The sequence below is a fragment of the Caloenas nicobarica genome, chromosome 1 (assembly GCF_036013445.1).
Source record: "Caloenas nicobarica isolate bCalNic1 chromosome 1, bCalNic1.hap1, whole genome shotgun sequence".
NCBI classification, from domain to species: Eukaryota; Metazoa; Chordata; class Aves; order Columbiformes; family Columbidae; genus Caloenas; species Caloenas nicobarica.
The window spans coordinates 68,809,572-68,950,135 of NC_088245.1; the positions used below are offsets into that span (position 1 = coordinate 68,809,572).

At 40.8% G+C, this 140,564-nt stretch overlaps 2 protein-coding genes across 10 annotated transcripts; both read right to left on the minus strand.

The window, feature by feature from the left end:
- Positions 1 to 23,041: 23,041 nt before the first annotated feature.
- IPO8 (importin 8) lies at positions 23,042 to 74,150 on the minus strand. Its single transcript, XM_065634838.1, has 25 exons — positions 73,984 to 74,150; positions 65,157 to 65,238; positions 62,936 to 63,092; positions 60,562 to 60,720; positions 59,450 to 59,606; positions 58,291 to 58,380; positions 57,508 to 57,602; positions 56,868 to 56,952; positions 52,453 to 52,587; positions 51,431 to 51,530; positions 49,702 to 49,778; positions 48,501 to 48,617; positions 46,178 to 46,267; positions 45,326 to 45,491; positions 44,625 to 44,785; positions 44,054 to 44,179; positions 41,395 to 41,461; positions 40,566 to 40,691; positions 39,981 to 40,078; positions 38,848 to 38,943; positions 37,165 to 37,385; positions 29,985 to 30,190; positions 28,292 to 28,510; positions 27,522 to 27,638; positions 23,042 to 26,828 (listed from the first exon to the last, which is right to left on the minus strand). The coding sequence occupies exons 1-25, from the start codon at positions 74,065 to 74,067 to the stop codon at positions 26,731 to 26,733; spliced, it is 3,129 nt and encodes a 1,042-aa protein (XP_065490910.1). The 5' UTR covers positions 74,068 to 74,150; the 3' UTR covers positions 23,042 to 26,730.
- A 7,922-nt stretch (positions 74,151 to 82,072) lies between these two features.
- On the minus strand, positions 82,073 to 116,504 carry CAPRIN2 (caprin family member 2). 9 transcript variants are annotated; one of them, XM_065629824.1, is made up of 19 exons: positions 116,319 to 116,504; positions 114,311 to 114,373; positions 110,522 to 110,608; positions 108,111 to 108,349; positions 106,666 to 106,748; positions 104,530 to 104,691; positions 103,974 to 104,017; positions 101,939 to 102,561; positions 101,716 to 101,830; positions 96,286 to 96,417; positions 96,004 to 96,091; positions 95,237 to 95,292; positions 94,500 to 94,601; positions 91,906 to 92,058; positions 88,738 to 88,921; positions 86,296 to 86,418; positions 84,923 to 85,023; positions 84,099 to 84,165; positions 82,073 to 82,641 (listed from the first exon to the last, which is right to left on the minus strand). In XM_065629824.1, exons 1-19 carry the CDS (start codon positions 116,487 to 116,489, stop codon positions 82,073 to 82,075), a joined length of 3,162 nt encoding a protein of 1,053 aa, XP_065485896.1. In that variant the 5' UTR covers positions 116,490 to 116,504. The 9 variants fall into 9 exon arrangements, with proteins under 9 accessions (XP_065485896.1, XP_065485888.1, XP_065485879.1 ...); XM_065629816.1 differs by having other exon boundaries at positions 86,296 to 86,478; XM_065629807.1 differs by having other exon boundaries at positions 86,296 to 86,481.
- Between the last annotated feature and the right edge of the window lie 24,060 nt (positions 116,505 to 140,564).

Sequence of the window (140,564 nt, forward strand, 5' to 3'; positions counted from 1 at the left end):
AAGTCCAACCTGGAACCGCAATGCCCTCAGGGCCGTCAGACCCTGAAGGCCCCCGAGCCTTGTAGTGAGGGGACATGGAGCCCCTGAAACACTTGTGCTGGTTGCTGTGAGGAAAAAGTCAAGAGTTTGGGTTTGCCAAAGTTCCTCATAGCTGGAGTTTCCTTTTTGTGCAGGAAGAACATGGGGAGGAAGCCCTGAGCTGGATGCTCATGCTTCTTTTGGGGTTGGGGAAGGGACAAGGCTTGGAAGTGCCTTACCAGCTAGGCTGGCAGCCAGGGTACCAGCTACCTAGCTGCAGGCCAGAGCCGTCACAGGGCAAATGCAACCCTCTCAATAAAGGGCCAGTAATGTCAGTCACGATGCACAGGTACCACTTTGACTAAGCAACAGTTCTCATTATTAGTTTTGCTAATATGTCTGGTCAGAAGCCAAAAAATCCATGCATTTGGCAATTCTTTCATATTTCTTGGTGGGAGCTGCAGTTCTGAAGCCTCAGATGGCCAAGGGTTCCCACTGGGTTACATGCGCCAGGACACACCACACGAGCTGCAACCCACAGCAGACGAGGAAGGGGCAGGACACCCGTGGACAACGGGAGGCTCATTCAGGATGGGACTCCATCCTACACTGGAGGTTGTGCCACGAGTCATTGAAGTCACAGCTCCTGGGGACATCATAGTGATGGTCCCCAGCCTGCTACAACTCTTAGCTACAAATTTGAGCGTCTGCACAGAAATTCATTTTGGTTTGGGTTTTTAACCAAAGTCAGAATTTTCCATGGAGAGAATAATATTTTCTGACTGGTTATAGCAGCGAAGACCTTGAGGCACCTCAGCAAACTGAAGTGTAGATGTTTTAAGCAATTTGCCCACTGACCATGGCAAAGGCTATGTGTACAGTTGGGAGAACTCAGGAGCTACAACCCTCAGCTTTAAATCTCATCATGTCATCGCAAAACTTCTCTTAGTTTCCATTTTCGTAAAAGATCGTCATTCCTAGTGTTTCAAAGACACAAACGCATGAAGCAGCATCGTGGTTCATGCTTCTTCAGAAAAGTCGTTATCAACTCTTTTTTTTTTTAGAAGACAGTAATTTTTAAAAGGAAGAGTCTTTTGTCTTTCACTGTCTCAAAAGCACAATGTAAAAAGTTTTAAATCCGTAAAGTTATAAAGCAGGGTCAGTTTTATACTGACACTTAGTTGGTTTCAGACTCAAACCAGATTGAGATATGCCTCTTTTCTGCATAACTCGAAGCTCAGCTTCAAACACGTTAAGTGGGAAAATTAACATTAAAATGAATCCTTAAACTGCAATTACTTGGAAGATGCAGAGCATGAAGCATTCAAATGGCTCTCATTCAGTGACCCAGTTAAAACATACAAATCAGCACTGCAATTTGGTCTTAAGTGTTTCAGAGACTCAAGGATGTGGAGGCTCTACTCTGCACCCAGCTTGACTCTACTTTTGTACTCTAATCCAGTCCAAAGAAACAAATTCAATGCCCAGAATACTTTTCACTTGAATGCATTTCCATTAGGTTGTGATCTTTCTCAGGTTTTCTTATGAGGAAACAGTAAAATACTTGAGATTGCAGGTGAGCTTTACAGAGATGTGTCAAGGTATCATATGATCATTGGTAATGTGATGTAGGTACCATTTACACTGGCATTGAAAATGCAACCGCTGTGCCACATTATTATGAAGTAAAAATGTACTACATCAGATAAAAAAGAAATAAAATCTTGGTATTTTCTATTACATAAAAATGGCTTTGTTGAAAGAGGCATTGGTGAAAGTATCACCTTAATTCTAAGAGAGAAAATTAATTCCTTTTTTTCCTATTTATAAGAAAAGGCGTATTCCAAATACACTGAGCAATGGAGTGAGCTAATCTAAAGCATTATAGTGCCGTGTTGGTATGAAAGCAGAGTGTCCTTGCCATGCAAAAGGGTAGTGGAGCACACAATCAGTGTGAATGACCTCATGAAACTTTGCTCTCAAGATCCCGGAGTTGCTTGATTTCCTCCAAGAAAATTCACAGACCATTACCAAGGAAGCAAAACTGACAAAAATATCATCTTTCCCTTCTGTCCTTTGTCTCCTTGTGAACAGCCATGCAATTTTTAAGGGAAAGCACAGGAATGAGGAAAGCTTACAGCCACTGTAACACGCCTGACAGGGAAGCACGGGAGAGGAGGGACACCAGGAACTCCAGCCTCAGAGCTGTCAGTGGGAACCAAAGGAATAACCTCATTAGCTGACAGCAACAGCAAAAGCTTGTTTTCCCCATGGATTATCTCCTAGAGGGAAAGAAGCAGGTCGTATTTGGCAAACGTACACGTTCTCAATGCAATAATGCATCACAGATGCATTCTCCTTCTTTTCCTTACTGGCTTCAGGTTTCATTTCTTTTTTTTCCTTCCATATTCATTTGTAGCTGCTGAGCAGGGTCTGAAGGAAGCCCAGTGCAGTAGCCATGAGTGTGACCTTTCCAGCATCACAGCAAGGATGAGCTGTGGTTGAGATAAGCAGCCTGATGTTCTCCAGGCACCTCTGCTGCAGCTCTGCCTCTGACAGCATTAGGGGACTAATGCCTAGACCTCCTGACAGCTCCTGGTCACATTCGTCTCAAAGAGCTTGTGCTCTCCTCCCTTTGCTCAGCAAAGCAGGCTTCTGCAGTCTGCTTTTTAATTGCCTTCGTAAATGACAGACTGTCTGATACAGACAAGAGCTGTGAACCAGTAACCTGCCTACTGATGCCCTTGTAGGAAAGCATTCATCAGCTTCTCCTTTCATGGTAGTGTGAAGGTGTTCCCACCTCTCCTCCAGCCATCTGCATCTGGCCCTCACCACAGGGCTTTGCCTTTTTTGGTTGGATCAGGACCACACAAGCAGTTTATCTGACATTTGGCATGGGTGAGGTGATGAGAGGGTTTTTCAGGGAAGCAGGGGCACGCGGTGGGGTACGGCGGCTCACTGGGAACCTGCCAGAGCAGCTCCACAGCCCCGCTCCTTTTCAGCTGCTTCTGATCATAAAATTATAGAATCATAAAATAGTTTGGTTTGGAAAGGACCTTCAAAGGTCATCTAGTCCAACCCCCTGCCATGAGCAGGGACATCCACAACCAGATCAGGTTGCTCAGAGCCCTGTCCAGCCCAGCCTTGAATGTCTCCAGGGATGGGGCATCTACCACCTCTCTGGGCAACCTGGGCCAGTGTTTCACCACCCTCAGTGTAAAACATTTCCTCCTCATGTCTAGCCTGAATCTCCCCTCCTTTAGTTTAAAGCCATTACCCTGATCCTCTCAGTGGACATGTACCACAGTTGTGTCTACTACTCCAGGGACTGGAAGACAAATGAAGGAGTGGGAACCACTACTGAAGGGACAGGAATGGTAATGGGGGTATTTTTTTCCCCAAATGAGTTGTGAGAATCAAATGGCAATTGTGGTCACGAGGCAAAATGAACACACCTCATATGAAATGTACATTGAAGGAGCAGCCATACAACACTGTAAGGCAAAGGATCGTGTCTGAAAGCTCCCATTTCTGTGAAGAGTTAACTTCTTATTCTGTAAGAAAGCCTCAATGACATCAATAAAAATAAATATTAAAGGTGATAGTCCCAACCTCTCTGACACCACCAAATACCAAGCTATTCCATTCAGTGGGGCAGGACATACAATGCATAGTGCCAAGACATACCTAGGTGTTCACAAGCTCAGTTCAACACACATCGAAAGTTATAGGCCACAAATAGTTCCTTTGGGAGGTACAATGAACAGCTATAACTTGAATATCTAATAGTTTGTTAGAGAAATCTGATGAGCTAGAGAAAGACTAAGTACAGGGTCACCAAATAGAAGTGAAACATAGAATAATAGGGAGATTATTTAGCCCAAGCCCTCCACTCGAAGCAGGGCTACCTTCAAAATTTGTTCAGGTTGCACAGGGCCTTGCGCAGCCAAGTTTTGATCATAGTCAGGGCATCCAGCCTCTCTGAGCACCTCTTCAGCTTTTACCCCCCGTCCCTGGGGGTAAAACTTTTTCCTTAGGCACAGTAGGAATTTCCCCTGATACAAGTTGTGCCTGGTGCCTCTTGTCATTTCTCTCTGGGCACCTACAGGGGCTCTGTTATCTCTGTAACCCACATTAGGTAGTTTAAGGCAGCAATAAGGTTCCACCTGAGTCTTCTTAAGGATGAAGAAATCCAGCTGCCCCAGCCTTTCCTTCTACATTACAAACTCCTGCCCCTTGATCACATTATTGGGTGTCCACTAACATTGCTCCAATTTATCATTATCTTTCCCATACTTTTTGGGGAGCCAGAACTAGACACATTACACCAGATGTGGCCTCACAAGTGCTGAACAGAGAATGATCACTTCCCTTGACCTGCTGGCTTTACTGGTATTAATGTGCTCCATGCCTTGTGTGGTTGGCTCTCATTGTTGCAATGACACATCCTTGACTCATGTTCAGCTTGATGTCCATTAGGACCTTCAGGTCCTTTTCATTAAGCTGTTTCCTAGCTTAGTCCCCAGCTTGCATACTTGCATGGGGTTATTATGCCCCAGGTGTAGGACTTTGTATTCGCTTTCTTGCATTTCATGATGCTTCTGTCATCCAGTTTCTCCAGCTTGTTCATGTCCCCCTGAACGACGGCAGCCTCGCCCTCTAGCATATCAACTACTCCCAATATACGAAATAACTGGAAGGAACATCATGAAAGAGATGATAGTCAGCTTAATGGTACTGTATAAACTCAGAATGGAGCAGGACTGACAGTTATACCATATTCATCCTTCTACTGGAAAACACTCTGTGATGCTGTCCTTCACGGGGTAGTTGATGCCCTTACTTTTGAAGATGAAACCAAAGGATGATGCCGTTTACAGAGGCAGCTTACAGAATTCCTCTGAGAAGATTTAGCAAGGACTAGTAGAATTCAGGTGCCTTTTTTATCTCTACCTCCAGTCCCAGAAATCAAAATAATTAGCATCAGCCCAAAGCATGAAGTACATCATCTAATCTGGGAAAAAAAGATGCACTTTCCTATGACCTTAACTCAGTCATACAGGTCAGGCAGCAAAAATGAGCTGCTTAAAATAACATCCAAGCTGAGCTTGACTGCTCCTCTACATAGGCATTTGTCCACAGGAAAAAACAGCTATATTTCCTCTTCAGAGCTGCTTATTCATTCAAATAAAAAGACAACAGCTAAGCAGCAACAAGCAAGAGTTAAAGTGAAGATAATGCTGCTCAGAGTGAAGGGTAAAACGGCTCCTCTCCACGGACAGCTGCGCTGACAGCAACATCTGCACCTTCCTCTTGCTGTTTTCACTCCTGCACACACAGCAGTGGCTTCTACTCGGCCCGTTTGGATTGTCTATCACAACACACTGAAACACCATGCACTAAGTCAATGCAAATCAATTCTTAAATTAATTAGGAAGAGTCAAGTGTCTGCTGAGAAAAATCCAAAGAAAATAGGAGAAACTTAGCAGCTCAAAGGGAACTGTGGGGCAGTTTCCAGTGTTAAGACCTGGATGGCAGGAAGAGCAACTGTGAGGATTCACCCATCTGAAGGAGCAGATGGACAGCCTGTCCTAAGGATGGAGATTCCTGCTGGCACTGTCCATTCAATAGATGGTCCTCTCCTGAGAAGGGCTCACCTCTGCGCTGAGCTTCTCTAAGCCAGGACACCCAACCCCATTTTCTTTGATTTCAGCAGCTTTGTGGATTGAGGTCCAACACAGATGTGCCTGAATTGGCCACAACAAAGAGCTGTTGGAAAAACACTAGCTGAGTTAGGCTACACTTATTTCCTACTTACCCACAAAAGAGGTGCTAAAAATTGAATTTAGGAAGAATAAATAAACTAGAAAATAAGAACTCGGAGAAAGGGACCTCAAGGATGCTTTCTCCCTCTCTCACACAAACCTAAAGGGCTCAGAAACCTGTAGTGGGCTTAGAGCCCAGAGCACAGCACCAACCCCTTCCTGGCCAGCTCTGAACACCTCAGTGCTGGGGAGGGTTATGACTTTCTTATGAAGGCTCCTGCTCTATGGAAAGATGTTTTTCAGTCCACTGACAGGGCAGGGTAAGGAACAGATAGGAAAGGGACAAAGCCAAGGATGGTATCTATACAGTCAGGAGAGAGAGAGGGAGAAAAAGAAAGGTGACAGGCCACAGAAGGAAAGCACCTGGTAATTCAAAGAACTGTTGTTGCATAAAGCAAAGGGCACAGGGAGATATTGTACCAACTAGAAAGGGGAGTGGTATGTGGACGGAATTCTATTTCTTAACTTGCTAAATGCCCAGCCAGTCTTTGAAGCGGGACATGTGCACCATTACTCCACTCTGCCCTTTCATTTTCTCTCTTGTTCTCTCCCACAGGATGAGGAGCTGGGGGATGGACTCCCCACCTGGGGATAACTGCAGGAACTCAGCACTTGCTCTTGGTCAGAGCCTGGAGGCTCTGGAAGTGGAGTGGTGGCTCAGAACTCACTGCCCCTGACTGCAGCACATTACTGAGGCAGCCAGACATCGTCTTGGGGGGCAACCATGCTGGATCACCCTCCTATCTTCCCCCTCCCCAGCCTTCTCTCTCCCACGGCTATCAAGCTGTTCTGCCACTTTCCAAGCAAGATCAGAATTTTTCCTGAGCTCAAAACAGAACAGGCACTTTGGATCCACAATCTTGCTGCTCTGAGAGCAGCAGCAGACATGTATCAGCTCCACTGGGCAACCTCACCTTCACAAGTAGCAGATGCCACCAGCTATGGTGCTCAGGCACCTGGGAAACCCAGCAAGCTACATGTCAGAAGACCTTTGCGCTCACTCGAGGCAGACCTTGTCTCTGCAAAAAGCAGATTCCTGACACCTGTCTCCTACTGACTTCAGGATTCAGCAGATTGCTGTGTCCCATGGTACCTCTCTGCTGTGAGAAGCAGCTAATTCTGGCTGCCTGCTCCTGAAACTGTTCCCTGCTGAGCCTGAAGCTACAGCCCCTCTTCAAGGTTCCTTATGCCAACAACACTGTACAATGCAGGGTAGGACAGAATTAATCATTTTGCCACTAAAAAGGCAATTTCTGTTTCCTTGAAACCCCAGGACATCTGCGAGCAGTTTCCACCAAAGAGGAAAGAAAAAAAAAAAAGCATAAATTTCAGCTTCATCAAAACAAACTCTTTCTCCTAGAGGATCTCCACTTTCAACAGCTCTTGCCAGGAGTAAACAAAGGAGATGCTGCCTCAGACCACTTCAGTGACCAAGTGCTTGGCAGATTCAGCTGGAATATGGGAAATCCCCTTCCCTGAATTAGAGCTGGATGCACAGACTCCTGTGTGCTTGCTGTGCCCTGTAAGTTAAAGGGGGAGTTTCTGGAATCTCTTCATTTTGTGGGACAGGAGAATGCCGCTGCCACAAAGTCCCATGAGCTCCTGTCCTGAGATTCCATGAGCAGGAGCTGGAAGGTTTGTGCTGTCTTTTGAGACAGTCGTCAATATTCAGCTGCAAGAAGTCATTCCTACGGTAGAAAACAGCCCTTCTGCAGAGTCAGTACAAAAGTTTTGCTCCACTGTTTACCCTAGACCGTTTCCTCAGAATAATCCTTTTGTACATGGTCATTTCCTATCAGTTCTTGTTACCTTGGCTCTGCTTGCAAATAATCTGAATATCTGCCTTGCTTTCCAAAGAGCATCTCTGTTTCTCTCCAGAAGGCAAGCTAACCTGCTCATTCCTTCATTTTCATTCCATGAGCCATTAAATCCAGGGAACAGAGTCTGTGTAGTGGAAACTCATTGAAGCTCTGACTGCTAGACCAGCCTGAAGGATACCTTTTGCCTCAGTTCATCTGCTAGGCCCACTTTATCCTTTGGATGCATTGTACACCGTGCAGGCACTGTTGGCTTTTTATCCCTGGGACAGAAAAATAATCAGCCTAACCACAGAGAAATGACATATATTGGCTAGTCAAGCATTTCCTCTCCTCCACAACTCCTTTTGTTACCAAAAAAAACCAAGTGCTAAAATAGGAAAGAAAGCCCTTGTTTATCTTTCACGCACAGTGAACATGAGCTCACTCACTCACTGAACCCACAAGGATACCAGCGTGTTGTTCCCTCCGCTAGCACAAAGCCACAAACTTCGCTTGGTCTCTGCCCAACAGCTACCCAGAAGGATGCAAAACAAGTGGCGAAGGCTCAATAAAATAGATGTTGTGCCTCACTCTGAAATAGATATGGCAAGATGAGCTGGCAAGGAAGAAAGAGTCAATTTGTCTCTGGCCCTGGTAAACTCCCAGACTGTGTTCTCAGTAATATGATCAGATTTGGGGCTAGATGATCAGCTTTGGCAGTTCTAATAGAGTCTGTCTGCCAGCACTGTAATTGTAAACACAACCAACATCTGAATATAATAATAATAATGATAAAAAGTAATGTTACCATAGCCCACATCCACTGGGACATCTCATTTTTGCTTTGGCTTTAGGATAAAGGATGATGAGGCTGTTTGGATGAACAGCTTCATTTCAGCCAGTGTTTCTGATAAGTCTGTCACCGCATTTGTCTCTGGAAAATATTAAGGACAACATAGAGCTCATTCCTAGATGATATACAAGCAGCTTGTTTTTCTCATTTCACCACAAGTCTTATTTATATATACACTGCAAATAGATTGATACCACACACAGAGCACATCTATAGGGCCCGATATTCCAATGTTATATTAGATTTATTATCTTGTAATTCCATGGACTTTAATGAGTTTTACCAGAATAAGGCTGGTTCCTAAAGAGAAGGGATATGTTATGAACTTGCACATATTACTTGTGTATCCACCCAGAAACGTTAGCATATGCAGACACCTGGCACAGATGACGATAGTTAAATTTGCGCCATATTCCCTTTATAAGACCCTGATTTCAGTTGTTTGCAACTGCAAACATTCAGCATTCAGGCAAAAATTTTCCCTCTAATTTGCCTGCCTCTGGCTCAATATTTTCAGACAGTTCCAGCAACATTAGTCCAGCCATTTTGAGGATGAATTTAGGGAAAAGACACAGTGTTTCACCAATATTAAGAAAGGCTCCAACAGCCTTATTTAGGAGCTTTTGAAGTTTGCAAGTCTCCAAAACACTGAAAGGAAGCAGCATGCCGTATCCCAGAAGTGGATGTGCTGCTGCCTCGGAAATCTGTCCACAATCCAAGGGAGACGTGCCCAAAACCAGCGGTTCGCACTCAGCTGCTGACTGTGCACCAAGCCGCGAGCTACCCACGAGCGCTCTCACCGGCGCGCTCTGTTGCAACGGGAGACCTCTGCGCTCGCACAAGGCACACAGCGAACCCACAGCGGGTGGTTATAAAATCATTTACGAGGAGCCGATCAATGCCGCGAGTGTTCCGCTACACAACCACGTCGCGCTTGCTCTGCAGGCTTCAGCGAACGGAGGCTGGCTGAGTTCAGAGGGCCACAGAGACAGCAGCTGGGCAATGTACAGGCAAGCAGGAGGTTTTAGAGAAGGCCAGAAAGGAGGAATGAGAAAGCTGCCCATAGTTTGGGTTCTGTTTTAGGGAGTCTTTTTGGTTGTGTCTTTTTTGTTGTTTGTCTTTTGGTTTTTTTCGTTGGTTGGTTTGGATTTTTTTTTTTTATTTTTTTTTTTTTTAATAAACAGCTGCTGACCACATCCTAGTTAGCATTGCCAAAAAATCCCTGTGATTGTCCTTGCTTAGGCAGGTCTATATTCATTTCAGCTGCTTACCCCCAAGGAAATACAGAAAATACTGCAGAGCAATGTGTTTTTCTTGGTGTGTGAGCAGTCTTTAGACAATGTAGGAACAGAAAAATCTGGGTTGAACAGACCTCTGGAGTTAAATGCTTCAACACCCCATCAACAATTTAAAGCAGGGCCAAGGACCAAGCAAGCTTTTGTGTAGTTCTCTGCTTCTGGGAATCACCGTGGCATAAGACAGAGCAGTAGCATGCACAGATGGCACCTCTCCTTCTGTCACCTTGCTCTCAGTGATGACACCCAAATTGTGCAGGTAGAACGAAGCGACTGCCTTCACAAGTGACAGAGTTGGATGCAGGAGCTGAGACAGGAGGGATGTCTGTGGACGCACTCTTCCACAGAAACTCAAATCAAACCGCAGGTTCTTCAACCATCTGAAGAATCACAGAATCACAGAATGGTTGGGGTTGGAAGGGACCTCTGGAGATCATCTAGTCCAACCCATCTGCTAAAGCAGGATCACCCAGAGCAGATCACACAGGAATGTGTCCAGGTGGGTTTTGAATGTCTCCAGAGAAGGAGACTCCACAACCTCTCTGGGCAGCCCTCTGCCAAAGAAGGTGGCACACCTTCTTCTAGTGGTTGGTCACACAGACCAGCAGTTCCTAAATCCTGCATCCCAGTGGTTCACAGAAAATCCACAGCACATCCTTTGCTTTTCAAACAGGAAATTCCACCTTTAACCTACATTTATTTTGACGTTTAACACAACTCTGCAGAACAGCTGCTGACCGCTTGCCACATCCACTGACAGTCGTGGACTGCAGACCACCCTGCCAGAGCGAACAGCTCTTCAGTGCTCTCGCTGCACACTCTTAACTCAAGTGGAGGTCTCTGCTAAATCTCAGTCTAAACAGCTCAGCCATTTTGGTGACCGCTGTGAGGGTACATATGGTCCCATATGTTGAGAAAACTGGGTTTTTTTCAACTTGCTCCTAAGACCAAGTGTAGGAAATTATATACAAACCAATGTTAAGAGAACATCAAGGTTGCAGAATCAAGCAGTTGCAAGTCAGGAACTGTCTGACGAGGTCTTAGTCACATAAGAGAGAGATATAAATAAATGTGGTTTGATAGCCAAAAAATGCTCTCTGAAAGACAGGCTAGATAAATAGAAATAAAAGAATGAGGCTGCTTTGTTTGAGAACAGCTTCTTAAATCATGATCGTCTTTCCAGACCATTTCCTTCTCTCCTCCCTAAACTCCTGCCAAATTGCAGCTAGGTTTAATGTGAAGATTTTTAAAAAGGTTCATCTTTACTCTTGAGAAGTAAGCAAATTTTTGGCTTCAGAGGTGATTTTCTTAGATCATTTTGAAGAGTTATAATGGTGTAAATTGAGTACCTTAAGTTTACCACACTGAAGAGCTGCAGCACTACATAATTCTTCCTGTAATTTTTCTTCCTCTATAAAGATGACATTCATCCCTGTGGTGGGTCTGCTATAGTTAAGGCTTAGACTTATGAAGGTGAAATCTGCTTTCAGCAAAAGGAGGAAAAAAGATTTTAGAATGAGTGTGTTTAGAGTTGTGCAAACAACCCCAAATGTCCCCCCGCAACTTCTCTGTCATCAGAGACATCCCAAATAAGTGCTGCATCTGTTAAGTTTCAGTAAGGGAAAACCGTTTGCCATAAACCCAAGGAAGGATGCTTGCTGCGAGGCAAACAAAAACCTCCCCAGGCCAAGCTGCATCTGTTCTGGAGGACAGTATCCAGTAATCGGTGAGCCAGGTAGGCTGCGATGGCTGAGGAAGGCTGACCAGCCATGCCAACCCCACCGTGTGCTACTGAGGCACCAGCCCAGTGCTCACCTGCTGCTGACAGCAAAATCCACGTGGGCAGCAGATGTTCATGTGTTGGCACTCACATCCCTGGCTGAAACGTTAAATCAGCTCACGCCAGAGGAGGGGCGCGATGTGGCGGTTCCTGCTCCTTGGGTGCATTCGGAGAAGAGTTGTGCTCGAGGTCCTGTTGTGAGAACAGTGATGAGGGCCTGAACAGGGGAAGGTAGAAGTCACACTGTAGGAGACATCTTCAGAGCCAGTGCTGAGGACCGGCTGGGCCCCAGCCTACAGGAGACGCTAATCAAAAGCCTTTGATTACTAGGCAATACCAGGGAGACCAAAAAAAAAAGGAATCAAATAAGTAAATATGGCAAAATGAACAAGAAATCAAAATAAATTCAAACCCCTGTTCTCTGAGAAGAACTCCTGTGCACGGCAAGCCCTGCAGCACCCTATTTCCTGCAGCTACAGTCACAGGCTTCGCAGAGCCTTATCAGACCTTATCACAGAATCACAGAATCACAGAATGTTATCTGACCTTATCAGGTCAGAACGGGCAACTGAAGGGAACAGTCTCAAAATCTGGCAGTGCTATTCACATAGATCCTGTTGAGGAGTCAAGCAGGATTTTGAAATGCCAGTCAGGTGGGAAACTTGTAGAGGAAATGAGTATGGGAGCAGCACGGGCTGCAAAAGGCAAAACCTAAAAGGACCGAGCTGCAGGACAGCCACAGCTTGGGGTGGAGATGGGAGTACAAAGCAGAGGGTGATTAGCAAAGGAGGGCCCATTTAAAATGGGAACAAGTCTTATTCCTTCCTGTCAAGTTCTGCCTTTCACTGATAGAAACTATGCTTTTGTTCTCACGAGCATTTTACTAGACCCCCAAAACTGCAGACACCAGTGCAGGCAAGATCACAGCTCTGGAGAAGGGCCAGCAGAGTTCAAAGCCCCTGGTTGGAAACCAAAGCAACACTGACAAGCATTGATGGAAAATTTATGAGGTCTTGATTGCTAAAAGCATATGTTTGGGATATAAAGAAGTAACAATTATGCCACCCACACTGTTTATTATTTTCTTATGTGTGGAGCTTTGGGCTAGTGTGTTGAAACCTAAAACGATCTGAGCACTTTTTAGACAGGATTTATAGCATTCCCAGACTGACATTTAGTATCATGGTTTGCAGTTGAGCATACTATTCAACAAGCCACCTGCCTCTATAAATGTCACTATTTGGGCTCAGACTTGGTTTATATATAACTCAAAGGAACTCCTGTTCTTTCAGTTCTTGCCTGTTTATGTGGAGGTTTCACGGCACACAGCACTGAAAAAGACAATTTGTAGCAAATAAAAGTTAAGGTCTTGGGTGATGTATCTTGTTTGGAAGTAGTAGAAGGGGGCATGTGAAATTTGCATTCCAGTAAAGACGCAAGACTGCCCGCAGAATAAATTTGTCTTGGCTTGCATACCCCAAAATCCTGTGAGAAACAGAGAATGACCCGTCCACACAGGAGAGCAATAGATCGCCAGGTGGGGTGGCAGGTGGCCTTAGGTTTTCACACCTAGAGATACCTGAGCCTTTTACAAAGCACCAGAGCTCCCCAAAGGGGCTCTGTCTGGCTGCAGGGATTCCTCTTTAGTGCAAGTGCTGCTAAGAGGTAGTCAGTGGTCACCCAGCCACATCCATGGTGGCAGGCAGAGAATTGAGCTTGGGATACAAAGCTATAGAAATGTCTTTTGTGATCAGCTTTCCTAGAAAATGTTGGACTTGAAGAAGCTCTCCAACACCATCAGAGGGATTCCATCAGTTTAAATAATCACACTTCATAAAGAGCTTTCAGTACTACAAAACCCTAAATGACAAACTGACCCAACAAGTTAGATAAGTAATAAGGGAGCCTCTTTCTTTCCTTGTCACCCCTGACTATCTCTCCCTGCCTTCTGGCTCCTGTAGCAAGTCAGTCACATGGTGAAAAAAATGTTTCAAGCCAGTGGGTGGCATCCAGTATTATATGCTGGATGTGTCGTTGATAGTTTGAATATATCAGATATTTTTAGCTAGTGTAAGCAGTTCTAGGCAATCAAGTATTGCAATCAAGAGCACACAGCTATAGCAGTTCAGTCGGGATTTTAAGGAATTGGCTTTTGCAGCTCTATCAGTTAATGTGCTGGGATGATACGAGCAGAGTTGCTCCCTGCTTTGGTGTAGCACAGCCATTTTCAGAAGAAAAATCTTCCGGAGAACTCCCCACTGTGCTCAGCTTAGGGGATAGTTATTTCAGTAATAGTAGCTTTCTGCAAGGAAACTGGAAAAGTAGCTGTGGTTGGAGATATTCAGAGTTATCTGCCATGGAGAAAATCTCTGGGTTCCAGTGGGCCACCAAGCCACGTTATTTGAGAAATGACACAGAGAGATTACAGACAGATCACAGACCAGCCAATCCTTTCAAGGTCAAGCAGGAAGGCAACAGAAAACCTGTCATTTCTGCCCAGCTGAGGGAGACTTCCCCAGTCGGAGGAGGCCAGGCCCCCCCTTCCCCTTTGCTCCCGGCTTTTTGGAGCAGCCGGATCCCGCCGCCCCACTCCGCGCTCCGGGGCGGCACCGCGGCGGTCAGCACCGCGGACAGCGGCACGGCCGCTCCCGCCCCGCACACGCGTGTCCCGGGAGCTGCTTTCCCTGGACGTGGCCGGCGACGGATCCGTGGTAGTGACCTGCGGTTGGTACCGGAGGAAAAATGTTTCCCTCGCAAATGACAGTGGGAATCTAGGAGAGATTAACAGATGGAGACCTGTGTCCACCTCTGGAGCCCTGAGTACAGGACAGACACGGACCTGTTGGAGAGGGGCCAGAGGAGGCCACAAAAATGATGAGAGGGCTGGAACAGCTCTGCTGTGAGGACAGGCTGAGAGAGTTGGGGCTGTTCAGCCTGGAGAAGAGAAGGCTCCGGGAAGAGCTCACTGCAGCCTTTCAGTGCTTAAAAGGGGCATATAAGAAAGATAGGGACAGCCGCTTTAGAATGGTTTGTTACGACTGGACAAGCAGCAGTGGTTTTAAACTAAAAGAGATTCAGGCTAGACATGAGGAAAAAATTTTTCACAATGAGGGTGGTGAAACACTGGCCCAGGTTGCCCAGAGAGGTGGTAGATGCCCCATCCCTGGAGACTTTCAAGGCCGGGCTGGACGGGGCTCTGAGCAACCTGATCTAGTTGAAGATGTCCCTGCTCATGGCAGGCGGTTGGACTAGATGGCCTTTGAAGGTCCCTTCCAACCCAAACTATTCTATGATGCTATGTGTTCTAAATCTCTGTGAAGAACGCACATAGTCTCTGTAACTGTATTTATAGCTCTGTATCTTCTCCCTAAACTTTTGCATACCTGTGTGTCTCCTCTTCCTCACCACCACATTTTTATCTAGACCTTTCCACAGCTGGGCCTCTCCTATCTGACTTTCCAGCACATCCATACAGAGACAACACATATGTGCCCCTCGTTGGTGAATCATTGTGAAGAAGCTAAAGCTTGATGGTGAAGCTAAAGCTTGATGGCAAAGCTTGAGACTGGAAAGCACAGTTGTGCTGGCTGCGTATCTCTGTACTGGGGTTGAGCAAATGCTTTCAGGGTCAGGAATATGCCTCTTTCCTCTGCAGTAACACAAAGTAAATGACTGCAGGTGCCTTTCTCAACCTTCAAAAGCCACCATTTCCCTGTTTAGCCTTTTTTCCTTCACCAATATGCTTTGTCATCTTGGAAAAGGCTAAGAACATGAAGGTCACAACCCATCTCCTTGAAACCTCCAGAGATCTCTCCATTCATCTGGTTCTCCCATGCTTAGATCCTTTGTCAGTGAGATGCTCCTTCTTCTCTCATGAATAATGAGCCACCTGCTTCCCTCAGCAGGCAGAACCTACCAGACACCTGCTGACACTTTGCAATCCAAGCAGACACTGATTTCTCACGTAGGTCCTCCTTTGATATCTCCCCCTCCCACACAACTCAATAGTTCATGCTAAAGAGTTTATACCTTTTATACCTCCCCCTCCCACAGAACTCTATAGGTTTATGGTAACACAGAAACCTATAGTTCATGGACTGCTCTGAGGAAGTGACACAACCTTTCAATGGAAGACAACACTACTTCAAACAAGCTGTAGTTTCCAGGGTTAGAAATTGCACCATAGTGGGACTCCTGCCTAATGCTTATTGCTTTTCCTGCTCGTTTCCTTTCAAATGCAAAGTCTAATTATCCTCTCACTGTCTGAGGCGGAGCCAGCCCATTCAAGATTATTGCCATTATCACATTTTGAACAAGTCCAACACCTGCCCTCCTCATTGTCTCTGCCCACACAGCCCGGTCAAGTTACTCTGCCACTGCTGACCCTGAATCCCTGGCCATCCTACAGATGGAGCAGAAAGACCGACTGGATAAAATCCTGAGCAACCTTGTCTGATCTCCGAGCTGATCCTGCTTTTGCCAGCAGGTTGACTAGAAACATGCTAAGCTCCCTTCCAATGTGAATTATTCGGTAGTCCTAAGTTTGCAAGCAGAGATAGTAATAGAAATGGATAGAAAATCCAGCTCTGTAACATACTCTCCCACATGGGTTATGTTTTCCTTCTTTAGGGTTTTCCCTTAATTCTAAAGAATCAGCAAATGGTCAGCAGAAAGCCCAGGATCTGGACACCACATACACAGGGGCTTGTCACATTCAGTAACTCATAATCAGAACCTCACCTACCTTTAGGTGCTTCTGTTCAGCAGATTTCCAAGCTATTCCTGCTGATTGCTTTTTTTTTTGAGGTCCTACAACTTTGACATTCATAGATTATCTTTCAGTGCTGACCTGAATGAAGCCTCACAAGTTCTCCAAATGCTGTAGTATCATTTACTTGGGTTGGAGCATCCACGATAAAAGACAAAAATGAAAAGCACAAAAAATTTCATGATTGATGGTACAATTAAGGCAACATAACACACTGTAAAACATAAGAAAAGCGATAGTTCAGCTCCTGGGCAAGGAAAGGCTCTAATTTACTGCAACAAGATAATGTATTATATATGCATCAACACTCCTGTGTTCCAGAATCTCTCTTATGTACAAGCAACAGCAGAACTGACTGCACACGACAAACAAGAAGTGTAGAGTTTTCTTCTCGAATTACTTTTGGTTATAATTGTCTTGAGTGTTTCTCTTTCCCCTCCAAATAAACCCACCATGAGTCTGGTCACATTTGCAGAATTACCCACCCAGCGCTGGATGGTTCACTTCCCTGAGCTCTCTTTAGAAGAGGAGAAGGCTTGGCCCGAGGGTGATTCAGAGCATCTGATGGCTTAGAAACACAGCTCTGGCTGTCCCCCATTCTCCTATAAAAGCCTAACAAGATAACCCACCTAACCTAAATTGGGTGCTTAAAAATCAGGTGGTGTGCTTACTTTTTCCCTTATCTCCCCATTAGCACTACACATACTACTGCTCACCCGTGTGTCTTTAAAGGTCATATCCACAGCTGGTGATTTTTGCCCCCCTATTTGTCTTCAACCCAAAGAAAGATATTATATATATTAAAAAAGAAAAACAACAACAAAAAAAGAGAGATTGTACAAAAATATATTGTGAAACAGAAACTGTTCAGGAAAGGATGAAAAGCTTCCCCAGGCTTTAATATGACTTTGGGAAGTCATTAGATTATGAACTGTTAGTGCCCTGTTAGGCAATCTCCTGCAGCAGAATAAATCTTGGGCTCAGGCTTCCCATAACATAAGTGACCTTGGATCAAAGCCACAAAGATGGCAACAAAATAAACCAGCACATGTGCTTTGACATTATTTTTAAGTAGCTGCTGTTTGTTTGTTTGTTTTTCCTGTAGCAGTACTGTCATAAAGTACATTCTGGAGTTAAAAGTCAACTACAACTCCATCCCCATATGAAAAGTAAATTAAATCTTCCCCCTTCTCTCTTCCCCCCCAATCAGGAACAGGCAATAATACAAAGCTGTAATACAAACTGACTATTTACAGTTTTAAACAAAGCAATATCCTTTTTCTTGTCATAGTTAACCTCAGGTTGGTTTGCCTCATGTTTTCTGTATCTTCCCCAACCTGCTGTACAGTCACAGAATTTTACTCAATCAGGATTTGGGCCCTGATTCAGTAACTGAGCCCTGAAATGCTGAAAAAAATTGCTCAAAATCTATTTGAAACCATTTTATACAATACCGTGTCTAAAGAAAGACAGAATACCAAAAGAATCTTGTGATTCATAGTCCGTGCTTTGTGGGAATATTTATTGACAGAAAAGTCTGGCATCACCACACATTTCTTCCTAATTCAGCAGATCACAGCCCCAAACCCCCAAGAGCTGCACATGCAAGAGGAAGACTGAGGAATCCGGAATCACAATTAAGTGAGAGTATTCCTTTGTTTACAAAAAGCAGAAGCTGAATATCTAAGGCAAGATGCTGACACCCTGGAAGACCACTGCATCTTAAAGCTCTAGCCCAGGCCATGAAGCGAGAGGGTAACAAAAAGCCTAATCAGAGCTGGCAAGAGATGAACACAAGCACTTCCCCCCAACCCTTCTGTGACAATCAGCCAGGCATGATTCGCAACCACAAACAGCTGCTACTTCAGCCACACAGCGGCAGTGGTTTTTCACTATGCGTATCTTATTAGAATATCAATCACTCAGTATTAGAAAATCCCATTAAACAATCAAATTCGCTTTCGCAACAGTTAGGAAGAAGCAACCACAAGGACAGAGGCAGCCTGAGATGGTGCAGAATTCTCCCTTCTTGACAGAGTGACCTTTGGCAGCCAGGAAAGTCCTTTAGATCCCCTAGCCCTGGGTTCTGAAATCAGCCATACTTACAAATCAGAGGAGCACAATGGGGAAGTATTAGCAACATCCTTACCTTAGTCTTGCCTTCAGGAGATCAGTAAACCTTTTGATTAACAACACAGTGGGATAAATATTCCGTAACTGAACATCAGTAGTAGTAATTCTTCTTTGGAGCAATTTCCATGTTTGCTCTCCCAGTGAAATCAGTGCTTGGGGTGCTTCTTGTGCCTAGACTCTCCCTTGGCCAGGTTGGTTTCCCCCACCACCACCCCCACAGTGATGCAGACAGATTCTGTCAGTCTTTCTTCAGAACGATAACACAAATTGAGTTAATCATGCTGTTCACCCTGAGCTGATCTTGTTTGGCAGAATTCAACAACTGTGATTCTTGTTGTACTAAGGAACCAGACTCCACGTATCTGTTTAATCTCACTTCACGCTGACACATTTCTACACTTAGAAAGGGATGGCAAGGGCTGGTTCTGTTCAGTGCACGCTCCGATGCATCGCGGTGTTCTCCAATGACTCTTGTTGCTGTTTTGTTTAACCCCCTGCATCCTCCAGAAAGATACTTACGGCAGGAGGAAAACGCGACACAGGGTTTGCTTTCTCCACGCAGATGCAGCTCTTCCAGAGGACGTCCACAGCTGCTGCCGAGGTCAGAGGGTCAGCCCCACAGCCATGGCCAAACCTCTACACAAAGGTGAAGAAGCCATTTCACTCCATCATCGCACTTTGCACAAGAGCCTGTTGAGGCAGTCAGATGTGCACAACAATGTGTGTTGTGCTAAAAAGGACAGCATGGATTATTTACATTTAAAAGAGTGGGGAGATTTTGAATCTGCTTAAGGCATCCTTATTTGTTGCAGTTGCATACTCTGCTCTACAAGGTGCTGAGAGATATCTTTAATAACACAGAAAACATCCATTACTCATATATTGATATGACCTTGCCAGACGCTCTCTATATTTTACTCTGAATTTCATTTATAAGACTATGGAGAGTTTTCCTGCTGCGCACACAAATCCATGTAGCTTGAGCTCTGCCAGAAAAACCATAAATGCAGCAGAAAACTGCATGGGAGTGGCTGATGTCCCAGTGGTTTAATCAAACAGGTAATTAAATTACTTGAACTATTTATTTAACACACCTGATACCAAGAGAAAGCAAATTGTGATCATTTTTCATCCTTGCTGGGGACTGACCAAAAGAAACAACCATTTAAGGGGATTTAGAGTTAGAACTCTGCTTAAGAATGCGCCTCTGGCTAAAAGAAGATCAACACTCTACCGGAGGGCAGAAGGAGGCGTAAGAGACGTATATTTACTCTGGAAAAAATATAGTCTTCAGAGCATGTTAAAAGTGGTAACCTACAACAACAAAGATGCTGAATGGATTGCGAAGTTAATACCTACAGAGAGGCTACAAGCTTCCCAACGCCCTGATACACGGTATAGATTGAGGTGTCAAACTCCTTTTCACTTGTAACTCCTCCTATTTCTACAGTCCTAAAATTACATTTGGCCCTTTGAAGGCAACCGTGAGGCTGATGTGGCCGCTGGTGAAAAGGAGTTTGACACCCCTGGCCTAGATGACCCTGTGGGTCACCTGCAGTTCTGCTCCCACATCATCAGGTTCACTTGAAAGCCTCACGAGGAATTGGCAATCACGATCACCTTGCCAAGAACCGCTTTTCCGCAGGAGAGCTTGTCATACCAAGTAACTCATGCAAGATACAATGAAACAACGTCACTGCTAGACACCTTAAAATTGCAGCTCAATAGAAGAACTCACTGTTACTAAGCAATTTCCTAAATTATTTTCTGGCAGAGCTTCTCTGGAAGGTATTAGCAGTGATCCAAACACTAGGACCCAGCAAATTTCTTGGGTGAAATCTTGGCTCCGTTAGAGCTAATGGCAAAACTCCCAGGCACTTCTGCAGAGCCCGAATCTTAATTTGTCGTGCCAGCCGTGACACACTGCTACGGCTTTGGGCAAACTACACTAACTCAGCCTCCCCGGTTATAAAAATGGGCCACTAACCACTGCTCTTGTTGACACTGTGGAGGATCCACAGAAGTGCCCTGTACAGAAAAGGGCAAGCATTATCAACAGTGCGATTTAGCAAATGGGCTACTTCAGCAACTCACCGTCAGGGAAATATCCACTGATACAAATACCAAGTTTGCAGTTTCAGAAGGATTAACCTCTTGTCTTGTGGAGGCTTGGTAAAACTATCTTCTTCACGAATTCCATGCGCAGAAGAGTAGCCCCAGCCCTGGCGCGATCCCCTCTCAGGACCGCACGGTGACTATCTTCACTATTTTAATATTTTGAGAATTGTATCTGGATGATCCGTAGCGATCTTATCTACATCAAACATCAGTTACGTTCTTTCGCAGGGAAAGCATGCTTGTGAATAGTTGTTGTCACAAGCCTGAGATTAACAAACACACACTGCTACACAAATGCACATATTAACTCTGGGTACCACGCACATTTGTTTAAAATTAATTCTGGAGTGTTCTTGCAAATAAGTTTTATGGCCGTATGAAGAGAGGCTATAAAATGAGATTGGGCTCCTTGGTAGGTGGCATGTTACATTTTTTTAAGAAATATTATTCTTCCCCTATAAATGCACAACAGATGTAACATTTGACCTAAGCAGTAAGATTTATTACTATTTTTAGAGCAAATTCAGCACAGCTTAAGAGAACACTGTACAGAATTCTTTAAGCTAGGAAGAGGTTCTTCTTGTCATCGATGCATGTTTTGCATTTGTCAATTCCTGCCCTCAAAGCCAACCCACAGTTTAGTATTCCAGGATTCTTACAAAGGTGATGATCCTGCAATTCAATCTGCTAATGTAGCACATAGTGGTCTCTCTCTAGTCACTGCTTTTAATATCAAAAGAAATCTGCATGGCCTCTTTGGTCTCTTTTTGAGCCCAAAAACATTTCAGGTGATTTACATCAAGCATACTACTAACAACACATGCAATCAAAAGCGCAATTTTCACACATTGTTTGGCAATGAAAAGAACCATTACAGGTGTGATCAAAGAACAGTCTCACATTATCTTATATTCATTTCTTTGCCTCATGCATTTTTGTATAAATATTTATTGTCTCATATTGCCACAGTTCTTCCATTTTCTAAAAATAACCTGCTTATGCATAGTCTTCTTCCGATCCCAAGTTCAAAGCACTGCACCAAATCTGGGGTTGCTCAAGAAGTCAGGCTCATTCTTTCCCTGGAGGAAGGAACGGGACGAAGTTCTTGAACAATCTTCTAGAAGATCCAGGCAAAATCAGGAAAGCTGCAGATCTGAGATCATATCAAACACATCGCCTCAATTTAAATGGATGCTTTCCCAATTCGTCACAATTACATATGCCTGCAGATTCTCTTTGAGCTGCTGTTCCCCAAAACTCTTTAGTTGAGCAGAGGTTCATCAGTGAGCTCCCTAGACATGGAGCACTTCAGGTAGCACTTTGGTAGGAGGTATGATGACAATCTTTAGGAAAGGCTGTAATCCCACCTCGTGTCTCACTTTGGTGACTGCACGTCAGAGAGGGCAAGAGGTTCCCAGACTTTTGCATCTGTTCTCTGCCAGAGAAAAATCACACTAAGTCTTTACCTCTCATTAACCACCATCAGATTCAGGGTACTGATATCCATTCAGATGTTGTATATTCTATTTTGAAGGTATCCAAGTGCATTTGCAGCGAGTATTGGGATCAGATACACAGGCCAAGGAAGTTTCTACCTGTCTAGTACACAAGCACTGCTCTAGTTCTCTTTTGGTTCACACTGGTTTTGTTTGGCTGTTTCTACAAAAGTAATAGTGGAAGAGGTGTCAAAAGCAAGCGGCTTGGCCTGTTCATATATCCTCTTTACGATATGGCTTTATGCTACAACTTTCTGGTATCTAGAATAACGTCTGGCTTCCTTTAACACTTTGGGAAGATCCATCTCTACTGTATCCCATCTGTTTGGGGTAAGATTTGACATCCAAAAGAGTGCTATTTTCACTCATAACGTCAAGAAGTCGTTAGCTCTCCTGCTGTATGAGGTATACCTGTATGCATGAGCTGTACCTGCTGCGATGAGGGAAACATGATTCTGTGTCCACCTGCAAAGATACAGAGTCTCTTGGGCTTGAAGGATGCCCTCAATCAGAGGCGGAGATCCTTGAGGAACTGACCACCAGACTGTCAAACATTATCAGAAGACTGACGAGGGTGTATTTCAGAACTGGGACTGGGTACTCCATTACATAGTGCATTTCTGCCTATCCTTTGAGCAGATTTCAGTACAAGGTGTGGGGATTTCAAAGTACCCACATTAAGGAGTAAATCACCATCTCCTCTCAAACCACAGGCACACAGGTGGCGTTTTTGCAGTTCTGTATCATCTGCATAAGTCAAACAAAAGACTTTGTTCTATTGATAAAAATGCAATGGATAGGCTGCATTGTTTCAAGAACAATAGGATTTTAAAGAATTTTGTTTAAGCTTTACCTTTTCAGATATTTTGTGTATCCCTTGACACACCTTATAGCATAGCAGTTGGCAAAGGGATGGAAAGGAGGGAAGAAAAAAAGGCTGAAAAGTATTCTGGAAACAAAAGACAGTTAATAGTTCATGTCTTCAATGCCCTTGGCTCACAAAAGTCTCAAGACAGACTCTTGCTTTATAGTTAAAAAAAAAAAAAAAAAAAATTCCTCTACTGCTCGACCTTCTCTCCACTACAATGTCTGATGGAATCCAGAGCCGCAAACTGCCTGGGCTTCACAAGCAAAGGGCATGTCCTACAGCAGTCCCTTTTATGTCTCCCTGACACCCCGCAGGCAGCCTTTCTCCCAAAAGCACAGAATCTCGCAATATCATTATGTGTAACATTCTTTCCGTGTTTTTACTTACACTCCCAAAGCACATTTATTTCAATCAGCGTGCACATGTGGGTTTGGGGAGGAGGAGGGGTTGTTGGGGTTTTTTTAGCTTTTTCTTAGCTTGATATTCTGCACTCTTTCTGAAGATCAACATTTTGATTAAAGATTTTGCTTTGTTAAGAAAGCAAACCAAGTACTTTAACTTTGAAAGACAGAGAGCAAAAAGAAGCAGCCAAAACATGTGGTGATTCTTTTTTTCCTTATAAGAGTGACAAAACAGCATATGCAATTCAATACCCAAGACCAGTTAATTTTAGCTGAAAAAAGCAGTTTATCATAGAACATTTGCTATGATTATAATATGTAATCCTAATTTCCTATGTAAAGCCCCCATGGTGCCCATACAAGTCACCTTCACATTTTGGGAACACAGGCATGGGGCAACATAGGTCACCGGTTATCAGCCTCTGTTTTATTTTACAACACATTCACGATTCTCTGTACTTCCAACAGCAAATACATCATGCTTGGCTGGCCAGTGCTGGTATCTGATATTCCATGATTACCTTGGCTTCAAAGTGAGACAGTAATGCACATTTGTGCTACTCTCCCTTTAATGTAGTACAAAGCTGGACACAACTCATAAAGAAATCCCTAAAATCCATTACCTATTTATGATCGTGTACAAACGGATATTTATCATGTTAAAAGAGAACCATATGTTAAAGTGGAGGCTAGAGCCCAATAAATCTTTTTGGATGAGATCCCTTTTCAAAAAAAGGAATAAAATAATTAACATTTGCTTTTGCCAGTAGAAACATTTGCTCATGAATCTCCTGGGAAGGGAAGGGCATTTAACCTTTTTCCATGCCACCCCCTCAGACATCTCTGACCCCCGCTGCAAAACAGACAACAAAGATTCCCGACTCCACACTGCTTATTAAACCCCTTGTAAGAAACATCTGGATGAAATTTTCTTGGCAGTTGATTTGAAAAGTATACAAGAAGCAGAACTAGGGAGCAGCGACAGTTCAGACGAGTGACACAAAGACGATGCTATGCAAAAGCAGAGTTTTCCTTGAATGCATCAACTCCTGAATATTAGCTTGTGACTGTGTGAACAACCTCATTAGGAGAAAAAAAAAATAAACCCCTCTCCCACTTTGCATGAGAGTGTAGAGAAGGAAAATGGGCTCTGAAAGAAACCCAAGTCTACAATTTTTTTTTTTTTTTTTTTTTAATAAAATAATAGCAGGCTTAAACAGTTTACCTGCCTAATACTTAACTTCAATTACCAGGTAAGGGAGAAGTCGGCCGTGCCCTTAACTTCCAGAAAAACATTTATTAGATCTGTGAACAATTTCAAAACTTCTACGGTTTCTGAGAAACTCACCAACAAACTGGATGTAACACCTTCCTGCCTTCTCAATCAATACACCCCCGGGCCTAAATTAGCAAAAGTGACCTACGATTTTCATGGCCTGGCATTCAATATAAAGGATGTCCTAGCCCTCTGCTGCTTGAGCTTAAAGAGCCTGTCCAAGGCAGCTCAATGTATTGTTCACTCGTGGAAACGCAGACCCTGGAATGCTCACAGTTTTCTACACGTACAACAGACCTAAAAGTGAGAAATTTTCACTGTTGCTATTAAGTGAGTACCAGCAGTGAAAAACCTACGCAATCCAGGCCAACTTTACTCTGCAGCAGAAGGGAAGAAAAACAAACAAACAAAAAGCAGCAGCAGAGAACAGCACCAGAGTCTGACACAAAGGTGCAGGAAAAAGAAAAGCAGTGGAGACCCATCTGCCCCACAGCTGCCAGGCTGAGAAAATTCCAGGGGATGGAACAAGGAACAGGCAGAGACGCTTTGGCCTTTTCCAGAAGCCAAGGTGCAGAGAGCTTCAGATTTATCAGACTGAATTCTAATCACTCTGACATATTAAAAGAAAAAAAAAAAAAAAAAAAAAAAGAAAGTTTCAGCACAGTGCAGGGCCAGCAACCTGTACTTCGCATCAGTCACTGAAAATTTAGTGGGGTATGGGAAAGACTTTGACTTTTCAGTTGGGGCACTGCTCTGAAGACATACATTGTTAGTATGCCCTTAAAATTGCTTGGTAAACATTTTTAAGTCATAAAGAAATGAACACCTAGAGAAAAAATCTGGTCTCAACATCTTATCTCTAATCCAAACTTCACATTCTAAAGCACCCCTACTTATTTTGACTACACCACTGCAATCTCAATAGATCTAAAGGAGGGGTACCTATCCAAATTAGTGCTGCTATCAGGTTCTTACTAAATGAACATATTCACAAACACCTTGTTATATGTGTTTCAATTTATAAGAAACCAGTCTTCGAAATTTAGGAAAAATCTGGCAGATAATGAAATTTCAGCATGAGACAAGAACAGCCAAATGGAATGCAGACCAGAAACTCAACCACAGAAGTGTAAGAGTAAGAAGAAATAAGTTCGAAACTGTTTTACTTCTATCAAGATAAATAAAATATTGTAAATATTTTGTACCACATTATTCAGTACTACCACTGGAATGGTAATGAATGAATAAAAACAGAAAAGAAGTTTCTAGAATCCCAAGTAAAATTCAATATTCATCAAAACCAGTGGAAATTAAAAGTTGTCATGTAGAACATCTACATGTGAGGGCCACACCACTTGTCCAGGCAGGGGGTAATATCAATATAGATTTAGGGGAGCCACCTGCCATGTGTGCCATCATAACTCAAACGAGTTGATCGATTTCATTGTGAAGAGAAATAATTTAAGACAACTCCATCAAGGGAAAACCTGCAGTTTTGTTGAGACTCTTTGCCGTTACCAGTGTATGCTTTGCAACTCCAACAGACACCTTCCTCTACATGTTTGGTCTGCACCAAGTAGGGAAGATGAGATAATATTCTGAATCCAGCAATGTGTACTCAACCAACGAACAATCAAACCGAGTAGTAAAAAGCAAGTGACTGGAAAACATGGAACCGAGGCTTACAGTGTATCAAGAAATGTCCTTACACTTAAAAAAATTATAATGCACTCCAAAATCCATTTGTTCAGGCAATCCATGTACAACAGAAGGCACTGTTATCCATATGAATCTATCAATTCTGCACAGCAAAAACCTGAGAAGTGCAACTCAATTAGATGCAGCCTGGCCCTTCCCAGTCGTTCAGGTTCCTTGAGGACAAATGTTTCCTTTCAGTCCACCAAATTATAGACACACCACAAGAATTTGTACATTACAGTAGCTGGTTAGAAAGAGCATTCTGGTGGGGGAAGCACACTGCTATTTTTCCAGAAAACCTTCAGCAGCATTAAATTACCCTCCCCTATCACTCAGAACTCGTGATGATTTCAAGAAAATGTAGTGATGAGACCCTTCCCATTGACCTTTGTAGCCGATCCTTCAGTTGCCACCAGGAGTACTTCCAGCAAAGTTAAATGCTGTGATCAGTCCTTTGTTGTCAAATGTGTAGCCACTTTGTTCTTCTATTGTCTTAGTCTCTAGAATTCAAAGAAGGGAAAGGATATGAAAAATAGTCTACAGAAAACGCTTTTGCCAGAGACAATACCATTAAGATTTCAAAGTTATGGAAAAATCTCTCGGCTGAGTCAAAATTTTGTTCCCTAAATGTAGTGACTAATAAATTACACTCAAGATTTTCTCTAAATGCACAATCGCAAACACCTCTACAACAAAACTGAGAAATGAATCCTCTACAGAATCAAGGTATGTTACACTATTCTGCAAGCTTTTTTATTAAATCTGAATTTATTTTCCAGGATGCAAGCTTTCTAAACATCTGAAATCTTACACTGACTGTGAAGGCAATGTTACGGGTTAAAAAGTTACAAAACTGTTAAACACATAATCTATAGCAATCTTCATCAAATGCCTGGCTGACAGCTAGGTGTTGCCTGAATTTGCTCTTCATTTCAAATGTCAGATTGTGCAAAACTAGTTCGTACCCTGTTCAAACAGCAGCACACGTCAGTGAGAAAGCAATTAATTGAAAGCAACAGTAATCTATCTGAATAACATACACTTCCAGGCAAGGGATAATATATGCGCAATATCCTACTCAGGCCTCTCAGAAAATGTTAATTAGCAAAGAGATTTATTCTCTTATTGTTGCAGATTAGATGCAATTCCGACATCCTTTCAACAGATAAAATGGCCCCAGAGAAGCAACTCACCTGCAGCATTTCGCCGGTGTTCTGCTAATGTATAAATTTCCTGCAGCTGTTTCTTCTGATCCTCACTCAGCGGTGCTGTGAGCGAATGGTACCAGGCTGCATCTCGGCTCTGCACCGCTGTCAGAACAGGAAGGGATGAAAAGTGATTACCAGGTTATATTGCAAGCTCATTTCACAAGAACAAAATGAAACAAATGAAATCTCTGGTTGGTTTTAAAAGAGAATTCGCACTGCAAAACAGGTTTAGTATTCCTGACAGAATCCCCACTGTAGCAGAGGCAATCCGTTTTGGGGAATTCAATCACATCCTCCGCTTTCTGAAACAGAAAGTTAACCATGTGGCTATTATTCACGGACAATTATGAAGTGCATCTTTTAATTTAAAACTTACATCAACACCAAAAACAACAGGATTAGTCAAACAGGAAAGGGAGAATTTATTTCTCCATTATGACTGCAACATCTAGAAAGTGACAACTATTTCTATATGTAGGAGTCCCTCTAGTGACCAAGTCCCACTTATTCAGGCTGTGATTAAAAAGTTCTGAAAGAGAATTAATCTCTGGCTGTATTTGGTACCATCTGTGTTTTGCAGTACTCGTAAGCCAAAAGATCTTAGGTCTAACATTAGAAAGCAAAATCACATTTTCCAGTTTCAATAATCTAAATTATTACTCATAACGAATAAAACGGTTTTGTAAGTGATGACCGTGAACACATCCAAGCTATTTCATCATGTTATATCATTCTGCCAACTTGCAAACACATACCTAAAAGTGCTTGAGTAAAAAACTGGTATTCATCAACACCATTTTCAAGGTCAAGAGGTGTGCTGAACCCTTCAAGAGCAGTCTCCTCCAATGCATCTTCATCCCAGTCATCATCATCATCATCTTCATCCTGTTCCTCTCCACCTCCTCCTCCCCCATGGTTCTCTTGCATCGCCTGGCTCACTTCATTTGTCTCCTCCTCATCACTCGATATCTCCTCTGCAAAAGCATTGATGTGTTTTGTAGAATAACGTTTAGAAAGTATAGGGCAACAGTGGCTTATGAATGAAGAACAATTAATAAATCTAGGTTTCAGCTGGAAAGGGGACCCTCTGGTAACACCCTTTCCCCAAAACCTTAGAAGAATTGGAAAAATGAAGCTGTTAGGATGTTTCCTATGTTCAAGATCCGTTAAACTTTTGTTTCTAAGCACACCTGTGGAATGGGAAACTGCCATATTTTTTCTTCTTCCATTTATGAACTCATTGTGCATTTATAGGATCCAAAAATGTTGAGGAAATGTGTCTTTGACAAAGTGTTCCATCACTGTGCTTTTTAAATTATGAACAGAGACTTGCATAAACTTCACAAATTGACACAAAACAAAGAGAAAACCAGATGTGGGGCAAATGTCTGCCTGCTGTTCTTCAGAGTGCTCCTTTATTTGAACAAAGTTAAAATCACGTCTTTTGCTTAGCTTTACCTTCCATTCTCCTCATGAAACAAGTATTTCATCCTGAATTAAATGCAGCCCCAACATGCAATTCTAAAGACTGCTATTTCTCACTGAAAGAAAAAATATTAATGACTTATAATCAAGATTTAAAAAAAAACCCCTCTAATTCCAAACCTTCAGATCTTCCTGTGTTAACAGTTTAGAAAGCATAAAGATGACTGTATCTGCAACATACAGAAGCACTGAATCACGGGACAGAAATTTGAAAATTACTGTGCTGTTTCCATACTGTATTCCTATGCATTGAGAAGAATTCTGTGATTCCACTACAGAAAAATCATGTATGACATTTGAGTGGATCACATAATCTGCTCACATGCAATCTAATTTTCAGGCCTCAAACCACCTATCTACTATTCTAAGTCAAATACAGCCACGCGTATCTGCCTGCAATATTGTGTAAAATTCTCTCCCTGCAATTCCCTCCACAAGGTGTTCTTTGATGTTTTTTTCTCTTCCGGCAGACACAGCAATCAGAGGCCTGTCTGCTCCAGGAACCTCAGTTGTCTCAAACCCCACTTTACGAATCACTTTCCATTTGGACAAAGAAGACTTGCTAAGATTTCCTTCAAAGCTGACCACACCAGGTCTTTCAAATAGTTGGGTACTAGGAACAGCTTCTTTCCAGGAATCAGGAATATAACCAGTGCTGTCCTGGCAAAGTCCTGCTGCCTGTGTGAGAAGACAAAGCACATTCACAACCCACAAGAGTGGACTTGCAAGTTTCGTTGTTACTCTTAACTGACACTACCCTTCCACAAAGTGTTAGCTGTTACACATTGAAACATTTTGGTTTCATTTTGAGAGGAAAAATCAATTCCTAAGATGATCTTTCAAGCACCCACTAAGCCTAGCTATTTTCAGCAGACTAATGAGTCTTAAAAATGAACTGCAATTTCTTACCCCCTTTAAATTAAATCCAGACAAAATCCACAATGTGAAAAGGGGAGATTTTACCATTATCTTCTGCAACGTGTTTTTCATCTTTAGCATGATCCTCATGTTCTGTGAGTTCTCGTGAGGCGCAAACTTGTTTTAAGCCCAAGAAGAGCAGGAGGATTGAAGGGACTATCTGGGCAGCGACAGCATCCACTGCAGGCGGTCGGTTCTGCAATTCCATTAGGATGCTCAGTCCTATTATACACATCTTTCTGTCATGGAGTCTGAAACAACACACACTTGTTAGACAAAAAACAGATTTTCACTGCAAGAATATGTAGAGAGCATTAAAGTCCTGGTGCCTGACATGGAAGAAGACAATGTCATACAGACTGTGTTCGAAGTCTGTGATCAAAGCTCCTAAACACATGATTTCCTTCATTCTGAATGCAAGCTTCCCACTGGAAAGTACTTTCCCAATAACAATTAAATACCTTTCAAGCACTGGCCAAATTCCTGGAACAACTGTTTCGCATTACCAAATGCAAAGTTTGTAGTGCTAAATAAATACTGTTTAATAATTATGTAGAATATCTTGTCTTCAATAAAGCATTTGATACAGATTATCATCATTAAATGGGATGGAGAATTAATTTGCCTTGGCTTCGATAACAGTACTGTCGCAGGGATTGAAACTGGCAAAAAGATTATTAGTGGAGAGTAATGATAAGTGAGAAGGCACTAAATTGCAGGGCACTTTTATAGAGTGCCACAGGGCTAGCTGTATTTAAACACGTTTATTAAAGAGTCCATTTCCAACACTAACTTGAGACACATTGCTAACTCCAGTGAAAGCATGGAAATAATTCTACCATATCAAGAATAATTGGCAGTACACTCAAATAGGGAACTTGCAAATGAGTAGACTTCCAGTAAAACAAACAAATGATAATTGAAGGGAAAGAAAGTCTTGAAATTAGTATCAGAAAGATTTTTATGTGACCATAGCCAGACTACTAGGTAAAAGACTATGCTCTTAAAAATAAGAACTGATTTTCACTTCCAGAAATATAAGTCATCTGCAAACAAGACAAAGAAAAATTCTCTAACTGCTTCTGCAGATACTCTTTGGTTCTCCTCTACTGGAAACACCAGCAGTATTCAATTCTTCTCTACCATTATTTTATTTTAATATTAAGGGCTTGAGACGAACTTGTTTTGTTTGAACTATTCAATTTGATGCTGACAGCTTCTGTGCCAGCCTTCTGCAGGACAAGTAGCTCCAGCAAAAAGCTCCAGCAAGACCTACAGAAGCCAAGCAAACCCCCAGAGCTGGCGGAAGATGGCCATCCTCCAGACCCTTGGTAGGTACTTCCCTACTGAGTCAGTTTTACTTTGGAATGAAGAGGATAGAAGTTGAGAGAGAAGAAATTATCAAGATGTGTGCCACAGTGCAATAAAGCTTACAGGGGAAGTGCCAGCTCAATCCACCACTTCAAAAATTGCTATAGAAATACAATTTCAAAAGTGCTTACAATTTAATTACCAAAGATCCCACACAACATGCTACTGAATTACAATATTCTTTAAGTAATAAAAGTGATCATGTATTACAGCTTTCTGAACTTTACATGCGCTTAAACAAGGCTGGGGATCTGGAGGGATTTCATTACACCTCCCACGTTGTAAGTCCTGTTAGGGCTTAGTGAAGTGATTCCATTCTCAGAGTAGCTGACAACAACAATAAATTATACAAGATCATGAGTAACATTATGCTCACAGAAGACCTTCCAAGAAAAACAAAGTCAACCAGCATATCAAAAGACACGCTTTGTCATGTTGGGTTTGGCTGCTCCATTACACGTGTTGAAAAAGGTACCAAAATGCAAGTAGGCAAAGAGTGTCCTTCCATCACTGCTAACTGCAATACTTTATTTTCAGAAGGAACAGGGCACAAAAGAGGGCATACAGACCAAGCAGGGAAACTGAGGCAAGAGAACAGGGTCTGCTTTCACCATTAAAAAACTAAAACTAAAACTAAAAATCAACACTTCACTCTTGTGAGTTTATCTATCTTGAAAACAAGCTCAGCACCATTTGCTCTCATGCCAACACTGTGAAGACCAAAATCCAAGCTAAAGATGACGCTGCTTATGAATGAAGCATAGCTTTTTGGGCACAGTTGTCCTTACTGCAAGTACAAAAGGAAAGAACTTTCCCTATCCCTTCTCTCTGCCTGCACCTTCATCCGAGTTTGACCAAAGCTTTGTAATCTATGCACAAGACACAATGCCAATTGTAAAATGCAACACAGTAAAAAAAAAGAAAAAAATAAACACGAACAAAAAAACTTAGTGATTAGTGGCTTAGCTTCATACTAAACTATCTTTCTGGACAACAAAAGAAAGTGCAAGAATCAAGCATTGCTGCTTAAAAGGGAGTCATCATTAGGAAGGAGCCCAAATGGCAAAAAAATACAGCCTATTTGTCATGCTCCATTTTCAAGCTGCTAAACAGAGAAGTTGTAAGAATGAACATGTGTCTTCAGAATATGCAGGTTATTAGAAGGCCCACCAGGACAGCAGAAATCCAGGCATCAAGCCATCTTTAGTGAACCTGAGCCAGAAGGAGACTTGTTTCTTCTACCTGCCAGCAGAGACGAACAGCAGGATAAGCATCCACCTTGCCTGAAGTTCAGCGCTCTGCTGTGTCCCAGCTGTACCAAGTACCCACAGGACTGAACAAACAAAACAGAATTTAATGTCATTTATATATTTTCATAATGGCATGGAACGGTCTCAGGACCATTCCTTTGCTATCCAAAGGCTTATTATTTCAGCAGCCTTCCATCTGCATGAGGGAGCCTGGATACAATTCTCCTTAGTGCTTTGTGCTTCAAGATCTGTACTTATTTGCTCACCAGAACACAATAGTCCTCCCTAACAATCACGGACTTTACTTGCTCCCTCAATGGTACATCAAGCCCGGAGTGCTAAACATGCAACACATGGCAGTGCAATGCACAACTCCTGGGCAAGTCTGTTTTTAAAATGCTGCATGTGGTCTTCATAATCTGCAGGACCTTTTCTTGCTAATACACTTCCTTCAAACACAGGACAAAAAGATCCAAGAATCTTTTGTATTTTAAACCAAGCTGAAAGGGTTTCAAAGGAGAGAAAAAAAAAAAAAAAAAAAATCACCAAGCTTTTCCTTTACTGGTTTGCTTTGCCCCTTTATGTGAGGATCAAGTTGCCTTCTATTACATCAATCCAGTTCCTTGACAAACTGCAAATAATTAGCCGTTTCCTCCTAGTTGCAGAGTTGGAACCAACCCTGTTTTCCTATATAAAACTGGGATTTTATATACAACTCTGAGAAAACTAGGATTTCTAACTATTTAAACTCCTATCAAATAAATCCCCATATTCAACTTCTAAAAAAATAAAATCACTTTTTTTTTTTTTTTAAGCAAAGTAGATTTTCCTTTCACCTTACTTTCCACAGAAGAATTTTTAGTATGAGAATTAGTATTGGTCATGCAGAAGTCTCACCCAGGTTTCAGCTGCCAGCGAAAAGGTGGAAAGCAGTAAGGAACAAATGTTTCTACAAATGGCTTTTCAGTTTGAGGTTATTATAGAAAATATTTAGAAATAAATAAACACAATATACTGTGGTACATGGGCATTACAGGCACACATCTGCAGATACGTAAGATCCACAATGACACACTGGATTTATGCAGAGCCTTACAATGAGTTCTCAGCTCTCCTTGCCTGGATCATTTTTAATACCCCAAATTTCTAATCGGTTTTAAAGAGTTTCCATACTTTTAATGGAAGAACAGCTACTTATCCTACCATAACTGCTTTCCCCCCCGCAAGAGGTATTATTCCTATGGATTCCATCTTGTGCGTTCACAAGCACTGCTTGAGAAATCCTGCATTCTCTTGGCAAACGCTGTTGGCTCCAGCCTGAAAGCACACAGACACACACAACCCTGCTGCTGGCAGAGCAGGATCTATGGGTAGTAGGACCTCACAGGAGCAGAAGACAAAAAGAGGGTGTGAGATTTATGTGGGCAAAGCATCCTGGAGAGCCACTGCTACCAGTAAGTCAAAGATTTTCTGCACAGATGAGAAAGAAATGGCAGGAAGATTCACCTGGTCCTTCACACCTAGAAGTGGATCTACTTTGTTCTTCTCCAGTTTCTCTAGGATCTCTGAGTCTTCCAACTTGTTTGAATTTGAGCATAAAACTGCCTCTTGCTGGAAAGCAATCTAGAATAACTGCAAGCCAAAGCAGCAGCGAATGATGGGTGGTGGGAAAAAGGACTGTACAGTTCAAGGTGCCCACTGCTATCCTCACTGATGAAGACATGAAATCTGCAGGGATGGACCCAAGAAGGGTTTCAAGAAAGTCAGATTTTGATAGCATTTCTGTCTCTTCCTGTGCAGTCAGGCCTCTGAATATCTGGCTGCTGTTCAGATGATGACCCTTACTACCCTTACTGAAACAAATGGTCTTCTAGAAGCCATGCTGTCCAGAGGAAAAGGGAGGAAGACCCTTACATCACATTACATCACATCACCGTGCCTGACAAGCGGGACTATAGCAAAAAAGCCCTATGCCTGGAAGCCACAGACTGAGGAGACAGCACTGAGGGAAGAGCAGCTTTTAGATTTAAGCAATATTACAGATATTTATTTCAATGCTGGTAGCAGCAGATCAAAGAGATAGATTTTGATCTTCTGCTGCTGTTCAAGCACAGAGTCTGAGCAGAATCTTGCAAGATGATCTCCATTTTCAGTGTCATAAGCTTTGTCAACTTTTGCCTCAGCTCTGAGGAATTTAGTTGAACAGTAGTTGCAGTAGCTGATGCTTCTTGAAAAGCAACCAAAAGAACTGAAAGTTAAGTTGTAGCCTACAGGAGTACTTGAGGTTGGCATCTAGTCAGATCTCAGCATTTTTCTCTTCTGAATCTGAATAGTTTCTCACAAAATGCTCCAGGATGAACTGTTTAAGGCTATAAATCTCTTTCATTTTTTATTTCTTTGAAAAAAAGAATGACACGTTTACCTCCTATAGGGAATATCTTTTTTCATACTGTCTCTGTATGCATTCAGCATTTGATATGCAGTAGAAATAAATGACAGCACAAAGAGCTGAATCTCAAGAACTTTGCTTCAGCCATAAGAAAAAAAAAAAAATCAGTACATGGAAATCCTAAAAATTCTTGGTCTTTTCTAAAGTCGGTAAATGTAAAAATAATTCAGTAATTAACAATAACATCACCACGAGGTGTAGAAGCAGTAAACTTAAATGTGCCCTTTTCCAGCCACAGACACTCCAAAAGAAATGAGGGACATTGGGTCCTTTATGCTTTCTTTGTCACTCACTTAAGGAACCCCTCTAATTGATAAGATGTGTATTTCTGTTAAGATACAGGACGTAATGTAGCCATTTTGTATACACAGTGGGCAGAAGAAGTCAGAATGTTTGTGATAATATGAGCTATCTGGTTTTGTTATAATGACTAAGAGATATTTTTTTTCCTCACTTTTTATCCGTTTAATTTTGTACTTTTTTTTTTTTTTTTTTCTTCAGGGAGAGTGCGCCATGGTAATACCTTCGAATACAGACGCGAATGGGGAGTCTGCACAAAGCGCGTATACACCCAAGTAGGTAATTTCTCTGGTACCTCCAAATGGTTTTCATTCTAGTAAAACAGACAGAATTAATGTGCAGACCTGAAATAAAGTAGTCTATGTTGCAGTTCTCCAAACTACTGCGCTTTTACCCTCATCCCACTAAAATGTGTACTTAGGGCAGAGGAGGGAGGAAAACAATTTTTACTGTGTACATTTGGTATGTGTTTTAAAAATATTACAAAGGGCATGCTGAGAGCAAAATCTGCTTATACCAGTTGGCCATTGATTGACTGGCAGTCATTATTTTATTACAGTTATAGTAAAGGTAATGCAGTGCTATAAAGCACCACACAGTTCTAAATTCAAGATGGATAATGAGGCAATAATGCAGCTATACCAAGATGGTGTATAATTCTGTTCAAGAAAGATGAACGCAAATGAGAGTTGGTATGGAGAAAAGCTTACTTGGATGACTAGGGAGTGGAAAAACCATGTTATAAGAAACTCCCAAGAGACTTGATTAGAATTGGAAAGACAAGACTGTATCAATAAAAAACAAGTAGGAAAAGAAAGACAACCTACAATCTGTGGGTCAGGAGCTGCTGCCTTGGCCCATGCTCATTCTTGGGATGACTCCTGACATGCTGACACTTCATTTAATCTGTTGGCATAGACTCAGCACAGAGAAGACGCGTTCTAAGCCTACCCGTACGCCTGCAGTCAGATGTCAGCCCCCAATGACAAAACGTAACTCACAGCAGGAAGGTGAGAGGAAACTGTTAACTACATCCGACTGTCTGATTGCCCTTGAGTGGATTTGAATCTCACAGTTGGACACCACATCTCAGCCAAGAGGCAAGCACCAGCTGCCGAGCATGGGACTTCACGTCTGCCCAGCATCAAGTGTGTGCTTAGCTATGCAATGAAGGGTTTTGTCCACCTTCATTTACTTTAAAAGTGTTCAGCTCCTGCCCAAGTGCATACTAGTGCAGCGAACGCACACGTTCAAGGGAGGTTGGATTGAATTTTAAGTTCAGGGGTGATGCTAAACATCCAGTACACCAATGGCATAAGGATAAAGACGCAAAGTTGATCATGAACAACTCATAGGGATTAAAATCAGAGTGTGGGATTCATTGGAAAGAATAATGGGTTTTTAACATTAAATGAAGCAGTTAAAAATACTTCATAAAATACAGAACAGAAAAGATGGACACACTGTGTTTCAGAAAAAAAGTTAACATCTTGCTGAAAACCTACTGGTCAGCTGTGAATAGCACCCCCACTGCATGCTGGACCATCTCTTGGAGGAGCAGATAGTTTGTGATTAAGAAACATAAAAGAATTCTGAAATATGATATGTATCGTAGCCTTGCATCCTCACAACACAGAAAATTCAGCATGTAGCTCAACAGACCCAGAAAAGTTACATGGACATAGGTCACCTTTACTGGCATCACGGCAATTAGAGCTGGTGTGGATTATTTTTATTTAGACTAATGAAGGAATGAGAACTCTTTCATCAGCATGACTAGGGATACAAACAGAAGTGAAAAAAACATCAAACCCATGGACTCTTAAAAAAAAAAAAAAACAACCACAATACTTGCCCAAGAAAACAGTCTGTGTCATTCATCCACTGGTTTATGAACTGTGCAGTGATGGGCTCAGGATTGTGTGGAAATCTGATGTTCTCCAAGGTGTGCAGAAGTAGGTCAGGATTGTAGTAGAGCGCAGCTATGGCAACCTGAAGACACATGGTACGAAGCTCGCTTGTTTTAACTCCTCTAGTTAACCGCTCCAGAACAGCCTCCACAAAGAGTGGAATACACTGGGCATAGAAGTATGAAGGGAAAGGAGAAAAACAAAGAAAAACAGGCATTATACATGTTGCCTGATTATATAACAGTTTAAAATACTTTTATCACAACTGTTCTCCAGAGTTAAATTAAGTCCAGGTATAACCTAAGAACACATTCTATTCACTTCCTAGTATGAGAGCATTTTAAGCCTCTCCTGGCATGCTTATAAATCTTCCCCAAAACAACCACAATCTGAGCTAAGAATTGCCAATGTTATTATTCTCAGCATGGAGAGGAATATTTGAGGCCATTTGATGGAATTTGTTCTAGCATGTATAAAAGGTTTAGAAAAGAACTCAAAGACATTCTCATCTTTAAATAAAGATATCCAACAATTTCAAAACTAACAGGCATTACAAATGGAATTACCTAAATCTGAAAGAAAAATAAGTTTTTCCTAACAAATGTATGTGATGTTAAATTTATTATAAAAGTTCGAAATGAGTGAGCTTATTCAGATAAAAGTAAGTATGCACACATTTTTACACAATGACATAAACATCTACATATAATTCAATGTGCAGGTTTATGCTTTACAATAATTTCAGAAGCATTATGAATGTTTTAGTTCATGAGTTTCAGTTCAGTGTGCAACCATTTTAATTCAGAGAGTTGTGGAGCTCAGTTAAGTCTTCTACGACATACTTATTTCAATGCAAATGCATGCAATTCACTTTAATCCCTTCCGGATTTCTTTTAAAAATAAAATCTTCCAGGGAACATTTTTAATCTTCAATTACTTCGTATTTACATTAGTAAATTGATATTGGTTTCAGTGAAATTAACTGAAAATTTATCACTGCAGTCCACAGACTGCACTGTGGCAACATCAAACATGATATGTTAAAGTAATTTAGGCTGGAGCATTATGTAAAACATAAGACCAGAATTTAGCCCTTAATAAGAAAAAGACTACTATCTAAAAGCGTGTTTGAAGAAACAGGAAAACTGTCATGATATTTTTCCCAGCAATCAAAATCCAGCCACACTAAAAATTCTTCATTTCCAAATGCATCGAGCAATTCAAAATATTAAAAAGAACCAAGTTCATATTGCTTGGAGAAACATCTTCAGTAGTTGGATATGTATAGTTAACATCTCAGCCACAACAGTTTTAACAATGTGTGTTTTGCATTAAAAGAGAAATCCTATCGTGAAAAAGCAAAAAAAAATTTACAATCCTGCACATCATACTATATCCTTACCTTACAGCCTATATTCATTTTCCAGTCATGCCTGCGAATCTCTGATCTCAAAAAAAACCAAATTAACCAAACCTTACAAACTCTCTTGAGCTCATTTACTCCTTTCCGTATTTCCCCCCATTCCCACACTTTATCTTTCCCTCAAATTCTCCTATCCCAACTGCTTTTCCCATGAATCATGTCATTGGAAACCAGTAAAAGAGAAAATCTGTTCAATATATATCACCTGGTCAATACCCCGTCCTTTGCATTGAAGAACAATTACTTCTAGGAGTTTGGCTGCATGGCACTCTGCATCTTCTCCTGCATCTCCTGTTAATACCTAACAACCAAAATGACAATTCAGTTTATCAGTATTAATCACTGAAAATTTTGAAAGCAAGTGCTCCTGTACCTGCACCCATCAAACACCCTCTATATGGCATATACATATCTATCCATGCTATATTTTGTGAGGAATTAAGACACATAAAAAATCATCTATACAGGACATAAAGAATAAGTGGCTAAAGATGAATTTAAAAATCTAGAAGAAATTGCTGTAGTTCTTTATGAACGTTAGTATTCTTCATATGTCATTGCCTTCCCTTTTTTAGAGGAAATGTTACTTAGAATATTTATTGATGTTTTCCACATTCTGTTTCCATTTTTTACTTCAATGTTAATACAGGCACTGGCAGATTAACAGCCTGGCAAAGTAAAGTCCTATCTCTAGGCTACTTTCTGATTAAAAACAAGATGTGTGCAATCCCTCTGTGTATTCACACATACATGAAACTGACTGCTGCTTCTCAGTACGTTTCAGCCCTATGGTCAGTGTCAATCGAACCTGAATTTCAAATAAACAGAATTTTCAAACACATTCTATCTATATAAGTTTCTTAAAAATAAGCAGGTAGCTAAATGTCTAACACTCTGTAATGCCCAAAATCAGAGAAAGGCTGCAGCATGATCTCTTGATTATACATGAGAAAATCAGCACAAAAGAGAAACATTATAACTGCAGGAAGAACTTCAAATGAGTTCACAGCTTAGCTGACAACTAAAGAATCCAATCACAAGATACACAACCCAAGGAAATCAGGCTTCATTAATTCCTCTACTTACCAAAATAGCTGTTCATAGAAGAGAGTCGAGATGAACAGCAATTTTCTCCCACACAGATTCTGTGCGTGCAATTTTTTTAAAAGCATGTCACTTAAAAAGTGTGAAGGTGCTATGTGTACTCAGAACTGAGTCGAGATCAAATTTCGCTTCATTCTGAAATGACCAGCCACTGCCTGGCATGTTCAGGTCACCCTGCTAATCTGGCTGTTAAGTACCAGTGATAAGTGCAAGAGTAAGAATCAGAAGCCTCACCTTTTTACACATAGCATAAATGATTTCTAAATGCTTTGGGTTAGACAGTAAAGTGTCGGTGTCAATGGTCACATAATTATGCAACAGGGGCATCATATCTGCAGAACAGGGAGAGCAAAGGAGAAAAAAATTACAAACTAATCCACGAAGTGCTAACCAGTGAGGCTGTAATCCTATAATGGGATTCATTAGCTCAGACTCTTGGACATGGTTGGAAACTCAAGCCCTGCAAAGCCTATTCTAGCAGAATTCTTCACAAAGCGCACCACGCACGGTACATTCTCAGAAGAAATAACACAGGACTACATTTTAATTAATTAATTTGTAGTTTCACATTAACTCTATATATTTCAGCTTTGAGTTCAGGACCTCCTACAATAACTGATCACACTGACAGATTTGAACACACTTCTCCTACTTAAATATGCTCCTGTTATACTCCCACACTAAACAGATGGTCAGGGCAAGACTCAAATACATGATCATTCTAAACCCTCACACTAAATGGATGTGACCCTTACAAGGTGGGTTTTAGAGATAAATTCCCAAACAGCAGAAACATAAACAGAATAGAAGTGATCATACCTGCAAAGTATTCAAAGCAATCCTGCTGGAAAACCTCATACAGAACACCCAAAAGCTGCCACATTTGAGGTGAAATCATCTGGCATGTCAAGCTGTAGGCCAAGGAGAGAATTTCTTCATAAAACTCTGGAAAAGATAAACAATTTGAAGCAAGGTGCTTTAAAAAATAAATTTAGATTGCAAACACCTTGAAATCTGAAACCAAGCCACGAGTCATATAACAACTAGAAGACAGCAATTAGTAACTAAATCAATACGTAGAAAAATAATACAAATTGGAAAAGACTCCTTTAGATGGGCCTTATGTTGGTTATAGTTAAAAACACATGCATAGTTTTTAATTATAAATACACACTAAAGAAACATATTACCAGCACAGAGACATTGTTTCTAAACCATTTCCTGCAAAATATTTTTATTTCCCCAACCTTTGTTTGTATTTAAAGGCCTTGTCACAAAACTGTGTAGCTCTTTAGTACAGGGTAAAGCAGTAATGCAGTAATTTAATTGCGGACCATGTCTGTAAAAACACTAATGTAATTGTGGATGTTGTCCTTTAACACAGCTAGCTAGAACTGTAATCAGAACCGCATCTTCTGCTTTTGAGCCTGACCTCTAGAACACAATAAACAGCCTGACTAATGTACAAGAGAAGAATAGGAGAAACAAATCGCAACTGAATATTCATGTATTTTTTTTTTTTTTCCAAAGAAGCACATACAAAAAAGATGAAGTTCTGTCCAGGAAGACAGTATAGTTTGTAATAATTCAAGAATTTTTTAATGTAAAAACATCTAACGTTTTTCTAAAAATTATGTCTAAAACTTACCTATAACGTGTTTCTGCAAAACCAGGCCAATGATCTGTAAACAAATGCTCTCAAGCTGTTGAGTTATCTGAAATAAAAACATAAAGCAGGTTTTTTTAAAAAACTTGGAAATACAGTAGTTTAATCAATGGATTTCACTAATTCAGTTTGAGAAGTTCTTCGAAGCGAAAAGGCTTTAATCACTCTTTAAATACTGCATTAACAATCACAATATTATGAAATAAGGTCTCACTGATCTAATTACTCAGATTTTCAATAAACGGTATTGCTTTAAAATTTGTCACTTACAGCATTTTTCTTTATTTAAAAGAAAAAAAAATTTTTTGGTGATTCTACACGTCCCGTCAAAAACAGTGTCTGTTGTGCTCTCTGGATATAAAGTAACACCGTCCTCAAAATGTTTGCGAAAAAGCCTCTGTCCAAAATCTTGGAAGTAGAATGGGTTTAAAGGCAGAAAGGAAGAAATGCTTTTGCCAAAGGTCTGTGGAGAACTTCCTGGAGCGGGCTCAGCAAGAGGAACACGTGCAGAAACTGGGAGTGTACAACTGTGTTGAAATCATGATTCAGCTGTGCCATGTTGGACAGAGAGACTTCATTTATGAATTAAACTAAATTGCAAGGAGAACTATATGGCCACATCGTAAGTCTAATTAAAACCAGCAAATACAGACATTTCACGGTATTACCACAGGTCATTCGTTACAGACAGAACCTTGCAGGATGTGAGGCTTTCTGGACTTTTTCTAGCAAAGGGATTAAGTATGTGACCACGGATTCATCCACTTTCCTTCAGACACCTGACTCAGAAATGATCGTCCCCTAAAATCTCTTCATACTTAATGGTGAAAGGGAAAGGAATTTCTGAGGAGTTTTCAGCTTCATATATTATTTCTATACCATTTATATCACTTCTGAAATAAGATCCCGAGATGAAAGGCACTCAGCACAATATTTTAGTTTGTGCTTCACACAACAGAAAAATCAAGCTGCTAAGTTTATACCAAATATGTCCCAACCCCAAAGGTTTTCCTAGGCTAAAACCTGAAGATCTACTTCAGACTATCAATCCTGATGCTCAGCTTACTTACCAGATTTCATCTTAGCTTTCAAAAAATGCAAGGGGTCCTTGTAAAGAAATGAAAGATGTTTTGAAAACCAAAGGAACACAATGGTCTTCTGTCCTGGTTTTGCTAAAAACAAGACCAGTTTCTCTTTTAGTGAATTTTCCTTTCAGCTAAGTTCTTCTAAGTAACTGCACTTTTCTGAATTTGGCTGCATGTTTTTTTCAGACAGGAGCTGATAATGGTAGCAATGGTATGCAGAAGAGTCCCAGGTTTAGACTTATTGCTATGGCAGCCAAGGTTACTGAAAAATTTTGCATGTCCTGTAAGTGAGAGGGGTGTATTTGCAGGGAGGGGTGAGCAGAACAGGTGACTAAAAATTGACCAAGTAATCCATCCCATACACATCATATACCCTATAAAAGTGGGAGACCACGAGGGTCGTGCTCGCTTCGACCATGGCCGGCATCTGAAGAGGACCCTGCCTGTCGTGCCTGAGCTCCGAGGCCTGGTTCCAGACCCTGCATCCCTGAATCCAGTTCTGGTTTGCTGCAGAGTCCAGCCCAGGACTTGCGGGTGCCTGCCCTGCAGCCACCGGTGCCAGCTCCTTCACTGCACTGCGCTGGGAAATTCGATATTGGTTTTGTATATTTTGTATTATTTTCTCTATTTTATTAGTAGCATTAGTAAAGCACCTTTAACTTTTTACAACTTGCAAGTCTCTCTCCCTTTTCCTCCTATTCCCTTTCCTTAGTGGGGAGGGCAGGGGGGAAGGAGTTAACAGAGAGCATCTGCCACAGTTTATTGTCACCCTGCAGTAAACGGTGGCATCTTCCAAGAAAATAATTGGTATTTTAAATGATGTATTTTTAAAATTATTAGCTTCATTAAAAGATTTCACACTTGCAATGAAACTTTCTCATTGTAAATCAAGGAAGCAAAACAGTCTGGGACAAAGCATTTTATGCCAACTCAGCTTAAAGTTACTGACTGACTTTGCTTCTCTGGTCAGTCACTGAACTCCTTCCTACCTCAGTCATCCCAGGTGGTATGAGCAGAAAGAACCTCTTTCTTCTCTGAGTATGTGAAATGTAGACTTACATTGCACCACAACTGGGAGACCAATTCCCAGGAATTCTACACAAGAATTTCTGGGTAAATAACAAAATATGAGTCATCATTGTAAAAAATTAGCCTTATGCAAAATAATACTGGGGTTGGACTAGATGATCTCCAGAGGTCCCTTCCAACCCTAACCATTCTGTGATTCTGTAAAATCTATTTTAACAATCTGTAATACAATTATCCAATTAAGTGTTTACCAGAAAAAGGGCTATGGACTTTACCCTAAGAATACAAATTCCCCTTGAAGTTGAGAGCTAAACAATTTTAAAAAAAAAAAAAAAAAAATCACAAAAGTAACCCGGGATTTAAATTCAAATTTGTCAGAGATCACTTGGTACTAATTCACCATCCTGCTATAGTAAATGCATGTTCATGTCAACTCAAGTGATGCAACATACATTAAAGTGCTTGTTGTCACAAATGAAAGGCATGAGGAAACAGCAGGAGAAAAGACGTATAAAATAAAATCTCACCTCCTTGTGATCTTCCACAACTGTCAGGATAGTGTCAATTGTGTGCAAGATGCCCATGGCCATAACTGTTTTGTCCTCTACTTCCTCATATTCCTCACTCTGAAGCACTTTACCAAATATTTCAGCCTATGAAAAAAACCAACCAACTTGACATCCAAGAGCAAACGCACATTTCTAATTTGTCATGCAAAACCAAGACAGCTAATTCAACAGCAGCAATGCCTTATCTGTAAGAGACATCAGCACTGAAAAATATGCTCCTTACTTTTGAATGGGGAATACAGCAAATTTAAAACTCCTCTTTTTTTGACAAGGCTGGCTATGTTAAGTCATTTGAAATGTTAGATAGTTAGAGCCTGGCTCATTAAAACCAGTGACAAAATTCAGGATCTTTGAAAAACGTATACATTTTAAAGATGCTTCATACAGAAAAAAAAATACTGTGAATGCTATCGGTCGACCTTTACAAAGATTCTTTAAAACAGTGTGCACTTCTAACAAAGTTCATTAAATGTTTACCAAACTAGGCATGTGCTTCTGACTGGACTGTTACTTTGCTATTGCCTCTTACCAGGTGTTGAGTCATGTCGACAGCGATGGTAGCGACTTCCTGACTGTACTCACAGATCATCTTCTGGATGACATTAGTAAGATCATCGTTTTCCGTCTCTCTAACAATATGCAAGAGCTCTTGCATAACTGGCCTTACATAAGGCTTCACATATTCCTTGGCTAAAAGAAGCAATTGAAGTGAAATCAACTATCCATAAACACAAATATAGAGTACTTAAAACTACTACGTAATTGACTAGTCTTGAACAAAATAATTTCTAAAACCTACCCAAGGCACTTTTACAGCCTACAACTAGCAGACTAGCAAAGTAAATAAATTGTACATTTAACACACTCAATACTGAAATGCCATCTACAACAAAAATCCACTATTTTAGGGGAACATATGTCCTTACACATAGGCAGCATTTGTTCTTAGACATACACACTGCTTCACTTTGCTAAAGAGAAACAAAGTCAGGTGCTATTTCATTTATTAAAAGAAATTTGTTGATTCTAACTACTTTTGTGCAAAGATCTGCTGTAAAATCGTGAAGTCAGAATTTTGGGATGCATACAGTAACTAATGAGTAAGTGAAGCTGTCTAAACATGACGAAATGAATGGTAGAAGTGTTTAGATAAATCTGCACCAACCTTCCCATTTCTAAATTAAAAAAAAAAAAATCAGCATATACAACTGATGAATACCTGTAGCATACCTTGCTCTTGGTTGCTTATTAATGTCTGAAGAGCGATGGCTGCTTCTACTTTGACAGGCATTTCCTTATCATCGATCAGGCTCTTCTTTGCCAACTCTACTGCATTCCTCAAGTTTAGCTCATTGTGAAATTTCAAAGCACTGAATGAATGAAGTACCCAACAGGACTGCATGGCAAAAAGAAAAGCAACTTAGGGACAGGTGCAATTTTTAGCATTTCTTTAACTGATTAAAAAATAATGCTAACTATCTCTCTGTTTACATGCATTGCTTTTTTTTCTTAATTATGGTGTGCTCATACAGCAACATGTAACACGGTTCTTGCAACCAAGTGGTTCCTTATTTTCCTTTCCCAAATTCCAATAAATTCAATACACACATAAATGGCATTCATAGTTTTGGTCCTTCTTGGGGAAAAAAAAAATTAGAACTGAAATTAAATAAAATTTACTGCTTGTTTATGACTGACATAGGCACTTGGCGATTTTCTTCAAGTTACACTCAAACTGACATTATCTATTCTGTGGAAATCCTACCTATTTTTCACAGCCATTCAACCGCTCTAGTTATTGAGATCTGCTAACAAGAAATGGTCACAAAAGGGCCATAACCACTGCTCAAATTCTCCAGCCTGATCAAAGAGGTAAACAATAAGGACACAGACTTTCGATCAAGTCATTTAACTGACAAATAATTTTTTAATTTAAAATGCCGAAAAATTACTCTACGGGGTAGTTATCTGAAATTTTACTTTGTATCTACTTTATTTCTTTCATTGACATTCAGAATGAAGTCAAACTGCAAAGGAAAGAATCATGGCAAATACTAAAATTGATATAACTGGTGAACTTACTCTAGCTCTGAGGTACCCCAAGTTAGACATGAACAACGGAAATACATGATTCTGCAACATCAGCTCCATTTGATCCTTGAAGACACTCTTCTGTTGGTGTAAATAAAAATAAATTTTGGAGACCACTCTTTTTACTTACTTCATTATAGCAAATAATCCATTTCAACTATCAACCACAGGAAATACAGTGCTTTGTCTACATAATAGAGGTATGCTCTCATGAAGAGATCTGGATCTCGTACCTTGAACAGAACAAACCTCATGAGCATAGCAAAGTCGAAGTCAGATAGGTGAAAGAACTGTACATATAATAATCAACTTTGCTGATTGAAATACTGTAAACTGGAATTTTTCACTTGCTTTAAAGCAACCAATTCCAGTTGATTTTACTTAAAAATTAATTAGGATAGATAATCTACTACCTCCATTCTTTGTACACCGGAGTACATACATAGCTGAAGATAAATATAACTTTAGCATGAAACAGATCTGAGTATCAACTGACCTGCTGTTACTATAAGCATTAAAACAAATTATTTTTACATGCTACAACAATAAATCACACCTTTTTACATGTTTATTAATGGACTAAGACAATTCCTTTGCGACAGAAATCTCCTTGGCTAGAGAAGGATATTAGATGAAAATTATTCCCCATTATTCCAACCTTGGCAAATCCCAAGATATTGACAGGAAGCCAGTACCACCAGTATGGAGATTTGGGACTCTCCTAGCACCTATAAGCACAGCATACTAGAAAAGATACATGCTGGGGACACTGGTACCATCCAAAGGAATGATTCAGTAGCTTAGAGAGGAAGAAGGTGAAAGGGCACATTCAATACAAAATGTATCTTAAGTGATCACACTTCACCAATGCATACAACATTTTTTCCCCACGCTGAGAGGCAGATGAAGAACTGAGCAGAGAAAAAACACAAAGAAAGGAAAAGAATTTTCCCTTGTGCACAGAGATCAGAGGTTTGCACACATTAAACTGGAGCCATTGTGGAGAGCCAGGTGGCTAAGGGAGGGTCACTGTGTCTATGAGCTCCTTACAATCAATCAATCTCTCTCTCTCTCTCAACTGACCAGTCAGAAACCACACACAAATCAAATATTCTGTGCAGAAACAGTTCATGGAATTTTTCTATCTGCCAAATCCCAAAACAAAGAAATTCAGAGTAGAAAGGAGTCTGAAGTGTTTGGGGATTACTACTCTTCGATAAAGTTTCTTAGAACCTCATGTTTCAAGACTGAAAATTTCAAATAGGAGCAGTATACTGGAATCAATGGATTTAGAAACCTCCAGTCAATATGAAAGACCTCTCACAACATGAACATCATCATCTTCTTTCACCCCAGCACAAGGGAGGGCATTTACAATCCAATACAATCTACAAAAAGCCTGCAAAAGTTACTGATGTCTCAGAATTTCAGATCAGATCATGGATTGGTACTTTGGTTTAAAAAAAGGATGGTAATGTTGGTAAGATGTGCTTTGTAACATGAAGACACATCCTGCACTCACACAAAATAAAGTTTTGCATACTTAACAAAGGAAACCTCAAGCACAAGACCACCATTCTCATGCTAAAAGGGATAATGTTTTGGCAGTTACTTCTGAGGAGGAGCAAGGGCACACTTTGGACTCCGGCATCTACAAAAGTTTAAGGGAAACTAACCAATCTTACATTAGAGACCAACAGCATAGCTTAAATGTGTATTCAAAAAAACATAAAATTGTGAAGATACTGTCTATAAAGATGGACAAAGGATAGAAACGGTGCTCTTTCCAGCTATTTTCAAAACTCCCAACTGGCTGATGAAATAAGACTTAAAGCCACACATTGTGGGGTAAGAAAGCTGGAAAGCTACAAAAAACGTTCCTGCAACCATGCTAAGTAAACATTTTTCTGGAACCAGAAGCAGCCCACAATAGCGCAGGCTGTTAGGGGGTTTGCTGAAGAATCACAGGCAGTGTTATTGATGGAATGCATGTTTGCTTTTTTAACACCCTTCCATTTTATTAGTAAAAGCGGGAGAGGACCAAGGGACTGTTCTGTAGCAAACAAACAGAACTTTGGAGAAACACAAGAAGAAAAAACTGCGTATAAAATGAGAATATCAAAACCAGGAAAGAACGTCAATATTTTTAAAGAAACAAACTCTCAGATTCTTATTGCACAGTGCAATCTCTCTACAGACTTCATAAGCATGGCTAAGGGCTAGTCATACTTTCTAAGTTAGGATTTCTTTTACTGGAAATAGCAGTTGATAAGAATTACAAACATACACCTTTTTCTCTTCTTTACCCACTTACCTTCAGTAAAATATCTGCTAAGGATCCTATGACATGCAAAGCCCCATCTTTTTTTCTTGGATCAATGTTTGGTTCTGTCAGAATCTGGTAGCAATATGCCATCATTTTCGGTAATACCTACATAAGATAGAAAATACACAATCTCCTTTCGTGAAATTACTTTAATAGCATTATTTCCATTAAAACATTTGTAGGATTTTTGTAAGTAAAAATTTTATCTTGGTCAAAGTAACCGCAAGTTAGTATATGTACCATCTTTCCATGGTGAAAATTTAGAAGGTTCTCTTTTCAGCCTTTCACCCAAACTTGTCATAATTAATCTCCTCAAAATTTCACATTAGTAATAATAAATAAGGAATTTTGTTGCTTTGAGGCAAATCAAAAAAGGTGACGAAAAGAAAGTCAAACAGTACCTCACTGATTTTTTCCCTTAACTTCTCTTCTGGTTTGTCCCACACATATATAAATACATACATGTGTGTACATATATGTATGAAACATATACATATTCAAGAACAGCTTGAACTCCAACATAATAAACTTATTCTCATCTGTTGGTTTGGGCAATAGCTTGTAAAGCTGACAAGATTTAGAAAGGTTTCCTGACAAAACCAATTATCTTCTGTGGGTATTAAAACGGTAACCAGAAAAAGTGAGCAGTTTTAGCAAACGGATGTATTGCTTTCCAGGGCCAGGCCCACTACTTTTCCACAGATCACTTTAAATATAGAAAGATCTACAGGAAAATCATGTCCTCATTTCAAGAGCAGCTGTATAAAATTGGTTTCATTCTGGCTAATTTCATTGCTGTCAACAGGATTTTAAATAGCATCATTGAAAATTAATAAGGATCAGGTTCACTTTTCCCCCTGCTACTTTAGGAAGCTCAGAACAGCTGTGACAGAAGCTGTTTGTAAACTTGGGAAAATACCAGCACATTTATTCCAACTCAGTTCGTATCCAGCAGATTAATTTTACAGCTGCAAGAGGAACCCATTTACTTATTTATTAATTTATGTATTTTTACATACGCATGTATTTTAGTTCTCCCACAAGTGATAGCACTCCTTGAGGAGTTTGACTATGTATTAATATTAGCAAGTAGGTTTTTCAAGACCAGCTTCCTGTAGCACCTTCAAATTTAAGTGAAAATGACATCATTAAGGAAACTTGAAATCATTACAAACCACCAGTTCCGTACCTCTTTCCTCTTCTTCGCAGCAGTATAAAGGAGATTCTGCGCTGCTGTTGTAGTGGATGCATAGTCCTCAAATACATCTAACAAATTAAATAAATGAATAAATAAATAAATTCCTTTCCTGAATGACATAATAATAAACTTTTTATAAACTACCTTGTTTGTGGGATATCACAAAATCAGGGTGAATATGTAACTTCGAAACTATTGACATGGTTGTCTTCACTTCAAGGTTAAAGAGTCTGATACAAACTTATGTCACATATCTTACGAAAGCAATTACTTCTTGCCTTCCAAATCTACTGCCTACTCATCATTCCCTTTAGTAGGAATGCGTTATTTATTCATTAATTCTTTTGAGGCTATGTATTTAAGGGATGAAAAATGCTGGCTTTTTTTTTTAAAATTAAAAACACTATAGGAAGAACAACAATACATTCCAGTACCATCTGTATACCATATGTACAGAATTTTGGCTTGATTTTATTAAAACCTCATGGGAAACCTTTTGTATGTAAAAACTACTTGGATCTGGGGTAGTTTTATATCTGTTGAAAGTTGAAGCTTTTTAGCTTCACTCATTAAAGTAAGCCTCCTTCAATCATACTGAAAATATAAGTTCTATCCTGAAAAAAAATCTGTGCTGCCAAACATGTTCTAATCCAAACTTCCCTAAACAAATTGAATTAAATAAAAAGATGTAAAAAGGTAATCTTAAAATATGGTTAAAATTACACGCTAACTTTTCCTGAGAACTTGAAGATAAAATATGATTGAGAAATACTACCAGACTACTGGAATTCTTGTTCCAAGCCCAAATGTGCCCTCACTAAACTTCAGTTAAATGTACTTTCATGCCTTTTTATTTTTACCTTCCACAATACAATTTACATCTGTATTTAACTGTCTCCGTTAAATATAAAAATTGTATTCACTACTTACAAAGAAAGAGCTGAATTCATACACCAAAACTCAGCAACATATTTGTACCCCAGTGATCAACACTATATGTGATTCATTTTTTCCATAACATCTCTCCAAATTTTTTTCAATTATTCTAAGAACATTTAAATTCTGTTTTAACTTATGCTAATCCTAAATCAAATTCCCAAATGTTAAGTATCTCTGCGGTGCCTGGCTTGATGGAGTTTTCCAGCTAAATTTGCTGTATTTTTAAAGTATCCTTCTCTTTTTCAATGACACGACCCTTTCAATAAAAGTAATTATTCATACTAGGGTCCTATGTGATACTCCCAAGATTTTGCACTGCATCTGTTGAAAGAATAAATATATTTAATTATCTTATAATTTAGCGATAATAATTGGCAAAAAATGCTGAAGACACAATTTTCAATAGGGAAAGAGCAAGTCAGGCCTCTTCTGGTCAAAGTGAGAGCTGCAAGAACTTGCAAACAGCTGGCATGTCTGTAATTCAGGATTCTGAAACTGGCATTAAAAAGAGCATGACAGTTTATTTGGGCTGCACTGAGTACATGTGAAGCAGAGAAAAGCTTTAAGACAATAATTTATTTTAAAGCTACCAGACAAATGGTCAAAACTCACTTGATCTGCCTTCTTTTAAATGCAAATTGGTGAGATTTAAGAAACAAATTTTCTTCTTCCTGTTGTTCAGGACACTGGTAAAGACATTACAGTGGCCATGCTGTTAACTTGGACTGTGGTGTACAGTTATGATGAAAGCAGAAAATAAATCCTAAACACAAGCATTTACCAAATTTCATGCGGATATATTCATATGGATCCTCCTGCCAGAGCTCTTCATCCTCATCTTTGTAGCACATTAGAGAGAATATCACTTCTTCTGTTATACTCTAATATTAGAGAAGTCAAATACACATAAGTACACATAAACCCAAATTCCAGTACAGCTTCCCTCCACTATGCACTGATTTACTAGATCTAATTTTCAGAAAAGCAAAGTTATTTTAGCCAGTGTTCTTTTATTTTGGCTAACAGAAATAAATTTACAATATACATACTTGCCTTTTGCAACAGTCCCAGACAGCAGTAATTATATAATCTAACTTTATAACAATACATTATCACACAGAAAATATACTTCAGTATATAGGCTATAAACAGGAAAACATCACATTCTGCAGAAGAATCTCACCAATTCAACACTTAACATGAGAATGGATTTGAAAATCCTTCCTCTTAACACTCATGAGATTAACTAACTACAACAGAGGAGCTTATGATATGAAAAAAATAAAAGCATCCAAATCACTTCTCACTTGTTTGTAGTTCACTTATAAAACATGGCCTTAAAACAGAGCTCAGTTCCTTGTAGATCATGTTCTCTTTGCCCACTATCTTTGCACTACCATCAATTCTGAATTTCCGAATCTACAGACAATTCTGAACACTGGCAACCAATGAAACTCAGAACATTATGACTTTCTGGCAGACTTCAAAAATAAAAACAAAGAACTTATGGAACCAAATCTTTAATTGAGGTAACGATATCTGCAATAAAAGGTAGTTATAATACTGAAAAAAAACCAACCACATTCATGTAGAAATGCTAGGTTTTGCCCAGATCCATTGCTGCATGAAAGATTCATGAAACCACCTTTAAAACTGCAAAACTGGTAGGGTTTGTGTTTGGGGTTTTTTTGTGGTTTGTTTGTTTGGTTGGTTTGTTTGTTTTTTGGGAGGTTTTTTTGGTTTTTTTTTTTTTAAATCACTCTGATGACATGCAGTGTTTACAACTGGGCTTTATGCACTGACCTGTATGTGTGGCTTCATTTGCTTCCATGTTACAGAGTGAATAACCCCTTGGTTCAGATAATTTAACGCTTGCTGAAGAACACGCGGTGCAACATACTCCTTTTGCCTGTATTGGTCTAAGATTCTTAAGAGAACCTAAAGAAATAACAAACTGATATTTTAAAATTAAGATTGAATATTCTCTCTCATGCGCAGACATGCAGTGCACCTCTTCAGTGAATGTACACGGACAGATTAATTAGTTTTACAGCAGAGGTTCTAGTGTTAGTAATCACTGTAATGCATTATATCCAAAAATCAAAAATCATTTAAATACTAAGGATCTAATCCTGCAAGCATTTACGTATATGTATATGTTTACCTTTACTACTAGCCCCACCATGTGATCACTTGTGATTGTAAACCGAAGATATACTTCAATATTCGCAGGCTCACACAACATTTTGGAATAGATAAAGAAAAGGCACAGTGAGATTTCCAAACCGGTTGGCTTCTAAATCTGTTAGTGGCGTCTGTGTTCATTTTTTAAGGACACGGCCCTAAAGATGACGAATTACTTTGGAAGAACGGTGGCAAGAATAGAAATACCAAACTAGACATGAAAAATAGGTTAGCACCTAAATTTGTAAATCAAAAGAGATGCAAACGCCTTAACTTCAATTACCTGTTGTAACTACCAGATAGTATCACCACTTGCAATCACAAACTCTATCACACAAAGCTTCCTTACTATAAAGGCTCACCCTACTAAAAAAAAACCCTACAGTACAAAGCCACTAATCTGCACTAACGGTTGGTGAACTATTAAGTGTTAATAAGTGTAAAGCACTGGCATGTACATAAATAACAATAAAAATCAAGGGCAATGCATAACAAAATATTGAGTCATCTATTTTCAGAAGGACAATTCTGCTTCGTAATTCTTCACAACACTATAATAAATGTTATTTTGAACGTAACTCCTTCCTTAGGACTAAGTCTGATCTTAAGTCTTTTATACGATATGCTCCTTCAGCAAGAATTGTCTGTATCTCATATAGACTCTAGCACGATGTCAGCACTTAACAACTGATGAATAAGTAATGAAGGCTCAGTAATGTAACATTCACATTAGAATTCTTACTAACTCTGCAAGGAAACGTGACACATCAGCATTTAAGAGCCAGAAATGGAAGAAATATGCAGATTGTCCAGTTCATTTATCTTGAAAGTGAAACTGCTCCCTCTACTACATAGCCTAATTTCTTAACAGACAAACTTTAAGTATCTCAAATGACAACTGCCCACGGGAGACTACTTTTCCACTCAGGAGTTAAACACGGCAAGGAGTTTAGAATAGATATGTTTCCCTTCTATTTTCAACTAATGCTTACAGCCTTACCACAACTATTTCTCTCTTTAGTTCTTAACATTTACTTATTTACACTGAATTAATACACTGAGGGATAAACTATTCTGTTGTCAAACTGGATGGAGAAAGGTGATCTTGTTTTGCAGACAACTCTGGTATTTTTAAACCCAGTTTAAATTTGACTTGGAAGTGACAACAACAGCCTGGCACCCTGCATCAAAGACACTGGAAATTTAAATGGTAAGAAGCTTGCAGATGCCACCTCAGGGATATTTCATCTGGCAATGTGCTGAGGAGCCACATACTCCACAAATAAACATTATCCAAACACTTGTCACTTGAAAAACAGCATTCCCAGGTGTTTTCCTAGGTTTACAGGCCAAAGGGAATCGAGAGCCCAGAATCACAAGCAGGGAGCACACTGCTTCTTAGGAGCCTGTTGGGAATATGTAACCCAAAAGCCTGGACACTCAAGAGCTTTAGCTGAGCCAGAAGTCTGGGAACTACCACTCCAAGTCACCTAATATATGGCACACTGAATGCAAAATGGGAGCAGCTGTGCCAAAAACATCTAAGCTTGGGAGCCAGCACTCTCAGGGCTTCCAGGCACCCAACTGTTCCAGCTGTTCCACCAAACCAGGGAGATGCTGGAGATGTGGAAGCCCAGGTTTCCTGGGGGCCCACCACTGAGCTGGCAGAAAAACACAGGAAAATCTGACAGGAACTGCCTCTCTTTCTATGCAACTTTATCAAAACTGAATTGTCTCCACAACACCGTGTTAATCACAAAGCATTAGCATTCCCTAAGAGAAATAATTCCCTTGCAAACTTACTCTATATTTTCATAAAATATGTTATTCAGGTATAAAATAACTTTTACTGCTTTTCTCCAGACACCTTCTAATCTGCTTGTATCTTCTTGAAATCATAGAACGGTTTGGGTTGGAAGGGACCTTAAAAATCATCTAGTTCCAAGTCTCCTGCCATGGGCAGGAACACCTTCCACTAGACCAGGTTGCTCAAAGCCCCATCCAATCTGGCCTTGAACACTTCCAGGGATGGGGAATCCACAGCTTCTCTGGGCAGCCTCTTCCAGTGCCGCACCACCCTCATGGTGAAGAATTTCTTCCTTATTTCTAATCTAAATCTACCCTCTTTTGGTTTAAAGCCATTACCCCATGTCCTATCACTACATGCCCTTGTAAAAAGTCCCTCTCCAGCTTTCTTGTAGGTCCCCTTTAGGTACTGGAAGGCTGCTGTAAGGTGTCCTTGGAGCCTTCTCTTCTCCAGGCTGAACAAGCCCAACTCTCTCAGCCTGTCCTCATAGGAGAGGTGCTCCAGCCCTCTGATAATCATCGTGACCCTCCTCTGGATGGACTCGAACAGGTCCGTGTCCTTCTTATGTTGGGGGCCCCAGAGCTGAACACAATACTCCAGGTGGGGTCTCACCAGAGTAGAGGAAGAAAATAATCTCCCTCAATCTACTTATTTTGATGCAGTCCAGGATACAGTTGGCTTCCTGGGCTGCAAGTACACATTGCTGGCTCATGTTGAGCTTCTCATCAACCAACACACCCAAGTCCTTCTCCTCAGGGCTGTTCTCAATCCATTATCCACGCAGCCTGTATTTGTGCTTGGGATTGGCTTGACCCATATGCAGGACCTTGCACCTGGCCTTGTTGAACATCATGAGGTTCACACAGGCCCACCTCTCGATTGTCAAGGTCCCTTGGTGTCATCGGCAAACTTGGTGAGGGTGCACAGAATCCCACTCTTTGAGTGCAATCATCCATCCAATTCCTTATCCACAAAGTAGTCCAAGGTCAAACCCATGTCTCTCCAATTTAGAGACATGGATGTCGTGTGGGACAGTGTCAAATGCTTTGCACAAGTCCAGGTAGGTGATGTCAGTTGCCCTTCCCTTATCCACCAACACTGTAATCCCATTGCAGAAGACCACCAGATTTGTCAGGCATGATTTGCCCTTAGTGAAGCTATGTTGGCCGTCATCAATCATCTCCTTATTTTCCATGTGCCTTAGCATAGTTTCCAGAAGGATCTGCTCCTTGATCTGGCCAGGCACAGAGGTGAGACTGAATGGACTGTAGTTCCCTGGGTCTTGCTTTTTTCCCTTTTTAAAAATGAAGGTTATGTTTCTCCTTTTCTAGACAGTGGAAATTTCACCTGACTGCCACAACTTGTCAAATATGATGGGTAGTGGCTTAGCAACTTCAGCTGTCAGTTCCCTCAGGACCTGTGGATGCAACTCATCAGGTCCCATGGACTTGTGAACCTTCAGGTTCCTTAGATGGTCTTGAACCTGATCTTCTACAAGTGGGTGGTTCTTCATTCTCCCAGTCTCTGCCTTTGCCTTCGGCGACTTGGGCGTTGTGGCTGGAGCATGTGCCAGTGAAGATTGAGGCAAAAAAGTCATTGAGCACCTCAGCCTTCTCCCAGGTAATCAGGTCTCCCATTTCCTTCTGGAAAGTGCCCACACTTTCTCTAGCTTTCCTTTTACTGTCAACACACCTATAGAAGCTCTTCTTGTCGCCCTTGACATCCCTGCTCCGATTTCATTCTATCAGGGCTTTAGCTTTCCTAACCTGATCTCTGTCTGCTTGGACAATTTCTCTGTATTCCTCCCAGGCTACCTGTCCTTGCTTCCACCCTCTGAAATAAAACAGTATCACTGGATTGCTGTGCCTCAGCTGTTTGCAGCCAAAACACTTATTAAAGACTGGCCTGAAAATACACCTTTATATGATGTGAGGTCTCTGCATCACCAGTTGTTTCTCTCAGCTATATCTAGAATATTTATACACGATAACAGCATTTTATCAGCACTTGCCTTTTCTGAGAATTTTCCTGCAGGTTTCTTTTGAATTGCTAAAAAATTAGTGTTACTATATCTCAGTTGCCTATGCCACTGAGTTCTAAAGAACTTCTCAGTCACTACAAGGAACAACTGCCTGACTCTGTTGAGTTTTGTTTCATGAACTTCAATACCAGCACACTGTTGAATAGTCAAAATTATCTAATTCAGAAACAAATGAACTGTACTTACCTGTTGTATGCCCACAGCATATGTTTTTAAGAAAAACTCTGAGAATTCAAAGTATTCTTTAGTTACATTTCCAGGACTTCCATACCTTTGGAAAGAAGAGACACAGATATTTACATCGCGCTAAGTCTACTATGTCAGGAAAACACATGACAAAACACAAAGGACTCTGAGTAGCCTTCCATCCACAAGGAATCCTTTACCATAGATTCCTTCTAAGCCTTGATTTCCTAAATAATGCTCTGTTTCCCTTTTCTTGTCTTAGATTAGTCAAGTAAATGCAGCCGCCTTTTTGTCATGCTCTATAACTTCACTGTTTTTTTCTGTGTTTTCAAATCTTCCCCTGCCTTTATATTCAAGCACTTGTAGCTGAATGTTGTAAAAAAAAAAAAAAAAGAAAAAAAAAAGAAAAAAAAAGGAAAAGCGAGTTTCATGCCAGCTTCAGAGTCAGATCATTTCACTACAAGCTCAGACCAGCAGCTGAGCCAGTGCAAGAGTTCAAGGCAGAAGAGAGGAGCGGGAATACCTCTTCGATGACCCTGAGCTGTTAAATCAACTAAGTTGTCTTCCTTAACTGTACCACAAGTAACGTTACAGACTTGTAACCCCAACTTAATTTTTAATCAGTCTGTTAGTTCGTTACCGTTCAAAAAGACGAGCTACAATATGCAATGCCCACTTCTTGCATTTCCACCACACCAGTTCCGGTCTATCATCTTCATCAATTTGCAAAGTCTCCTATAAATAAACACATTTATTATCAATTAATTGTGTGTTTTGTTGAGACAAATAATGTTTTAAACATTGTTTGCTGAGCAAACTAATACAAATGCATGGCATTGACTTCAGCTTCAGTTCTGTTAACAGTTATATGACATTCATGAACTTTCAGATATCTTAATTATTCAACATAAATGTATATATCAATACCTGTACAATGTCTGTACCTTAAATTTCAAAATTATGCACATTTAAAAAACTGAAACCAATGTTAAGGTTATCAAATAAATTCCTAAAAGCTTAGGAAATGGCAGTAAAAGTTGTACACACACAAACAAGAATTTAAGTACTATTTTTATTTTGTTCTTCAAGAAACATGGAAGACATAAAAGAAGAGAAACAGAGACAAATGATGAGTTTGTGATGAGCTTTTGTCTCTCGTACAAGATAAACTGGCTAAAATGTTGGGAAACTCAAAAATATCCCAGATTAGAGTTTACAACGTATCACCACGTCAGACAAAGAAATTCTGACACCTTACATGATCTTCCTGCATTTCTGTCAGAAACATCACTTATTCCAAGGATAAGGATCTTAAAGAGACGGCATCTTAAAAAAATAACACTTACAAAATCTTCACACTGCCTGTTCCTCAAACGCCAACAAACACATAAGTATCAGAGGTCTTTACAAAACTAAAACTTACCGGAGGTACATTTCTGTCAATGATAGTACGGAAGATCTCCATCCACTGAGTCATAGTCTGGTTATTCACCAGCTGGAGTGGCAATGCATACTGAAATAAGAAAACACATACTGTAATAAAATACTAAGTCTCTGTGAAAAAAAGATAAATCTTTCTACAGTAGCTACATTCCCAGGAAGGTGAGGTTTTAAGTAAAATTAAAAGTAATAGGTTAGATATCAATACTGTTCTAATTGCAGCCTTCTTGGTACATTTTACAGAGGAATTTCTCAGCAGACACGCTTTGAGGAAGGTTCCTTGGTATAAGAATTTGCTAATTCTTTTTGGTTTTTCCTCTTCTTCACAATAGCCCAGTTGACTTTTAGGGGTAATGGTAGTAGCTATATCACAGGGCTTGGGGAAACCAATAGCATTTTAGTAAGTAACGTGCTCCTAATTCAGTAAGTAACGTACTCCTAATTACTACGTACTCCATATCTAGTAAATCTTATTTCTCTACAAAATCCAAAGCAAAGTGACGATATTCCAGTAAGCTATTGGAAGGTAAAATAGGATCCAGGGGTCTTTTTAATCCTCCCCCCATCTAGTAACAAACTACTCTAGCTTTTTAACCCCTATTAAGAATTTTCAGGCTGCCCCTTACATAGGATCTTGTTTTGTTTCTCATTCTCTAAAAGTACTTCCTCACCAAACTCATTCCTGTAAAAGCTGAACTCATCCTTGTTACATGCTTGTGCCTCAATAAATAATTTCTGCCAAATCTTGAGAAGATAATGAGAAATTCCATCTACTGAAGTGCACTATTTTACAATTATACTACAATATGCACTACTGCCACTTCCAGAGGCTAAGCAGCACAGTCTAGATACTCATATAGTTTGTATCAGGTTATGGGTGACTTTATAAAAATAGGAACATTTCCCTAGTAAGCTTACGGACAGAATGTACAGAAGTACCTAGGTTCATTAAAAATTTAATCTGGAGGATCATGTGACCAGAAAAATCTGTAAAGATCCTATTTTTATAAAAGCTGTTAACTGTACATGACTTTTCCCATCCACATTGGTATTCTTATTTGATCACACCCAAGACAGTACTGAAGGGGGACGCTGCGCCCAGAGAAGTAAAAGGTTTGGTTTTCCTCTACACAGATGCCAACCTGAACAAGAGCATAGAAGATTTTTAAGATTTGTTTCTGAAGCAGTACAGAGTAATGGGAGTTATCAGGCAGAAGCTGGATCATCTGCTGCTGAATCCGAGGCAAAAATATTTGCATTGCTGCTATGAGAGGATCTCGCTCCTCTGCTTTTTTGTATCTGCAAAGGAAACAAAAATGTTGGTCCAGGATCTACACACTGGAGATTCTAATGCCTATTCCCTATCAGCAGTTTAATTTCTCTACCACTAAAAAAAAAAAAAATCCAGCACTCACTCATTCACTCTCCCTTTCTCTAGCCCCCATATCAACAATTTGTGCAAATTCTCTAAGGTATAAATAAAGAAATGAAAAACAACAAATGTTACCTCATATAAATGCAGCTATTGGGAGGAAGAACTAATGTTCTTTACTACTGAACTGTCAGCTCACAGGAGTAAGGACTTTAATTTCTCTGACATTCATACCAATGCCAAACCCAAGTTGGGTGCTGAACAAAGAGGAGTGAACAGCCATTGAAAGGGAAAGAAAATTCCTTTGTTTTGACAACACTCTCTTCATTTACATTTCTTTTGTGCGGTTTACACATACATCTCTAACAACAGATAATTTTTTTTTCTTTTTTTAAAAATAAGAGAGAGCTCACTACACTTCTCCTAATTTACGCTTTGTGGATTTAGGCCATCAGGAGGATGGTGCAGGCAACAATATGCAATAGAAGTATATGACAATGACAGTACCGTCTTCATGACATAAAAGTAGAAAATCATTTTCATTTATATATTCAGCATTTGGGAAATCTTCACACAAAAGAAGTTATAAACATTTAAGAAAATTTTCACCAATGGGTTAAAGCAGATGTAAAGCACGAAGCCTCAAAAAAAATGTCAGTAAATGTATACAAATTATTGCTGGCCTCTCTGCTTTCACTGATGATAAAAGTATGATGAAGTGTTTTCATTTATTTGCAGGAAAGGAAGCACACGACAATTATTAATTCCCATTTTCTATCGTAATTCCTTGGAGAACTGCCAGTGCTGTCGAGAACGTCATTCTCGGTTATCAGCTGAGCCTACAAGTACTGACTCCTCACCTACTGATAGACATCAACTTACTCGTAAGTCTTCACCAGCTGATAGAGGCACAGGAGGCTCCCAAGCCAACTCCCACTGTTCTGAGACTGCAAGTAGTAGCCGATCTTGTCCACCACGGCTGTCCAATGGCCGGGAAAGTCATGTTTGATGATAGCACGGAGGCACATTGTCAGCTGGGCTCTATGGCAGGAGGGAAAGAGAAACACATTGTAAGTAAAGAAGAGCACAGCAGAGTGTTTAATATTAAAGGACAGATCCCAAATCTTGGTTTATTTGCCACAACAGACGTATCACATCATAAGTATCGTAAATATTTTGACAACACTGAAAGAGTTCTGTGAAGTGGAAGAGGAAAAGCAAGAAAAAAAAATCCCAGGGGATTTAACCTTAAGGAAGAAACTAATATCAGACCATTTGAGCTACTTTTCTCCCTTCTTCCTCTCTCTCCACACCCGTCCAGGCAATATTTGAAAACAATTAATTGCTCACGAAACCAGCCAGCTTTGTACTTTTAAAATGAATGTTTATACTTCTAACACTACGAGGCTGAAAGCAACCACAAAACCACAAATTTGTACATTTGTATTGAACAATATTGGCCTGTGTTATGATCCAAGCCAGAGGTTCCTCATGAAATTACAGTTTTCCTGGAATCTTCTCAAACAGCACTTCTCAACCTCTGAGGCACATGGCAAAGCCAATTGGGTAAAAACATCTTAATTTTCCCCTCCCTTCCACACACTTTTAGATGTCACTCACAATGGTGAGGTAAGACATGATTGTTAATTGACTAAAGTGAGGTGTGACAAAAAAACCTGGGTGGCACCAAACTAGAAGCTGTAAATAAATACTCTTTGCTCCACTAGGGAAGAATAATTTTTTTTGCAGTCTGCATAAAATATCGGTTCTTCTGTCTTCAGCTTTCCTTGGGTATCCTCTTGCAGTGCATTACAGAAGGAGCCGCTATTACAAAGCAGTTCAATAAGGGACCCTCCACCTACTGATCCTTTTAGCTTTGTACAAACTTACCTTCCACCTCAAGCCTTCGGAGTTTGTGCTTGTTGCTCATTTGGTTCTTCCTCCCCTCTTATTCTCACAAGCAAACAGTGAAACGTATCAGTATTACAGCATCAGACTAGTTCCAGTAAAGTTTCTTTGACTTCTTTAACCTCCAACAAATCTACAAGTTTAGCCAGCATTTAAAACCCCTGTACTTTATTCCAGGTGATTGTCCCAAGGATTTAACGATCCTTTTACATGTAGATTGTCACAGTAACGTCAGGACATTTTGAATACCAGACTATGAAACAATGCCTGAACAAATTTGCAAAAAACTCCTCGAACTTTCATTACTTTGTGTTCTTCTGTATAAACGTAGCCTTGGTATTTTTGACATGATGAAAACTGCATGCCTTTATTGCATTATCACAGAAAAAACACAAGCTGCCTCACCTTGTAGCACAACCGTGGCAAGGAGAACCTGTCTCTTTCAGTGGAGACACTAATCATCTGCATCAGAGCATGTTAGAAAAGCTGAACTGGAGATGATGTCTCAGAACAGGCCCATTTATACCGTAAACATTCCTGGCAGGTGTTTGTCTGATCATTCATAAAGACCTCCAGTGACAGCGATGCTATAAGTCTAACACATTCTCGTGTTTTATCATTTTTTAAAGCGTTTTCTCTAATCTCAATTTCAATATGTAGCAAATCACCCCTCTTCTGGATATGACTACTGACAAAAAAGGACATCTTTCGATACCTTGCTGGTAGAAAGCAGGAGGAGAGAAGAGGAAGATTTTCTTCTTGAACATCTACACACCACAGCCTAATCCCATCCTATCAGCCTCACTTTAATGAGTGGTGAACGATCCTACATTGTAGTATGTCTGTGAATCTAAACTATTATTCCAGCAAAAAGTAGACAGCATTTCTTCATTCTTTTAATATCTTAAACCCAAGAATGCTAATACACATTTAAATACTAGGATTACACATAAAAAATTGCAAAGGTAATTGAGAAAAAGGCTACTAGAAGAAAAAGAAAACATATCTTGGGCAGTATTTCTCCAAATGGTTAATTTTGTATTGCAGATAGCCCTCTAAAATATCTGGTCTGAATTGGCCAAATAGACAGGCTGTCACTACAGCAAGCGTTATAAGACACTTTAAACAACACCATAAGAGGATAAATTGCATCACAGGGCTCTTAGCTGGGTGACTACATTTCTGAAAAACAGGTGCACATAAATACATTAAAATTTATTGTTATTATATTTTCAGAACAAGTATTTGCTTCGTCTCCCAATTAATTGAGATTCTCAAATTAGCTACATCCAGACTGGTAGATCTGAAAACTTGAGCTACAGAAGCATCTCTACACAACGTAAGGTACCTCACTAAGTCAGGAGAACGAATTATTCCTTCTACAATATTATCACGAATCTGCTGACGATCATTTTCATGAATGTTGAATGGAAATACAGCTTCTCCAGGAGGTGGTTCACGGTCCGGCCAGTACTGCGTCACCATGTTCTTCAGGTAAATGGCAGCTAAGTATAAACATCGGGGAAATAATAATTTAACACATCCACACATTACTCTGTGCTCAACATGTAGTATAGCTGGAAGCAGAACAAAAAGCAGGTTCTTAACAATTATAGGCACTAAGCACAGCTGAGTCAGAAAACCATTTTTTTTTAACAATTCCACAGAAGATCAGGCTCAAGTCCCTGGTCCTAAACAGAACAGGATGGTATTTCAGCTAGCTTCTATCAGGATATATTCTTTATTACAGCAGTCTTCCACAGGGACATAATATTCCACCATTCTAAACAAGCAAACAAAAATCTACTTATCTGCATTTTCACTCATCCCTAAAAGAACTACTCAAGCTCAGCAAGCGAAGTTTTGGAAAGCTCATGTAAACAAACCATTGTGTGGGCAGATGGGACACTCTGCTTGGGGAAATGCCCAGTATGAAATTGGCAATTGGCCCACCTTCTATTCAGACAGAAATGTTTGTTGTGAATTCCCTGAGCTCTATCTCACTATTAGGATTTCCCATAATCCCCTAGAATTGTTCCCTTCTGTCTCACATGAAAAACCATGAAAAAGAAAGTTAATCTTCAACTGAAAATAAAGCAGCATCTATGCCTCAGTACTAAAATGCCTCTAGGCATTCTTTTGGAAACATAGGAAATATGGTGTAAGACATTAAAGCCATGTTCTTAATAAACTCTTGTCCCTGTACCATTTCGGTTGATTACTAGCTGGGCTTTTAAAGTATAAATAAGATATCCCTGGGTACAATCATTTTTCTTGGTGATGACAAATTACAAAGCATGAAAACATGTAGTTTGTAAAATATTTTACAGAAGTAAGAAGAAAAACAGCTCTTTGTCTATGATGTGCCAGAATATTCAGACAAGAAACAGGTCCAGAAAGACCAGCCCAAGAATTTATTTTACTTTGTCCATAGATCTTGTTGTTATACAAATTCTTGGCTTTTAAAAAAAATCCCAGGGAAACCTGTTGACTTACAAATGTAATTTAAATGTGTTTTTCTATTTTATAGCCCTACACTGTAAAAAAAAAAAAAAAAATTATGCTCTATATACTTGGTTTTTTCCTGAATGATACTGAAATGAGAGATTAATTTATAAAAATAACCTTATGGAGTCTAGATTAAGCATAAAACTTTACTACAGAATGGTTTAACAATGCTATTCAAAGTTGGATTATCTTTGAAAAAATAAATGCCAGCATGACAAACAGCATATGTCAGCATGCCCCAGTGCACTCAGGGGATTAATAGGATCTGTACAAAAGAAACAACAGTGCTTCTATGGGAAATGCTGTTCCATAGGATAAAAACAGAGTTGTGAATGAAACAGTATTTATTAATTTCTTGCAAAAGCTTAATATTTTCTGTATCCGTCAAAAATAGTGTAGTTAAAATAGATCATGAGAATTTTGAATCTGTTCTTACACAAGTGTATACCCTAAAGTTAACTGCATCACCATACCTGAACTCACACACAATTCGACAATGTTTCTAGACATGCTTAGAGTATAAATTTATTTATTACAAATGTATAACTTAACGGTCATGTGACATTTCTTCATATCTGCTTTTGTGAGCAGACACCACAGATACTGACCAAGCATATGTGCCTACCCTTGACCTAGGGAACTATGGTTTCTTTCATTTTTCCTGGAAAAGTGATTCAAATAAATAAACAGGTATTCAAATGAGATCCACTGTTTTCAAACTCCTGCTTGTCTTGGCATCACTATTTCTTCACCACCAGGTGGAAAAATACCTAAGGCTCCCTGGGTACCAAGTCTTGAGCAGAAATTCTTCTCTCTGAATATCAGTATCACCGCAATCCAGTAGGGATCACTACAAACACAGGGAAGCCAAAGCAGCTCTCTACTCTATACCCATGGTTTTACCTGATCCTCACGTAGGAAAGACATGGCAAAGATGGATCCTTCTCATTTCCACAGTCAGAACAAACATGAACTCACATTGCAACAGCTCAATACCCTCTTGAAGGAACTAACAGTCTGATTTTCTACTGAAAGAAAACTAAACAAGGAATTTATCTCACCTGCTTGACGCACTGGGAATTCAACTTGATCTGATACTATGATTTGCAGTAGACTTGGAGCAAAATTGATGATCTTATAGGACTGAAATACATAAAACAAAGTTAGCAAATCACTATGTTTAAAGTAGACTGTATAACCAAAAGCTGAATAAGAATTACAAACTAAGGATTTTGCAGTGTTCTTTGACTGTCCTCATGAAATATGAAAGGTTTTAGCACTTGGATTTACCCAGATGTGCAGCAATCCAAATAATTACTTGTAAAAGCTGAGCATATAACAGCACATGGGTGGAATCAGTAATGTGACAAGGCCTTCTATTAGAGATTAGTGATAATGAATATTTAAATAATTCTGAGAATGCATAATGAGAAGCACTACAGATCTGTCTTTGAATTATTTAACTTGGCTTCATAAGTCAAATGGATATTGACATGCTTCATCAATACATACTATTTACTTGCAAAATAGGTCGTGGTATAACAGCAATACTGAATTTTTAAGAGATTAAGAAAACCATTTAAAATCATTTTCAAGTGTAAACAGTATCTGCATCAGCTATGTATTATACAGCTATCTTTTAATGAACTAGATGTATAGTGCATCTTAACAGAAAAATCAAAACTGGGGAAACACAGCAAAACAACTATTTTTAATTAAAATCAAGCATGGAGAGATAACATTTCAAAACCCACAGCCTTCCTGAGAACTTTTCAAACGCTACATCAGCTATGCAGCTGAAGAATTTCAAAGAGAAAACAATGCTCACTGAACTTCTGAGGAAAGCACGCCAGATTTAACAGATGTGAAAATCTGATAGCATTATGCTGCTGTCATTCAACAGGGGTCCTCCAACGTGAAGAATCGTTGACTCAGCATGGTGCAGTTACTGCTAAGCCTTGGCAACATCAGTAGTTACTAGTAGGTCAGATCTTTCATCACTTAGATCCGTGTGCTGGATGTTCAAAGAGAGATGTTTCCTGGGGCTAGATGGCAGTAGCTTTCTTTATTTCACCTTTTATAGTATTTCTTCCCAGCTAGATTATGCCTGGCAGTTCTGTGGTTGTTTCCAGAGCTGTGCTTTAAGTACAAGTCTACTACATCCTCCCATAAACTCTGCCTCGTTCGAAACCTGTGAAATAAGAGGTATGTTCTGCTCTTCAAGCACCCAGGTCCTGGATCTAACACTTCCATAATGAAGTAAACTTAACATTGCGTTCATGAAGCCTAAGTGTAACAGCTGCATCACAACACTGTCATTCAATAATTTGACCGAATCGTTTAACCTTCTGGCCCTCATTTTACTCATTATAATGATAGTGTAATTCTAACCTTCTCTGTGCTCAGAGACTCATTTGATCTTTATTGAGTAATCTCAGATTTCAGATAAAAGCAGTAATGGCAAATGAAAAGCACAGCCTCCTGCAATTCCCTTCCCCGTAAACTTTAATTATCCATAAGCAACGCTCCAAATAAAGTAAAAGCTGTAACAGTACAGGAACTCCACTTATCTACAGACAGGCTGAAATACCAGCTTTCAACGTCAACTGGCTGAAGCGTACTGGATTCCAAAAGTCATCTTTAATCCAGTGTACTGGAGTCCAAAGCTTGTCTTTCAGTCGCTATCGGACAGAATCGGTATGACGTTGGTGGTTTCTGACCCATGGGGCTGCAAGAGCCTCCAGCACTCAACACCCAACTCCCAGGGAGACAAGAAAAGCACAAGGAATCCCAGCAGCATGGAAAAGCAAAAATGTGCATAAACTCTCACCATCTTTTTTCTTCTAAATAGTGCCAATGTGCTGTCCTCAGACCCAGTCTATGAACAGCTTTTAGCGCTATAAACACATTGATGAAGAATGCAACCTTTTGGGTGGTTCTTTTGTTGTTGCTTCCTGCAGTAAGCCTAACAGTATCACATTTAGGGTAGACACAGTATAAATTCCTTCCCTTTTTCTGTGCAAACAGCTTTTCCCGCATCTACATTAAAGTCACCGCTACTCCAGAAAGCTTTATTGGTACCACTTGTGCTGGCGCACAACCGCTACCCCTGAAGTTTTGCCAGGATCTGTACATATACAGTCACTTGGCCTGCAGAGCGAATCCTCTCAGCAAGTGCCTGGGGTGACGCAAGTTACGCGGAAGATAAGCAGACTGTCTCGGGGGGGCCCCGTCCCCACCAACATGCCGCTATGAGGGCTTTTTTTACACTTCACACACTGACAACCCTAAAGAGATCACAGGGACGTGGCATCGAGCTCCCACTAAATCCTTCTGCTCCATGCTATTACATTACCTTTCTATCACGACTTTGAGCAATGCCCTAGTTTCCTCATTCCATCTCATAATTCACATTTTCACATAGCTCCCTTTCCCACCCATCATCAGAAACGTGAATGCTGCAGAGATCAACAGAGACTGTGTGCCCATTTTATAAACAAGACACCCAATTCTGTTGTATTTGTGAAGCTCAAATACCACCCTGCTCACTTGTGCAGCAACAAACCCGGTCAGAAAACTACACGCTGCTTGCAATTTTTGGAACAGAGGACTTTTTTAAAAGCTGCATGCAGCAACATTTTTCCTATACCAGCACATTCTCGCTGGTTTAGTTGTCATGCTAATTGTGATCTTGGAATGTATCCCTCCTTGCTTGGGAAACTGTACAACAGGCTCCTGGACACCAGCAAGTAAAGCTGTACGTATCATGCGAGCAGGTGCAGAGCAATTGTCAGGTGTGCACTGTGTAAATGGAAAGAGACAAGGAAGAGATGTCAGAGCTGGATGAATTCAGCAAGACAGTTATTTCTATTGTTAGAGCTGCACCTGAACTTTTAGAACAGGAGAGCAGGAATCTCGTCAGTCCCACGGAAGGAATGGAAAGCTGCTGGTTTTGAAGAGCCGTGCCCAGGAGCCGCAGGGAGGCACCAGATGGCTGAAAAAGACCTGCAGCGCAACTCCCGTAACACAGCAGGCTGCTTCCTGCACTTTGTGAATAATCACACTCCCTTGAACTTTCATTGTTGTGATTTGGTAAAACTTTCTATAAAGGTGTTGCTCGACAGGGGCATATGTTTACTTTAAAGGAGAAAGTACAAGTGTTTGAAAGCTGAACTTTCCTTGAGTACTTATAAGGAACAATGATTATTTCAAAACTGTGTAAAACATGTACTGACTACCCTTGCATGAATCACAGATCAGAGCACTTACGCTAAAAAAAAAAAAAAAATCAATTTAATTTCCATTGGGATTGATAGGATGGGGTACAGCAACATCCAAGGCTAGCAGCTGAACTAGAAGAGGCATACAGCACTAGTAAGATTCAACTGAGTAATTTACAGCAATGACCAAGGGGATGCGTATGTCCCCACACATCTTGTTCCATGTGCGTCCCCTGTCTCAGGATCTGTGCAATGCAGCTGTACAGCTTTCTGCATTCTGTCCTTTCACCTTTGGCCTAACATGCATTTGTCCTCATCTCAGCTCCATTCTTCAAAACACCAGAGAACACATCATTTTTTTGCCTATTTCCTCTTCCATTTGGTTAGGCATTAGAACTGATGACACCAAGAAAGCAAGACGAACACTGTTACATGTAAAGGACTAGAATAGTAGGAGAGGTGAGCAGGAAACACACATAAAAGCTTCCCCAAATTAATCCTACTGAAGAAAATAATTTTCACATCTAACATTCAGATTTGGCTCCCTGGTTATCATCCACAACATACTGCTAAACTTTATTTCAGATAAGTATAATACTTGTGTCTTGCTTGCTGTCACATTTAAAGCCCACAGCAAGCAGCTGCTCCATAATCACATTTGTCAGTAACCTTCCCACTCCAGTGAGAGCAACCACAGCGGCTGAGTGCAGAATAGCATGGGAAGGTGTTTCTCCCTCTGCAGAACAACAGGACAACGGATATGGAAAACTGGAGGCTTCCCTCAGGTTCTGCAGGTGAAGACAAGACCATCCTTCTCCACCAGCAATAAACAACATCTCTTTCTCCGTACCTCTGAATTTAAGTATGGTACATAAAAATTGCTGAAAAATCAAGGCACTGCATCTTTGTTTGCAAAGATAAACACGCAGAAAGAAGAATGTACCTTGAATATGTATGCAATTAATTGTTTACAAAGATTATTTTAAGGCTTTCATGCATTTGATTTGAATGTTCAACTACCTGGTTTACTAAGTTTTATTTTCTGTTTGCTGCACACTGAATATGTGTTACTTAGAAACTCCATCAGCATTTGTCACACTGGGGAATATTTTTACAGTTGTTAATAGTATTTTCTCTCTTGGTTTTTATGCTGGCAGTCACAGATAGATTGTTAAAACAAACTAGGACTTCACAAGACACCTTCTTCTTTCCCTGCCTACATGCAAATCACCATTTAAGGAGGGGGAAATGCACAGTGGTTTTGCACACAGTGAAAATAAACATGTATAAGAACCTACCTGAGCTTCTTTCTGCTGTGGGTTCTGCTGCCAAACTTGTTCAGTCTCAAACTCGGCTTTCACAGCACTTCTAACCGTGCACGTCAACCTCCTCATCACAAATACCTGAGACTCCTTCCTCTAGGTAACACGAAGTGTTCGTTGTCACGCTCAGAGCGGCCTTAGCATCCCTGCCTACTATGGGAGCCAACTCAATAAAGATATGGATGATACGGAAAGAAGCCCAACTTTATTCTGGACTATTCTGTATTTGGGCAATCTCCTCACACTTCTTTCTCTTCTTCCAGCACTGCTTCCCAGTTCCTGTCAAAGCCAAATTCTGTAACTCCTTTTCAATATTTAAACAAACAGCTGTATTTCTATAATTGTGTCCTAATTTTCCCCTTTGTTACAGGCCAAAGAAATGTGTTACAGCAGGTTGAGCCAATGAAGGTTAATGCATAAAAATTATATGGTAATCCTATCTGAATTGGAATCGGAGATGACTTTGTATGTTCACATGATCAGAGAGTACATTACACAAGACTCCAAGAACTGGCACATGAAAGCAGTATTTAGCCATTAAAAAACTAAACCAAACAAACAAAAAAATACACCACCAACAGAAGTCCCTGAAGTCCATGAGACACACCTAACAAGAGTAACAACCTAGAACAGATACAGAAGAGAGGCACACAGAAACTGAGTATCTTTCTTGGTATGATAATTGACTGTTCCAATAAATACAGTGTGATTGATAAATATGATCCTAAAGTGCACAGTGATTATGACATGACAGAGCTGAAGAAAAAAATGAAAGAAAAAGAGTGGGATGGAAAGATGTGTACACTTAGAAAATCAACAGGCTAAAAGGGAAATTACAGCTGCTACATCATAGATATTACTGATCTGGCAGGAAATTACTGCTCCAGTTTATCAAGAATCACATTTCAGACAAATCCCACACTTACATTTGTGTTCAGATCACTGAGAGAAGTGAAGTTTTTTGATGACTCAGAAGTAGCATGCATCATCCGAGGAGAAAGATCAGAAAAATCCTGCAAGGAACTGAACAATCTTCAGAACTGCACCAACAAAAATGGAGCAGAGTAATAGGGCAAAGTATAATACAAGGTCATGCACCGAAGAATAACAGGAATTTCTCCTTAAAGGTTCGGGTTGCTTAGTGAGGAACTACTATAGGATAAAAGGAACCTCAGCATATTAAGTGATAAGAAATACGTAGGCGTTAGACACGAAGAGGATAATCGCAGTTTTAGGATGTATCAAGTGAGGTATTAGTGGCATTGAGCGTGAGACTTTCTGGAGTGCTGCAAACACAAATGACCAGATTGAGAAAGAAAGATTAATTCGAAGGGACAGAAGAGCGGAGAATGCCGTACTCTCCTATTATTAGATTTCATAAATTCAGTTTTATGATAAGGAAAAAGAAATACAGCCTGTTGAGGCTAAGAAAACAGGCCTGTAGGGATCAGCCTTTGACGAAGATGTGAGAGTGGGTACCAAGAAACTAATTCCAGTTAAGAAGAAAGATTGGCACAAATGGATATAAACAGACCATAAATTTATTTAGGCTGGAAATCAACACTTCTTTCTAGCTACAGGAGGAAGAAAATTCATAAACAGCCTTCCAATAGATATAATAATGGGGAAAAAAAAAGGAATCTTGATTCCATTTCTGAATGCAGTTAGATGATAATCCAGAAGGCATACAGCAACTTCATTAATTTATCTCTATCTTTACACAGGTGCAGGAACATACAGAAGAGAAAGAGGCATTTTCAGAAACATGCTGGGACTTTTTACAGGTAGATAAGCTTTCATTCATTTTAACTCCATTTCCCACACTCTACACCATAAGCAAATTATGGAGTTGGGACTATTATGATCCTGTTCTAAAGGACTCTCTGTATTAGCACAAGCAATAAGGTGCCTACAGAGAGGTGTTATATTGCTGGACCAGTAGGATTTATACTTTCTGGGAAGCTGCTGTGATTACCTGCATTGAAACTTGAAAGCAAGTGTACACTGCAGACAGGCTAATGCAAGAGAAGCTTTACCTCAATACCCATTAGCATGTATCAGGAACAGCATCACTTTAACTAGTGCAGAGAAAAAAGGTGGACCCCCTTCTGTTTGGCCAAGTGTGGTATTACCACTTCAAGTACTTATTGCTGGAGGGTTTTCTGTTTGTTTAGTGGATTGGTTCCTTTGCTAAAACGAGATAAAAGCTAGAACAGCACCTGGATTCCAGCACTTGCAAGAAGACAGTTACATGTCAACACTGTCATTACATACATGGGAGCCTGACAAGTCACTTTGAAGTCTTGCTTCAAAAGCACTGAAAGGCTTCAAGGTGCCAAAGGCCCACCTTAAGTGACATCCCTCAGGAGCACTTTTGTTCCACTCATCCGAAGAGTCATGTCAAACTACCAACGCTGCATGAGTACATTATATCAGTCAGATACATCACGCTTCATTTAGTAACAGGAAGCCTACACAATAACAGGTATGTCCTCATTTCAAGATTCATTCATTGTAACAGTTAGAACAGAGAAAATGTGTCAGCTATTTTAAATAAAAATCTGTATCTCAGCCTGTGCTTGATAAATACACATGCAATGTTGAAACTAAAACCTGGGTCTTTCACGCAAATTGCATTATCCATCACTTGAACTTAAAACATTTTACAGATCTCAATCTTAAAACACTTTCAAAACTTTTCCTGAGTGTCACAGTAGTTATTGGTGACGTTAAAATGACAGTTTTAGGAGCAGGATCCAGGAATCCAGACATCTGCCTCTTTGTTCTGAGCCTGCCAAACACATGGCAGTTTACTATTGTACTTTTGATTCCTGTGCAACAGGCTGCTGACAAATATTTATAATTTCCCTCTCAGCCCTTAACAGTAGGGATAAAAATAGGTACCGATGAATTTTTAAAGTAACTAGGCCAAATAAAGAGTTTTGCATTTTTATCTAACTATCCACAAGAGCATTCTCAATGTCCAGCCCTTAATCCACTGATTTACTAAAGGAACTTGCCAACTGCTAAAGCCAGGATTAGCTACAGCTAATTCAGAAGTTTTAATTTGCCTAAATAGAAAATTAAGCCGGAGTAGCAATCCTGAAGCAGCAGTAATTCCTGACAGCCAATTCCCATTGATCGTTTTGTTAACACACGAAAAAAAACCAAGTCTTCCAATAGAATTGATCAAATCTTCCATCCAATTATAGAGGTCAAAGCTTTATTCATGTTGTGCAAGGGAACTCTCTCTTTTCTCAAAGGTCCAAACTGAGATCTGGTCACAGTTTTGGCTCAGCGCACACTGCCGCTACGTTAAGTGCGGGTTGCCGTCATAAATATTACCCACAAAAATCCTGATGCGGCTTTCTCGAAGTTTTGCTTGGCATGCTGCTGAACAGGACACCAGGAATCCCCAGGAGTCCCTGTCACTTCGCATCTGGAACTGGAACACAGGAGGTTCCACTTAAATTTGAGAAGAAACTTCTTCATGGTGAGGGTGACGGAACACTGGAACAGGCTGCCCAGGGAGGTTGTGGATTCTCCTTCTCTGGAGACATTCAAAACCCGCCTGGACGCCTTCCTGTGTAACCTCACCTGGGTGTTCCTGCTCTGGCGGGGGGATTGGACTGGATCATCTTTTGAGGTCCCTTCCAATCCCTGACATTCTGTGATTCTGTGATTCTGCGATCCGCCGGAGCACCGCGGGCTCGGGGCAGCGCGGCGCTCAGTGTCCGGCCTTCCAGCACCCAACACTGACCGCGACCGCCCGGGACAGCCCAAGGATCGAGCCGCCGCGCTCCCAGGGGCACAAAATTAAGGGTAAAACGGAGTTGAGGGCGGCGATCCCGCCCGGGCACCTGCGGCGCGGACACGGGGCGTCCGGCGCCGCTCTCCGCACCCGGAGGCTGCGAGCGCCGGCGGGTCCCGCAGCGCCAGAGCCCGCCCCGGGGGTCCCGGCAGCCAGAGCGGGGCGGCTCTGCCTCCCGCTGCCAGGCCCTGCAGCCGAGCGGCCGCTGACAGCCCGCGCGGAAGGCCCCGCTCCGGCTGGGGACGCCGCCGCCCCCCGGCCCTCTTTCCGCTGCAGCCCGCGCAAGGGGAGCGCAGCGGCGCGGAGACTCCTGTGTGTCCCCCCCACCGCAGCCCTCCGCTGCCGCCCCAGCGCGGAGGAGGGGGCGCCCCCCCCCGCCCAGACCCCCGCTGCCGCCCCTGCCGGCGGGGCCGGGTGCCCCCGTGCCGCGCGGCGGCCGCGGGAGCTGAGGCGCGGCGGGGCGGGGGCGGGGCAGGGCAGGCGGCCGGCGGGTCCCGGCCGGGGCCGCCCGTTCCTCCCCCCGCCACCCCCTCACCTGATTGAGCTCGTTCTCGGCGGCGATGCGCAGCTTGGGGTCGATGGTGCCCTTCAGAGCCTGGATGATCCTGTTGGGATCCATCTTCCCCTTCCCTCGCCGGCGGGCAGCGCTTCCCCGGGGGCAGGAGGAGGAAGAGGAGCCGCCGCCGCCCCCCCCGCGCCACAGTCACAGGCTCGTGTCTCCCACCCCCCCTCCCGGTCCCTCTCCAGAGCCATTCACCGGTTTGCGACAGCTGGGTATCGGGAAAAAGCGGCGCTGCTTTACGGCCGCAGCGCCTCCTTCTGGCTTCGCGCAGAGGTCGGCGAGAGGTGGCCGCCATCTTGTTGTACGGCCATAAGCAAGGACGGCCCGTGGTGGGCGGGGTGAGGGGGCGGCCATGTCGGGTCCCGCTCCCTGAGGGACGGAGCGGCTGGGGGCGCCGCTGTCACCGCGGTCACCGCGGTCTGTGTGGGGCTGGCGGCTCCTCCGCTGCCGCCTCTGGTGCACCTGCCCCCTTGCTTCACCCCTGGAGATACCGACAGGAGAGTGGGCCGATGGCGAGCCGCTGTCATGGCGGCGGAGAGGAAGGTTATTGAGGCGGTTATCCAGGCCCCTCAGGGTTGTGCTCCTGCACAGGACGGGCGGGAAGAGAGAAGTCTGCCGCAAGGAGCTTCCTAAAATGTGCAGTTGGGAGACACATCGCAATTCCTGTCGTGCTTCTGGTACTTGGCCTCGTTATTATACAGATTGGCAGACCCTGAAGGTGGTTTAGCTTAACGGCGTCTGTGTGTGGAAGTGAGTGGAAGGTGCTTTCCACTCAGGTTTGTCAGGAACATAAAAACACGACCAACTGCAAGCATTTGCCCCACTGCGATTCTCCACCTCTGTCCTGTTTCTCCTCTCAAATCCCGAAACATGCAGGTGAACGCAAGGAAGATTTAAACCCCCCTGCAGGCGTGAGGTAACGGCCAAAGGTGCAGCCCACAGACCAACAGCATGCCAGGAAAACCTCACAACTCGTACGATCTTGGTGAGCCAAATCCTTCGGTTACTTCTGCAGGTGATGTTTTGCATAACATTAACAAACCAGAGACCTGTTATTAACTGGTGGAAAGAACAGAAAGACTGTTTGCTGTGCTTTGGAAGAGCCAAACACAAGGGCAATTACAAGATCACCCCATTATATAGATGCCTTAAGAACACAATTGGACATGTCATTTGTTCATTGTAATTACGGTATAAAACATCATTTCTCATTATTGCTCCTCAATTAAGAAAACAGCAGTACTTCCCTCAGCTTATGTATTACTTGACCTATACTGAAGAATACTCTTCTTAACAATGGGGAATGCACAGAAGTGCCATTTATGGCAGGGATACCCTTCTGTAGCCAAGAGGACTATATGGTAAGGCTTGCCACAACACCTTGACTGCCACTAAATAACCTAAGTTCCTAAACTGTTTACAAGGAAAATGTTGAAGCAGATAATACTATGATGATTTCATACACGAAAATTGTCCCTTAATAAGTTTGCTTATAATTAAAAAAGAATCTAGCTGTAAAAATCAATTAGACCTACCTAGCATTTATAGATTGTGTGCGTTCTTGTGGTTTTAATCACTTTTTGAAGAGGTGCGGAACACCTGATCATTATCACTCAAGAGCTGTCTTTGTGTTCTCCAGTAATGCAGCTCTACAGCGTCTAGCAAGACGTTGTAAGTACTTTCATTCACCTTTTCATCTCTTCTTAGAAGCACACAAGAGTATGTCCAGGAAACACAATATATATAAAAGAAAAAACAATGTAAGTGTAAAAACTTTATCTTGTTCATGATGGTAATTCTTTGCCATTTTGGCCAAGATAATAGACTAGTTCAGTGAAAACTGCTCATTTTAAAGATCTTGGATCATATTTCATACTAAAACCAAATTAAAGAATTTACTTCCTTTAGCATGTTTTGGACAGTTTAAAAGCTGATCTGGTTTATTCCATTTCTCTGTATTCATCTGTGGTAGGAAAAGTTAAAAATTATTGAATTTATTTGTTGAAGGACTTCAGTCTTGTGGAGCTAGTGATGTAAAACATATCAATAATGAACAAAACATGCTTAAAGGCTGTTTTAACATTTTCCTTAAATATTTTTCAGCATTTTATTGCACTTACAACTTGCATTTAAAACTGCACTTTTAACACAACAACATTCACTACAAAAAGTGGAAAAAATTTTACACTTAGGCTTTTACTTTTGAAACCCACTTTTTGTGCACACAGCCAGCAATGAGGCAATGCAAGCAAGTCTCTAAATCAGGTAACATCCAGTTCAACAACGGTTATTCCCTTTGTAGTATGTTAGGAGTGAGTTAGTTGTGGATAGTATTGTTGCAAGCATCTACCTATGTGCAGGGTTTGATGTTTGCCTGGTATTTCTTTCTGTAAAACATGAACCTCCATAGATACCAGTGGCTATGTTATTCTGAAAATAAGTTTAGGCATTAGTTGAAATATTTTTCTGTAACTTCAAAAACTTCAGGATGAAAGTAGCTATTTATAAGCAAGAACTCATATGCCTTTTTGTTAGAGCAAAGATTCTGTTAATATTTTGGGCTTCATCTACTTCAAAATAATGTATCCGGAACTGCAAAATGAAGAATCTCAGGTATTCTGAGGTTTTCTTGTCAGCTGTCTAACCCTGCTGGTGAGAGAAGACCCAATGTGAAAGGGACAAGTGATACACAAAGAAACTAAAAACAACTAAATGAAATTCAAGTTACGCCAGCATGCAAGTACAGGCAAAAAAAAGATGAGAATAAAAGGAAGGTGGGGAGATAAGGGAGACCAAAGATTTTTTTCTTAAAGCTCCAAAACTCTCCAGGTGTACTATAACAACAGTTTTATGAAACATCTAGAACAGGGAATCATATTTTGAAACTCACTTGCTGAAGCCAAGGATTTTTAAAGCCACGTTAAGTTTCACCTCCAGAAAAATTGGACCAAGTTCCTGGCAGAGTTGCTATCAAGATAACTTGATTAAGTTCAAGAACTTTGGGAGGTGGAGCAAAACAAGAAAAGCCTTACATATTGCAGGTTCCTTAGAATTAGTCCTTTGACTTTTGGTTGTTTTGAAATGCAGGTAGTGTTTTAGCCGAATGCTGTGTGTAACACACTTTCTGCTGGCATAGAACAACTGCTATGTTATCCTGCCATCCAAGCTCCTTTAGAATAGCCTCTGGTTATCAGTTGTAGTTAATAAGAGGTACCCATGGAAAAGTATGACAAAGATGACAACGATCCTTTGTGTGATGTGCTACAAGCTAAAAGTATGCACTGTTTCCAATATGGGGCGCACTTCATTGTAGTGAACTGAGGACAAAGTGATTGGATCTGTAATTAGCATAAAGCTTTCACTCCATATCAACCACAGGCCTCACTCATCAAAGACCCAAACAGTCCGAAAGCTGTGTGAACTAGTACTTTCCAGTCAAATTAGTACTTTACAATCTTTTTTTTCAAGTACAACACCACCTGGAAATGTTCAGTCAGCAGATACACTTTTATAAGCTTTTTCATGCTTAATAGAATTGTTTATAGTTGCGAGACAACATAAAATTAAGTTGATTGGAGACTTGTGAACAAGTGCATAAGTTCATTTTTATTTGGTTATGGTACAGTACATCTCCAGTTAAATAACAGACTTTTCATATCCTCCACAAGACTCTCAAACTTAATTTTCTCAAAAGACCTGAATAGATTTGATAAAGAGCTAGCAAGGGTGATCTGCAGCAGATAAACATATGCCGGGTTTCCAGAGACAAGGCTTTGATCAGAGTTAACATTCCAAAGCCATCTTCCCTGCTGTTTTGTTGAAGCAGCTGCAGATAATTTGTGGCAGTCAGGGAGGAAAAGGTACATAAACTGAACGGGTGCACCAGAGCAGTGACATTCTCTGCAGCACCACTGCAGCCAGCAGGAGGGAGGTTTCCTTTGCTGCGGGAAGTTAGCCATGGCAATTCTGGTAGGTCATTCGTGGTCTCCTCTCACTTCCATAACCTGGAAAAAAGCACAGAAGTCCCAAGTGCATTAGTACTTTGAAAACTTTAAGAAACACTGTGCTGGGGTTTAACTCAGGTAGCCAGCTCAGTCCCACACAGCCGCTTGCTCACTCGCCTCCCCCCCGTCCCCTCCCAGTGGGATGGGGAAGGGAATTGGAAGGGCAAAAGTGCAAAAACTCATGGGTTGAGATAAAGACAGTTTAACAGGTAAAGCAAAACCTGTGCACACAAGCAAAGCAAAACAAGGGATTCATTCACCACTTCTGTGGGCAGACAGGTGTTCAGCCATCTCCAGGACAGCAGGGCTCCCTCGCATGTAGTGGTTACTTGCAAAGACAAATGCCCTTACTCTGAATGTCCCCCCTCTTTCCTCCTCCTCCTTCCCCCAGCTTTTATTGCTGAGCATGATGTCATATGGTCTGGGGTGTCCCATTGATCTGATGTGGTCAGCAGTCCTGTCTGTGTCCCCTCTCAACTTCTTGTGCACCCCGAGCTCACTGGCTGGTGGAGCAGCAGGAGAAACAAAAGGTCTTGAGGCTGTGTAAGCACTGCTCAGCAATAACTAAAACATCCCTGCCTTATCAGTGTTTTTGGTCACAAACCCAAAACAGCACCATACCAGCTACTCTGAGAAAAATTAACTCTGTCCCAGCCAAACGCAGTATACTCTCCTATTTTAGAGTCATTCCAGTATTTCACTGAAATCAGAGAAGGAAATATGGAAATTCGCTCACTCCAAATCCAAAACTAGTGTTAGTTCCTTACAGTTTATCTTCAGCAGGCTGCACAAGATAACTAACCTGGAGAGAATTTAGGAGATACTTGATTTGCATAGCAAAAGACAGCAATAGAAGTTAGCAGAACTATGGTGCCCCCTTATATGTATTAATTAGACCCGATGATTGTCTCTATATGGTGAATGCATGCTACTTGGTGCAACAACTCAAGCCACTTCATTTAACAACTATGGAAGCAAAAAGTACTGGCAGACAGTATTTACATGAAGTCTGTACTGGTCTTACCAGAAATATTTTCAAGTTGTGAAACTCACCTGTTCTATTCTTCACCCAGAACTAGAATACGGATCTAGGTCCTTAGTCTGCATGTGCTGAGGTAACTAAAACTGTGTTAGCAAATAATGCACTGAAATACTCCAAAGTACTTTGAGAAGTTTTCAAAACAAGTATTAATCTAGAAAAACAAAGAAGGTATCAATAGCCTAGTGTTTATCATTGTGGGAAATCATGTGAAGTCATATTTCTACGTATTTGGAAGATTAGAATAGAAATTTTCTACCAGCGGATTTTGGCCAGCTGCTAGTGTGGAAAGCAGGTATTTTGCTTGGTCTTTTGCAGTATTTTTTTTTTTAAATATAGCCTTGACATTGAAGGTTCAGTACTAGCCTTTTGAGTCACATCTTGTCTGAAAACATTTTTATGACAGTACCTGTTCAATTGTACTTATATTCATATTTGTAACAGAGGTTCACAGCTCCAATCAAAAGCACAGTGAAAGCCAATAGTTCTAGCTAATGGAGCTACATGAGAATGCTAAAGGATAAAATTGATGTGTTCAGTTACTGTATGGAATAGAATTGTCAAGTGGTTGGTTGGTTGTTTTAATAACCAAAATCAAGGGAAAACCAGACATTTTATTTGAAAGTAGCTGGTACTGTAGAGATTATTCCAGTTCAGGCTGATAATGCTTACAAAAGTATGAAGTCTTTTAAAGCCATCCATTATATGATTTACAGCCAAGTTTACTATCAAGGAATGGTGTAATGATTAGATTTCATGTTTCATCATCACTTCTTGGTTTTAAAAATCCATTTTATACAGATGGATAACCAGCTCTGAAATTGAGATGCTTACCGCAGATATCTTAAATATATGCAAGCTAGAGATACTAGTAACTAGAAACAGAAACTAGATACTAGTAACAGAAATACTAGTAACTTGTTGTTAAAACTAAGAAATCTATCATACAAGTACCTATAATAAACCCAAGTAAGATAAGCTGCATGCTAAATTAAGAAGTCTGCACTAAGGCAGCCTGAGGCACAAGGGCTACCCTGCTACTATACACAGGGTATGGTAGGGCTTATTTCCTACTCCCTACGCAGAGAGCCTGGGAGAAGAGTGACTGGGTCAGTGCTCTACATGTCTAAAAATCCAGAGTTGCAGGTCTGCTAGAAAAGCAAAAGTCCATCCACAGCTACAAAGCTACTGCAAGCTAGAAGTTACCCCAGCACTCAGGCCTATCTACCATATTCCCATATTTATACACAAAGAGAGTTAACAGTTTGAGGAAAAAAGTGCTAGTTAAACTCCTGCCACTTAGCCTTCGAAGGTGTTCTAGAAATAAGCTTCTTTATAGGCTAGAGTCAGAATTAGCATGTTTAAAAATACACAATACAGGCTTAGTATTCAATGGCTAAGGCTTGATGTTTTTGTCTGTAGTGGTAAAAAAAACCACCACACCACACAACACAAAACCACTAGATTCCCTAAAGCTTTATCCCAAATTTTTCATCTTGGAACTCAAAGAAATTAAACCAGGACTTGCATTAAGATCACCCTGTAAAAATTTCTATGAAAAAGAAATGCAAGCCTAGAATAAAACCAAGATCTTGACTTGAAGTCATGCCAGACAACTTCTTTTGATATCTGCATGGTAGTGGGGGGGAACTGCTTACAGTGGAAGTTGTGAAACTAGTTACCAGGAAACCAGGTCTGATTCAGGTTTTTACTTTCGTTTAAATAAGCAGAAAGAACTGCTTTTACTCTGCTGTAAAGTTCTTTAGTTTGCAGAGTTGTAGTTCATCCTTAGATATGCCAGTCAGGCTTTTGCAGTATCTACCTTAATACACTCAAAGTACTTCCTACTGTTAAAGCAAACTATTGAAGCTTTTAAAACTGTTTAAGCTTTTAAAAGTAGAGCCAGTGACCTACAGTCTTCTTCTTAACTCATACTTCCATTTTAAATACTGAAGTGCTTTATAGTATGTGACATGCTGCAGCTTAGACAAGGACATACCTCATGGCTTTTCCATTCTCAGGCCACAGGAGATTGCTGGTCATACAGCCCTTGAGCTATAAGAAAGGAATTTCTTAAATGCTTCCTAGCATTTGTATTCAGGTTTGCTTTAAACACACACACAGTGGGTTCCAACTACAAATAAAGTTCCTTAGTTCTCTGAAAGGAAGAAAACTTGCATTACAATCCAATTCAAGTCTTATGGGGGAGTGAAGCCATAACATGTTTGTGCTTCACAATGGTCAATTTTAACTTAATATTTTGCAGCTGAGCAATAGTGTGAGCCAGCCCTTCAGTGACTGTTTTGAGGTTTAAAAATTTCAGCTACTTTACTGCTGAAGGACAAGTGATGTGACAACACTAGATTGACAGGATGTGCATTTAAAATAAGTAGTCCTAACAAAGTCTATAGCATTTCACTTTAATTTTGACTTTTCAGTTAAAAAGGAAGCAGGTATATAACTCTTGAACTCCTTTTGATCAACAGAACACTCTTGAGAATGGCATCAAAGAAAAACTAACAATTAATCCCATTTAATCTATACAGTTTACCCTGAATCATTGAAAGCTGAAGACAAGTTCTACGTAATAGCATGCATGTACACCCTACATCAGGAATAAGCTCCATTTGATATATTTTGAAAATAAAGACCACTGGCAAGATTAATACTAAAATGCATATTAACTTGTTTTATTGAGGCACAACAAGGCATTGTGAATAGCCCATACTTGAGGCAATCAATAGTGTAGTAAGCTGGACATTAATACAGTTTAGGGTAAGTGCAAACAATATACATTCACAGCTTTACTAGCAAGGCTACATCACAACTGATAAAGTGCCAAATTAGTGCTGATTCAGTACCCCAACTCCATGATTTCACCTTGCACAACAGGACCATCATTTCCCCCAATAATGGAACCACATATCTTCTATAAAGTCAGTAGTAAGTGCAAAGCTAGTCCCACCCCCCTCCACCAAGGTGTTCGGAGCAGCTCTTTTGTAAACATTGCACTGGATTTTTAGTCCTGATAAAGGAGGTATCCCGAAAAGGTGGAGTATTTCCAACTGCTTCCATAGATGGCTCCCCGATGCAGACGCAGCCAGATCTGATCTCCCTGGAACAGCTGCAGGACCGCATGGTTACTGGCTGTTTCATGATCAGGAGCCCCATCGTTTGCATATGCTGACACCAGGACCTCTTCATTCTTCATGAGATTCACATACAGGGGAACATTTACAGCCAGTTTCAGCATGTGGAAGATGAAGACATATGTACCATTCACTGGACAGTTGAACCTACCAAGCTGGATATCAAAAGTTTCTCCAAGATTGTTGAGCAACAGATCAAACACAATTGGCTGGTCTAGAGTTCCAGGGGCCAGGTTAGATGTTCTAGCAGCAGAGAAGGCAACTCTCATCTGCTGCGGGAGGGGGTAGACATGCACTGGTAGTATGGTGGCAGCTTGACTCGTCACTGGCACATCAACAGGGGTGATGCTGCGGGAGTCTCCCTGTCCAGAGTCCCCACTGTTGAAGGTTTCATTATCTCGTTCTGGACTGCTCACCTGAGACGAATCACTCCACCCTGCTGTTAAAGATCATTAGCAATGATAAATAAGTATTATAACAGAAGGATACCCTTAAACCTGTGGGCATCATCTTAAGCAGCAACTGTATGGGCTTTGCAACAGATTTAGCTACAGGAAGTTGTTGAAGTACCCTAGTGAGAATAGAACTTTGAAACTGGTTTACATTCATCACACTTGCAATTCAGCAAGACGGACCATAATTTAACTATGAACAATGACTTTTCATACTTTTAGGTAGGAAAGAGCAGTAGCTTGCAGTACTTTTAGCTTTAGTATTGCCATGTACATTATCATTGAAAAAAGCATATGCTAATTTTGGAATGGAAATAAAAATGTAATTTCTGAAAAAAGGCAAAATTATCAAGAACTAACCAGTCATTTAGTCACCTTCAAGACCTGAAATTTCACTTCAAGTTCTTTCAATACTGTTCTTCTGGAGTTGTTTCCTTAGTAGGTCATATCAACTTATGGTGCTAAAATATTTTAAGTCTGAAGAACTAGAATTGCTTTTCAGCATTCTCTACCCTACTTCCCAAAATGAAGCTGTTTATCTTTCCAAATATACAAGTTAAGAGTCTAGAATGAGAATATTACTAGATCTGAGAAATGTAAAGCAGTCATCCTCAAGCTGCAAGCCATTGTTATTTCCACTAGAAAGCAACACCTTAAGATAGCAATGTTACTTAATTTTATTGGTTATATCTTAATGCTAACAAGCACTTTTCTCAAGTGTTGACTCACCACAATTTCTTCTAATTCTCTTCTTCTGAAGTATATCTAGTCCTCCCTCAGACTGAGGGAAGATCTGCTTTATATTGAAAGTTTCCACATGCCATAATTTCCCTTTATTCTTTGTAGTGATCCATCATTACTATTCATGTCACTTTTCACCTATAGCACAAGCCCAGCTTTTTCCAGCACATACAGTAGGATTAAAAAAACATCTTGTTCACAACTTTTCAGAATACATGCTGTTCATACTTGGATTGAAACAGCTAGTCTGGTGTATTTTAGTTTTTGTACTCCAGCATGGAATTACAGAGCAAAGCTGTATTTCCAAACAAACTATTTTAATAGAAAAAGTTCTTAGAAATTTTCTGGGATCTGATAGCTTACCCAGAATCATGCAATTATGGGAAGATGCCAAATGCAACACCAGAACCACCCTGTGTGTGTTTTCCTAGTAAGTTTATTTGTAAAGAAAGCTCAGTAAGATACCATTGTGTCAGAACTCCAACATGAAAAGACACCAAACTGAGAATAGTGAAATTAAATCTGCTGCTATGCAAAACTAAGAAGAATACTTAAGCTTCCATCTAGCTTGGTTAATTTACACCAAGCTTGATCTGTTTGATCAGTGATAGTGCACTGTTTTCCTCACTATTCACAATAACACTGTTTCAGCATCTGCTGTGTGCATACACAACTATGACTGGGAACCCTAGGGTAGCCTTACCTCTTGAATTTGCTCGAGGACCACTGGTTATCCCACCTCGTTTATAGCACTGCTGGTAATTAACATCCTAAAAGAGAACACAAGTATTAGTAAGATGACTGTAAGGAAATCTGAATACAAGTGGGGCTAACAAATACAGTATTTTTTCATTTGCACAATTAATTCAAGGTCTAGCATAAACAATGATGGAGTTCAGAATTAAGATGTAGATAAACAGCCTTATTTATGGAAAATTTACTTATACAATACCTTGTAAAAAATTAGAGAGCTATTTCAATGCCAGTTCTAGCAAGTTAGCTTCTGAACTGTACACTCAGTTCAGTTCACTGAGCAATACCTTAACTCTCAGGTCTGCTAGAAGTCTGAGTCTGTACAGGGGAATATGTTTCATTTCAAAGCTGAAGACCCTCCTCCCACCAGGAACCTTTGCTTTCTTACACATTGTTTTGTTAATTTTTTTTTTGCCTAACCACATTCTCAGTCAGTCCCTTTAAGAGTTCATAATTTTATACTACAGAGGCATTGAGTACCAACTTTAAACTCCACAGTAAGACAGACTCATTATACCATGTCCTATTTGCCATCTGTTTGCATTTTGGAGATTCCCTTCAGACTATAATCAACCTGTCATACAGAGATGTTATCTGTCTGAAACAACTTCCTATTTCAACTGCTGTCTACTGTTCTGAAAAAGTTTTGTCTAGGAAACAGAAGTAACCTCTGGCTTGTAAGGAATAGTTCACCTGTTAAGATAATAAACCTACAGTATTAGACTTCTCTCATACAGTGCTCAAAAGGCTACTGGAAACAAAATCAATACTCACTCTTTGAGTATAAGACATGCCAGCATAATCTCTACCAGGGAACTGCAGCTGGCCATAGCTGCCATTAGTTATTGAAGGTGAGCCTCTGTAAGCATCAAAACCTGTTCAAATAAAGTTGATTATTCAATGTCATTCATTGTTTGTTTTACAGCACAAGTCCAGAATACAACTAGAGCTCCTTTTGGCAGTTATTATGTCTATTAAGTTATGCAATTACACATCTATTCCTTATTTCAGAATTTGTAGCAGTCTCACTACGCCTATAAAGAATGCACTTCATGAGCTACTCAGAACTACCCGCTATGAATGTATCAAAATTACATGTTTGAAAGTATTAACATCAGAATTTAACAACTGCCTGTTTGATACTAATGGGACTTCAAGGAACATCTGAATAACTTGCTAGATCCAGAGACATAATTTAACATAGAATTAATACTTTTTGATTTTTGCTATTACTGTTGTACACTTAGGTGCCACTATAATATTTAGCCCCTTTAGCTATTAGACTAAATATCAAAGAGGAGCTGCAAGCAATTTAGTGCCAGACACTACCAAACCCTTAACTGCTAAGTTGGAACCATGCAACTCATTGTCTGGTACACATTCCTACAAGGTATTGAACAGGCTCAGCCCAATAACTGAAACAGCTATGACAGACTACAGACCGTTCCATTTCAAAGTGGAACAGGCCACAGCTACTAATAACCTTAAGTTAGTATCTGCTTAAAGTCAGCTGAAACTTTCTATAGCACTTTCGGGTAGCAGCAGAATAGTAACCAACTTGCACAGACCAAACAATCCTCTTCTTAAAACTCTTCAGTTTGTTATTAATCCGGAAAGGCTCCCCACTATTGGGAACCTCTCCCCATCCCAGTTTCTCCTGGTAATATTAAAGGCAGCAATGCTAAGCAAAGAGTGTCTTGTTTTGAGAAAATACTGCAAGTGACATCTGATGAGAAAAATACCTGCCCAGAATGTTAGCAAGACAGATGCCAAGAAAAAGAATAAAGGGGTTAAAAGTTCAGAATGGTAAATGAAATAGCAAGCAGAAAAGTCAATATAATTAAGTAATCTAATAACCCATTAGAGGAATCTTCTACTTTCATAATTAAAAAGGCTATGAAATTGCTGTCAGTTCACTTGACACCCAAAGTACAGGGACTACAAATAAAAATCAGAATGAACTTCCTTAAACTCCACAACAGAAGACCCCATTCTCTTCACATTGCTCTTAAAGTCTGTTTTAAGAAGTTTCACATATAGAACCTAAATTTAATACCATGTTAAATCACATTCTAGTGTTACTATATTAGTGGGTTTTTCAGTTTGTGGTTTTTTTTTTTTTAAGGTGGTAGTAAATACAGACATACCTTTGTACCCACCAGGGGAACGATATGAATTAGCCAGTGACCTTCCACCTCTAGCAGATCCTCTGACAGACCCACGACTGTTAAGATAAGGCTGAGGGGGTCTGGGAATAACATTCGTCTGTGCTGGATAAAAGGCAAGGCTACCATTGCTAACAGGAACCGATCCATCAGGTTGATAATTCACTGCTTAAAAAGAGAAGGTATAGATGAATTCAAAACTTTTGTGACTGTAATAAGTTACCGCACCTAGAAGGGAAGCGGTTCAAAGACTGATTAAGCTGCTCTGAATATCCTGTTCTTGTGCCACTTCACTACTCCATATAGGATGGGGATCTTCCCCTTTGTTCTGTAGTGCTTGATGCTTGTTAAAGTATATTGTAGACAGCCCAGGCTCAGTAGAAGCCTCTAATGCATTCAACAGGATTCAGTTGTGTAGGTGAGAGCAAGCTTGCTAACACCATGAAGAATATAACTATGCTAGAATAAAATACAGTTAGACCTGATTGAGAGTTTTCACTTAGAACCAACACTATTCTACTGGCAAGACCTCAGTGGTCTATGTAATAAACCAGATTACCTCAGTGTTAACATCCTTTGAAACGAAGAAACAAACTCAGTCTTATCTGGATAGCAATAAGACAACTGTAGAAAGCTATATATTTGGGTTCGGTCTCTTCAGCAGACATTCCTACCACATGTCATTAGGCAGGTCAGCCCCAAGCAACAGGTATTCAAGAATGCTTTTCACTCACAGGGTGGCTGAGTGGTCAGCTTTACATACAGACCTCGCAACCATGAATGTGTTTCCACACATGGATGTAAACCATGCTTTATATCAATCAAAAAAGCTTGAAACTGATCCAGAGTGACAGTCTAAACCCCTTTCTCAAGTCTGTGCAGAGCCACTGCACAAGATCAAAAAAATCATGATGTTCCATCAAAAAAATCTGTATAGAAGGCTGATCACCTGTAGTCTCAGTGAGGAGAATGAGCATTCAAGCTAAACATGCTTTCCCCACTGGTATACTTATATTCTTTGGAATTCATTCTTCATGTGTCTCACTGACTTCATACAGTATCAACCTGCTTCTACTATAATTTCTAAGAGTCCTCTGGCAGAAAGACAGTAATAAGTGACCTTAAATCACTTGATTAGATATAGTCTTATAAATCCTGTTTCCTAGCTGCCAGCTTCCTTCCTCACCCTGGAATCTGTTTCAAGCAAATTTAGGGGCTAGTCTCATTTCAGTTTTAGTGTCAGCTATATAAATTCACCTGGTACAGTAGCTGAATGTCAAGCAGGTTAGTTTTGTGCTGAACAAGGCAGCTCAAGATCCCACTTATCAGAAGTTTAGTAATCTTCAGGTCAGATGCTCAGACTCAAGCAGCTAATAAAACCAGCATTGGTAAGAAGTCAGAGCTATATAAACAGAAGGAGGATTACATTTTGCTGCAGAGTAGGCCATCATCAGCTTGCACCTGCTTTAGGCTGAAAGCACATGAACAGTTCCTGCAGCTCAGCTGATTCTCAGTACCTCACTGAATTACAGGAACTTGAGACTGAGGCCACCTAGTTAGGAAGCAAGCCTTCCTAGGTAACAGACAAGTGACAAATGTTGGGCCTAATTAGGAACAACATGGATCTCTGCTACAGAAAGTTAGAACTTCGACATCACAAGATACAGCTGGAATATTAAATAGGTGAGACAGATGTGAGCTGTCAGTAACATCTAGAATGGTTATATCTAACATAGCAAGGTGTAATATCCATGTGAAGATTCTGGCCAAGTACTAGCACAGTCAAGATCAGCCATGTGTCTTACAGTTCACAATACAATTACTGTAAGTTCAAAAGGAAAAATACCAGCACATTCTTAAAACAAGAAAATTCTAAATCCTAAACAGCTCTCAGATAACACATTTTAGTCTTGTACCAGTAGCATAAAATACTTATCACTTTGAGTAATTCACCTCAGCACTGAAAGCTTATACCAACTTTCTTATTTAGCCTCCTAAAACTCCCAGCACTACAGACAACACTAGTGTCTATTACCAGAGACAAAAGTGTATGGCTCCAAATGACATATTTCATCACTGCCTCAGTTTCAAGCAAACACTTGTTTGACTCTCACAAGTATCACTGCATACTTGAGTTTCATAGGTGAGAAATTATCAGGCCTTTAGGTGACACCGTCCATACAACTAGTATAGAAACTAGGTTGAAGTAGCCTGTCGTCCTGCTAGCAGTGTTGAAATCAAGTTCACATACGATCAGCTAGAGTTGATGTAACCATAACAGGTTAACAGGTGCTACATAAGTGGTTCAGAATTTCACTTAAAAGAACCTGAATATATTCACAGCACATTAATGAATTAAAATACTACTGTAACCTGAAGAACTTTAACAACTGCTTGAAAAACAGAAACAAGTTCAGTTCTCACCTGAAGACAGAGATTCTTGTGAAAGAGAAGTTTGTTCTGCAACATGTGAAGACTGCAACTGGCATTGAGGAGGAGTTTGTGTACTTGCTGTAGAGAAACTCTGGTTATATCCTGCTGAATATGAAGAATCCTCTTTAATCTCCTGGTCTTTACGTGGAGGCAGTGGTGCATTCACTTTAAATACCTACAACATATTTCAAGATAAGTACTTAATACTACCAGATAAAGTCTTTGCCTAATGCCACCAGCCTGCTATGCTGTGGTTTACATCCATCTGCCAAGACCAGTTTCTAGAACACCAACTGCTTCTTAGAAAGAATCAAGAACATTGTATTTCAACCCAGATTTTTCCTCATCAGTAAGCATCTTGAACTTAGTATTTACATAGCTGCTACCCAAGAAATGCACCTTGATTGATTATCACTACCATGTTTGATCAAAAGAACAGCTACCATACAGTAAGTTATTTTGCTTCTATGGGAAGTTGACTGTTGCGTTGATTCATTGAGTACTTGTCCTACAGCTTTTGACCTGAAGCTGGGACAGCCTATGCTCAGATGAGATATTCATGTTTTAGAAGAACTGGGGTCTTTATACCCATCTTGGAACCTGGTGCAACTCTACTATCCACTTAGATAAATACCATATTAGACAGCCTTCACCCCTAGGCAGGTGGGGGGGGAAACCTCAACTTACATATTCTTGTTTTAAGTTCCCTCAGAGTAAACATGTAACCTAAGTAACCTGGTCTTGTAATAAAATGATTATGTCACAGCCTGGGCAGTAGGGTGATGCACAGATATTACTGTTAGATCTAATCAGAGTTCAGTCACTCCAGTGACTATTGTTTTATAGCCAATAACCCAAAGCTACCAGAACCAATGCTGTCAAGTGACAACAAGTATCAAGATCAAATAGGAAAAGTCTTTTGAGCAGAAGGTTCTAAATTTCATATAAAGAGCTGTCAGCAGTACTGAGTCTAGAGATATCTAAACATTTTCCAAGATTATAAACTGAAGGCAGACCAGGCAATACAAACTACAGCTAGATACAAGGAACAGCTTCACAGTTCTTGCCATTTGCAGAAGTCTGTAGTTACAATGGGAAATGAACACTTTTTCTAAGGTCAAGAAGCCAAGTGTTTCCTCTAACAGGGAGCCAGCACAGAACCCCCTCAGGATACTGAAGTATTGAGTATAAAGCTTGAACCATTATAAAATAACACAAATTCTTGATCATGTTATCTGGTATATCAGAACAAAGTGATTCAAAGCAATCTTCTTTCTGAAAGCAATTTGAAGATGCTGTGCAATCAGGCTGTCAACAGCCACATCTTGGACTATTTGTAGCAAATGGTCTACTTTTTCCTTCCAGTAAGTGTTACAAGGTAGAATTCTAATGCAAGTACTTGGGCTACAGGTAGGATCAGACTTTAAGCTCCCGTAATCACAATGCCAGCAATAGGGTGTTCAGAAATCTGAGGACATGTAATCAGAGGCTTCCATTACTGTCACTGTACTCTCCTCTTTGGCAAGAAACTCTTGCTTTTGGCTATCTACTGAAATCCAATGGCTGTGCTTTCCTGGCAGCAATGAGAATCTAAATGTAGATAAAAACCACAACACCAAACTCCGCACCGTGAAGTTAAAGACTGCCACCACTACAGGAGGAATTAACATCCTAGCAATTTAGTGACAGATGTTTGCCAGTTTGACCCAAAAATCCCACATGAAATCTTTAATCTTTAACATCTCTGAAAACACCACAGCATTAATTCAAGTGAACTTTCAGTTATACCATTTTGATCAAAAGCACTCTCAGCACAGTCACTGAGACCAAGGCTCCACACTTCTATCATGACATTGTTTTTCTTACAGACTAGGTCCCCAGAAAGACTCTGGGTTCTTTGATCATGGCATGCTGTTATTTCTCCACTTCCATGAAAAGTCACCACCCAGCCACTTAGCATAATTTAAATAGATCTGGCTTAGAAAAAAAAAAACACCTCCCTTACCACCACTTGCCTTACTTATAATGTATATCAAAATTCTGTACCTCTGAGGTAGGTTCTACTTGAACCTCTTCTACTAGTACAGAAAACCAAGGAGAAAGTCACAATAGTGATTCACTACAGTCCACACCAAAATATCATAGATGCTTTAGCCTTTCAGAATACAGGAAATAATGACTATTGGCTACATTCTTCCACCAAATCCTACCACATGTCTCAATACTGCAAGATGCAGATTGTCCTGCAAGTTGTGGAACTGCACCAATACATTTGTTAGAGTGGAGAATGCCTTTAGAAAGGGGTCATTTAAGATTCTCTAAGCTTGCTTTTGAGCAAGAACATTAATGAAGGTTTCTGCCATCTTCTGAAGAAGGTAAAGGAGTAGATAAGTCCAATTACATGGAAGGGAACATTAACAACTAAATGGGCACCCTTCCTCTGAGTCCCTCTAAGCTTGCACTGCAGATTACTGGACAGTAGCAATGTTAGAAAACATTAGTAATGATGTATAATCTGAAAAAATAGTATCTACTTGCAAGAAACACCACTCAGTCTCTGTGGACTGTTCCCTAGACATCTATATGGACTACTTGTTAACACACTAGGATAATGAGCTACACCAATCTTTATCAAGGACACATTTTCCATGATTCCAGCAGACTGAGTTGACTGAGTTTTATCCCACTAAAGCAAATGGTTTAAAAAGCAGCAAGACAGGTTCAGTCTTCAGAAAGCTTTTAGTCCTGACAGCTATATGCTTCAGGATTCCCCCTCTCCTCTGCAGCCTTTATCATTTGAAATTTATGCATAAGAACAGTTTAAGTACAGTCAACTTTACCTTCGGGCACAGCTATAAATCTGTTCATTAAAGGTCTGACTTCTCCCTCTTAGTTTTTTGGGACTATTAAAATAACCCAACATTAGATTTTTTTGGACTACAGAGAAAAAAAAACCACCACACATTCTCTGTTCTTAGATGATCTGGTTTAAGTTCTGAAGGCACTGGAGAAGCAGATCTAACACAGATTTTTAACAATAAAACAAAGTGATCTATCAAGTTCTGTACTATATCAAGGGGAGCCAGTCCCTCAGTTTTAGGACTAAGTTATTCGCATTATTGTCAATTATTTTTCTCTAGCCTCAAGTTGCATACTTACAGTCTGCATAGCCTGGAAGGGAGCTGCTGTTATTGTGACAGAACTGCTAGTTGCTGGAGGAGACTGAAAGCTTTGCGCTGGTGGTACTGGGGACATGGAGGTGCTTGAAGTAGGCAATGGTGACTGTGGTTCGCTTGAGAGGGGAACATTTGCCTGAGGGAAGAACAAATGTGATGAAAGGTCACTTGATAGTTGTCAGGCAGTAACAGAAGCAGTTAATTTGTTCTAAAGCCTGGACTGACAGAAGTCAGCAGTTTCTACAGGATGACATTTGGACATAGTAGAGCTACAAAAGAGCTTTTGCTTACAATTTCAAATCTTGCTGTGCATTCTCAGCAAACAGTACTTCTATTGCAGTCTCTGCTGATTAAGTGAAATGTGCCTATGAGCTACTATACATACCAGTCATTGTAATAATTTTGCAATCAAGAGACTTTAGGTATTTTTCCCCCACCACTAAGGAAACACAGAATGCCTTCTGTTCCATTTATTGGAAGATGATTCTCTGGCTGATATTAAAAGTGACTTCTCTTTTCTAAAGGAACTCGGGAAGTTTAGGGGGGTTGATTTTTTTTCCCCTCCCAACTTAATCAATTCTGTTTCAGATTAGAAACAATGCTGAGTTGTGCAGACAAGTATTAACCAGTATTGAGTCTCATCTGGGCAGACAGCAAAAGGAAGTATTGATTTTAAATACCAATATTTATATGAATCAGAAGTCAAAAGGAATGTAAGGCATTTATCTACCTTACCTGTATTTGTGAGAGCTCACCTGGGCAATTTCAATCTTTTTAGATATCAACGGCTCAGAAATATGTGAACTTGTCTGATACAGTGGCTGTGACGCATATTTCTCAGTCTCTTGAGAAAGCGATGCTGATGCCTAGAAGAAGCCATACATGGACCTGCTATTACAATAAGTATTGCAGAAAGCACCAAGTTCTATGAAATACCAATGTATAATAATACAAATAGGTTTTGAAAGACCATGACAAACATTAGGTCCAAAGTAAACGTACTAAATAGTCATCTTAACCAAAAGCTTAAAGTAAGTAGCTTTAGAGGTTCAGACTTACATTATCCTTCTTACAGAGGAGGATGTAGAACAAGCCCTGTAAAGTCAGATAATTTTAAGAACTGTAGGTTGCTTCAAGCAGTTATTTACAATGAAGTCTGTGACACACCTGTCTCATTGAATTAAATGGGAAGACATGTCTGATGTTAAACTTCTGATAAGCTCTGTCAAGCAAGGCTTCAGAGCCAAACTTTGGTTTGCTATTGCAAAACCTGCATGTTCTATAGTTGGCTCACACTTGTAATGCTAAATTTAAGAGTTACTCATACTTAGATATACAGCCTAGGGCTAAAGGCTACCAGTCCCATTCTCACCACGTTTACCATCACGGGTACCAACAGAACTGCACTTGCATACCAGCACAGTGCCCTGTCACAGAATACATTCCCTGGTTGTGCTGGGACCAAACAAAGCTTATCTACTGCTTTCCATGAGAAGCAGGACTGGAAAAAGACAGACACTACACTTCAAGTCTAAGGGACTAGAGATATGCTGGGCACAAGCAACCCTAATTCCAAACAGTAAGTTTGCACCAAAACTCAAGAACATTCTGCTAAATCATGTGTTCTACATTACAGCACAGCACAAGTCTTCTGGATGCGTATTGAACAAAGTTTATTTAATACTTGTCAGCACAAGAATTCCTATGACACTGTAGAAGTGAAAAAAAGGTGTCAAGAATCAGGCCAAAACTCCCAATTCAAGAGGCAGAAAGACTTAATATCCCTATCAAGACTCTTATATTCAACTATAGACTATATGAAGGAATAGAGTAATTGCTACATGCACAGTATACTGATAGCATGTACATCCGCAAAAGTAACATTTTAAAAAGCATGTACATTTCCCCTTTATAATCTACATACACTGTTTAAGAGTCCAACAGGAAAGAGCCAGCTGTGTTTCTGAACACACCAAAACTTAAAGATCGCTTGCTAAGACAGTGATCTGCATGAATTGAAACACTTTTCAGCTCTAAACAATATTTGAATGCTAGCTGAATATTTAAACTGCACATAAATACAGTTAAGAAAGCCAATTTTGAGGTCTTGGCTGAACATCAGGAAGTCAGATTCCCAGTATTTCTCCAGGTAGTGCTTGTGAGAACACATTTCATTCTTCAGCTTACACAGAAGTCTATTTCATGACAAATCCATCCCAATTTATGCATCCTCCATGTTGTCATGACAGAGTATTTTATACTGTAACCAAAGTGAATATTTATGCTGCTCATATGTTCAAGAATATGCACCACACTTCCTGGCCTGCATTTTTCATCCCACACCCTTCCCATTTCAAGGGGCAGATAGTTCACTTCGCATTCATGCAGAACTAGGTGGATTTTCCCACCATCTTCTGAAGTATTCCAGAATGCAGGCTGTACTATTGCTGTTACTTGAATTCTGTCCCTGTATGTTGTTCAAGTATAGTTATTCAGGAGAGGCCTCACCACAGCTTTCTGTTACTGCTGGCTATCACATAGATCTTTGCATGCCAGTGAACCCCCGGGGTGCATTACCTGTGGTGTCACCAAGTCTTCGGTATCAGGGCCAGAAAGAGTCTGATCAGCAGATGCTAGGGAAGTATTTGAGCCATGTAATGTCATGGGTGAAGCAGCAGCCTTGCAAGAAAAGAAAACTGAGATCAGGTTTTGAAAGATTATCTTAAACATGTTAGTTTCGCTGAAACTCACACTCCAGTCATTTCCAAATAAACCTTAGAATGAAGCAGGAGCTGAAGTACTTTGACCAGTTTCTTCTGGTCTAAGTTTCTTTGGTATTCTTGTTAGTGGCAAGGAAACCTATTTAAACACCAAATCAGCAAGGTGTGCAAGCACATTAAGTGAATTTAAGGTTCACTTAACCATGGCTGCCAAAGCTTGAGACACTATCTTTGGCATAAGTGAGGATCTCAAAGATGAAGATATGCATTATCTGGGAAAGCAGCAGCATGTTCTCCTGCACACAACTAGTAGATACAACTTGAATCTGTGGGTTAAATATTCAAACTATTTCGGCATGTCTTCAATATACTGTTTTGAGAAATTTCAAGCATTTTTTCCTGTTTTTCAAGCATAATAGCATCCAGTTTTATCAGCATTTGAGTGTTCTTAGACTTGCAGGCTACTAAGTTACATGAAGTTTGTTACAAACAAGAAAAAACAATTGAAGTACTAAGTCTATTCTAGTGAATAATCTCTGTATCACTCCTTGGTTACAGCTCTGCCTCTTCAGGGCAGTCCTAACTTCAACTTACTTGAAGGGGCTGTTGAAGAAAATCACTCTGACTTGACAGTTTCTGTTCTTTTGAAGCTGTAAAGAAAGAATGTCTTAAGGAACATTTACTTTGAATTCAAACACTACATATAGTTTCAGTATGCAGTTCTATTTTTTGAAAACATTTGGTGTATGAAGATGCATACTATTTTTAGTGTGTCCAGCACAAATATTTAGACTTCACATCAGTAAACTACACCCAACTGAAAACTTCAGTTTCTTTTTTGTAAAAGACAGGTATTCAATGATAAAAATATTTCTACCACACTGGAGATACTTCCAGATTTAAAAAAATAAATATTTAATAAACTGGCTAGTTGTGTTTAATAGCCCAAGAGCCACCTAAACAGTTTCTTAACATTGTAAAAAGTTCTAATTTTCTAAGTGTAACTAGATAACCACTCTATCCTGAGCTCATTCATGGCTTGCATCTATATACACCACAGCTAGACAAGTTTGTTACACAGATACAACATGTCAATCCTGCAGCTGGGTTCAGATGCACATGCCAATCAGTGGTTATACAAACATTAAATTTCCAGGCAGATGGGCCAACTTAAGCCACCTCCAGCAAAAAGTAAGCAAGTAAGCGGCTCAAGATGCTGCTTTTTTTTAAAAAAAAATCAGATACTGATATTCTTTATAATTAGACAAGCTGTCTTCACCAAGCATACTTATCTACAGCCCAAGCAAACTGTTAGTGTTTGCAAAATCTTACATATGGTTTACACTTACAATATTACCTACCTACAGGACTACTTGCTGGAGTAACTGAAGGTGGTTGGGATGAACCAATGGCACTTGGTGAACCTTTATCGAAATCCAGAACGGACTCCTTTTGAAAAGAGATCAGTTGGGTGAAAAATTAAACTCTAGACACAAATGAAACATTCTCAGCTGACAAGTTGCTGTTAGCTAATTGGAGCTAGATACATTCATTCAGCAGAAACATGTATTGTCAGCACTGTTGTCCCTAACCCAGTAGGAACAGGAGCTTTATGCTACAACAGAAAAAACCCACAAACATACTTGCATGAAGTTGTAAGTCCCTTGTATCTGAATCATCAGATCCTGAAGCTTTTCCCTTCTCAATACTGGATCTTTTGGAAGAGTTGAAGTAGAGCAAAATTCTGCAGCTGGCTGATGTACAGGTTTAGGCACCTAATAAGGAAAAAAGATATTACATCTAATACTGGAAGCAAGACAAACTGCCTTACCCAATATATTTCCAGAGTAACCTATAGGTGTCAGATACCACAGGCCAAGGAATTCTGTGCTGTTATTGATATTTCCTGAATCAAGCTTTCACTTTGTTAAAAAAAAAAATCAGCTTACTGTTGCTAAGGCCCAGAATTAATTCAGTTTCTTAAAACCAAATGCACATAATACAATAAGTTGCTTGCATTTAGTGCAAAGCTAGGCACTTCTATCTAAGAAAACCCAAATATTTAAGTCAAAGGCCAGAACAGACTTAAAAATTAAAGCTGTATCACTCAGGGTTTAAAACATACTGGCATGGGCTTTCCTGGGAGGAAGTAAGTATAGATCTTTTGTTAGGATGGCTTTTCCAGGCATACTGAAGAAAGTGCACCTAATAAAGATGCTGCAAGCAGATTACTCAAGACTAGACAGACTAAAGTGCTTCCACTAAAAAGCCAGACAGTCCCAATGCACCAGCTCCTGCAGAAAGTATTAATTTTTTCAAAGCTTGGCACAAAAAATACACCTGTGCTCCCATGTGGGAGCCTTTGTTGTTAAATAAGGACTTCTGCAGGGCCTTACTACTTGATTGTTTCAGATAGTCCCATAACAGTTCATCCCAACTGGTTCTCACCTCACTCTAAAAGAGGGAAATGGTTTATCAAAGAATAAGCAAGTCCCAGGTATCAAAAACCATGCTAGTAAACTCCTTAATAGCAGAAACCCTGTTATTTACAGAGTGACAATAATATTAGACTGTCTAGATAGTCTAAAACGTCTTTTGAAAGCAGCTTCAGGAAGAGGTAGGCTTGTTGTTAAGAGTTTTAAAACCATAGCTTTTAGTGATTCTCTAAAGCTTTGCTGCAATTATGTTTGTCTGTGCAGCTAGAGGAAGGCAAATCTGAAGACATTAAGTGGTTGCATTATTTCACCTGCCCCAAATGCTGAGACACAGGAACATGTGAAAGTCTTTACTTTCCTACAGTACAAACATTTGTCTTTCTAATAGGAAGTTAATATCTCGCTATACTGTATAGCAGTATAGTTGAATATTTGTATGAAGTCATTAGAAGACTATATGGCAGAAGTGTGTGTCATGACAACTGTCACACTAAATTCTAAACAAACTGATGAAATGCTCTTTGTCCAGTTTTAGGACAACGAGCCCCAAGCCCCTCCTGCATTTCCTCTTCAACAGTTATCTGAAACTAATCACTAGCATTTGCAGAAACTCCAACAGCATGCACAGGAAGGAAGCTTACAGGGTTTAGTGAGCTTCCCAAAGCATTATGTATGTACATGTAGCACATCATTAACTCTGGAGGACTCAATTTCTAATATCTGTGGCCCACATGATAACTACTTCTTGTGCTGTGAAAAATTTTACTTTATTCTAGAGATAGAAGAATGTATCTTTGTACTACTGTATCTTAATTAGAATTTCTGAGGCACATCAGCTACTGACTATGCAAGTTTATATCGCTGTATTGTTTCCAATAATGAACAGGAACTAGAGCATCTCTGTGCATGGCAAGAGATACAGCTGAATAAAGTTAAATCTCAGCAAGTTATAGATTAAGCTACTAGGAACGTGAATCTTCCTGTCCATCACTTTATTAGCCACAAGCAGACAATCTTAAAATACTTGCTGTCATGGTAAATCCATTACAGGTCAAACTGGCTAATGCTTCTATTATGCTCTTCTTCCTCACTACAGCTTACCAAGACACAAGTACACTACTGAGCTGGTTCTATATGTTTGCAAATGGATAACAGAAGCTTTTCACCTTTAAGTCACCTAACCAGGTGAAGTCTGCCAGTGTCTGAAGCTATTAAGATTGTGCACCAGCTACATAAATTAGACTTGTACATTAAACAAGTAAAAACAGCCTCAAGAGCATGGAAGCAGAAGAGACTGCAGTGTTTCACTTGTTGTCAAACATGATATAATCATCTGCATGCTTTTACAATTTGTTAAGTCTAACTCCTTCCACAAGCTCATACTTCAACTGGAAGAGCACACAGGGTTACAAGAAAGATATTAAGGCTTTAAGCCAAGATTGAAACATTGAGACCGTATTCTGTGAATTTTTTTCTAGTTTCTGCATATATTAAAATACACAGCCAGAAGTAGCTATTATTAGGTTACCGCATACTGATTTACTGTTTTGTTGGTACTTAAGGGTTCAAAACTAGAATATTTAAGTGCAATAACAAGCATACACAAAAGAGCATCAGAACGTTAAAGCATCTCAGGTTTTATGCCTCTATAAAAGACATGCTTTGAAAAAGAGCAGGTACTTGACAGCCTTAAAACAGTTTAAAACCATTTTCTTCTAGCCTACAGTTAGATGCTGTTCCTGGAAGTCATTACAGTCTGGCAGCAGATTATGAGTTTAGTAACCTATTAGTCCCACTCAAACTTATGTATGCTGAGATCACTTAATACTAGGGGTTCAAGGAACATCCAAGTTAGAGTTTCACAAAGCACTGATAAGTTTAAAGTCTAATTTGTCATAACAATGTTTCTGAAATCTAACTTCAACACTCCTTGTATATTCAGCAAAAAACATTTTGACTATATCCAGAGAACTAACTAAAAATGGAGTTGGAACACCTAGAGGTTTTTTTTAGGACCCATTAAACCATTGCAAATGAACCAATGTAAAGGCACACTGACCACTTCAGAATTTTACTAGCCAAAGTGCCAATATGCTAGGAACTCCTGTTAAAGCTTGATTTTTTTTTGTTAAAGACAGTGGAGGTCTATTTATACATAACACTACTCTAACATACATTTCAACCACCTCATATATGAGTAAAACTCCATTCTGAGAGCCAGGACCGCTTTAGGTTTGTTAGCTGCAGAGCATTAAATGAGCTGCAATGGTGATACCTAAGCTGTAATCACAGTGATCACCAGCTGTGCCATGTAGATATACAATTAACATTTGCTTTCTACTCAGAGCAGTATTCACAGCAGGTATGAATTAAATGGCACTGGATGACAGCACAAGCCAAACTGCTTTGCTTTCACGTAACAGGCCACAAATTCAGCTCTAACCAAGTTTGCCAGTCCACAGGTTGCAAACACATTTAAATAGAATAACAGTTTAACAGGACTGCACATCAGCTCACTCTGCTGTCTTAGGCCCAACTTCTTAAGTATTGCACCTTATGGTACACTAAGTTATATAAGTATATTTTAACATCTCAAAGCCTAGCATTTTATTAAAATATCTCAGTTATTTCCAGGATTAAAGAAAGGTTAATTTCAGCTCCAGAAAGCAGCAGCAGTGACACAGGCCCTTTATCTACCATGCCTGGATCCCTGCACAAGGTCATTTATAGGTTCTCTCTGGCAGTGAAACAAATCCAGCTATAGCACTGCATTGCCTCTTCTTTGTTCATACAAGCAAAAGCAAGAGAAATTTCATTATCCAAAAAGCTTCACAGGATTTTAATTGTTCTTGAAATGCACCTCAGAAGTCAAAGATATCTTCATTTTTTTAAAAATTGGTTATGGAAACTAGCTAGATTGACAGTACACTATTTTTTTCTCATTCAATGTAGTTTTGATAGTAGGGTTTGTCAACATCTAAAAATTAAAGCCAGCTGGTGTTTCACTATGGTCTACTACCTAAACCAGGGGTGTCAAATTCATTTCCACCAGTGGCCACATCAGCCTCACAGTTGGAATAGTTACATGTACACAGTCCTAAAGTTACATTTGGCCCTTTGAAGGTGACCACGAGGCTGATGTGGCCCCTGGTGAAAATTAGCTTGACACCAATGTAAATCAAAGTTTGAATACTTTTTAAAATACGCTTTGTTTACTTAATTCAGCAATCCATCTTAAGCAACCCTACAATCCAACATTTAGTTTAATTTCGCTGATGTGCACACCTGCACATTACTATGAAGATTCCTAGGCAGTTTACAAGTTTCTCCAACTGACTGGAGACCTGCCGTTTTCCTTACTGCATCAAAGTCTTGTCCACCACTTAAGCCACCCATCTTTCCATCCTATAGAAAAATAAGAGCCTCATCTCATTAGGAAGCATCTTGGATTTAAACTTCACAGTAATCGACACCAGAAATTCCAAGGATTCTTAACATGCTTGAAATTATTCCAGTACTTGTGATAGTTTGTTACAGTACATACCATGCATAGTTCAGTGCACACCACCTGCTTGTGCTCAGAGTTACTTAGTGAGGCAACCAGGTTTTGTACCACCAGCCACAAGATTCTACTCAGCTTGAGTGTAAAGATGAATCAAGCTGAAACACCTTAATCCCATTTTGTCACCCAGTGCTCCATGTTACATACTCTTTTAATTTCGTGTTCAACCTTCTGTTTGCGCTCCCGCTTCTAGGCACAAGAACATCAGTTTTTTCAGTTACACCAAGTTTACTGACAATATTTAAGCTTGTTTGCTACAAGTAATATGGAATAAAGCAATTTCTGCTTTTTTTCAGAAACAAGGTAGTAGTGCTGACAACATTGAGTACAAGAGAATTGCTCAATTCCTTTATATTTTTTCCTGAAGTTTAACTCTAAATTAATCACTGTACTGATGTAACTAAACTCTACTTTGCCTACCATCTTACCTATTTTACACTATCAGAGTTGTTCCTACCCAAGCACAGGTGAGAAAGAACATAATGTAACTAGAAGCTAGCAGCCTGCTCAGCTGTAAGCCCTGCAATAGCTTTCATTTTACATTTCTAACACAAACTATGCTATTGTTAGGCTCTCCAGGACAGCAGTATGGCTTATGCATTCATCTGGAAATACATATTTAAGCCCCTGTACAGTTGGTATTGCCTGATCTAGATGTTAGATCTCTCTTGAATCAGCAGCTATTTTAATCAAAAGCCTACAAAATTACTGAAGTGCTATTTGCATGCAGCCACAGACAAAGTATTTGATCCCTGGATGAGTCATACCTGCTTTGTACCGATAACAGTGGACAGAGCCAATAGCTGGGGATGTAGTTAATTCTTCTGTCTTATGCATAAAGCAGTTATTCAAGGCTCAAACACAGCAATACTGTGTTGATGTAAAAAGCAAAGCAGACTCTCTCACTCTTCATATATGAAGTTTAACTGCCAGAATTATTTCCCCCAAGAATGAAATAGGAGTCTAAATATAGGCCTACAAAATGCACCTTATAATGCCTGTGCTAATAGGTAGCTTTAGTCCAATGCACTAGTGTCAAAAGCTTATGACAGGTAATACTACATATGCCAACTCACTTCTTTGGGTTCCATATCAAACTTCTTTGGCCCCATCTGCTCCTTTGGCCCAACACTTGCCGCTCCCCAGGACTTCGGAGGGTTCTGCAACTGTTGTGACGACACTTGCTGCTGCCTGTCAGCTTTTTCCCAAGCCTCTCGAGTCTCCTGCTTCTTTTGTTCTGGCTCCTCCCTAACATGTGCAGCCCAAGCCTTCACAGGCTCCTGCTTCTTTTGCTCTGGCTCTTCCCTAACAGGCATTTCCCATGATTTCACAGGCTCTGGCTTCTTTTGTTCTGGTTGCTCCCTAGTTTGGGTTACCCAAGGTTTTGGAGATTTCTGCTTTTGTTCTGGCTCTTCCTTAACTTTGGTTACCCAAGGCTTTGGGGATTCCTGCTTTTTCTGTTCCTGCTCTTCCCTAACTTTTGCTACCCATGGTTTAGCTGATTCCTGTTTCTTCTGGTCCTGCTCCTCCCTAACCTTCGCTACCCAAGGTTTGGGGGACTCCTGCTCCTCTTGGACACGTGCTACCCAGGCCTTTGGAGCTTCTTGCTTCTTCTGTTCTTCCTCCTCAACACGGGTGTCCCAGGGCTTTGTAGACTCACGCTTCTGTTCCTCCTCTTTAACACGAGCTTCCCAAGGCTTTGGAGAATCTGGTCTTTTTGGTTCTTGCTGCCTAACACGAGCTTCCCAAGGCTTTAAGGTCTCTTGTTTCTGCTTCTGTTCCCGCTCTTCAATATCAACAAGCATTTCCCAGGACTTTGGAGGTTCTTGCTTTCTAGCACACTCAGCTTCCCAAGATTTGGGCTCTTCTGGCTTCTTCTTGACAGAGTATTCTGCTTCAGGCAAATAACGCCTGTTGAGAAACTATATAGACCAAAGAAACTTAATGGCTCCCAAGAAAACATTTGGCTACTACAGTTCAGGTCAGTTAAGTTAGGTCACCAAGCTACTAAAGATTTCTGACTAAAAACAGACCCTAGAGAGTTTAAACACTAGCCATAAAAAGCCATGGCTTTCCATGTAGGTTTATCCTAAAACACTGCAGACTAGCTTTGCTTGGCATGCCACAGAGAAGCATGAAACAGTCCTGAACAGCACAAGTGAAACATACTTGAGCTGAATGAATTTATTACCCTTATCCTCCATGCTAACTGATGCTCCTAGGCAGTGACAATATCAAATTCAATTGTGATTTTTAAAAAGGTAGCTCTCCTCTTAAGCATCTAAAATGCTGTGGGGTTCTATATTAGTAGACATTCTGCTAAGTGTAGCAGCACTATCTTCCCCCAAAATATTTGACCCTTTGGAACTCCAGTAACCAAATATAACTATCATTCTTAACGGAGTTTAAATACTAAAAAGTCAGATTGTCAGATTTGGTACCACTGGATTTCCACAACTCCATGCTGTGTTTAGTGTAAGTCCAAGAGTTCAATGAAGATGTCCTGAAGTTTTCCCAAGTTACCACTCTGTCATAAACAGGAAGAGTGTGTGTGTATATATATGTATATGAAGTGAAGGATGTACGAGGCTCATTGGCTGAGATTTTTTTATGACAAGTCACCAGAAAAGTGTCAGAGTCAGGTAACAGTGTTACCAGTAGGTTACAAAAAACTTGTTTTAGAGTATACCCTCTGGTGGGATACCTGGGAAACATGGATTCAGCATTTTAAGAACCATTATTTCCACTTACAAAAGGACACCCCTCCTCACCTCTTGAACCAAGTCTAATGGTTTTTATGCTATTGCCAGTTGAAGCTTGAGTACTTAACTCAGGAGTCTGAAGGGCTGTTGAAACAGGTCTACACACCCCTGTGCACACAAGTCTTTCTTGGGAATCCCTACTTTCGTGACAAATGAGAGCACGACCTGCATCATTCTCAACCCCACCAATATCAATCCTGCTACAATAAGCTTAGCTTTTAGAGACACCTTTAGTAGATGAGTATCTTCTCTATCTTACAGTACACAAAAGATCAGCATGTTTCAACTCTAAAGGCTGATGCTTTGGTTTAGGAAGGAAGATACCAGAGCATTAAAGTACTATACTGCTTCATGTAATCCTGCCTCATTTATCCCCTAATACCCTAGAGAAGCCATAAATTTGGGGTTAGAATTAGAAATGCAACCAAGTCTTTAATGCTTCATACATAAAGCAACACTTAAGTTGCTGTTCCAACTCCCTTTTTAAGTTTAAAAAAGGGCTGTAGAAGTGCAGTTATGTTTCTGATAAATCACAATACTAAAGGAAAGCAATTAGCAGTGGAGTATCTTACCTCCTGTGGCTGTATTTCAGACTTCATAAGCTCCATAAGGGATTCTAGAGAAAGGATGTTAATTTGTTTCAACTGATCAAATGCAGAAAGGCAGACCAAACAGTAGCAAGTCCTTAATTCTATTTAAACAGTAGTGCCAATTGCTAAATCAGATATTCTGAAAGGTCAGCTTGTCAGTCAACATGCTATTTTTAGACAAGCTTTTATTTTCTGATTTGGTTTTGCAATTGCAGAAGTTTAGAGTTAAGCAAACATTCTGTAGTATCCATAATTTGGTTACTATAATATGTAATATGCCCTACACCAGACAGTTCTCACATCTTCAACCTGGAGACTTGCTTAGAAGGCAAAAGCATCCTATTACTACAAATTAAATTTTTTTGGTACAATATTAGCCATAATAGGGCTGCAAGCCTTGTAGGTTCCATTTTAGTTACTACATTGCAAGTAAGCTACAGCACAGGATTAGATTTAACATCAAGCTATGCAAAGTCAAAGCTCAGTTCAAGCTTATCCCAACATTATGATATAGAAATTGAACTGTGTAATATTCCACCTTGTTCTTTGACAGACTCTCCTTTTGACATCTGTCTTGTTCTCTCAGATTTTCTATTTACTTCTTCCAATTCTTTTACTGGCACAGCAGTGCGAGGAGTTGGAATACTTTCAAAGTAGCCAGAGTCTAGAAGTTTGGATAACAGGTCCTTCATGTGTTTATCTGAAGAGTAAAAATCCATGAAGATACGAAAATATGAAATTAAGGGGTATTCAGATTACAGATCAAGACTCTTTACTTCTTCCTTTTATATAAAATTGCTACTTCCACAAGTTTGCACATCTTAGTTATAGCAATAAAATGTTTTAGTAAAGGAAAGTATATTAAATTGCTTTATATATTACAGCTGAAAACATCTTTGCAAGGCTAGAGGTAAGACTGCAGCTTGTGTTTAAATGCACACAAGGTAAACACTGAGCCACCAGGTCTCCCACATGCTTCAAAAGGGATTTGTTTACCAGCGCTGATACTAAAAGCAGGTTGTGCAGACTGTAGCATAGGTAAAGCTATACAAAGTCACTATGGAACTGCTCTACAAGACCCTCTTCCCAGTGACAGGATGCTAAGTCTCAGAAGGAAAAAATATGAACTGCAAAAACAGGCAGGGAGGGAGAACACAGGAGACTGTTCCAGACTCAACTTAATCCTCTAAAGTTCTAGAAAAGTCAAAGTTGACAGGGTTGAAGAAAAACTTAACTGGGTACTCTGAGAGTCACTGTCCAGTTTCCTCCTTTATGCAAAAAAGAGACAGCAGCTGAGAGGAGAGAGTAAGACCTCAGAAATAGCAGTGATAGTAGAAATTCTTTCAGAGGACCTAGAGACAGGGCAGCCTTGAGAACAGGACAAATATTCAGTGAAAGATCACTCCTACCAGTGACAACCATATGAACAGGAACAGAAGCTAGAATTTAATAGATATAAAAAATTGTCTTCCAGGGCAATGAATGCTAGTAAGTCATAACAGCTTTATCTGAAGTTTAGCTTTCACACAAGACAATGTAATACTGACACTAAAGTGATAGAGATACTGACAAAATAGTCACAAAAGTTCTTTATATGATAGCCAAAAAGCTACAAAAGTATGGAGTCCAAGATAACAAGGCAACTATCAACGCATGTCAATAGATACAAGCCTAAAGTTACCAGCCTGTGGCCATACAAGGCCACCTTGCACTTTGTCCAGAACTGTATGAAAAGAGTTAACACTTAGTTGTCAGTTCAACTATCTGTATGTGGAAATTCGGTAGGGAACATCAGTGCTCTGGTCTAACAGTTTCAACAACATTATTTTCAGTGACAAATGAAAGATTACTGCTGCATAGCCATTACAAGATCAGCGCAAACAGGACAAACAAGGTCTGTTTGCAATAGGAAAGACACTACAATTCAAGTAACAACAGTTTCCTCAAGACCAAGTTCTCAATAGGAACACAAAATGTGTATGAAGGCTTACAACCAAGGTTTTTGAAACTAAGCCACAGAGGGAAGAAAATATGTGGAGTCCCACAGATTTTGGTACACTTGAGAAGTGAGGATACTTGCAACAGGTCAAAATAAGACTGCACTGTGCATGATTAGAGATCACAGCAAGCTCCAGCAATGACTATCCTTCCTTAGTGTGGTATCCTGCACTGTAGTCAAAAAAAGGGTATGAGCCTAGAATTCCTACAAAAAGATAGAATCTTCAGTGCTGTGGGACTTTCAGCCTGGGGCCACTAAAGCTTTGTAATATATATCAGTATACTCAGCTAAGCATTTCATGGCTGGGAACAGTCTTCCAATCTTAACCGATTTGCAAATAGCTATCCAAAAAGCTTCCCACTGCTGATTCTGTAAGGTATTAATGCATCAACTTTCAAATGACTATCATTATTCCTCAAAAAGGTGCTAGGATGTTGGTAGGAGAGTAAGTCTTTACTTGGAAAAAGAAAGCATGCTGTTTTGTTATTGATCTGTACCAAAAAAAAACCCCAGAACTTGGAACAAACAGCAGTACATCCTTGGGTAATTGAGTTACACACAGCACTTGAAAGTGCTTAACTTAGTAGCCTTTGATGTATATTCACTGTTTTCAAGACATTTAAACAGCACACAAATTTCAGACCTCTAAGTTATTTCTCTAGATGAGACACTCACATGTTGTTCCAACCACAGGTTTCTCACTTCCTTCTAGAAGGTCCCAGAAGTAGAGAGATGATTGTTCCATCTGGTCTTCAACACTAAAACAAATGACAGCTTTACCAGGTAGAGTCATAGCCAAGATCAAGTCTTGTAGTATCACAGAACCCCTCATTTTAAGACACTAATGTTTAGCCTTCCAAATGAAGGCTGTATACAGAGAGTGAATCCTCAGACCGTTATCCACTACTGAAAGTGATTGATCTGTATCTGTTTGTACATGATTTAATCTAGCAAATGGCAGCTCTTTCATTGGTAATTAAGGCAGATTAGAGAGCCCAGCACTATCCCACAAGACCAAATGGCTGGACTTCATTCCAAGCCAGGATTCCCAGAGAGGGAAACAATTGCTGTTTATTTAGCTGATCACCTTGTTTATTGGATGCGCAGGTGCAGCCATCAACAGCTCCTGCCACTCTCAGTTATTGAGAACCTTTGACACAGCTCCATGACCCACCTCATCCCGTCCAGACAATGGATTTGAAAGTCCACCATGATGAAGTTTAATATCCCAAAGGCAAGGATTATGCTTCTTGTGGAAGTGTAATACAATGAGAATAAGTTAGAAATAAAAGTTATTTCACTGGGATGAGACCCCTATTGTGTAGCTTTTTATAAGCAGCTGTTCTTTAGAAGTTAAGAGCTAAGATTAGGCAAGTTTAGCATACAAGTGATTAGGAGTTTTAAGAACTTCAGTCATGTTTGAATATGGAAATAATGCATCCAATAAAGTTTTTCAACTTACCAACTAATAACTACTTTTCCCACATATAAATACAATTCTTACTACACTATCTTAAAAATAGACAGGCTAAGCATAAGCCATCATAGTGTAAGTATGGTGCCAAAGTAGCACAGACAAACATTAGATCTGTTGACTACCTGTTACCTTAAAATGTATGACATTTAGTGCAGAGATATCAAAAACTTCAGTTAAATTTTTAAAACTACTTTGAAGCTAATAGCAAGATAGCCCCAGGACTACCACCTCATGTTCCTTTGGAATAAAGCACATCTGGATCATCATGAAAACATAATATAGAACAGCTCTCCTGTGTTTACCACACTTTAACTTTTTGAACAGCAAGACCTCAGGGAAGCAGCACAGCACCAGCCTCCCAGCTTATGATGGTATTGGACCATCTCCCCTCAAGCCCATAGGGAGACAGAAGTTGGCAGGGCTTGTATGTGACTTGGACAACTGAGGCTGTAATTACTGCAGCTTTCCTTTAACACACAGAGCAAGATAAATCTGCTACATTCCTCAACACTAAAGCAAATACACTGAATAGAATTTTAACTAGTATCCCAAAGCATAATATTTCAAGACATGGCAGTGTCAAACGGCAGACACTTATTGTAATGAATGAAGTATACCAATTAGATAAAAATCTTGAACTTACCTCAAGTTCTCATTTCTTTCTGGACATGTCAGTTTTGCAAATCTTATGAGGTAGTCTAGTTCTTTAGAAGGCAAGTATATTGCACCATTCATACCACCTTTGAAATCTTTTTGAACATGTTCTTGAGTGAAGTTCTGCAGCACATACTGGACTTGAAGTATTGTACGCAGTTTTTTCTTTTCTGCTTCAAGCTTCAGTAGACTCTCTCTTCGCTGAGCCTTCCTCTGTGCTTTCAGCAGCTATTTCAATACATGAATTCAACAGTTAAACATCATGGTTTAGTAGCCAGATCCTAGGATACAATGCACCAACTTATAGGATTGATCATCCCACATTGATCAAAATTACTGATTTTAGTTAGATAACAGAAGCTTCTAACTCTCTTCAGATACCCAAGATCTTTCCAGCTCCTCCTCTGGAAGAGCTCCCCATTTACCTACTAATTCTCTACACATCTAGCTTCTAGTCAAGCTGGATACTGGTAGCTTCATCTGGGATATGCCTTATGGCCTGCTAGCTGTTTTATTCTAACAGCTTTCACAACTGAATAAAAGGAACCAATAGAATTTATATCAATCCACAAATCCAAGCCTAGCTGACCATTTATCACATGAAGTTAGTGACACAGAAGTTGCCTCAAATTCCTCCTAGTGAGACAATTGCCTCTTCACTTTTGAATAGTCCAATTTAAATGATACAGCAGAATCCTACAGTTCCTCTTATTTCTGTTAGCAGAAGACTGAAGCACTCAAAATAAGCAACACCACAAGTCACAGAACGTACACAGCCCTCATGCATTTGAGAAGCTTCTCATGTACTAATAGAATTATGCAGAACCTATCCAAGTAACTGCAAAATTTAAAACGCCTCAATACAGGGTATCTTTCTTTGCAAAATCTATGAAAATTTAGTTTTCTAGAACACTGTAAAAAGTGCATGGATGTTGTTGCCAGAATAGCCCCTAGTGTTCCACTAATGGGTATTGGCTGTAGACTCCACACTGGTAGAAGTAGAGCCAAGGAAAGAAAAAAGTGGGTTAAATTTTATATGCAGCATAACTTCAAGAATACACACTAACTAGTAGAAGTTAATCCTGGATTACTAAAAACACCTACAGAAAGATACCTTGGGTCATAACCCTTCATTTCTGATATTTTACGGGCAGCTACACAGAGGAAAGCAATAGGAAGCAAACCAAGCTTTGACATTCAGCGCAGTAGTTTATGTTCAACATACAATGACCGAGGGAACCCAAAGCAGCACTGCTGAAAAGGCTCTTAAATCTCTGCTCACATAGGGCTTTGAGAGATTTACTGCACTACCTGGAATTACTACATATATAAGACAAGCCTCTATAGCAAAATTGTTTGCATCTCAGTCAACACCAAGACAAGCCATTTTAGTCCTTCAGCAGTCTGTAAGAGGCACAGAAATAACACCAGAGCCGTGACTAATCATGTTTAGCATCCCCAGTGCTACCTTGGATCAGATCTTTTTCCTAACGATAGTATTTGCTTGAGCCAAGAGACTAGTTTCTCCAAAGATAAAACACTTGCTTACACAAAATTAATGTATGTAGTGCTTTAAACCCTGAATGAATACTTAAATAAAGCACTAATTCTGTGACTTGCCATAATTAGAGACAACTAACTACAGCAGTGTAAGTGGCAAACTCCACAAGCTTCAGTAAAATTTCACTGAGAGCTGTATTTCTCACTGAAACCAAAGTGACTTAACCCCAGCACTTACCCTCACTGGAAACATCAGAACATTCAGTTCAGAAGGGATCTTGGGATGTCACCAAGACCAGATTGTTTAACAGGGGTGTCAAACTCATTTTCACTGGGGTCCACATCAGCCTCACAGTTGCCTTAAAAGGGCCAAATGCAATTTTAGGACACCCCTGGTTTGCACAGTTAAGTCTTGAAAAGATCCAGGGAGAGATTTTATTGCTTCTCTAGGCAGCCTGCTCTAGCGCTCAATTGTCCTCAGAGCAAGCATTTTCCTCCTGTCTAGTTGGAACCTCTTTCATTTTATGATTATTCCTTCTCCTACCACATCTCTCAGCAAAAAGCCTTGCTCCATCCTTTCAGTAATCTTTTGGGTATTTGAAGGTTAATATTACATCTCCTGCCAAACCTTCACTACACCAGGCCCAATAAGCCCCTTTCTTCCAGGCTCTCCTCACAGGTCTCATGCTCCAGCCCCCAGCCAGAGGCCCACCACTGGACTCACTGAAGTTTATTTCTAGCCTTTGTGTACCAACTGACCAGACCTAGACAGAACTAGTTAACAAGCAGCAAAATACTCCTAGTATTCCACATATTGGCATATAAGTGTAGCCATTACAAAAGTAGCACAAACTTTGTAGTTACCTCCTGACAGTGTCAGGAAAAGCATTTCATACTTACATCTTGGCTAAGTCCTGAAAAAGTCTTCTGAAGCTCCTTGGCAAATTCCAAGTTGTGTACTACTTCATCATATTTCTCTACTGCCTCCTACAAAGGAATAGAGAAAAATGTTGTTTTCATGCTTAAGACTACTGGTTGCATCTCAGTCCTCTTGTACTTCAATTCTCCTTGAGAACTAGTGTACTTCTCAAAAATTGTATTTTTTTTTTTTAAAGATACTATGTCTATAACTGGTACTTTAAATTTAGTCGTGAATATAATTCATCCATGACTGTCTGAGATGTAATACAAAGCCAGCTCAGACTGCTGCACAGATATCCTACAAGTTTGCCTGTATTAGACTTTCCAGGCAACATCTTGTGCAATACTTGGTACACTAATGTTGAAAACAGGAAATCCTGGATACTAGTTAATGTTTCCTTTTGTTCCCATAGGTAAACCACTAAAAAAAAAAATCAGATGCTGATATGAAAGCCTAGAAAGACTACAGGAGATGGACAAGTTCAGCAGTGATCTTTTACCCTGATGCTTAGCTGAATGGCTTTACAGATAATTTCTATAAACTTCAGAAAGAAAACAATATAGAAGGCAAGTCATACTTTGAGAAAAGTCTTTCAAATTTAGTTTCCACAAATAAAGCAATATTCCTGTCTTCACTGATGGCTTTAACCAATATTTTAAATAGTCTTTTTGAAGACTGGCTAGTAAAGTAGATAAAGTAGATTATTAATTGCATTTTTATATACCCTATTTTTGAGTTTTTCCCCATTGAGGAGTCAGTTCATTTTCATAAGTCTCCTTGACAGCTCTGAAGATGGCAAAATGCTGTAGTTCAGACATGCTGCTCATATCCTCATACCATAAGGCATGCCTGGGAAGTAACAAGTTAAGTTTAATTTCAGCTGCTCACATGTGCTTTACACTCAGTTTGGCTTATGCTCACAACATGATATCAGAAGTCTTTCTAGAATGAGCCACTCAGTCTAATATAAAGCTCTTTCAAACTAGCGTTAGTGTTGATAAGTGTTTCATCAGTGCAGTGACAAAAGCTTAATCTACTGTCCCAATAAGATCTAGGACATGTGCAAATTCCATGTGTGTTCCTAAGCAACTGGAAAACAAATCACAATGTTCATTTGTTCAATCAGTTCAATTGTTCAGTTACTTGTATTCACTTATTTGTAGTTTACTAGATATCACTACGCCTAAACGCTACTCAACACAATGAAGTTTGAGTTACTCAGTGTTTGAATTACACTAACCTGGTAGCTTAAGTTGTCTTCACACAAGTTACCAAACAACTTAAGGACAAACTAGGAAGTCCACTTACCAAGTGGGAGAATGACTTCTAAGACCTTAATGCCCCCACACATGAGGAAGATTCACAATTTAATACCAATAACTAGATAGATTGTGGCAACTGTGCTTTTAACCATGCAAATCCCAGAGTAAAACTCACAACCTGAAAGCATCAAGAACACCACTCAGGTAACAAGTTTTAACTCAGCCTGCAGGAAAGCAATAGTTTTCTTTTGTCAAACCTGTTATTAACATTCATTAACAACATGTTGGAGCAACAGTACTGAGGAAAGTCTGCTCAGCTGGCTAAACAGCACAATACTGCTAGTGAGAGCATTTAACTTGCTGGAAGCTCCTATTTTTTTGAAACAAATGTTTCCTAAAGTAAGGCTAGCACACATATTAGCTCTGGCAGGCAGGCAGTACAAGTAATGAGTTTAATCCAAAGTGCTTGCAAAACAAGTTCATTACCAGATGTGCACTACTTCTTCTGTGTGAGAAACAATAAAAAATATAGATAAGTTACATTAGAGCTCCACTGTATTATAGGCAATCAGGTTTCTTTAGGCAAATGTCCAAGCTATTAATGGTCTGCTCTAGCTTCAATCACCAGGTCCCAGTATTCATACATACATTGGGAATTTGCATCTGAAAGGTACAAATGCAGTATTTCTGTATTTTAACCACTGAAATACAGCTCTTGACTAGATTATTAGTTAAATGCTGACTTGATACACACTTGTACAGTAGTCATCTGAACAGTTTGACTATCACTGGTCAGTTCACTAGCAAGACTGAATACAATTCTCAATTTTAAAAGCCTGAGATCCCAGAAACTGGACTGAAAATACTAATTCTAAAGAAGTTCAGCTCCACTGCGGATACTGAAAGCCAGTAACCAAGTTAACTGCCATTTAGTTAGTGCTTAAGTTAGTGCTGCTGGACGCATTTGCAAGAAAAACATCTATGGAATCCTTCACCTCTGTAGCTCCTCACATCTTAATTTCACTTTCACCTAACAGCTCTCCACAGTCCAGGGTATATAACAAAGATGATTAATCAAATTTAAAAGTAGCTTTAAAACTGTTTAAGACTATTCAGACTTACACAGAATACTGTTCAATAGTGTCACTGCTAGTGACAGGAGAAAACAGATTGTATTTAACACCTATGATCTAAACACAAAAGGCTCTTGCCCACCTGATTGCAGGCTGAGCTTAGAGGAACTAAACGGTGGTCATCCTGCTTCAAACCATCAAATTTAATTAATTTACTTCTGCTCTTGAGATGGCAAGACACCACAGATTTTGTAGTTAGGTGCTAAATGATCGTTCACTCCAATAGGTCTACTCTACTTTTAAGTAACAACTTATCATTTTCCCTCTTATCCCATTTACATCTAGTTCTCATTTACAAATGATTCAGAGTAAGGAAACAGCATTTGTGTTCTCACACCGCTGCACTGTGATAAAGCCAACAGTCAATGAAGTGTTTTTCCAACTGGTTCATTAGCAGGATCAGCACTACCACTCAAGTGTCAAGTGCCCTTTATCACACCATTGTTCTTTAGCATGTCCATGAAGTACATTTTAAAAATGTGATTCCCAGATGACTAGCGCAGTAAACCCTTTGTATTATGTGACACTGCTACTCAGACATGCTTAAGCAGCAACAGTTTTCATGTTATAGAAACTCAGCTTCAGTTCTAGAATACATTCTAGTCCAAGACAGAAAAAGGCCAGAACCACTGTTTTAACATCAGGCAATTTTAAGCTAGCTTCACGAAGTGGATCACATTTGTTGATTAGTGATCTCGCATCCTGGTATTCCAAACTCTAGCAACTTCAGGTACAAAACAGACATACTGTTCTAACAGCATTTGAGAGTGCTGGCAACTCCCAGCTACCTAATGGCAGCACTAGGACAGGTATTTGAGTATTCCCAACTAAGTCAGTAACTCAGAGCTAGATTCTTGTATTAGGGAAGCCTTTAGATCACATGCAAGTTAGACCAGAATCTTCCTTTCTACCATCAGGGACTGTTTGTCAGTTATACTTCAACAGCTACTTGTAACCAACAGCACCATGCAGCCAACAGCCTATTTCAAGTAACAATTGCTAATGAAGAAGTTATAAGGATTAATTAGCTACTCAAGAAGACTGGAGGTTTGCAATGCCTGTATGCAAGGTGTATACAGACAACTCATCAAGAAATAAAGGTGAAGCTGGAAGTCTATAGAGCCAAGATAAACAAAGACCTTCTATTACTCCAGTACACAACACAAAGGTTAAAGTAGGAGACTTAAAGTTTCTGGGCTCACTGTTCAGCTTAACTAGCAACAATTTGTCCATTTGGTTCTGTGAATAATACCATTGCAAGCCTTCAGATGTTACTTTTGTAAAACTACACCATCACGTCTTTCAGCAACCTATCTCTTCTGACACATCGGAAGGTTTTAAGGACACCCACTCCTGCACAAAGCAAACTTACCAACTGGTCTTGATTGAGGGCTTCTCCCTTCTTCAGTCGATCTTTGTAGTCTTCTAGCTTGAGCTGTAGGAAAATCCAAAGTAAAGGTTTTATATTGATTTCTGTCTAATGTGGAATGTGGGGTACAAGTGAAGTTACATATTCTTTCTATATTTTAAGTCATCTGCACACTGCAATGGAATAGGAATTTTACTACTTCCTTTCGTTTTCAGGAGAAAGGAACAAATAAAGTTTTGCTATGCCATTGATTTAGCAATCTCAGTCTCCACAACTGCCTACATCCCTTTCCTATCTTTCATTTCCTACTTGCTACCTTTGTTTCATTTAAGAAATACTAATGCATTTAATCTAGATCTTTAAGGGGCTCCAAACATATCCAGTGTCCTAATTTTAAGTTAAGCTTTTTCAGCTTTTCCAAGTCAGTGCTAGAATTTAGTTATGTTATCCTTGAATAATTGTGCCTATTTATCCAGAGCATGTCTTTCAAAATTTGGCTTCAGGTATGTCATCAAGATTTTATAGTGCTATTTCCCAAGAAAGTGGACTAATGTCTTTAGTGAAGAAATAAGATTTATTTCCAATACACTGAAAGAGTCTTTAAAACTACACTAAACTAGTAGGTATTACAAGCTTCTGTGTATACACAGGGAAAAGAAAGGGGAGCTCACTGCCATGAAGTTGGAAACTATTTATTTTGCATATCTTCCCACATAGTATTTTACTGACACAGTACCTTTGACTAGGAATACTTTCTACTCACTCTAGTAAGTCCCACTTTCATTTGCTGGTGAGACCATACTGTCGCTCATGTGAAAAATCAAAGATAATTGAGAAATTCACAGCAGTAATGTTCTTTGGACAGAGTTAGAATACAAGACAGAGTTGGTTAATTACACAAAGAAAACATGCTTATCTGACATCCTTCAAAATTACAGCATGATGCATGACATGAGACAGCAGTAATACTGCATCTGCTGCAGGAAGGTCAAGTCCCCTAGCCACATGGCCAAAAGTCTGATCTATTCCCCCTCCTCATCCCAAGACATAACACAAAGCTTTTCAGACATTTAGAGAAGCACAACATATTCATATAATTGCTTTACTTGTAATCCTGATCCAGTCCAGAAACAGCTTACTTTTTATCTTACAGAAAATAGCATTTTCCCAATTAAAAATCATGTACATAGCCTTTGGTCACCTGCCAATCAACTGAAAAATCTTGGAATGCAAAAGCCCAAGCAGCTATAGCCACAATATTTTACATGTGTCATTATCTCAGTTCTCTTTAATATTAACACTATTCTGCCCCCCTCAGAAAAGCACAGTTCAAAGCACGAGAGCTGGCTTTGGAGGCTTTCCGTATAAAAGCTTTCTAGTGAATAACATTCAACTATATTTAAAACACAGAAGTCAAAGATTTATACAAATTGAAGGGCAATACATACTTAACAGAATTTGACATTTCCATGAGTCAGAGAAACACTGTTCTAATTTCCAATTTTACATACATCTCCACATCCTAATATTAGATGCATTTAATCGATAGAAGAAATATAAAGATTCTGCAAGACTAAGCCATCTCCAAATCAGTTTCAAGTTATAATAGTTCTGAACTGATGCAATCTGTTAGAGAAGCATCCCCAGTTTTGATCAACATTCAGTTACTTTTGCTAACTACTGGACATGCACTGTAAAGCCAGCAGCTGAGAGCAGGTTTATAGTTAGCTGCAATCCTGATACTCCAAAACAATAATGTTAAGCTCACACAATGTCAAATACAATTTCAGAACAGAGTAAAGGACACCATTCTTTACTACTCGGGGGTAATAAATAGTAACAAAAAGCCACTAGCAAATCCACAATTAGATCCTTTCACAGGTTATTTTTAAAAAATCCATTTTTATCGTCTATGTATATAGACAATCTTATTCCAGCTACTATAAAATAGGCAGTGAGTATTACAATTAGCAGTTTAAATATGTTCCATACCAAAGAAAAAACAAGTTACCTTCTTTTTCTCAATGTTCCTGATCTTGTGTTTGAGGCAGATAAGCCCATTATCTATGTAAGTCTCATACGCCTGGGAAGGAGAGGCTGCCGAGTTCAGCGCAGACTGCAGGGGGCTGGAGGGAGGTTGGCTCTCCCCAGACGGGTTCACCTGCTGCTTGGCTGCCTTCATGCTCTTGTCCTCGCCCTCCTCTGACCAGCCTGAAGGTGATGATGGGCAACGGAAAGGGGCTTGGGAAAGCTGCACCATTGAAATGGATGGAGCTGCAAAGAAACTAATTTTATTTAACTCTCTCTCACCCCACTCTCTTCTCCCCCCTCTTTTTGTTTAAGTTACATCTTATCACACATTCAGAAAATGCAGCCACAAAATTGAGCCTCAGTAAGAATTCATCACAATCTCTCACTCTTCTCCCTCCCCCTTTCAAAATATCTGTAGCAGGAATTTTAAAGCAAGGCAAACTTTGTATTGTTTGAGTCTCCCCACCCATCCAGACACCAGAAATCCTTTACATAGGCAGAATCAGACAGCACAGGGGATGATTCCAGAAACCCAATATAGTGTCCATATAAAACTAGGCGGGTTTCCCGCACACATCACCCACAAGGGAAAAAACTGCAAGCAAGCAATTGCAAATCATGCTGCCAGCCTCACATCCAGGCTGCAGCCTGAATGAAGATGTGGAAGAGGTATGTATGCCTGAAGGTACAGCCCCTCTTCTTCTTACCCCCATTCAATCAGTTTTAGCCCCTCACGAGCTTTGCAGCAATCCAAGCAAGAATTACAAAACTAAACACATTTCAACCAAAGAAAAAAAGCTTAATAAAGCAAGCAGCATGCTGAGTTACAACAGCATCATTCTTCACGAGGAACTGATCTCTGCCTACGCCCATCCAAAAGATGTGCCTGTGCCACGGCAAGACACCAGCCTTGATGGGAGGGGCTGGGCTTTAACCTTGAGCAGAGAATTTCTGTCAGGGATGCCCCGCTACCCTCATCTCCAACTCCCCGCACCTGCTCCTGGAAAGCAATGACACCACATTTCTGCCTCCCTGCCCTGCGGCACAGCAGCCCCGCGGGCACCAGCCGCCCGCACCGAGCGGGGCGAGGGGCCGAGGAGGAGAAAACCCGCATTTCCCCGGGACGCCCGCCAGCGGGCACGGAGGTGCGTCCGCACCCCACCCCGCCCCGCCGGCTCCGAGGCCCGGGCTCGGCCCTTCATCACGCCCTTGCCAGGGACGGCAACGAAGCACCCCCTGGGGAGGCCACGCCGCTCCCTGAGCACGGCGGGGGAGAGCGAGGGGAAGGTAAAAAAGAGCAGCGGCAGCGCCCTCCTGCCCGAGGAGTCACCTCCTCCTCCACCCCCCCACGCCTGTTCGCGCTGGCGCTGCGGCGGCCGCCGGGCTACAGCCGGGAGGGATCGCCACCAGCCCGTCCCCGCACCGTCCAGCTCCCGCCTCCCCGCTCACCTCGGTGCCCGCACACGCTCAGGCCCGCCCTGGCGCCCGCCCCCCGCCTGATATAGCGGTGGCGGAAGGGCGGGGCGGGGCCCGCCGCGCAGGTCACTGCCCGCCCCCCGGCGGCCGGCGCCGCCTCACCTGCCCCCTCTGCCTTCCCGCCCTGCGCCGCCGCGCCACACGTGAGGCGGGGCGGGAGCCGTTACCCGTCGGCGGGTGTGAAGGGGCGGGGCGGGAGCCGTTACCCGTCGGCGGGTGTGAAGGGGCGGGGCGGGAGCCGTTACCCGTCGGCGGGTGTGAAGGGGCGGGGCGGGAGCCGTTACCCGTCGGCGGGTGTGAAGGGGCGGGGCGGGAGCCGTTACCCGTCGGCGGGTGTGAAGGGGCGGGGCGGGTCCCTGTGAAGGTCAGGGTGCCCCCCTCCGGGGGCCGGCCGTGCGCTCCCTCGGTTTTGGGGATGAGGCGTTGAGCTCTATCCTGGGCATGTTGCATTCAGCTGCAGAAAACTTGCATCTCAACCAATAGTTGTGTATAATCAATAAATACATAGCAGATAACTGACTGCTTTCTGCTCTTCCTGTTCCCAAGATCAAGAAAGGGAAAAATTTTATGCAGAAAATCTCAGTTCTCCACACAACAATCTCATAAATGATTAAGAGAGTAGAGCATCTCCCTCATGAGGAAAGGCTGAGGGAGCTGGGTCTCTTTAGCTTGGAGAAGAGGAGACTGAGGGTGACCTCATTAACGTTTATAAATATATAAGGGATGAGTGTCATGAGGATGGAGCCAGGCTCATCTCAGTGACAACCAATGACACGACAAGGGGCAGTGGGTACAAACTGGAACACGGGAGGTTCCACTTAAATATGAGAAGAAACTTTTTCTCAGGGAGGGTGACAGACACTGGAACAGGCTGCCCAGGGAGGCTGTGGAGTCTCCTTCTCTGGAGACATTCAAAACCCGCCTGGACGCCTTCCTGTGTAACCTCACCTGGGTGTTCCTGCTCTGGCGGGGGGATTGGACTAGATGATCTTTCGAGGTCCCTTCTAATCCCCTGACATTCTGTGATTCTGTGAGAGGGGCTCTGCCAGAGCCTGGTGTGGGCAAGAGACCTGAGTGGTGGCCGTGGTGGGAGGAGGGGAAGCGGGTGTCCAGGGAGAGCGCAGCCTGACACCAGCTTCACATGGAAGGGACATGTGGTGTGATACAGGTACCTTCCAAATACCAGAGGACTAAGCTGGAATTATGATTTCTTTGTTCCTCTTTTTGTGGCCATTACCTCAAAAAGCAATAAATAATATAGCAAGTTTGGAGAGATTCTGAAAGTTGTGAAAGTTACGAAAACAGAGATAATTTGAAAGAGATAAAAATGAGTCAGTAAGGAGGGATTGCAAAGGCAGGTTTTACAGAATACAAAAGGTACTTATGTTGTACACAGTACCAGATCAGAGAATTGTTTTGGTTGGAAGAGACCCTCAGGGGAGAGGAAGGGCTCACAGAAAAGAAAGTTTGCATTTAAAGTGAACCCAAGCAAATGATAAGTGATTCAAACAATAATGAGGATTCGCAGAGTATCACAGAATCAGATTCAGTCATATGGAACCACCTGTGGCATTCACAGTCTCCCACTTCTCCTGGTTTAATCACAAGTCTCAAAATACTTCATTTTTTTAGCTCCTATAATGAGGTCACTTTATGGGGCGGGTTTTCATGACTGAGAAGAAATGCTAATGGGTAAGACACGGCTTGTGTCTAGGGTCAGCAACATGCACCAAAAAGACCAGTAGTTTTCTATTCTTTGTGTGGTTTTGTTCAAAGCTATCACTGACGGGCTAGATCCTTGCGAAGTAATTATAAAATGAGTGATCAATTAATGCATATATTAATAATAAGTCATAATTAATGTGCAGACACCTGGGACTATTCTATAAATCATAATTACAGCTCGCAAAGTACTTTTTAGTGTACTTCTGCAATTATTAAATTGTATAAAGGAGGAAAAAATTGAAAGGAAGATTCATAGAAGTCAAATCCATATTTAATATCAAAGGATATTTGAACTTCATTTTGAAACAAATACAGAATAACTATTTGAGACTGATGCTATATGCATTTATAGCATATGTGTGGTCTCAAGAGTACTTTACAGAGTGTTATTAATGTGGCAAGATCAAAAGCATCAAAGTTAGGAAATGCCAGGACTAAGCACAGCCTAAATTAATTAGTTTAATGCCATTTTGCAGAACCATTGTGGGATCATCTTTAAGGAGATGTGTTTTCATAGTCCAGCCACACATTGATCACAGCCGCGGAGTACTAGGCACTCGGCATTCCCAACTTGGGGATCTGTGCCTTTTGCTCCAGGAGCTGAGGGAGTTTGCACTCTGATGGCTGGAAAAAACCACAAAGTTCATTTTTTCATGTTTGACTGATTCTGCTTATCCCCTCCAAATGGGACTGCCCTGTTTTCTTCCCAGTGCCGGCAGTTTATCCCACTCTCATCTTTCTTGTGTTCCTATTTCCACTTCTGAACACCAGGCTCGGTCCTTCTGCCCAGGTCTGCATGTTGTCCAAGTCACAAGCTTCTTTGAGCGATAGGATCTCCTTCGCACACAATTCCAGCCCTTTTGCCCAATCACTTCCAGTTTTCCACACCTGACCCTTCATCCAGCCTACCGAACCCCTTGCCCATCCCAGTGGCACCTGGTGTCCCCCTGCCTCCCTCCAGCTATAGCGGGCCAGCCCCCAGCCAGACATGGTGACAACTGAGACCAGGCTCCCACCGTCGTTCCCTGCCGTCCCTTTTATTGCTGTATTGTGAAACACCAGAAAGTAAATGGATGTGCCGAATAAGATCAGCTGCTTGTTAACTTCAGGGGAGAAAGACATACAGTAAATGTGTTGCCAAGATTATAGTGATGGACTGAAGGAACCTGCTTCAGTCGTGGCACATCTCTCAGAAAAAGAAGGCTGAGGAATTCTGGCACCAACAAGGGATGAGTACATTAGCTCTCACAAAGAGGAATATTAGTCACAATTACACCCAGTTTATTGGAAGAACATGGAGGATCTTAGGAAACAGGTTGCTACAAGGCTATGCTATGCTGCAAGGAGTTTATTAACGTACATACCCTGTGGCTACATGTCTGCTGTTCAGAACTCGAAGCCAAGGAGCCTGGTGAAAGGGTGCTTCACCCAGTGTCTGGCATTGCCTTACACAAGCTGCTGCACATTGCAATGATTTCTAACTAACTTTTGCAAGTGCTTCTTAAAGATCTAATTCTCCCTTTACGCTTCAGCTCCTTTTCTTCTGTGTTCTCATCACAGGATCCTAGTTTCAGTTCCGTTGTGTAGGAACTTTTTCTCCCTCCTTCTTACCGCCGTGTTCAATCCTGTCTAGCAAACTGGTTCGTATTCCTGCTTTTCTTGCACAGCCAGTGCCAATTCCCAGCCAGTTTTAATCTCCTCACTCAGTCCTCACCTTGCCAGAATTCTTGATTTTATTGACTCCATTCCTCTCATTTTGAAGTTTTTTCCCCCCACGTTCTACATTTTCATCAGACATTTTATTCTCCCATCATTTTCAAGGGAAAGAGGAAAGGGAGCCACGAAAGTAAGCAGCAACAGTTACTGTGCCTGGGAGCAGCCATTACAAGCTTAGTCAAATTTCACCTATGTAGCTCTGGGCCAAACAGAGTATGTTTAATTAAAGCCTGTGTTAACACCTTTAAGATCTGTGAGGGAACAGTGTTATGCTCCCTGGCAGAAGCATCTTTGGAGAATTTACCAGTTCAGCTGAAAGAGTTCTCTGTGGAGTATGTGCCAGCTGCCTGCATATAAGCACATTGCACAGAAGCCACTCCTTGACAGCAAAGTTGAAATTCCTGTTCCCAGGCTGTGGGTTTCTGGAATTTCCGTGAAAGTGCAGAAAGTACCCTTTGAATTGCTTGGGTTTTTTCAGTCCTGTTCTTGAAAAAAATGGCAATCCAGTGGGTCTCAATGCAGTTTGAGGCAGACACCTAGAACAGAAGATTTCATCTAGAACTGAAAAAGCTGTTAAAGCAAAAGCAAATTAAACAAATAAATTGGGAAGTGCTGGGCAACCTTAGTAATAAGAGGGGCCAGCTGAGAAGGGGAACCGTGTTCTGGTCCAAGTAGCACAAGCAGCATCACCTGCTTCTCTAAGTTTCTCTGTCCTCGCTTGGGACCTCATCAAACCTCAGCTGCAAAAGGGGAAACATTGCAGAGCAGGCATTCACATGGGATTTCTTTTTGTGTGTGTGAGTGAAAAATTCAGAAGGAATCCACTAGTTTCCAAGGGTGAGGTTAAAGGAAACATTTTCCCTTAAAGGCTTTGCATCAGGGACTGGCACATGAAAGCAGGTTTGTTATTTGTGTCAGAGCATTTCTTTCTTTGACTTTATCATAAGTCTTGGAAGTTGCAGCTCACCCCTGTGCTAGTTAGGTTTTTTAGCAGCTAAACTTTTTCCAGAGTTGATGTGCAGAGAACATGCAGACTGTAAGGCTTTGGATAACCGCTGTGAGGACCAGACTAATTTTTAGGAAGGGAATCATGCTCCTACATTTTCTGTGTTTCTGCTACTGAGCACACAGGCAAGAGGGTGCTTAACTCAGATGCAGAAGAGACAGAAGGGAGGAAGATAATATATGGGACAGAAGATTGGTCTCAGTCATAAGACTGTTGGGGAAACCTTGGAAATGTGATGTCAAAATATTAGCAAGCTTGTAAAATTAGGCACTTAAAAGTTAGAAAATAGTAGAAGAAAATTTTCCTGAACCAACTTTGATCCAGTTCATGTTATGTCTATCTGTTGGCATTTTGATAAATCCTTAAAATAACACATTTAAAGTGGTTTTTCCATGAAAAAAAACAAAACACAAACAAACAACTTCCTCTCCTTAGAACAAAAGTGGATTGTGCTTTAAAACAGTCACTGAGTGCAGGATCCATACCTAACTTTTGCAGAATTTGGAAGGCTTACAGTGAATGAGCAAAATAACTGAAGGAAAAGACACGTTTGTGGGTAATGCAAATGAACACTGACCTTTAAGCTAAATTTATCCGTATCTTGGCTACAAACTTCTGAAGAACTACATGGATATGATCTGCATTTTCTAGATGGCTTAGGATGTGACTGTAAATACAGAGCATTCAGAGCTGCAACTAGCATAAACAGGGGGGATGCTTTGAGCATAGTACAATCCTTTGCATACAAAGTATTCTGGAGAATAAAGCACTAAGTGTCTCAAATTATGCACTCAGAGTTAGCAATTTCTCAGTGTCTTAACATCTCCCTGCAGAAAAGGGGGATAATCCCACCTTCACCATTCACGGAAATGCTGATAAAAAGCTGCCCAGTGTATTTCCCCATTCAAAACGATCTCTGTTTCCAAACCAGACCTTTATTATTTAGTTTTGGTAGGCTGTGGAAAAAATGTTTTGTTTTGCTAGATGTAAGCAAAGTTCTGTGGTGGGAAGAGTTTATTACAAATAGGAACTGTAGAACTGCACGTGCTCACTGCTCTGCACAGGGACTGATGCTGTGATACTGAGAGATGGGTGTGCTGCCTTCAGCTGCTCCTCTGGCAGAGCCCAGGTAGTCGGGTCGTTCTTTGCTTCCGAAGAAGTAGTTATAAATTGCTCAGCGACCCTGTACTTCCAGCGCAGCCCTGGAGAGCCCTTCGATGCTGCAGGTCTCCATGAAAATATTCTTCTGTTATGTCATATTTCTCTGTTAGAGCCCTTTTTGCTAGGGTTTTCAGCCCCACTCAAGTAGCTTCCCGTTTGTTTTTTAAAACCTTTCTCAAACATCTGGGTCCTTCTTTTGCAGATTTCTGAGTTCTTACACAAGCACATTTTCTTCTTACTGGATTTGATTTGCTTTTTTGTCCAGCGACTCAGCTACAGGATCCTTAATCGCTAATGGCTCAAGTCTCTGTGTAGCAGAAAATCTCCTGGCATCTCACAAGCATGAATCTCTGGCTGGCTGTACCCTTACAATCATAGAATCATTTCGGTTGGAAGAGACCCTCAAGATCATCAAGTCCAACCATAACCTAACTCTGGCAATAAACCATGTCCCTAAGAACCTTGTCTATAAGCCTTTTAAACACCTCCAGGGACGGTGACTCCACCACTTCCCCGGGCAGCCTGTTCCAATGCCTGACAACCCTTGCCGTGAAGAATTTTTTCCTGCTATCCAGTCTGAACCTTCCCTGGTGCATGACCATGGGTGCATGACCATGGGTGCATGGCTCAAAAATGTTTAAGTCAAATAGGTCTTAAAAATGTAACAGCCTGGCTGGTTTGTTTTCTTTATTCAGTGGGTCATCTTAGGTATGGTTTAGATAGTAATGATTTAGACAGCTTAGAAGCTTTCATGCCTTTCACCCTATGACCAATAACCCTGACTCCTCCACAGAAGCTAGTAGATTTTTATTATTCCCAGGGAAATACTAATTACAGATTTATTTCCTTCTTATTGCCACCTAAACCTCTTTGATCTCAAGCTTTTCAGGTAGACCTGTAGAAAATATTTTCACTTGTGTTTCCCTTTGAATCTTACTATGTCACAGCTGTATTTTGGGACTCAAACTTAATTTTAAAGTCTGATTTCAGACCATCGCAGACTATCCCTGCAATCTGGTACCTTTCTCTGCATCATTACCCAATATGTTGTGAGCAAAGAAGAAAAAAGGCCCTACTTTCTGACTTTTCCTCATTAGAAAGAAAAGATGAGTGGCAGACAAATTGACATTCCTGAAACCTGTCTGTGGACTGAACTCAGGACTCCATTTCTGTGCCTTATTTTTTTTGTTGGGGTTTTGGGTTTTTTTTCTTCTGCAAGTTTGGAGCAATTTCCTATGCAAAATGTAATGCACCCTTATGTAACTGAATAAAATCAGGGCAGAATTTGGCAACTTCACAAAGTGCTATTATGAGATTCAGTCAGGAGGGAAAAAACACACAAAATTATTAGTGAAGAGAGCTTGAAGACTACTGTAAACATTTTTATCATCAGTCTATTTCATGACTCTGTGTTCCTGTAAAAACTTACAGTTTACATGAAATAATACAGTATTTATTTGGGAAAGATGCTAACAGAAATTTAAAATGCATGGTAAGTAAGAAATTATAGAAAAAAAATAATAAAACAGAGACCCAAACCAGCCCTGTGGTAGCTTTAATTAAGTGGAGCGGTGTTTTCTAAAAATGTACATGTGTGCTTCATTTTATGTCTCACATTTTCCCACAAAATAAAACAATACTAATCTCATGAATACAAACGAACACAAGTATAAATGATTAGAGGATAGGGCCTGTGTTTCTTGAAGACCTTCGATGATTCCTTGTAGAATTCGAAGTATGAAAAACAATTTTGATCATAGTCTTTCATTTTTCTACCTTTTATTAAAATCTGGGCTGGTTATTAATTTGTATTCTAAAAAGATATTAGATTTCTATTGCAACCATTATTTTCTTAGACACACTAGTAAATAAATTGCTCATAAATCTATAAATATCTTTAAAAACACAGAAATTTATTTTATCAGAAATAGGAAAACTGTTGACAATTTGTAACAGGGCTTAAGCCACCCCAACAATTTCACAGATGTCTTAGACAGCTAGCAGATTGCATTTATCCAGGAATCCTGACAACTTGGGTCTTGATATTTTTTATGCTATTAAAATAAATTAAATATTGGACATGTTTTTAATCACCTGCCTCACCCACCTCCTGTTTTCATTTACTCACAGTATTTGCTAAGAACAGTAGTTCAAATGCTCCTTCCTCAAATGTCTGCATAGAAACTACTCTGTTTTTCTCTCACCTTATTAAGTTTTGCCATAAGAAGCAAGCTTTCACTTGGAACAATTTCATTAAGTACTTGGCATTTTTATATTGGCTGTGCTGATACGAGTGCAGCCACCCACACGAGTGTCAGAACATGGCAGCTCCAAGCCACGGGGAACATAAACTGCAGTTGAGCCCGCAAATTATTTTTTTATTTAGGACCCCGATTAAACACGTGCATAAGCCCATGCTTAACTTGGAGCACTTGACTAATCCCACTGACTGCATTTGGACAATATACTCTACAAATTTCATTTTTATTAAAAATTCACATTGAAAAGCATGTGGGGTTTTGGTTTGTTTGGGGCTTTTTTGTTTTGTTTTTGGTTTGTTTTTTTTTTTTTTTTGCATTTGCTGTTTTTTTCCTGCTCACAAGGATTGTGATCTTAATGAGACAGTTCATCTTCTTAAAGAGAAGCAGTAAGTGCTTCCTTGAGATAAAAATCTTGACAGCTTTCCAGCATAGTATTCGTGTGCTAAGAGAAAAGTGACATGAAAGGACTTTACTTAAAGTGTTTGTCAATAATTGTTTACTGTCTGTATTATTCATATAATTCAGACACATATGCATTGTTATGTTTTAAAAGTTATGAATACTGCTCAATTCAGAGATCCTGTTTAAAAAAAAATAAAATGGAAACCAAAGAGCTAGTGTTTCTGCAGCACTTTGAACATGCAGAAATGTGGTTACAAAAAAGCAATGAATAATATTGTCAAAAGGATACTGCTGTTACACATCCTAGAGCAAATGGAATATGGGTCATGTTTTCTGGTAAGAAAAAACAGAACTAGCTCTAAAGCTTGCCAGAATATAGGAGAATAGTTTCTCTAATTTGCTTACAATTTTCTGTTTTTTTCAACCAACTGTACACTAACACAACTGAAGACAAAAACCTGTGAAACAACCAGAGTCTTCAGCCTGCAGTCAAGTTAACAGCAGCAGTGTTTTCAGATCCTCAGAAAAGCAGTCCCAGCATTATACTCCTGCACCACGTCCACTGCTGATAAGAAAACAAGATAGCCATGAGTGAGCCTGGGAGAGAGACAGAGATTTAATGACCATCCTACAGTTTGGAAGAAAACCTGTAAAACCCAAACAAAGCACAACCTTGAAACTTGCTCTTACAGTAATGCTGAAAGGCAGCATGAACAGATGTGGCTGTCCTCATGTTTCAGTGATAAATAAAAATGCATTCATTTCACAGACTAGAATGACCTAGATTGACTCAAGTCTCAACAGCATGATGCACAGGATCCTTAACACAAATTGAAGAAAAAAAAATCCCTCCTGGATGCTGCCCTGCCTCACGTGCTGACCTTATGGCCACATTGTCCTTGCCACCAGCACATCAATGAGAGCACAAAATCCTGGGCCACGCTGGATGCCTGGATCATGGCCACACTGTCCAGGCCCCAGAGCCCTTTGGAAGCGCCCGAACTATTCAGTGTCACCTGCAGGGATGGGAGCGATGGACGCTAGTCTGTTTTGCACTTGGTGCAAAAACCAGCAAGCAGCTGGTTGCAGGCACTGGGGCAGAGAGTGGACGCACCCAGCATGGGCTGTGTGACTGGTGAGCAGATCAGATCTCACATGCAGGACCAGCAGCCAGTCCAGCTTCAAGTCCCCGAGGGGAGGTGGGACTCCTGGTAGCCCTAGATCAGGGGTGTCAAACTCAATTTCACTGGAGGCCACATCAGCCCCGCAGTTGCCTTCAAAGGTCTAGACTGAGCAGACAACTCGGTAGCTAAAAGCCTCCACTTCCAGAAATACTATTCCACCTACAGGTCCTTCTGACATTCCCTGGTAACCAGAAATGCTCAGCCACTCTGGAAATAACACCAAAAGCCCCTGAGTCTGTAAATATTTGTTCACAGGTTTATCTTTAAGTATGTAAGTAATCCTGTAAGACAGCACCCAGTCTTCATTGAAGCCATTGGAAATGTTGCCATGGGCTTCTTGGAGGTCAGTATTTTGCCCCTCACTCCCATGAGCCTCTCGTGTATTGAGAACAGGCCTAAATTTTACTTATATGCTCACAATAAACAATACCCTGAATATTTGGATATATTTTTTGACAGAGATTTTAAATTAAAAACTTCCACATTCCCCCTTACCTTGCTGTAATGCTGACCCATGATGCTGCTGTTATTTTCATGCTGCCAAAGGTTTACTCGTTCCATCTTTGCATTTTAGTTTGCTCCTGAATTTCTAATGCAACTTAAAGAAAATATTTTTATGAAGCTTCCCCCCCGCTCCAAGCCTTGCAGGAAATGACCTTTCTCACAGCTAATCAAGATACGACTATTTACTCTGAAATTCTATGTACAGACTTCAGAAAAACTATCCCAGTTTAACAGGCTATAAAACATTTCTAACCTTTTTTATTTCTGCATTTAGCTGATGTTACTGTTGCAATTAGGAACACCCTTCAAGTCTGCAGGTGCAGCTGAACAGAACTTTACATGGGAACTTCCCTTGAAAATTGGTGTCAAGGAGAAAAAATTATGTAAAGTAGCAGATTGAATTTTAGAAAACTGACCAGATGCCTTCTCAGCCTTCCAAACAGTCTGCCCCTCCAAATATACAGAGGAAGGAGAAGTTTCTGGTCTTTTACATTGCAATTATCAGAAGAAGAAGATGTGCTTCACTCTGCGTCTGTGAGGGGGAACTATTCACATCCGGTCAATCGAGAAGAAAGGGGGGTATTTCTGAGTAGATGCATTTTGTGATTACTATGTTGCCAGTCCAGCAAAGCATGGACCTAAGTGCACAAGAAAACCAATTTACTCAAATTGAATTTTAAACACTTTTTTTTGGTGAATTTTTAGTTTCTTTGGACTTCTGAAATTCAATTTACTCCAATTTAATTTTAAACACCTTTTTTTTGTGAATTTGTAGTTTCTTTAGACTTTTTAAAAGTATACTGCTTGGCTAATAAGTGGTTTGTTAGGCTCACATTAATCAATTTTCCAGCAAATCCCATAAGTGCAGCGTTCAGCCAGAGCTCAGTTGATTCCACCCAGCACCTTTTACAGGAATCTCATGGTTGTCCCGAAGCTTCCCATCCTGGGAGAGAACGCTTGTGGTGACAAGTGGCATCCTGATGAGGGAGGGAAGTTAAGCTGTTTTTTATAATCATCTGTTGATTAGTTTCATCATGTTTCCTTTTCTAGTCATCCTCCAAATATTCCATTGTCCTTAGGGGGTAACACCTCTGTTGAACATTTTTTCAATGACGCTTCTTCTTTCTAATAGCCTCAGGCTACCTGCTTCCCTTATTCATCAGACAATTACACCGTATGAAGTGTGTAGGATGCAGATGAAGTGTTGTGAAGGAAAGGATGTCTTGAACTCATTATTTGGAGAGATATGCAACAATGAACTATTTGTGATGCTGTTGGAATAACATATGGAATAAATTAAGTGGAACTGACTTTGCCATTTTGAATATGACAATGGAGAGTTTAAAAACAATGTCTTAAAAAATTATGAAGTTGATTGAAATTATTATACATTTATTTTCTACCTCATACATTAATTTTCACCTCATACATTAATAAGAGAGCTGTGACAGTGATTTCTAAATAGATAATAGAGAACAGTGAACTAACACAGATGCTTTAAAACCATGATTTGAAAATTTCCTACTTTGTTGCATAGTCATGAGGACTGTTACTTGCACATTTAATTGCCTTTGAATATTTTTTGCCCAGTGAATGATTATAATTATTAAATGAATGTACTGAAGACTGAATAATTTTTAATTTTTATTGCTGTCTAGATACTAAGGCAGGTAGAAGTGATGATGATTTTTTTTAAAGACAAATGTTTTATTTATTCTGTTGGGCATAAGTTTTCAACTAATTTGAAAATTTAAATGAATTGACAGCTTACAACAGAAAGACACTCCTAAAAATAGAAATCTCATTTTCCCTTGTGTTGGATTGATCAAAACAACCAATGTATTTAAAAGGGCTATGGCTGCAAGTATGCTGTAGTGGTCAGCTAATATCCACAGTTAATTTATATGTTTTTGGTTGGTTGGTTGGTTTTGTTTATTTTTTTGTTTTGGTTTTGTGGGGTGTGTGTTTGTTTTAATTTTAAGACCCCGAGATTTTACAAAACCTGAAATAAAAACAAATTTTGAAATTAGGCAGAGGTTCTAGCGGTTCCAGAGTGTATTTGGTTTCCATGGCCAGGTTCTGACAGCCAGGAGGCTTCTGTGAGAGGTTGTTAGAAGCTTCCGCTCTGTGCCATAGAGTCGATGCCAGCCGGCTCCAAGAGGGACTCGCTACTGGCCAAGGCTGAGCCCATCAGCCACGGTGGTAGCACCTCTGGGATAACAGAGTTAAGGGGGAAACAACTGCACACAGAAGCAGCAGCTGGAGAGAGGAATGAAAATATGTGAGGGAAACAATTCTGCAGACATCCAAGGTCAGTGAAGAAGGAGGGGCAGGAGCTGCTCCAGCTGCCAGAGCAGAGATTCCCCTGCAGCCCATGGTGCAGACCAGCTGTCCCTCTGCAGCCCTTGGGGGTCCATGGTGGAGCAAATCTCCACCTGCAACTTGGGGAGGACCCCACGCTGGAGCAGGTGGGTGCCCGAAGGAGGCTGTGAGCTCCATCCCATGCTGGAGCAGGGTCCTCACAGGACCTGTGGCCCCATGGACAGAGGAGCCCAGGCTGGAGCAGGCTTGCTGGCAGGACTTGTGACCCCACAGGGGACCCACCCCAGAGCAGTCTGTTCCTGAGGGCCTGCACCCCATGGAAGGGAACCACCCTGGAGCAGTTCCTGAAGAACTGCAGCCCATGGGAAGGAGCCACATTCATGAAAAACCGTCTCCAGTGGCAGGGACCCCACGCTGGAGTAGCAGGGACAATGTGTGATGAACTGACCACAACCCCCTTTCCCCATCCACCTGAACCACTGGCAGTGAGGAGGTAGAGAAATTGGGAGTGAAGCTGAACCTGGGAAGAAGGGAGGGGTGGGGGGAAGGTGTTTTTAAGATTTGGGTTTATTTCTCATTACCCTACTCTGACTTCATTTGTAATAAATTAAACTAATTTGCCCAAGTCAAGTCTGTTTTGCCCATTATGGTAATTGGTGAGTGATCTCTCCCCGTCCTTATCTTGACCCACAAGCCCTTTGTTACCTTTTCTCTCCCCTGTCCAGCTGAGGAGGGAAGTGATAGAGCAGCTTTGGTGGGCACCTGGAGTCCAGCCAGGGTCAGCCCACCACACAAAGAATCTAGAATACTGGATATTCCTTTACTATTTAATCTCACACTACCACCAATAGCCCTTACTGACAAGCCATTTTACTTATGTTGATTTTAAGACATTTCCAGAAATATTTTAAAGCTCTCTGATCAATAGCTCTAATTCTTGACATATTTAGAACTAAATTGGGCAGCTTTAAAGTTGGTTGCAACAACCAAAACACTGGAAAAGACTAGAAGAACTGACAGTACAGCATCAGTCCTGTGATGAAGCCAGAATGGGAACAGGACCTTCTGCATGTGCTGCCATCAGTGGGTTTCATCCCCAATAGTCTTCTCCCTCAGCAGCCTCACCTGTGGCAGATAATCCACGACAAACAGCTTGTAACAAGCTTGCAATGGCTTCCTAGACAGTAACATCTCAAACAATTAATCTGTTTGCAAATGCACATGCACCTGTGCCCTAACAAAGTTGTAAAAGTAAAAATACATAGAGTGTACAAATGACTGAGCACCTGCTTTCTGTGTTTTGGTGACCTTTGCTCGCACATTTGTTACAGAAGTGGTTCAGACAAATGGAAATATCTCATTCTTGTAACACAGCAAGAATGCCCTTCCAGTGGGAAATGTGATATTGTTATAACTCGATTGTATTTTTAGATATATTATTCTAACCCTTGAATAATTCATGCTTTCTGACATAGATGCAATCAAGCACAAAGGAACTAATGAGGAAAGAGACAGTTTGAAGTTGGGGGGGAAGCTTTAAAGTTGGCAAGGGCCCTGGGTAAACTCATCATCCTGTGCACACGTGTATAACTTACTCTGTTAGAACAGTGGGCCCTGCTCACATAAATACTGATTTACTATCTGTAAATTTTACATGTACATTTACAGCCACTTTAAAGGCTATTTATATTGTCAGTACAGGCTATTGTGGCCCAAGTTTAAACAGAAATCAGATTCTTGTTCTTTTTTAACTTTTGAAACAACTACTTATCTTCAAAGACTATAAAATAAGAGAAAAATGTGAAACAGAAAGAAGCAATTTTCATTTTGTTCCAGTTTAGACAAGGGCAGAGGTGACAGCATAATTTTTGAACTCACTAGATTTGGCCAATAACTTGTCAGTAACTGGCCTAAATGCTCTAAAGAAGGAGACAGGCAATAATTTACACAGTTTAAAATCCCATCTCCATTCTCATTACAGAATATAGAGCTGTGAGGGTACCCATCCAGGGTCATGGAGTAGGTTCCCCTGCAGCCACAGGCAGCCAGCAAGCATAATCTGTCATATAAACACCATCCTTTTATTTTGGCCACCTCATAGGTACATAATCTCCAAGTTAGAAAACTAAGAGAAATCTACCTCATGGTTCACAACTTGCAGATGATGTTGCTTCTTTCAACCTAATGCGACTGATGTAAGAATAAAGAACTCAATGAAAGGGACAGACTTGACATTCCTGATTTTTTATTAGAAAATCAAATCTAATCTAACTACGTAACAGACTAATGGAATGATCTTCCAAACTCCATGGCAGAAATTTCACCCCAATAATTTCTTCCTTGCCCTTCAAATCCTACAGAAGTCTGAATTACACTCTCCTGCATGAATAGTAAATAATTCCTATTTAGTTTTAGTTTCTTTCTTTTCTGTTTTCCCTGCAGGTGAAAAGGGGTCTGATGGATCTACACAGGTCACTGCGGATGGAGATTTCGCTCAAGAAAGGACATGTGGGGAACCAGCTGTCTCCACGCTGTTATGCCAGCAGATCTCTGCTCAGCTGCCTTCTCCACAGCCCCACGCGGCCACCGCACAACTGTCTGCAGCTCACAAACTTCCCATCTGAGCCTCGGAGCCGTACACCGTGTTGCTCAGAGCGCTATTATCATAGGCACAAACAACAGCTGAGGGTTAGCTCATACACACAATGAAAGGTGGTGCAGAGGGGATGGGCTCTTCACCCACCCACCTTCAAAAAGAGGAGAAAGCGCCTGCCTGGCAAACAGCCGGTCTCACATGGAAAGCTGGTAATACAGGTGAGGCGAAGCTCCTGCCTCCTGCCAGAGGCCTTCCAGAAGCAAAAGAGACAACGGACAGTTACTGTATGCTAATACCACTGAAAATCTGTTCAAGTCCTGATATTTCTCAGCTATCCTTTTATTCTACATTCCCACTAATCTCCATATTCTCTCAGACCTTTCCTAAAAGGCACATTTTTCCTCACCTGCAATAGGAAATCTGCATTATACTAGTGCCAACACTTAGATTTAGAAAAACAATTTTTCCTTCACTTAGAAAACTTATCCTTTTCATTTATTCCTTAAGAGTCACATTTGCTCAGTCTTCCTGTATTGAAATCCACTTGGATACTGTCTGTTCCCATTTCCCACTTGATCTTTTTCTTAAACATTCAGCTCATATCAGGACTCCCATCTACTCCCAAAGGTGCAGTCTGCAACAAAACCATTATGATTAGTTATCACTCAGACTTCAAAAGTGTGTCTAACAGGCTATACAAAAATGACAGAAACATTAAAAGAGACAGAGGAACAAGAAGATTGAAGAAGGTGAGAGAGAAAGTGGGGGGTGAAATCAGACTAACAAGGTGATGTTACTTAGGGGGAGCATAGTATATAACATGATTAGATTTTACTCAGTTCTTCTTTCTAGGGTACCTTGACCTCTTTTCATGACTATTTTAGAATTTGTAGAACCTCTGTAACTTTTGAAGATTAAAAATAACAGAAAAAGGAGCCAAGGGGTTTCTGTATTCCAAATATATTTCAATCCAGCCTAAAGGAGGAAAATAAACCTGCTGCCTCTCCAGGATGCATGTTAATTCCAGTAGTCTCTGTGCTACAGCAGCTTCAGGAACAATTGACCATCTTGTTTCCTCCTCCCACATTTCTGTCCCTATGTCTCCTTCAGCAGGTGCCCATGGGCTGGCCCCATGCAGTGTAAAGGGATTGGACCATGGGGATTTCGACAAATCAGATATAAAAAGGAGGCTGCATTCATCATTAATTATTTACATAGATCTAATTAGCTCCTCATTAACTCGCCCTGTGCCATTGTTCTGTAAAGGATTCTGGCTGTGGTTTGCTCTTGAAAGCAGTCCTGGCAAGGAGACATTAATGACTGATCTGTGATGCCCCACCTGGATTCAATCCATTGCGTTTTTCCAGTTACTTAGTAAGGTTTCTCAAGCATGTGGAAGACCTCCTTATACTGGATCAAAACTCTGCTTTGGCATCAAACTGCTGTGGAATGGCATGGCATTATTGAGGCAATCTTAACAAGTAGCAGCAGCAGCACACAGCTGTGAGATCTCATTGGAGTGGAACAAAAGTTGTTGATCCTCGTTATGTTGCATCTGAGAATCAGCTGTAAAATTCACGGCCATTTAATTTGCATCTGTTCTCAGATGAAAGAACAGGGGCTTTTTACTCAATTGAAATGGCCTGAATCCTTTAGTGGGATTTGGCCCTTGATACTTTGTGGACTCTGCAAGCAATAGACGGCATGCATGCCTCCTGCACGACCTACACTTTTGTTTCTTGAAGAAAAAAATCACAGAAGGTATACGAGTGGCTTAGGAGCCATGAAGAATGTCAAGGTTCTTGATCAGCAAAGCTCCTCAAGTCTTATGAGGAGCGGTTGAGGGAGCTGGGGCTGTTCAGCCTGGAGAAAAGGAGGCTGAGGGGAGACCTTATCGCTGTCTACAACTACCTGAAAGGAGGTTGTAGCATGGAGGATGTTGGTCTCTTCTTCCAGGCAGCAAGTGATAGGACAAGAGGAAATGCCCTCTAGTTGCGCCAGGGAAGGTTCAGATATTAGGAAAAATTTCTTCATGGAAAGGCCTGTCAGGCATTGGAACGAGCTGCTCAGGGAAGTGATAGAGTCACCATGCGTGGAGGTGTTTAAAAGGCGCTTAGATGAGGTTCTTAGGGACACGGTTTAGTGCTAGAGTTAGGTTATGGTTGCACTCGATGATCCTAAATGTCTCTTCCAACTAAAATGATTCTACCTACTGATTTATGATCTGATGTGTACTGTCCTGAAAGCAGAGCTGAAAAAAGACTGTAGGTAGGTATAAGATCCATTTCTTTCACTGTTACAAAACGTGGGGAAGAGGTCATGGTCCCTGCTCAGGTCCGTTTCAGACAGAAGGGGAGCCCAAAGGTCACCTCTTAGAGACAAATATCAAAGGTCAAACTATGCCAGATCAGGCAGAGTCATCAGGGAGCAATTAATTCCTAGATGTCAAGTGAAACACTCGTGAGATGCAGCATTGCTGACCACTAGGGCACGATACTGCTGCGCAGTTTAAATACTTGGGGACAGACCTGGCAGCAGGGAAGCGTGTCTGGCATCTCTAGCCCAGCTTCTAAGAAAATTGCCTGCCACATGTACCAGCTTGCAGCAGTGTTGGGACCCTGGCCTATTTTGCCGTGGAGAATGGCCAAATGGAGCGCTGGTCTCAGCCTTGCAGGGCTGACACATTCCGAGAACAAAAGCACCGGGGGTCAGCATTACCGTGAGCGTAGCTGTGGCTCTCACATCACGACACAGCGCTCTGGCAGCGATGAGAAAAGACAGATGTGAGCATCATGGGCTGAGTTTCTTTCCCTGCTAAATGATTCTTCTAGCAGTAATTCCTCTGCACCTCTGACAGTCTCTAACTACTTTTAGTTGGCCAGATCTTCAACTGGTGCCACTTGGCTTGGATGAGACAATGACACTAATTTACGCTGGCTGACAAACAACCCCATCATAGAATCATGGAATCACAGAATCATTTCAGTTGGAAGAGATCCTCAGGATCATCGAGTCCAACCATAACCTAACTCTAGCACTAAACCATGTCCCTAAGAACCTTGTCTAAATGCCTTTTAAACCCCTCCAGGGATGGTGACTCCACCACTTCCCTGGGCAGCCTGTTCCAATGCCTGGCAAACTTTTCCATGAAGAATTTTTTCCTAATGTCCAATCTGAACCTCCCCTGGTGCAACTTGAGGCCATTTTTTCTTGTCCTATCACTTGTTACTTGGGAGACCAACACCCTCCATGCTACAACCTCCTTTCAGGTAGTTGTAGAGAGCAATAAGGTCTCCCCTCAGCCTCCTTTTCTCCAGGCTAAACAGCCCCAGCTCCCTCAACTGCTCCTCGTCAGACCTGTGCCCCAGGCCCCTCACCAGCTTCATTGCCCTCTTCTGCGCTCTCTATACTATTTCAATGTCCTTCTTACCATGAGGGGCCCAAAACTGAACACGGTATTCAAGGTGCGGCCTCACCAGCGCCAAGTACAGTGGCACAATCACTTCTGTATTTTGAATCTGTATCATATTCCAGGACTTGATGGTTTGCTAGTTGCCTGCTGGGGGAGCACATTTACTAGCGTGTGTACTGTCTGGGAGGAGACTAGGCCCTGTGATGCTTCCATCTCTGCACTCTGGAAGTGTTAGAGGAGAGTGTTGAACTGTGCTTCACTTCAGGGTGAATTACTGTTTTGAGTTTTTCTGTAATGATTATTTTCTAGCAGTAAAGAATCTACCCCTGGGAACAGTAACGGTGCTTTGTATCACTTTGGCAGCGTAAGGTTCCTCAAGATCAATGCACAGGTAGCATACTCCTTAAATTCTGTAAACTAGCCTAGAACAGCTGAAAGAGACCTTCATATAAATGAAGTATAGCGTTACAAATAAACATGTATGTTGCAGAGCTCCGCCTTTATACAAATTACTTCCATCTTTGGTTCCTTTGCAGGGCAACTAAACATGCTTATCATAATCCTTGTTTGCTTGGGATACTGTATATACTTCACTATATGAGCTTTTGAGGAAGGGAAGCAGAAAAATTTGCCAGGGAGGGTTTACCTCTAGCTATGAACATGTGTGCAAACCCCAGCCTGGCAATGGATTTTCACCTAGCTGCAAATATTATCCCATTTTTTGTCAGTGAAATTTTTCTTTCATGGCTGCTCAATAACTTTTTTGTGCTAGCCCTGTACTGCTGTCTGTCCCATCTCCATCCCCTGCTAAAAAAGTATTCCTTTCCTGTTCAAAACAAGAAGCTGGACTTCTGATGGGTCCTCAGCACCCATCAGGACTAGACCTGCTTTAAGGAAAAAAGAAAAAATTAAGGTACACCAAATCAGATATACTAGTTGTTCATTTGCATTTAATTTGGAAACCTATAGAGTGTGCACATTATAAACAATTTCACTCAACCACTCTGTACCTTAAAATGCAGAGACCATTAAAAAAAAGCAATTTCAAATTAGAATATGTAGGAGGATTTTTAGGACTTTGCTTTAGCCAGAAATTTGATTGACTGAAGTGCTGATAGTCTTAAACTTTAAGTGCCTCGTGTCAGCAAGAAGGTGAACTTTATGGCTGAGTTTTACAATCTGAAAATAAGAATTTATGTGAAAACATGTGAGAGGTCCTTAATGAAAATGTTATCAGGCAATGCTATAATAATACTAATGCTTCTGTGTTCTTACTTTTGACCTCTCTCCTAGTTAGATGCAAAGGTGCCAGGGGAGAAGGTTTGCTACAGTACAGGAATTTTGGATGAGGACTCTCAAAAATAATGGATTTTTTTATTATTTTATAATAGTGCCTCTGGTCCCTCCACTTTCAGAAAAATAAATAAAAATCTGTATATATATGTCATTTCGTACATATTAAAAGCTAGATTGTAGTTAGGGGACAAAGGGTGCTGCAGTGGCACCAGCCTCTTCAACAGCTTACCTCTGGGCAGATGACAATCAGGAATGGCATCCAGGGGAAGGAAGAGGCTGCCCAACTTGTGCTGTGTGAAGGGTAACAGCCTGACAAGGGTGCCAACCCAAGAGCAATCATGCAGATGTCTGGGGCAACAAAAATGGAGGGAGAATTTAGAACCAAAGGAGAGAGAGTCCTTGTGCCTGGCAGGGCAAGGAGGGCATGGGGAATGGTGCTTGGAAAGTTTCAGCTGGTTTGCTTTTCTTGGTTCCTAAGTGGTCATTTAGAGGACAACAAATGATACTCAAGCAAAGGGTCTGCAGAGGTGTTAACTCTGCAATTTTACTCTCCCTCTCTACAGTGAAGAAACAACCTATTATTTAACATCCCTTCCTTCAGGAAAGAATTTAATGATAGGCATCTCCATTTCCATACAAAACACTGCTAGCCCCCCCCGCCCCTTAAAGTGTTTCTAAGCCAGTTTTATTTTGCCTTAAGCTGCCATCTAGAAGTGTCAGGCAACTCCGGGAAGGTGGCAGGGAGAGATGGAGTGCAGGTGAGGAGAAGCTGCTCCATATCTATCACACAGGCCAGCTCAAGTCATCCAGAGAAAATATCAAGCCACTGCCTTCCTTGCCACACAAGCTTTTCACAATCTTTTCAACAGACTGGGAGCACTGCTCTTTTCCTTACCCCCTCACCATGTTCTAGTTCTTCAGAAGTAGGAGCGGGATGATGGACAGAGACAAGACCAGGCCAACAGGAGCATGCTTGAGAAGGCAGGGTGGCTTTCTGACCCGCCTACCGCTACTCCAAACACCTGCACGTCGATTAGTCAGAGGATACATCACTGAGCCCAACTGAACAGTCAGCATCTTGTGGTGTCCAAGATCATGCTGGCTAACTGGGATCAGCCCTTGATCTGTGCTGAGCAATATCCAGGCTCATAATGCTTTCTGCTCCCTCTTCACCACTTCTCAAGCATCTTGGAGCCATGATGATGCTCACAGTAAAACCCACATAAGGAACAACTGAGCATTACTAAAAGAGAATACAAACAAACAATTAAACTAGAGCCTGGCCAGCCACCTTATTCTGCTGATGCCAGGCAAAATCACTGAGGCAATCAAAAAGCACCTCCTATAGCCCTGAAGCTGCTATTGGAGCTTCTTAATAGCCACCACAGGTGTACACGTAAGTGTGACAATATTACCTATGGCCACAGAGGAGCCTTTCCAAGCCAGGCTGGTACTCTAAGAGTCACAGAGTCATTTTGGTTGGAAGAGACCCTCAAGATCATCGAGTCCAACCGTTAACCTAATACTGGCACTAAACCATGTCCCTAAGAACCTCATTTGTGTCTCTTTCAAACACCTCCAGGGATGGTGACTCAACCACTTCCCTGGGAAGCCTGTGCCAATACCCAACAATCCTTTCGGTGAATAAATTTTTCCTAACATCCGATGTAAACCTCCACTTGCACAACTTGAGGCCATTTCCTCTCATCCTATTGCTTGTTACTTCTGAAGAAGAGACCAACACCCTCCATGCTACAACCTCCTTTCAGGTAGTTGCAGACAGCGATCAGGTCTCCCCTCAGCCTCCTTTTCTCCAGGCTGAACAGCCCCAGTTCCCTCAGCCGCTCCTCATCAGGCTTGTGCTCCAGACCCCTCACCAGCTTTGTTGCCCTTCTCTGAACTCTCTCCAGCATCTCAATGTCTTTCTTCTAGTGAGAGGCCCAAAACTGAACACAGGATTCGAGGTGTGGCCTCACCAGTGCTGCGTACAGGGGGATGATCACTTGCTTATAGAAGTGCTCTGAAACTCCTTGTGGCCTGAGGCTCCAATGCTGCCTCTTCCTTGGCCTCTTGCCCTCACTTCTTGTGTACCCAGAGCTCTGTCTGTCCGCCTCTCCTCAGAAACGGGCTCCACATTCCTCCAAGGAGGAGAAGTTTTTTTCCTTATTTTTTGTGGCTTAAGAGCAGAGCTGGCAGGCCGTGTAGGTGCTGTTATGGAGACCCAAATACTGCTAGGTGAATCAGCTTTTGCCAGCACCTGACGAGCAACGTGACCATGACCAAGCAAGGGCAATTAACAGCTTGATCCCCTGAGTTGTGCAGGGTACTGCCAAAAGACGCCATGACTGCCATCCAGGCAAGGGACACTGCCTGCAAAACCTGTATGGGCGCTGCCAGCAGCAGCGGCCCAGACAACCCGATTGTGCCTCATGGCGGGGGCTTTCCACCTTTCACTGAACACCCCCACAGCCCGGCCCGCTCCCTCCCACCGCTCGCTGGGCACAACTCTCACCCAGTTGAGTACGAGCTCCCAGCAGTCTCGTACTTGGTGTTGCAAGGCCCGGGTGAGGTGGCTGCTGGTCATGGGCGTGTACGGCCTCATCAAAAGCTGTAGGCGGCATGAAGGTCAGCAGCACTGGCACCTTTGCCAGGAGAAAATTGTGGCACGAAGAGGACATAACCACACTAAGATCATAAGATAGTTTTGGGTTGGAAAGGACCTTCCAAGGGCCATGAGCAGGGACATCCACAACTAGATCAGGTTGCTCAGAGCCCCGTCCAGCCCGGCCTTGAATGTCTCCAGGGATGGGGCATCGACCACCTCTCTGGGCAACCTGGGCCAGTGTTTCACCACCCTCATTGTAAAACATTTCTTCCTCACGTCTAGCCCGAATCTCCCCTCCTTTAGTTTAAAACCATTACCCCGTGTTCTATTGTAACAGGCCGTGCTAAAAAGTCTGTCCCTTTCTTTCTTATAGGTCCCTTTTAAGTACTTAGATGGGATATCTCAACAGCTTTACAACCCCTATAATGTAATAATCCTGCAAGGGAGCACAGGTTTTGTGTTTACTGTAGACTGTTTACATGGAGGAAGCCAGCAGTGTGTCCCTGGTGTCACTTCCAGTGTCTGAAAAAGGGGACCTGGACATTTGCTTCCTTTCCCCC

Excerpts from the sequence above, each read along its gene's own strand:
- IPO8 (XM_065634838.1), bottom strand. The coding sequence starts at position 74,067 with ATGGATCCCAACAGGATCATCCAGGCTCTGAAGGGCACCATCGACCCC. Across the intron at positions 58,381-59,449 it reads TCTTCTATGCTCTTGTTCAG|TATGCATTGCCACTCCAGCT; the intron begins GTTGGCATCTGT and ends TTCTTATTTCAG. Across the intron at positions 38,944-39,980 it reads TTTATGCTATGTGTAAAAAG|GTATTAACAGGAGATGCAGG; the intron begins GTGAGGCTTCTG and ends TTTGGTTGTTAG.
- CAPRIN2 (XM_065629807.1), bottom strand. The coding sequence starts at position 116,489 with ATGAAGGCAGCCAAGCAGCAGGTGAACCCGTCTGGGGAGAGCCAACCT. Across the intron at positions 96,418-101,715 it reads TTGATATGGAACCCAAAGAA|GTGCCTAAACCTGTACATCA; the intron begins GTGAGTTGGCAT and ends TTTCCTTATTAG. Across the intron at positions 86,482-88,737 it reads ACAAGAATCTCTGTCTTCAG|CAGTGAATTATCAACCTGAT; the intron begins GTGAGAACTGAA and ends TCTCTTTTTAAG.